Source organism: Rhinolophus sinicus, linkage group LG06 (assembly GCF_036562045.2).
Source record: "Rhinolophus sinicus isolate RSC01 linkage group LG06, ASM3656204v1, whole genome shotgun sequence".
Taxonomy (NCBI): Eukaryota; Metazoa; Chordata; class Mammalia; order Chiroptera; family Rhinolophidae; genus Rhinolophus; species Rhinolophus sinicus.
Genome location: NC_133756.1, coordinates 89,454,132 through 89,598,310, shown reverse-complemented (window position 1 = coordinate 89,598,310; position 144,179 = coordinate 89,454,132). Strand labels below are relative to the sequence as shown.

The 144,179-nt window shown below is 37.2% G+C and overlaps 1 protein-coding gene and 1 pseudogene across 5 annotated transcripts; both read left to right on the top strand.

Moving 5' to 3' along the window:
* Window positions 1-2,329: 2,329 nt before the first annotated feature.
* Window positions 2,330-2,916, top strand: LOC109436580 (mitochondrial inner membrane protease subunit 1; annotated as a pseudogene).
* A 71,204-nt stretch (window positions 2,917-74,120) lies between these two features.
* ZC3H12C (zinc finger CCCH-type containing 12C) lies at window positions 74,121-143,375 on the top strand. 5 transcript variants are annotated; one of them, XM_074335520.1, is made up of 6 exons: window positions 74,121-74,138; window positions 108,131-108,885; window positions 128,136-128,275; window positions 132,938-133,172; window positions 135,430-135,536; window positions 136,157-143,375. In XM_074335520.1, the coding sequence occupies exons 2-6, from the start codon at window positions 108,206-108,208 to the stop codon at window positions 137,551-137,553; spliced, it is 2,559 nt and encodes an 852-aa protein (XP_074191621.1). In that variant the 5' UTR covers window positions 74,121-74,138; window positions 108,131-108,205; the 3' UTR covers window positions 137,554-143,375. The 5 variants fall into 5 exon arrangements, with proteins under 5 accessions (XP_074191621.1, XP_074191620.1, XP_074191619.1 ...); XM_074335519.1 differs by lacking the exon at window positions 74,121-74,138 and adding an exon at window positions 77,585-77,680; XM_074335518.1 differs by lacking the exon at window positions 74,121-74,138 and adding an exon at window positions 77,919-78,263.
* The last annotated feature ends 804 nt before the right edge of the window (window positions 143,376-144,179 follow it).

Here is a 144,179-nt window from a genome sequence, read left to right as displayed (position 1 = left end):
TTCGGTTTAAACAACAAACATTTTTTGAGCACACAATATGTACAAGACTCTGTTCTGGTCTTTTGGGGGGCATTTTTTTTTTTAAGATTTCCCTCAGGTCTGGTGAGTGAACCAAAATTCTAGGACTCAAATTTGGCTCCTAAATGCTTCACATTTAGGGATTGTCTGACAATAGTCTACAGACAGTGCTGACCCATGGTTTAGTTTCCATCAAGCTGAGGCAAAATTTGAGATAAGTGCAATAGAGTGAGTTTTCTGAGAGGCTAAATCTGTTTCACCTCTCAGGTTGTTCTTCATTTACATTATGCTTCTATCCTTCAACATTTCAAAATGATTTCTGATGTTATCTTTATCATTTAGTGATTAAAATTTTAGGCAGTTTACTTTAAACCCAAGTTGATTTTGGAATTTTGGCTCATTTGACATGGTACATCATAGCTGCGTTACTTTCAGCAAGATTTTAACCTCTCTAAACCTCATTTTCACGTGTAAAGTGAGTGTTATAAGACCAACAGCATATAGTTGTAATACATCTGATATTATGTATTCAAGAAATGCTAGTCCTATTTTTTAAAAATCCAATTAATCTTCAGATTTTCATTTCTAACGAACTTATACAAGATACCTTTTTTCTGTTTGTATTATTTAAAAAAGAACAATTGGGAGGAAGAGTTTAAATTTGCCTCTCAAGTTTGTGAAGAACTACAGAAATGAACCTGGAGTGAAAGGGGTCTTGTGCTAAATATTTTGCCTACTCGTAATGCCAAATATCCACAGATAAGAACCACAAGTGGTCTCAGCTTTCATTTCACACAACTGTCACTTTAACCAAATGGGGTCCTTAGCACTGTGCTTCAGTGCTGAATCATTACTGACTCAGAGGTTTATAAATATCACTACTTGAATCACTTGGAGTTTTTCTTCATGGTCCTTATTTCGCTCTCTAAGTTTCGATTAGACCTGACCCTGCAAAGGGAGTAATATGTGACAAGTTCACTTCCCACACTAGTGGGTCTGCTAAGTCTCTATGACGTACATAATACATTTATAAGAGGAACATTCTAAAATTAAGCTTAATGTATTCTCATTCAATTCACTAAAGAACTGATGTAACTTGAAGACAGTAAGCTACACTCATCTGTTTTTTTCTAACAGCTTACTAAATGTCAGAAGGAACCAAAATGTTCTAAACTAGGACACCACTCTTAATTCCTTAAAGACAAGTTAGAATGCACACAGTTTTATAGAAAAAAGATGCAGGTAGGGGAAGGAAGAAGAGGGTAAAGGGAGTCAAGTATATGGTGACAGAAGAAGACTAGACTTTGGGTAGTGAGCACACGATATAATATACAGGTGATGTATTATAAATTGTACACCTGAAACTTATATAATGTTATTAACCAATGTTACCCCAATAAATTTAATTAAAATTTTTGAAATGCTTTAAAAATATCATGTAAATATATAATATTCAAAATCTAAATTTTGTTTGGTAGAAATGGTTAAAAGATAACACTCAAAAAACAGCTGAGGTGCCAAGTTGAAAACAGTGGAAACTGACTGCTAGTACATGAAATTTCAGTAAGGGATTTAGTTAAGGAATAGGGGGGAGGAATGATTGATCTAATGCACAAGTCAACATTGTTAGAGTCAACTCACCATCTATGCTAACAATAATGTACAGCAGCAAAGATAATCCAAAAATTTTTTATATTTGCTTTTGTATTATAACCTATTATTATTTGCAATAGATTTATCTTCCCAACTATATTTAAGATATGTTTGCTTTTTTTGGTATTCATTACCTGATGGATGGGAGAAGATACCCAGTAACACCCTCAAGGGCACAGGGAAGCCAAGGAGATAAATTTTTTCTGGAGAAATTCTACAAAATAAATTGTGTCTGTAAATGAGTAGGAGGTGAGGCCTGGAACACTGAGAGCATGGAGTGAGGCCAGTCACAGTACTTGGTCACTCTGCAGTCCACCAACCACCATAATGGTGGCCAGGGTAAGCAGGGCTGCAAACACATATACTCAATGCAATCACTCTCCTTTCCCTCAGGCATGTACCTCACCCTTTTAGAGTTATTGTGGTTAGAGCATTGTGGATAACAGACCTCTTTCACGGCAGCACACAGCAGTCCACGGAAGCTCATGCCGACCTCCGGCTGCTCACAGCAGCCAGCTCCAGGGAGAGCCGTTGTTCACAATCTTAGCTGTAGAGAGCGGCTTACTGGCCCATGTGGAAATGAAACCAGTGTCCTCGGCATTAGAAGCACGGCGCTCCAACCACCTGAGCCACTGGGCCGTCCCCAGACATGTTTTAGATGCTTTTTACTGGAAGCCCTACAACTACCCTAAATATTGAATATACTGTAGAACACATCTGTGGCCAATGGTGGCAGAGTCTACGCAGAATTCTGCTTCATGGTGTTCTGGGAAAAAACCTTTCAATGTATTGGCTATACTAGTTAGTATGGCTGTATTGCTCATTGTGCTTTTGGATATGTTGGTGATGCTGTCATGTGTTCTGGACCATCAAGATCCTACAACTCAAAATTTAGATATTGTCTTTCCAGAAAATCTTAGTTGACATTTTTATGGCATCCAAAGAGGTGACATTGTCATTGCAAAAAGCAAGCCCAAGTGATCCAAAATCAATTATTTTTAAAAGAATAATTGGTTTAGAAGGAGACAAAATCCTTACCAATAGTCCATCAGATTTCTTTAAAAGCCAGACTTACGTACCAACAGGTCATGTTCAGTTAGAAGGTAATAATCTACAGAATTCTACAGATTGGGATCTATTGCATATGGACTAATAAGAGGATGTATCTTCTTTGAGATTTGGCCTCTGAGTGATTTTGGATTTCTACATGACAGCCCTAATGGCCGCAGATTTTCAGATGATTAGCAAGCATTTATTCTTTTGACTTGATTACTGTCTCCTGTTCAAGTGAATTTAGTATTGCAACTGATCACATACTACCAATAAAATAATTACTGTTCAATAAAAAAGGAGCACCCCCATATTTGAGGGACAAGTCCAGAGAAAGTGAATATGAATTAATTGAAAAACAAATAAGCTAAGCCACATGCTGAGAGTGACCCAAAGAAAAACTTTCCAGAGTAATTTTTCTGATTCTTACAAGGGAGATGAGCTGCAATTTATGAAAAATTCTCTGTAATCCTTTAAATTCTAGGGAAGGTGACAATTGAACAACTAGTTTCAAATTCTCCTCCCAGAAACAGACAAAATCATAAAAGTGAAATACTGGAAACATTTCCTAGGTGCTGAAAGTAAAGCATGGTGTCAACAAACGGAAGATTACCTGATCTATAAAGTAAAGGGGAAACAGGATCAAAAGATCTCACCAAGAACCAACTCAGGTTTCCCACCTTGGAAGTGGTGCTTTCAGTGTTGCAGGAAGTAAGTGAAGCAGCCTTCCTGATTAACATGTGACCCCAGTTCCCTTACCTATTCAAGATGCTGAACAGTCAAACTGCTAATATTATCCATCAACATCCAACACTTCAGGTTCCCTATGAGAAAATAAAGTTTTTAAAACAGACTGCAGTTAGACTTCTTCTCTGCAACATTTAAATGCCAAAAGAAAAGGGAATCCCATTATTTTTTAAGGGAAATAGCCATGACTCATGAGTTCTATAAATCAGTAAAGTGTCCTTTTTATACGGAGATATGAAAATATGCAAATCTTCAGTAAGTATACAAACCATATACTTTACTTAGAAAGATGACTTGACAGCCTCTTCAATAAATGGTGCTGGGGGAAGGCAAAGTCACGTACAAAAGAATGAAACTGGACTGCTATCTGTCACCATGTACCAAAATTAAATCAAAACGGATCAAAGATCTAAACATAACACCTGAAACAATAAACTGCATAGAAGAAAACATAGGCACTAAATTTATGGACCTTGGGTTCAAAGAGCACTTTACGAATTTGACCTCAAAGGCAAGGGAAGTAAAAGCTAAAATAAATGAATGGGAATATATCACACTAAAAAGCTTCTGCCCAGCAAAAGAAACCATCGACAAAATAAAGGGCAACCAACCAAATGGGAGAAGATATTTCCAAACAATGCCTCTGATAAGGGGCTAATATCCAAATATCCAAATATATATAAGGAACTCATACAACTCAACAACAGAAACACAAACAATCCAATTAAAAAATGGGCAGAGGACCTGAATAGACATTTCTCCAAACAGGACATACAGATAGCCAATAGACATATGAAAAAATGCTCAACATCACATTAACCATCACAGAAATGCATATAAAAACCACAATGAGATATCACCTCACCCCAGTCAGAATGGCTATCATCAACAAGACAAATGTAACAAGTGTTGGAGAGGCTGTGGAGAAAAATTAACCCTCATACACTGTTGGTGGGAATGCAGATTGGTGCAGCCCCTATGGAAGGCAATATGGAGGTTCCTCAAAAAATTAAGAATAGAATTACCATAATACTCAGCAAGCCCTCTCCTGAGTGTCTACCCAAAAAATCTAAAAACATTTATCCGTAAAGATATATGTGCTCCAATGTTCATTGCAGCTTTATTTACAGTGGCCAAGACATGGAAACAACCAAAGTGTCCTTCAATAGATGATTGGATAAAAAAGATGTGGTATATATACACGATGGAATACTATCCTGCCATAAGAAAAAAATGAAAGTGCCATTTGTGACAACATGGATGGATATTGAGATTATTATACTAAGCAAAATAAGTCAGACAGAAAACGCTGAGAACCATATGATTTCACTGATATGTGGGATATAAAACTGAAAGGAACAAAGAAACAAGACAAACAAATGAAGAAACAAAAATTCAAAGACACAGGTAAGGGGGTGAGGGGTGGTAGATGAGGGTAAACAGGATCAAATATATAGTGATGGAAGAAGAACTGACTCTGGGTGGAGAACACACAGTGTGATATATAGATGATATATTACAGAATTGTACACTTGAAACCTATGTAACTTTACTAATCATTGTCACCCCAATAAACTTTAATTAAAAAAAAAAGATGACTTGAGGATATGTACCAGTGGCAAAAAGGAGGTGCAAACAAAGAAGTCACAGATGGAGATGCAGTTAGTGGTATGAAAGGCCCAGATACATAAATTAAAACATATAACCAAATCTAAATAACTTGGCAAATATGGTTATAGAACAAGATGCCAATGTAATTCTTGGAAGAAAAGATAATTAATAATCCAGTAATTAGCTAGGAAAAACTCCCAGAGTATACCAACAAAAACATAGGCAATGGAAAGAAATATCCCTGACAAATTAATCATCTTAACAGGTGGCAGTCATTTAATACCATTTCATATTATAACGAGAAAGTTTGCACCTAAAGATTTAAAGGAAATCATTAGTGAAACTAAATATGTCTTTAATACACAAGATTACTGAAAGAAATTTAAACAAGAAAAAACATAGGTTTTGATACTATGTAAGTATCAAGATAGAGAATAAATGAGAGAAGGCAGAAAACATGAAAGGAGATTTTCAGAAGTAATAAACATGTTATAAGAATAAATGTAAAGGGAATAATTTCATCTATTGAAAGGAAATATTCTTAATTGGATCAAAAAAGAAAATCCAACTCTACATTGTTTATAAGTGATATACTCAAACTAAAGCGACACAGAAAAGTTAAGATAAAAGATGGAATAAAGATATGTTCTGCTAACATTCACTGTAAAAAAAAAAAAAAAAAAAAAAAACATGGGTTACAAACATCAAAATAGAAACCAAAGAAAAAAATCATTAAAAATAATAGAATAATAGCCACCAACATAAGAAATATATAAATAATGTCGTTTTGTTAAGTGAAAATATTATCATAAATGTTATGTCAAATAACATGCCATTAAATAATTTAAAAGTTTAAAAATAAATTATTAATAATATCGATGTGAATAAATTCACATAATTATTGCATTCCCAAAAATTAGGTAGATAAAAATAAACAATAATAAATAGCAAAGTCATTTTAATATATTTATAAATACCAAAATTACAGACAGTACACCTCCTTTGCAAGTTTCCGTGGAATATTTGTAAAATCTAACCATGTATTAAGTAGCAACATAAGTCTCAATAATTTCAAACTGTTGTCGTGGTACAGACCATGTCTGACCACAATGCAAAAAACAAAACTAGAAATAATCATTTAAAAAACACAAAGACTTCCCAATTAGTTGAAATTTTTAAAAAGAAAAACAGAAAGGAAGGAAGGAGGGATAGAGAGAGGGGAAGAATGAACACTTGTTTAAGGAATTCTTGTGTCAAAGACAAAATAAAAACTGCAATTGTAAACTATTTGGATATTAATTATAGTGGAACATTATATATGAAAACTTAGGAGGTATAAGTCTAAGTCCATTCTCAGAAAAAAAAATGTATATAATCTTACTTGCTATCTTTAGTTATCAGGTCCCTTCTCATCATTTTTCTTTCTTTAATCATCTTGAATGTCTTGCTGTCTTTTTTCTTTTTGAAGGACTATGCCAAGAAAAGATAAGGAAAAAAATGTAGCTAAAGTGAGATTCAAATTACAGGTGGAACTTTTTTAGTTATGGAATGAATTGATGGTGTCGGTCATTGCAGAAGGCTTCTTCATGGGCCTCCAGGTTAGTGACGACCTAAGATGAAGTTTCATGGTCCAGATAGTTATAGCTCAGATAACAGATTACCCAGAACAAGTTCTCAGTGTATATACAAGCTCCCCATTTCATAATAAATGACTGACTTTGGAGACAGCCAGGCATTATTTCAATCAATGTAATAACATGTAATAACCTTTATAGAGCTTTCCCTACATACCAGGCATTGTTCTAAGTACTTTTCATGTATTAATTCATTTAATCCTCATAACAATGAATAATACAATACACTGCCCCTCTGTTAGCTTCCTTTCAAGTGTTGAATTAATTTATTATTTAAAGATTTTATTCTCTGCCTTCCTCACTTCCAGTTTATCAGCATGAGCAGTCGTTTTCTAATCCAGTCACCCAGATAAACATATCAGGTAATTAGATGGCCCTTTATCATTCCAGAACTTGTGTGCCCTCTATTTTTCTAATATATCTATCATGTGTCCCTAAAAGAACCATCCCAGATCTGCTATTAACTCCTGTCATCTAAATCTATTAGAAAGAACCAAGCTTATTAAAACTGCCTTCTTTAAACTTGGAAAATTTGGTGGCTCCATTCCCGTTGATGTTCAATGCTATTTCTTCCATTTGTGATAAAAGAATCAATTAGAGTCTTCACACATGTCCAAATAGGAGAACTTTTCCTTTTTAACTTTACATTTATGGGGCACCAAACTAAAGAGAGCCAATGAATGTTAAAGGTAGCTTCTAGCTCTGATACACAATTGGGGCTGACTAACTAAGGAGCAGCTCCAATGATGTTTTGAAATGAACCTTGTTTTAATATTTTACAGAAAATTATTAAAATAAAAAATTTGATGAGTGTATCTTAGCAATGAAAAATATTCCTAAGAAGCCTCTACAAACTCATCCTGAGAGGTCACTGCAAATTCTCCAAGCACTCTAAAGATAATTAGTTTCTTTTGAATAATGCTTAAAGGAAATAGTCTTTCAGCTTTATGAGTGATTTAATCTTCTGGGATTTTTTTTTTCCTCTGAAACTATATAGTGTAAAACTACAAAAAGAAAGGGGGGAAAATCCTAAGCTAATGAAGAAATAACAAATCAAAATTGACAGGTTTTTTCAATTGCATTATCCCTTATTATGTTTGGGAAAAGCTACCATGCTTTAATTTTTTACCAGCTAGAAATGAGGGAGGAATGATCCTAAAACAAGTTGGAAATGTACACATTGAGGTGCTCAACAAGCCAACCACTAACACATCTTGTTAAACAGTAGAGTGGATGCAACAAGAAGGTACCCTCCTAGGCTCGTAAAGGAACATTTAGAGACAGAAAAGAGGCACATCTTATAGCAACGGTCATTTTATCATCCTTTATACTCCATTGAATATCAATAATAAGATTTATTGGTTAGTACGTACATTCATTCAGTGGACATCTTTGATTATAATTTATATTTATTATTCTTGTTCCTACTAAGTTATAGCTTATGTTACATTCCTGGTTATCGTTAATTACTATTCCTATTATTGTTAGGAAAACAGTCCTTTTCCACTCTCAGAAGAGAAGGATTGCATCGAAACTAGAAACTATCTCCAGGTTACTGCCCAGGCTTTCTTTTCCTAGTGTAAAAACACTGATGAATACACAACATTGTCACTCTGCTGGGGCAAAAGCAAACTGAAACAGCATGTAAGTACAGTAAAACATAAAAAGTATGGCATCTTTTCCTTAAGATAGATGGTAACCCTGGAATCAATGTATGAGTAGAACGTGAGCGTGTACCCTAAAACCAAAAACTTTGTCACAAACTAGAGAGTCTGGCCTACCGGTCTTCTGAGATGAACTCTAGAAAGAAGACTCAAAGCCTACAAGGATGGTGGGCAGCCTGACCATAAAACAGGCAGTGCTCATCAGTTTTGGTTTTATCTGGTTGGTCTTATTCTACATCAGAAAAGTGATGTCTTTGAGGGGTCCATGATAAATAGGCTTTTCCAGAAAACTTTGCAAATGTAATAATTGAAATGATGAAATTTACGTGTTGGAATGGGAAGGTACAAATACTATGAAGAAAAAAATGATGTTGTGTTCTTAAGCTTTCCTTAATAAGAAGATTTTGGTTGGAACTTACACTTCTGGTCATGAGATAGTAACAGGCTCTATTCCCACCATAAACAACTAGAAAAGTGAACACAAAAATAACAATAGTTTCAGATATTGAACAAGAGGTAGCACAGCACTATGGTCTCTTAGAGAAGAGAAGAAAAATGAGATGAGCCCTACAGTTACCTCAGCTTTTAGCCTGGAGACAATTTCTAAAGGACAGCACAGGGAGGGGGAGTCCAAGCAGGGCCGAGAAGTATTGTTGAATTGAGGAGACATATTGGAGTTTGGGGATTTGAGATGGCTGGAATTTATAGGGCAGAGTACAAGAGAAGAGGGAGATACACAGAGAAAGAGCCTAGAAATCTGCTTAGGGGTCTGCCTGAATTGTGAACTGAGTACCAATCTACATGTGTATAGGATGAAACTCCACAAGGCCAGGAGAAAATTAACTTCTGGGGAAACAGTAATTACCAGGCAGCTATGAAACAGGACAAGTCCAGAGTTTACAGAGAAGTGAGGATCTTTCAAGTTCCCAACAACCAAAGTAAAGATATGGCTTATGAATACACAGGGCATTCAATCAAGATCCGAGAGATGTCACACTGCGTAGTGGGACAAAACTAACCACAGGAAAAAAGCTACTCTAGATGTTTACCATTAAAGAGTTTAAAAAGAAGTTTCGATCCAACCTACATACAACTTAATTGCATGCAAGAACAAAATACAACACTCTTTAAAGAAGTACAGTGACATCCAGCACTCAACAATATAAAATTCACTATGTTCATCATCCAAAAAATTACTAGAATAAGCATAAGGAGCAGAAAATGTGATTCTCAATGAGGAGAAAATAAGTTAATATTATAAACATACTCAGAAATAACAGAGATGATGGAATTAGCATGCAAGAATACTGAAATAGTATAAATATTTTCAATATGCTTAAGGATCTATAGGAAAAGATGAACATATGAGGAGAGAAATGAACGATATGAAAAGGAAAAATGAAATGAAACTTCCAGAGATTAAAAAATAAAATACCTAAAATGAAAATTCTATTGGATAGTATTAACATCAGATTAGACATTGCTGAAGGAAAAATTAGTAAACTTGATGATGTAGCAAAAATTTATCCAAAGTGAAATTAAACAAAGAAAAACAACTAGGGGGTGGGAGGACAGACCTTGAGTGACCTGAGGGAAAATATCAAATGGTCTAACATATATGTTTGAAGAAATAGTGGGCAAATATTTTACAAATTTTTTGAAAATTATAAATGTATGTCCAAGAATTTCAACAAGTGCCAAGAAGGATCAATATACACACACACACACACACACACACACACACACACACACACACACACAGAAAATACTGAGGCACAACATAATCAAATTACTAAAAACCAATTACAAAAAGAAAATCCTAAAGGCATCCAAAGAACAACAGGTACATTCAGTCATAAAAAAAAAAAAAAAATGAAATCTTAACCATCTGCAAAAACATGGATGGACTGTGGGGACAGAGGCAGGAGTGCAGTTTTCAGGCTCTCAGCCTCATGTGGAAAGGTGCAGGCTCAGGTAGTAAATGGCCATCAGCTGTGGCTAGTTGGCCGTCAGCTGTAACCAGTGAGCCATTGGCCACTAATATAACTGCTGTGGCTAAGCTAGCAGAAAATGGGGGCTAGCAAGAAGATGGTGGCTGAGCTAGCAAGAGCGGATTGCAGTTAGCATGGCGGATTGCAGCTAGTAAGTGAGGTGGGTTGGCAGAGAGAAGTGGACGGCAGGTAGTGGATAGTGTGGCTCCTGCTTCCTGTGTCTCCAACCCAGCCACCAGCGAGAATATGGTAGTATGACTCCCCTATCTATGGCTCCGTGGGTGTTCCTTTTTGGCCTCACCATGTCCTACGTTCTTATGTGGGGAGTGAGAACAGAACACACATGCCAGCCCCACGTGACATGGACCTAGAGAATATTATGATAAGTGAAATAAATCAGACGGAGAAAGACAAATACCATATGACCTCACTTATATGTGGAATCTAAAGAACAGAACAATACGAGCAAACAAAACAGAAATAGACTCAGAGATATAGAGAAAAAACTGATGGTTGCTAGATAGGAGGGGGTTTAGGGAACGGGGGAGAAAGTAAAGGGATTAGAAAGTACAAATTGGTGATCACATTATAGTCACAAGGATCTGAAATACAGTATGGGGAATATAATCAACAATGTTGTAAAGATTATGTAGGGTGCCAGATGAGTCCTGGACTTATGAGGGGGATCACTTCACAGACTGTGTATATATAGTGACAGGATGTGGAGTACAGTATAGCGAATATAGTCAATGCAATTGTAACAGCTATATACAATGTCAGAGAGGTAGTAGATTGGAGGAGTTATCACTTTGTGAGGGGTGTAAATGTCTACCTAGTACATTGTTTTAGACACCTGAAACTAATAAAAAAGAAGAAGCAGAAGGAGAAAAAGAAGGAGGAGGAGGAGAAGAAGAGGCACATTACATAGAGTGGAACAAAGTTAAGAATGACTGCACCCTTTTCATCAAAAACTATGCAAGTCAAGAGAAAATTGCAGTTGCTATCTGCTGCAGTATAATAAATAACCCCAAAACTAGTGACTTTAAACTCCAATAATAACTTTATTTCTCACAATTTTGTGTGTCAGAAATTTGAGATTAGCTCATTTAGGCAGCTCCAATTAGGTGTCTCATGAAAATCAAGGTGTATCACTCTCATTTCTGACAAGTTCATGCTGACAAGTTTGTTTCTCTCCAAGTGGAACACTTTGTGAGACTGCTTGAGTATCCTCATGGCATGGTGAGTGTTCCACAGTGAGTGTTCCAAGAGACCAAGGGGCAAGATGCAGACTACATAACAGTCTTAGAAGTAACCTAATGTAACTTCAATCATATTCTATTGATCATATGGGTTAGCACTGATTCAGTGTGGGACAGGACTACACAGACACACGAATACCAGGAGGTGAGGATCATTGATGGCCATCTTGGAGGCTGGCTGCCATGAGAATAAAACATCATTTTTTAAGTGCTTGGGAAAAAAACTGTCAATGTGGTATTTTTTTTCATTAGTTTTATGTGTATAAAACAATGTAATAGTTAGACATTTATACCCCTAACAAAGTGGTAACCCCAATCTAATACCCCTCTGATATTGTATATGGCTGTTACAATTCCACTGACTATTCCCTATGCTGTACTCCACATCCTGTGACCATATATATATATATATATATATATATATATATATATATATATATATATAATTATAGTTGACATTCATTATCATTCAGCTTCAGCTCTAGGTGTACACTGCAGTGGTCAAGCATCTACACCATCCATGAAGTGGTCTCCCTACACCATCCATGGAGTGGTCTCCCTAATAAGACAAGTGTCCATCAGATACCCTACAAAATCTCTACAACATTATTGATTATATTCTCCAAACTGTCAACCTGGTATCTTTATGTGGCAAAAATATCTCTCACACATCAGTGAGATCATGTTTCTCAACTTTTTCTGTCTGACTTATTTTGCTTAGCATAATAATCTCAAGATCCATCCATGTTGTCACAAATTCACTGACATGTGGAATATAAAACTGAAAACAACAAAGGAATAAGACAAACAAAGAAACAAAAACTCATAGACATAGACAATAGTTTAGTGGTTACCAGAAGGGAAGAGGAGTGGGGATTGTAGATGAGGGTAAATGGGGTCAAATATATGGTGATGGAAGGAGAACTGACTCTGGGTGGTGAACACACAATGTGATACATAGATGATGTATTACAGAATTGTATACCTGAAACCTATGTAACTTTACTAACTATTGTCACCCCAATCAACTTCAATTTAAAAGGAAAAAAGAAAAAATATATATATATATATATACACATATATCTTTTAAAGATAAAGACAAAATAAAGAATTCATCAAACAAAAACTGAGAGAAGTGCTACCAGTGAAACTGAACTACAGGAAATATTAAAATAAGTGCTTCTGTCTTAAGGAAAATTATACCAAATGAGAACTTGAGTCTACCCAAAGCAATGAAGAGTGCTGGAAATGATAAATATATAGGTAAATGTAGAATATATTTTTTGTCAATTTTAAATTTATATAAAAGATAATTGACAAAACAGATGAAGTAGGGCCGGCCCAGTGTCTCAGGCGGTTGGAGCTCTGTGCTCCTAACTCCGAAGGCTGCCAGTTTGATTCGCACATGGGCCAGTGGGCTCTCAACCACAAGGTTGCTGGTTCAACTTCGCCCCCTGCAACTAAGATTTAACACGGTCTCTTGAGCTGACCTGCCGCTGAGCTCCCAGATGGCTCAGTTGGTTGGAGCACGTCCTCTCAACCACAAAGTTGCTGGTTCGACTCCCGCAAGGGATGGTGGGCTGTGCCCCCTGCAACTAGCAACGGCAACTGTACCTGGAGCTGACCTGCGCCCTCCACAACCAAGACTGAAAGGACAACAACTTGACTTGGAAAAAGTCCTGGAAGTACACACTGTTCCCCAATAAAAGTCCTGTTCCCCTTCCCCAATAAAAAAAAAAAAAAACAGATGAAGTAAAAATCTACAGAATTTAAAGGAGAACTAGACAAATCTCTAATGTCTTAAGTTAAAAAAGACTAACTATACAAAATGTTGGTAAGGATGTGAAGCAGCTGGAACTGTCATACACTGCTAGTGAGAATGTAATGAGGCACAGCTATTTTGGAAAAGAGCTTGACAGTTTCTTACCATTCCTTGGTAAACATACACTTATCCCTCCTAGATACCCTCAGAGAAATGAAAGCATATGTCCACACAAAGACCTATATCTGAATGTTCGTAGTGGCTTTATCTTTAATAGCCACAATGCAAATAATCCAAGTGTCCATTACCAGGTAAATAAATAAACAAATTGTGGCCTAACCATACAATGGAATTCTAGTCGGCACCAGAATGATGAATTTTGAAAACATTATGTAAAGCTAAATAGATCATACTCAGAAAAACACATACTATGTGATTACCTTTATATGATATTGGGAGATAATTCTGGCATTTCTGCACATTTTCTGAGCAGAGGTCATTGACAACTTTGTTTAAGGATGTTTGTAATGCTGTTCTATCGGAAAGATTAGAATTGCTTACATTCTAGGGTAATAAAGTTTTCTCTTCTCCCTAGAGATATTCTAGGGTTATAAAAATAAAGCTTCCTTTCAGTCAGTAGACAGATTTGTTTCCTGACCAGAAGAATAAGGATAATGTCTGTCTCCACAAGGGAGGATGAACAGGTTTGTTATCAGTCCCTTTATAATATTTGGTGGTTCCTGGGCTTGACGTTTCTTGCTGGTGATACAGATCCACCGCATAGAGAAGCGTTCACCTGGGCCTTCCACCACATCACACCATAGGTCTTGGGGACAAGGAGAATCAGGGCAAACACAAAGCTCATGCTACCAACTGTGCTGTGAGTCCAAATCCATTTGTGTTCATGTCTCCTTACTGACCAAGTCTATGGAGGACTAGTCATCTAGACTAGCCCTGCAGCAAATGCTGTTGCTTAAGAACTTCTTAACAAGAAACTCTAGAGAAGACAAGTCTAATCTATAGTAATCAAAAGGAGGTGAAAGAGAGTTTGGGGAATATAATTAATAATGTTGTCAAGATTTTGTAGGGTATCAAATGAGCACTTGTCATACTAGGGAGACCACTTCAGGGATGGTGTAGATGCCTGACCACTGCGCTGTAGAGCTGTACACCTGAAGCTGAATAATAATGAACGTCAACTATAATTTTATTTATATATATATATATATATATATATATATATATATATATATATATATATGGTCATAAAATGTGGCGTACAGCATAAGGAATAGTCAATGGAATTGTCACAGCTATATACAATGTCAGAGGGACAGTAGATTGGGGGAGAGCAGTTATCACTTTATGAGGGGTGTAAATGTCTAACTATTACATTGTTTTGTACATCTGAAACTAATTAAAAAATCAACTGTATCAGCTAGAATAAAAACTGAGATGAAAACAAACAAACAAACAAAAAGTAGGTCAATGGTTCCTTGAGAGTGGGGTGGGGAGCACTATGGGGTGGGGTGGGGTGGGATGGGGAAGAAGCATGAGGGAAACTTTTGAGATGGTGACTGCATTTGTCAAAGGTCATACTACTATAACTTAGAACATATGTCTCATATTGCATGCAAAGTATACTTTAATAAAATTTATTTTTAAAATACCTTGGCCTTATCAGTTGGCTAGTAGGTGTCTGAGAGAATGTGTGAGTCGTAAGTAAAAATAATTTACAAGTCAAAGGCAATATGCCATCATGAAAAGAGTGTTCAATTGAAATTAGTTTGTCACCTTAAATAAGTCAAATAACTTCCCTATGTCTAAATTATTTAGAAAGGTAAAATAAAAGCTATATACTTCTTAAGTTTTGACTAAACTAAAGCTGAGATTTAACACACCTACACTTTGAAACTCTTTGAAAAAGAGTTTCATTTAAAAAGTTATAGTTGTTGCATATACTTTTTAATTGAGAGTTTGCTTTCAAATAAAGGTGTTTCTGCCCTTACAGTACCTGAAAATTCTCTTATAAAGCCTTAAAGGAAAATTAAATTTGGGAAAAACAACTCAAAATCTATACAATGTTCTGATCTGAGCAACAAAATCATAATAATCCCAATGGAAAATACTAGTCCTATTAAAAAGGCATTACATTCCTAATCAATAAAGACATGCTATCATAAATATGGGAAACTCCCCAAAAGGTGAAGTTTTTATGATGAAACAAGTTGAAGAGGGATTGGGGTTTCCGATTTATAGAGAGAGAAGGGCAAATACTGAAAGATAAAACGACCCACACTATAAGTACTTCTAAGGTAAAGTTTAGATTCAAACTGGGGGAGGAATAACAAGGTGAATCAGTAACATGCACGGTCCTGTCTTCTCCCTCCCTTTGCTGTGTTCGGCCCTGTGAGTGGATTTTGCCTTCAACTGCAATACTTGGTTGCAGTTAATATGCTGGGGAAAACCTACACCATCAAGGAATATGACTTTCACTTTATACTGACACTGTTCTCCAATTTACAAACATGCGTGAGCCAATTTGACTTACAGAAATACTATGTGACATAGTGGCGGAATAGACTGTACTCTTGTTTAATCTTTGAGCTCAAAGTCAGTTCCTCAGAAAAATGTTCCCTGACCTCTTGACCAGATGACGGCACACATTCTCAGAACTGTCTGTGCTCTTCCTTTAAATATGTGCCACAGTTTAAATCCTTGTGAAATTATTTTCTTATTGTTTGACTCCCCCGTGTAAGATGTATTTTCACTCACCACTGTCTCCCTGGCCCCTGCCATAGTGTCGGCATACTCGTATAGAAGGTGGCCAAGAAATATCGGTTGCCTGCAAGAATTATTTAATTAATTAAATGTTATGCCATTAAAGTAAACCCTTAATTGCTCTCTGCTATGGTGTTTATAAAATTTACAATAATATTGTTTTTCATTTTGCCCTGCCTTTATTTATTTTTAAAATGAGAAACAGAAAACTTTGTTTATGGATAGATCTACTCTGTTGGTAAGTGAAAAAAAAAAAAAAAAAACAGTGGGAGAAGAGAAGACATGGGAAGAAAGATAAAAGTTTGATGAATAAAATAAGCCACTCTCACCATGGCTACCAGATCTCTGTTATAAAAGATTATCAAATAAAGATGCTTAGATCAACACTTTAACCCCGACTTCAGCTGTCTAAACAAGCTCCAGACTGAATTAAGAAGGTTATTGCAAATAATATTATTACAATCTTTTCTATAAAATTTAGCCAGTGATTTACCATCTACTTTATTTCTCACTGTAAGTGGTATGAGAGGATAATTTCTCTCACACTGATTAGACAATAGCACAAATACAGCTTTACAATGAGTAGGGGGAAAATGAATCAACAAAATACTGTGTGTTTTTTTCACTTCCAGAATACTGTTCCATTACCCTTTCCTCAAAATTCTACAGATTACTGAGGTGGAAATTATCATAGAAGTCACTGATGAATCAGCTAAGGCCCAGAGAAACTAAATAGTTTCTTGCCCAAGCTCCTACAATAAATTTATGGAAAAGCTAGGGTTAGAATTCAGATTATCTAACTCTCAGGTCTTCTCTCTTTGTAGGGATTTCTACACGTCTTCCTTCTTTCAAGAAGAGGGTCTTGCTTTCTAAAACTCTGCTATAAATCATGATAGCCTGACATGAAAATCTAATACTTTTCTGCTACATTGCCATGTGCCAGATTATTCCATTTGGTTATGAGAGGTGAAACACATACACAAAACACACACACACACACACAAATGCACACACCAAAAATTAGGAGTTATAGCTAGAAAAAAAAGTTGTTATAAACACACAATTGAAAGTAATAATAAAACCAAGGCAAAGTTATGTTTCTAAGTCCAAAACCTTCCATAGGTTTGGGAAGCTAGGTCAGCTTCGTCAGCTGGCATCATTTTCACTGCCCTCTAGGCTTGGGAAGTGGTCCAAAGTGTTTTGCCAGGAGACCGGTAAATGGGATCCAAGGAACCACTAACAGTTCAGGTGGGCTCCAATGTAAGGTTCCAAATTAGAAGTCCCAAAGTAACATAAACTCAAAACCAAACAATTTTGGAGCGCTCCTCAAAATCAAGATAGATAAATGATCAGCTTTAAAGTAAATTAGGACCTTCTTTTCAGAGATTTATGCTCCAAAGAGTCCTCACAATCAGGTGACAGAAGCAAATAGTACATTTTAAGATGAGCGCTTACTGGGGGGCAGGATGTCTGGTGGTTAAGAGCACAAACCCTGGAAACATAAACTCTGCCTGTATTCAAAGTTGAACTCTGCCTCTCATTAGCCTCTCTCCTTGGGCAAGTCACTTGACTTCACGGTACCTCAGTTGTCATAGCTATAAAATAGGAGTATTGATAGTACTTAAATCAAGTACTTACATCATAGTTTTAAGGATTAAATTAATTGATACTTTAAAGCACCTTGTGTCACTGGGCCCTCTAACTACTATATCATAGTTTGATTAAAAAATAAAATGATCTCCCTGACAGTACTTAGGGAACTTTTATTTAAGGAAGTTCTTTCTCTATAGTTACCAAAAGTGTAGCCTGTGGTCCTGTTTACTCAAACTGGTGTGACAGTTTGGAAAGTGTGTGCCTTGTTCCACCACAACACACAGAAATGGAAGCTTGACATTTAAAGCTGAAATACTGCTGCACTGCAGTTTGCCTTTTAAGGAAAAACAAATAAAATTGAAATAAAATAAAATAATCTTCAAAAAATAAAAATGAAAACCAGAAACAATGAAGTCTGTGTATAGGACGTATGCTAAGTCCTTGATCACAGCACTGCCACTGATTAGTAATCAGGGCATTAGGTAGTGTCTCCTGAGTCTCTCAGATGGACTTTCGATAAAAGGTAAGTTGTAAGCGTTGCTTCACAGACAACTGAGTTAATTCGGAAGAGGTAATTTGAATGCTTCTACAAGATAGGTCAATAGGGACTGGCATATTGTTGACATTCAATGAATAACTAAATCATAGCAAATATATACTGTGGAAGCATTTTACACTTACATAATTATATACAATATTTACTGTGCCAAGCATTTTTCTAAGTGCTTTACAATAATCCCATAAAGTTGTTACTGATTTTATCTCCAATTTAAAGATGAGGAGTATGAGGCAAAGAGAGCTTTAAAAGTTTTTTGTAAGGTCACATGGGAGCAAGTGTTGTCACTGGGATTCAAACCTAGACTGCCTGGCTCCAGACTCCATGCACCACTGAATGAACTTGGGACACAATTTAGAGGCACAGTGTGACAGTCACAGAAATATGCCTCTCAGATCTCCATTCAGTTGTAACTGCAGGTTACAACTATTTCTGGATCCACAGATTTTGACCCAAAGCCATCCTCTTCCTAGGCAGGGTTCTGCCAACAACCACATGATGAAGGTACTAGGGCCTGATGCTCCTGCCCAAAGCAGCAAAGCAGGAGGACTCCTCTCATAGGCAGTCTTTGCCCTCGAGCTCCCTGTTAGGTTGGAAGAAACTGTCACATCTGCACAGTGGCCTGAGGCTCTCCCTGCTTAATCCTGCTTCCTTTCCCTTTCTGCTTTCACAGATGTTATCCCCAATAAACTGCTTGCACTACTCACTCCCTCTCAGCATCTACTTCCCAGAGGAGATAACTGGTCTCCCCAGGCAAATTTCTGACTGAGATCCCACCAGTAAAGGAGTATGAAACTTCAGCAGTCAAAGTTGTCCGGCTAGATGTGTGCCAAGTACCATGGGATGCCGATCTGCCTCACCGCCTCACTGCAGCGCGAAGAACTGGCCTCATGTTGCCATGCTGCCTTGTTGACAAAACTGTCATCTTTCTTTCATCTTCATTCAAGAACTGATTTTAACCTTAGGCTAGGATGCCTACTTTTCTTTTGTTATTTCAACACCAGTAAGTGGATAAAATCTGAGCTAATTGCAGAGTACAGACATTTTGGCAGATGTTTCCTACTCCCCCAGTTTTACCTGGAAGAGAATACAATGCTTTGTGCCCCACACAACTGAGCTGACTTCTTCCCGTGGAAAGGGCGGACATTTTGCCTTTTCAAAAGACCACTAATCTTTTATGTTTGGTCAAAACTAGATGCTTTATTAATTAACTTTCTGGTAAAAATTATAGAATCATATTGTAGGAAGGAGAGGACAATGGGAACACATTCAGGTTTCTCTGCCACATATTCAGCCTCCTGGAAATGAAGATAAACAGCACATTATGGTAAAAATTAAGAGGCAGGAGATTATTTATACTTTTTAAATTGTTGAATAAGTATTAAAGAAACCTTTAGGGAAAGTATTTAGATACTAGATAGGCATACCACCATGGACAATAGTAGTATTAGTTAGGGTTCTTTCATTGTAAGCAGTAGATAGCAACTCTCGCTAACTTAAGCCAAAGGTATGTATTAGGAAGACGTGAGAGTCACAGAAAGAATGGAAGGGGAGAAAGCAGGAACTGCAACAGTGAGACTACACACTAAGAACAGTATGATCAAGGAGGCTTGCTAGGGTGGGATGGAAATCCTACTGCTTTCAGCATGATTGTCCTTCTGTTCAAGATTCAAATTTCAGGTAAAAAACCAGCAGATGGGTCTAGCTCGCATCATTACCCAGTCTTTGGGGAGGAATAAACAGAACCCCTGATTACAATCCCAACAGACAATATCCTCTTGGGAAGAGATCATTCCAAAAAAGAAAATCAGGTTTCTTTAAAAAGAAAGGATGAAGGGAGGGAAGGAGAGAGGGAGGGAGAAAGAGAAGGAGGAAATGAACACTGAACAGCAAAATGACTTTAACTGTTTGATAGCTCATGTCACACTTCTCAATTAGTACTAGTGACCAAATTCAGTAAGACAGAGATGACTTCTACAAGCCCTTTTTCACACTAATCAGCTTTCAGTGGAGGGCACACAAATGAACAAGGAGAAGTGCTATTCGATCAGTTCTTTGAGAGAAATATTGATAAATCAGAGTATCTTTTGAGGGGGGACCAAGATGGTGTGAGAACAATTCTGATAAAAACCATATGATAAAAATCATACAAAAAAAAGTTAAAGGAATTAGCAACATTTAGTCAGGAGTAAAAGGCCTCAGGAGCAATCAGTTAACTGCCATCACATATTTATCACATGTTGATTACTTCAGAGTCACTGTCTTCCCAAGAATTAGACTTGAAACCAATGGGGTTCAGAACCAAGAGATAAATTCAGAATAAATGACAGGTGCTTTGGTCTGCCTTCACTGGGGGTCAAATGTTGAAAGAATTCCTATTGTAGAGAAACAAAACAACAAGGAAAAAGTTAAAGCTGGGTTAGGAAATTATATCAAAAGAGAATTGAGCTTGATATAACAATAGTAACAATAATAGCGATATTTTTGAGCAAATACCGCATACGAGGCACTATGTTATACTCCTTAAATATGACTGCATCTCAGATTTTCACGTCCCAGTACCCTTAATGACAGAACAAAGAGAATGCTTACTCCAAATCCCATGGAGCAAGACAGAAGGATCCATAGCAATGGTAAGATTGTTGTGGGGTCCAAAGTTTTACATTAAAACTTTATGGGACTTTTTATTCTGCTGTACAAGACATCAGTGTTTACGATTTTATAAAAACAATATTTTTTATTTACTAACAACCTAATCTGAAACACTGGAAGCTATCCTGTGTTTATACTATGGCTTGTTTGTGGGCCTCTTGGCGCACCATTGCATAATTCTGTGGGTACGCTTACGCCAGTTTCTGAAGGGCAGTCAAATATTTAGGAAGGGTTTTTTAAAAAAAATATTTATAAATATCTAAAGATGGAATGGACTATCTAAGGAAACTTGTACATGAACAGGGTGACTTCTGGGCCACCAAAGGCGAGTTCAAAACCAAACCCATGAACAAAAGTAGAGTCCTTCCTTCAATTTATCCCTCAGAGGCACTCTCAACCACTGTCCTTCAGAATTATCCCAATACCAGAAGCTCCAATCACAATGACTAGCATAGGAGAAAAAGGACCCATAGAAACTTTTAAAGGGCTACCAAACAGACAACCCAACAGATAGGAGGAAATAACTATTTGCTACTAAATTAAATATGTTCTGTCCAATTTCTTCTATTCTTACACTGAACAATAACATGTTCAACTAACTTTTGTCAGCGAGCCAGAGAAATAATACATTTATTAAATTATCCAGAGTTTAGAGCTGGAAGGAATCTTCAGATTAATTTAGTCCAACTTCCCTTATTTTATAGTTGAGAAAGCTGAATTCCTATGAAGTGAAGTGATTTGCCCAAGATCACACAGCTTTAGGGGCAGAGCTGGGTCATTTTATTCCCTGTTGAATACTCCTTCAGTGACAATGTGTGCTGTGATGGAAAGAGAAGCTTTAAAATGAGACACTGAGGCACAGCCAATGTCCTGGCCCTGTGACCTTGGCCATGTTGCTTATAATTTCTGAACCCATTTCCTCATCTGTGAGGTGGAATACTACCCACTTCAGTGGATTCTTCCAAAGATTTAAAGAGGGCATGTTCACAATGCAGTGCCCAGAATATGGAGGTTGCCTACAAAAATACTTCTGTTCCCCAATTTCCTGCCTTTCTTATTTGGTCATTTCCCAAGGCTTCCTGCCGATACATGGTTTTAATAAGAAGAACGGACTTTCCTCTCCTCTTTCCAAATCACACAACTGAGAGAGAGACACAAAGCGACAAAAGAGATGGGGCCAGGGCAGTGAAATATTAACAGCTGAGGAATCTGGGTCAGGGGGATCTTAGAGTTCTTTGTACTTGACTTGCAAGTTTTCCGTTTAACTATGAAATCATTTCAAAACAAATAATTTTTTAATGGAAAGGTAGAATGCTTTTCTTCCATTCTAAAGCTCTATTGCATAGCAACTGAACTAAAGTCTTTAACACCACATGCATCTTAAACTACATGCTAGTGAGAGTACCCTCTCCATCCCTCCCTGTTCTAGAGGAAGGTAAGGTTTAAGATTTTCTTTCAGTTGTTGAACACATGACACAAAGAGGAACTGTGGGGAGGCCTAGGGCACAGGCTGGAGCTGGAAAATGCCTCGGTTTGAATGACAAATGTATGATCACACCACTTTAACCACCAATTAAGAAGAGGTCATGTGCTAAATTGGAAAAGTCCCAATGTAGGAGAAAGTAATTGAGAGTCTTTTGTACCTAAAATAGCACAAATAGATTCCAGCCGAGAAGAAACCCAAATTTCTTTTCCTTTCCCAGTGATCTTGGGGGTGGGGGGAAACCTTTGCTTTTTGGAGCTTAATTTTAGGCTTCTATCAGAAAAAACAGGCTCAACAAAAATGATCTTAAAGATCACTTCAGGTCAATAACTCTAGGAAACAAGCTGCAACTAAGGCTTTTCTTAGAGGTCCCAGAATATACATCTAGATAGAGTATAAGGTTAAAAGGAACCTGAGGATTCTTCTAATCTAACCCTGTTAGACTGTCTTACTTGTCTTTACTTTCTTTACTCCTAGCATTAAAAAAACAAAAAAACAAAAACAAAAATAACTCAAATGTTTGCCACAATGATCCACTCCTAATCCGATGCATGAATCCTCTGACACATGGCAATTGACTAATGCATAGACTATATACCTCAAAGACCAGGAAGCTCATTGCTTCTGGACGCAGCTCATTTATTTATAGGCACCTATAACTGCCACTGGCTGTCTTTATACTGTGCCAAAACCCACTCCCTGTAATTGTACTCACCAGAGAAAAACACTTGAGAGGTAGGTAGGCAAAGGACAAGGTTACACGGGATTTAACAAGCTATAGAGTGACAAGAGCCCTTAAAGGTCTTCTTTAAGCTTCCTTTTCATCAGATATGTAAAAATAATCTATGTGAGAAGAGAAAACAAAAATACTGACATTGCGAACAAAAGGAAATGGGGTGAAAGAGAACCAGGCCTCCCTATGAACAGGGAGAGTGTTCATGCTTTTTTATAAATAAAGGATGAGAGGGGCAAGGTCCAAACTATAAATGACCTAAGGGTTCTTCTAGTAATGAAAGAGAGAATGTGAAAAACTCAAATGAATCACTGTCTTGATTCAGGGTACAAGGCAGACATGACAGTGAAAAATGTGTCCCAAGAGTAAGGGTCACGCCTATTAAGACGAGTGTAGAGTCATTTCAAACACAGCTTCCCTGTGCTCTGATGAAAAGGTTTGCTGGTCATTCTCTACAGGGAGCATCTCATTCACTGCCTACTGCCCTGGGAGCAACAGCAGAGGCCAAGAGTGAAAAGATAAGTTGTAAGTAAAGTGCAATATAGAGTGGCCACCTGCCAAGGGTCAAAGGTTGAGTTTAGGGTCATCATCTTATTGGTTCATTTTGGTCCTGTGCGGACATGAAATATTTCTGGTTGTACATAAAGAATGCAGTTTTGTGATGACTTATCTCTAATTGGCAGCAACCTTGAGCAAATCCCTTAACCTTTTTGTAGTGTCATTGAGTCCATCTCTGACTAAAAGGTGGAGGGATGCAACACAGGCCTTCTATTGGGTCTATTTTGTTGGATCTTGCATTTACTCATATTATTTTCTCTATCACAGATGCTCTGCTTCCCATATTCTGAGAAGGGAATATGTAAGTTTTCCTACCAAAAATATTTCCCCTAGCAAATTGCCATGGTAATGGGAAACATTGTTGAGGAGTTTCTAGAAACCCCACATTTGCTGTGGTACCCCTCTAGGGTGTTTCATGGCTCTCAGCCAAAACCCAGCCCAGAACTACTGAGGGAGCCACTTGGTTCCAGGGATGATGAGTCATTCATGAGACCTTTTACCAACTTCCTCCCCAAGGACTCAGTGCTTCTTAAATAAGTCCAAAGTCATGACCAATTTTCTCCGTATTTTAGGGTGACCTTACCAGAGTCTACACTAGACCTGACACTAACACCTAAAAAGAGTTCCCAGGGGCCTAGAAACCAGTGAATAGATCACTGTACCATGGGGTCTAAAAGTGACCACTGAACAAGTCACTTAGCTTATTCATGTCAGAGGATGGGCAGATACTTTGTAGCTAACCATGTTAAACGTCAGATCTAATTTGTTTTTGCAGTTCTTAAATAAGCTTTCTCTTTATTTATAAAATATATTTGGACCTCTTGATTTTTTTAAAGTAGCATTAATTTTAAAGTTTGTAGCAATACACTAATCTTTGCTCTTTTTTTTTTTTTTTTTTGTATTTTATTGTGGTAAGAACACTTAACATAAGATACCCTCTAAACTAATTTTCAAGTGTACAGTACAATATTGTTGACTATAGGTTGTCGGGGTTTTGAGCTTTTATGGCTGGACTAATAATAAAATTGACACAAGACCAGGTTAACAGGAGAAAAAACAATTTAATACGTGCACACAGGAGATCATAAATGATGCTCAGAGAAATGACAAACCAGCCAGCTTTTTATACTTTTTATAAAAAGAAACAATAAATTTGCAAAGCTTTGACAGGACAAAGAAACTTAAGTTTGGTTGCTCGTTAGTGATGACTCTAAGCAGTGTTCGTACTTGGGTAGTAAATTAGTACAGAAGTTAACAAGACTTCTGGATTCCATAGCTCTAGCAATAAGGATGCCTCTATCAGACCATCAAATAGGAACTCCGCGTTTCCCTCTCTCTTCAACCCCTGGCAACCACCATGCCACGCTTTGATTCTGTGAATTTGACTGTTTTAGGGACCTCATATAATTGGGATCATGCAGCATTTGTCTTTCTGTGACTGGTTTATTTCACTTAACATAATGTCCTCAAAGTTGACCCATTTTGTTTTGTATTGCAAAATTTCCAGCTTTTTAAAGCTGAATAATAGTCCATTGTATGTGTATACCACATTTTCTTTATTCGTTTATCTGTTGATGGACATTTAGGTTTTTTTCCAGATCTTGGCTGTTGTGACTAGGCTGCAATGAACATGGGAGCGCTATTATCCCTTCAATATCCTGGTTTCAGTCCTTGTGGATAAATGCCCAGATGTGGATTGCTGGATCGTATGGTAGTTATATTTTAATTTTTTGAGAAAATTCCATACTCTTTTCCATAGCAGCTGCACCATTTTGCATTCCTGCCAATAGTATGCAAGAGTTCTAATTTCTTCACATCTTTGCCAATACTTGTTGTCTTTCATTTTTTGGTAATAGCCATCCAGACAGATGTGTGGTTTTACTTGCATCTCCCTGATGGACTTGAACTTTTTCATATACCTGTTGGCCATCTGTATGTCTTTTCTGGAGAAATGTCTATGCAAACCCTTAGCCCATTTTTTAATCAGATTATTTCAGATATAATATATTTTATGATGTCTTTCTTAATTTCACTGTGCTAGCCAGGACCTAAAGTAATACTTGAATGAAACAAAACAATGAATTGATTGTGACCAGTGACCTTATCTTCTCCCACCCTTCTTGATGTGATTCACCCAAGAAACATCAAAAGGATTAGCCACTCCCGCCATCCCAGGTGATTGATGGGTAGAGCAAGGGTGGATGGTCCATGAAACCCTACTACCTTCTGGATTGATGACTCTAGGCAGAATGGCTACATGGATGTTCATCTGCCACTAAAAATTGGCTGAGTTCTTAGTAATAGTAGTAAAGCATGTTAACTTTTATAAATCTATTTTGACCATGGTCAAATATTTCCAACGTTTTCAGGTCTTAGTATTTGCATTTAGAGGCAAAGGGAATGGACAAATTGTGCTCATAGGATGCGTTCCAGCTTTATATCCTAGAATTTTGTGAATATGACTGATAAGTTAAAGAAAAATAAGTCTTCCTACAGTGCAGAACACCTTAGAAATGAACCTCTTCTTTCCTTTCTGCATTTTGTTATTCACATTAGTTTTGGTACTACAGGGTCCGCAGTTCAGCCTCATTACTGGTAGAAATACCAGTGAAAACCAATTGCCCTAAGAGCATACATGTTAGTAAGTATATATTACTTATAGTTACTGAAAACAGTTCCATCCTGTGACTTTTGTGAATTATATGAATTATGCATTGTTTAATTTTTCTGATTTTCCAAATAAATTCAATCAAGTGCTATACCACTAAAGTTAATTAATAATGTCTTAACTCTAATTTCATTAAAGCTATTGTTATTCATCATTCTTGGCCAAGTATTTCAAAGGCTCTAAAGTATTCCAAAGTATACCCTAAAAAGAGTTATTATTTTTTCAGTTTTAATATATACTTTTCCCACAAATACACACTTCACCTGTTTTTTCTGCTTTTACAATTCATTCTCTCTTCTCTAATCTGTGTTGTACTTCTCTGTCCTTTTCCAATAATCTTATCTTTCTATTGTTTCTGACAGATTCAACTCCCTCTCATTCATCAGTATTTTTGTATTCTTTCTCACTAACATCTGCTGCTGAGGGTTTCTTTTGTGTTCCCTGGTTCAATGCACAGCTTCGCTTCCATTTTCCTCCCTCCCTCACTGTCCTCCTTTCCTTGGAGCGTCTTTGTCTTTTGTGCTGCTGATCAGACATTGCACAGACTCTGAGAAGGCCATGAGGAGTCAGCATTCTGGCCACAGCTAATGATCCAAAGGCTCTTTAAGCTGCAGGCAACTTGCAACTTTCAAGGAGGAAAGAGAAGCACAGAGAAAACTCTCTGCCACCACCTTTCCAGTAATGTCAGCGTCCTAGAAATGTAATAGGGACTAACTCTACTTAGCGTTCAAATTGGCCTGCCACATTCGATTAATGTATCTTCTTATAGTCAAGCTCCTGGAGTGGGTGCTGACAACCTTTTCTCTTCTAATTGAGTTGGGTTTAGTTCATGTTGTATTATGTTGTTTACCGAGAAAGCAGTTTTTCTTCTTTGTGCTTTGCTTCATCCACCTGCCTTACTGGGAGGTTTTCTGGTGCATATTTAACCTTCCATAAGGTGGAGACAATGGTTTCTCCCTGCCTGGTGGTAGCACACTGAAGGGAGTGTGCCAGGAGACGTGGGGGTCACAAATACAGCAGTGCCAACACAGCCTCGTGGGGCATTTCCCAAGCAGCCTTATCCTATCAATCAACATGGATTTCTGAACACTTAATAGTTCTCTGTCAGATTTTAAAGATGATACAGGGATTTATTAGTCGTGTTTGCTGCCCTCCGGGAGGCAGCAATTTAAGTGGGGCAACAAGACCAAAGAGATAAAGTAACAAAGCAAGAGCACATATGATTAAGTGAGGGAGACAGATTGTAAGAGCAGCTGGGGTTGCAATAAAGGCAAAATCAGGGATGTTTGAAAAAAACAGGAAGATTCTCTGGCTTTGCACTGAGCCAGGAAGGGGTAGTGTTAGATAAAGAGCCCAGAAGCTCAGGAGGATTCTAGGCCACAATTGTGACCCTTATCATGCTACATGCTGAGGTGCCCCAGGTATCTGTCTTTGGCCCTTTTTTCCTCTCCATCTGTATTCTTCCCCTGTGGCTTTAATACTATCTAATCTAGTAGCTTAACAAGTCTCATATTAATGACTCAAGCCAGGATCTCCCTATTCCAGACTTGTGCTTTTATTATTCACTTGATATTTCCTATTGGTTGTCTAATAAACATTTCCAACTTCATATGACCAAAACAGAATTCCCTTTTTCTTTTCCAAAATCCACTCTCCCCCAAAGTCTTTCCTATCTAATTAAATGGCACCTCCAGCCACCAGTGGCTAAGGCTGAGACCCTGGGGGTTCATTCTTGATTTTTCTTCCCTTATACCCACTTTCTGTTAGTAAGTTCTGACGTTCAACTCTAAAACACATCGCATATACTACCAGTCCCTACCATGTCTGTTGCTATAGCACCAATCCAAGCCACCATCATCTCTCCTAGGCTATTTGATAACTGTTTCATGGTCAGCCTGCTTCTACCATTGTCCACAGGTTCATTATTCACACAACAGTCAGAGCGATCTTTCTAAGGTGAGAATCAGGGCATTTGTTCTCTGGCTGAAAATCCTCCAATGGCTCTCCATTGCAGTAGAATAAAATCCAACTCCTTACGATGGCCCTGCATGATCTGACCCCGGCCTCCTTCTCTGACCTCATTTCTCACCATTTGGCTCCATTCACACTGGCCTTTCAATCCTTCAGATCTCTCAGACTGGGTCTAACCTTGGCCTTTTCACCAGCTGTTGCCTCCATCTGGAAGACTCTCTCCCCCAATCTTTGTGTGATTCCCTTCTCTGATTAGACTCTTCAGTTGAAATGTCACCTCAACCAAAAAAATTTCCCTGACTATTCTAGCTAAAAAAAAAAAAAAAGAACCCTTCCTGCTCTTCCCTTCTCTCTATCTAATTGCTATTTTACTTTCTTCATAGGACTTATCTGGAATTAGACATTATTTATTTGCTTTTGAGTTAATTATCTGTTGCCTCTAATGGATGCAAGCTCTGTGAGTACAAGCACTGTGTCCATTACACTTTCTCTAGTGCTAGTGAGTGTTCAGCAGATGACTGTTTGATGTGCAATGAGGCCATATAAGGGTGGGTAGAAATTCAATCTGAATGAGGGCTCACAAGCTTGGTTGGCATGGGGACAGAACTCAGGGAAGAGGTGGAGATCACAGGATGCATCCTGCACATAGACATTGATACTGTCTTCTTGTCCAAGCAATTTGGATTTGGGGCCTTGGAGAAGCCCTCACAGAGAAGGGTTCAAATAAAAGTGCATACCACTAGCATTTCTATACGTACTGAGGGCATAAGGCAGACTACCACATTGGCAGGTCATCTTTCCACCAGTTCAACAGAAAGATGGTTAGAACCTAAAGCAGGTCTTTTCCTAAACACTTTGCACTCGTTATCTTATTTGGTCTTCACAATTACACTGTAAAGTAGGTGTTATTGTTCCCATTTTACAGATGAGAAAAATCGAGGCTCAGAGAGCTTGTATGATACCTAAGGTCACAGAGCTGCTAAGTATGAGAGAAAGAACTCAAACACAGGACTGCTTGATGCTAAAGCCAGTGTTCCTCCCCACCTGCCACACTTCCCATAGGCGGAAACAGCCCCAGTGATGACTCAAGAGCTGGCTGGCAAGTTGCAGAGGGTCAGTAGAAGGCATGCTGGTCACAGTGCCCTCCAGGGGCAGGGGGCACTTTGACAGGATCAGGCAGCTCTCCTTTGGGGCTCTGTGATCTTGGCAGGAAACAGTGAAGGAGGAAGAGGCTGAGAGGCACTCATATGAGGTCTATAAAATGATTTTCGCCCTCCCCTGTGAACCCACATTGAACTAGACAGAAGATGTGGCAGAACTGAAATTTGAAAGATACAGTTAGCAGGAGTGAATCGAGGAATTATTGTATCGATTTCATTATTGCATGTGCCACCGAGGTCCTTACTCCTCATCCAGGTCTGGCCCCATTAGACCCTCTCCTGTCATCACATATCTTTCCTTTATAGCACTTCGCACAGTTATAATTTGAAGTTTTACGTGGAATTTTACACAGTTGACGATATTTTCTATTTTATAGTCATCATTGAGTATGTTAAATCACATCAAACAGTACATAATATGTCTGGTAGTTCTAAGCACAAGGATGCTAAATTTGATCACTGAGTTGAGATAGTGACAGCCAGATGTCTCCACTGTAAGGTACATTTCTCCTTGCGTGATTAGAAAATATAAAATTTTTAAATCTGACAGCAGTGGTTTGTGACCTGGGCTGCTCATTAGTAATCATTTGGGAGATTCTAAGTATCTTGATGCCCAGAACCCATTCCAGGCCAATTCCATCAGACTCTCTAATGGTTGGAGGCAATAGTTTTCAAAGCCCCTCAGTGATGCCAGGGAGTAGCTGACCTTGCGGACCACTGATGATTCTGCCTCAATTTTTTCACTACGGGTAGAAAATTGGTGGTTTTCTGATTCTATAATTCCTTCTCCCTGTATTAAAAAAGAGCTTTCCCTCATTAATGAGTTTACTTGGTTTTCCTGAAAATCAGTTCTATTGAAAAGGCTTAATTTGGGGTGGCTGGTTAGCTCAGTTGGTTAGAGCGTGGCACTCTTAACAACAAGGTTGCCAGTTCGATCTCCACAGGGGTCACTGTGAGCTGTGCCCTCCACAATTAGATTGAAACAACTAATGGAGCTGATGGGTCCTGGAAAAAAACACTTAAAAAAAAATAAATAGGGGTGACCAGATGGTTCAGTTGGTTAGAGCATGAGCTCTCAAGAACAATGTTGCTGGTTCAATTACAACATGGGATGGTAGACTGTGCCCCCTGCAACTAAAGACTGAAAACAGCAACTGGACTTGGAGCTGAGCTGTGCTCTCCACAACTAGATTGAAGGATAACAACTTGGAGCTGATGGATCCTGGAGACACACTGTTCCCCAATATGCCCCAATATTTTTTTTTAAATAATAATAAAATAAATAAATAAGTTTGTTGTTTTTTTTAAAGAAAAGGTTTAATTCTTTTTCTCATATACTTTCTTACTTTGGGAAACTCACATGGTTACATTATTCTGATGTCAAAGAGGCAAATGTGAGGGGAGGCTATTCGGTTCTGTACTCTTGAGCCGTCATTCAAAGGATCATGTTATTTGTAATTGTTGATATCCCTGTTGTATGATTCTCTACCACTGATTTTCTGTTTGGTCTCTGTATTGATTTCCTACTGTCACTGTAAAAAATTAATATAAACTGGGTGGTAGAAAACGACAAAAATTTGTTTTTTCACAGTTCTGGAGGCCAGAAGTCCAAAATCAGTTTCAACGAGTTGAAATCAAGGTGTCAGCAAAGCCAAGCTTCCTCCAGGCTCTAGGGGAGAATCCGTTCCTGGCCTCTTCCAGTTTCTCCTGACTGCTGGTGTTTCTTAGCTTGTGGCCACATTATTTTAATCTCTGCTTCTGAGGTCACATTGCATCATTCTCTTCTGTGTATCAAATCTCCCTCTGCCTCACTCTTAAAAGGATGTATGTGTTTTCATTTAGGACAAATCCAGGATAATTTAGGATAAGTTCCTCATCTCAAGATACTGAATCATATCCACAAAGACTTGGGGGATGGGCATGTAAGGTAACATTCACAGGTTCCAGGGATTGGGAGGTAGATATCTGTTAAGGGGCCACCATTTTTCAACCTACCAGTCTCAGAAGATGGATCACAGAAGGAGTCAGTCAAGGCGTGATTATTCTATTCTTTATTCTTCTCTCCCTCCTCCTAGATTTTATTAATATTATCTCTTCTCCTATATCTTACTAGAGATATCCATCTCTCTCTCCTTCTCTTCATATATACAGAGGGTGCCAAAAAAATGTATACTCATTTTAAGAAAGAAAAAAACTATTAAAATTACTCTGATGGTAACCACTTTGAGCACCTCTTGTAATTGCAGAAGTCAAATGTGACTTGTACGAGTATTCATCTTTTGTTATCAGTATATGAGTACATTGAGTATTACAATTTTAATACAGTTGTTTCCTTTCTTAAAATGTGCATACACTTTTTAGCTATATATATATGTATGTATGTGTGTATGGGGTTGGGGCTGGCCCAGTGGCTCAGGCCCGGTGGCTCAGGTGGTTAGAGCTCCATGCTCCTAACTCTGAAGGCTAACGGTTCAATTCCCACAAGGGCCAGTGGGCTCTCAACCACAAGGTTGCCAGTTTGATTCCTCAACTCCCGCAACAGATGGTGGGCTGCACCCCCTGCAACTAAGATTGAACACAGCACCTTGAGCTGAGCTGCCGCTGAGCTCCCAGATGGCTCAGTTGGTTGGAGCGCATCCTCCTAACCACAAGGTTGCTGGTTCGACTCCCGCAAGGGATGGTGGGCTGTGCCCCCTGCAACTAGCAATGGCAACTGGACATGGAGCTGAGCTGCACCCTCCACAACTAAGATTGAAAGGACAACAACTTGACTTGGAAAAAAGTCCTGGAAGTACACACTGGTCCCCAATAAAGTCCTGTTCCCCTTCCCCAATAAAATCTTTAAAAAAAAAAATGTGCATATGGGTCCTCAGTTCTGCTCTGTCCATCCAGCAATCACCTATTAGAATAACGTTCAGAATGCCCATCTCCCTGCAAGTATTAGGAACTCACTTTCATCAGCCTCTATCTCTCTGTCACTTTGCTTCTCTTTATGTTCCAAAACACCTAAAAATTATCTTTGTTCCCACTGATTCTTCCTATCCACAGATTTATGTCTCCCTTTGACTTTATATGTGTTATCTTCTATTTTCTATTTCTCATTTTCATGATGTTTAAGCCTTTTCCTTTTCCTTTCTGTCTGAGAAATATTTGCTCCAGAGTTAATCTCAGAATGTGTCACCCTCATAGCTTCCAGCACTCCTTCATAAAGATAGGCGATGCTAGATTTCAACAGACACAAGAATGTGATTCCCACATCATTCTAGACCTGTGCCATTTTCTGCAGGATGGTTTAACCCTGCTTTCTGAAACTTGGCAGGGCTTATCAGATCTCAGTTGGTTTCACACTCTTTTCCCCTACTTGAGTTCTCAAATGACTCTATTTAACATCAGTATTTCTTTCTGTGTTCATGGCAGGTGGTAATTCATCTGTAAATGTTCATTTGGCCTTGAACATCTTTCACAGTATTCTTCTACTATCAGAGGAAAGCAAAGTGCAGTACAGAGGCATTTACCAGCATGCCAAAAAACAATTATACCCTTATGCTGGGCATCCTTTCCAAGAAACTTCACACTAGGTTTTTTTAAAAAAACCCTTTGCTTTCCAATTTCCCAGGGAGGTAGATGTGTGTCTTCACATTTTACAGGGGAACAAGATGGGGCTTGATATTTAACTGTAGCAATCAAGGTACTAAATTACAGGAACTTTTTTTTTCTTTTAGTTCTTTTCACTTATCACAGATAAAACCCTCCCTGACAGGTCAAATAAAGCCAATTTTTCATTAACTCTTTATCAGGCCAATATCGCTACTGTGTGATTGTCTGCTACTGGACCTCAATTATTTATAAAACTTGAAAAATTGAATATGTAAATAATTTAATTTTCTGGTGATTCAAAAAAAATTTGATTGCCAATCTTTATTATTAAATATCTTTCTAAAATGTGAATCCATTTTCCAGTCTCAGTAAGCATGGAATAGTGGTCATGATTTACTCTATTTCTACATGATTAGGAAACTTACAAGATTGTGGGACAAATTTTCCGAAGACTACTTATAACTAGAGCAAAGGTTCTTAATCTCAGGTTCATGATTGAGTTTCATTGTTTATGAACCATCTGAAACTGTATATAATATAGTGCACATTTTTCCAAGAGAAAATTGGCCATAATTTTCATCAAATTTTCAAAGGAGATGTAATGAGCTATATGCAATGTTTGTAGAGAATGATATTATTTATATAAGGTTTTTAAAACTGCAAAAGAAAGAAAACTACATAGTTCTTGTTCATGGAGCTACATAAGTGTAGTAAAAGTATAAATCCTGCTTGGGATTGATAAACACCACATTTAGAATAGAACTTACCTCTGTGTCTTAGTCTACCTGGGCTGCTATAACAAAATACCATAAACTGGGTGGCTTAAACAACAGAAATTTTTCTTCTCAGAGTTGAGAAGTCCAAAATTAAGGTTCTGGCCGGTGAGGGACGTTTTCATGGCTTGCAGACTGCTACCTCCTCACTGTCCTCGCACTGCAGAGAGTTTTGGTGTTTTTTCCTCTTTTTAAAAGGCACCAGCCCTATCAAGTCAAAGCCCCATTCTTACGACTTCATTTAACCTCATTACCTCGTTAGAGGTCCCATCTCCAAATATAGTCATGTTGGGAATTTGGGCTTCAATATATGAACTTTGTGAGATACAATTTAGTCCATAGCATTCTGGGAAGCGGAAAGGAAAAGGGAATGGGTCTGGAGGCTACATGGAGAGTTTCAAGTCTATAGGCAATGCAATTTACTTTTAAAAAATGAAGGAAGTGTGGCAAAATATTGAGATCTGACTGACAGGGTAGCAGATATATTAATTTTTGTTATATAATTTTCTAAGTTTAAAATGCTTTTAAAGAGAAGAAACAAGCAAACAAAATTTAATTTTGATTTCTCTAGAATGTGAGCTCAGTGTGGGCAAGGATTTGGTTCATTTTGTTCCCTACTGTATCCCCATTACTTAGAACAGTACCCAGTCCAGAAATGGCATTCAATAAATGTCTGTTGAATAAAAGGAAATGGGTAGAAAATTAACTTGTGTCTTTACTGAGCCTAAAATATTCAACAACCAAAAGCTTTTAGTAATGTGTTCATTTGGGGGATTTCTTTACAGAGGCAAACATTATATGTCACATTAACATATAGGAAATAAGGTCATAAATGTCAAAAAATCATTATAGTGAACCTGGGTATGAGACACGGTGTCTTACTTATCATAGCACTGATATGAGTCAGAACAGGTTTTAGTGATTCCTGCTAATTACATTCACTTCTAAGGGAAATGACTTCCCTACAGTCCTGCTAAGGGACAGCAGCCATGTTTTCTAACCTTATCGCTCACTGACTATAACTGATTATACCAGAATGGGAGCTTATCTTAGGATAGCTCATCTATTGGCTGGTCAACAGTCTTGGACTAAGTGAACTATTTCAAAAAGATAAGCTGCGTCAGTCAAATTCCTTTCAGGAATTAAATGGAGACTGACAGCCTGAGTAATTGACAGCAGAGGCAGAAATTAAAAATTCAGAATTGTGAAAAAGTAGAGAGAGTTGGGTCATCATAATGAACCAGGTCCAAGTTCTAAGAAAACGGAAACTCAGAGGACTCAAAGGAAAGCAAATGGTAGAGAGGGGAGAATAGAACAGACCTACGGAAAGAGAGATCTTGAGAGAGAAGGAAATAGAGAAGAACCTGAGGGTATTTCTAAAAGGCAAAAGCAGCCCAATTAAAAATCATTTAGTCAACCTGCTTATTTCATAAGTGAGAAATCTGATGAGTTTGGTAATTTGCCCAAAGTCAACAACAGTGATGAGGAAGGATGTGTCGGTGTTTTTGCCACCTTTCAGTGCTTTTCAAACGCTTGTAATATAGTGATCCAGTAGCAAAGGGTAAGAAACAACTCCCAGGGTCCGAAGGCACAATCTAAAGTATGTTACTTTAAGTGCAAAATTCCTCTGCTTTAGATTTACTTAAAAATTAGAGCCAATGCTGCAGTCTATTCCATAGTGTCTCTGTTTTAATATATAATGATATTTAAATGCATGATATATGAAAGTGTATCATATTTGGTCTCGTGGTTCTGAAATCTGCCCAGCACACTACCTATCCTCCCAATTTGAGAAGAATTCCCCAACTCAGTCTAGGACGCTCTTCATTCCCAAACACATCTGGCAGTTTCAGATGGAGTTTTTTGAATGATAACCTCTGTTTCTCTTTCTCTTTCTCTTATGTAATAGGTATTCATTTGGACCAAATCGGGGATAGACTTTGGGAGGACTCTTGCATCCTTATGCATCACTTGTACCCAGGAGTCCCTAAAGTCTCCACACTTCTCTTTAAACAGCTTATTTCAGCAGCTTTGTCCATCTTTCCATATGCTGTGAGAAGGCCAGCATCCTCTCCAATGGTTCTCATTGACACTTTTTATCTCTGTGGGCTGTTCCTACTACATTCTCATTCTGTCTGAGTCAAACACAAAGTGCACTCCCAAGCAATGTAGCTGCATTGCTGCAATGTCCAAAACACATTTCACAGGTGAGTGTGAGACATCTTTGTTCTTAAATGTTCCTGTTGCTCCCAGAGCTCTCACCACTTTACTGGGGAGCTACCTACACAAACTTTAAATTCCTCTCACTGTCTCAGATCTCTTTGGTTCTGTGCTTTCTTTCAGGCCCATATCCTGTGAGCATCAGCTTCCATTGTCAAACAGGTCCATTTATGCATTTTTACTAAAGGAAAGAAACATCTACCTAAGCAAAGGGGAATTTGCAATATTAAACTAATTAGGTAAGTCTCATGAAAATGTGAGAATTCAGCAAAGACTTGAAGGCAGTGGGGCAGCTGGCCACAACGTCCTTTGGAGGAAGTGCATTCCTCAGAGGAAGAACAAAGCGCTCCAGCAGGAGAGAGCCTGGTATGTGCACAGAGCAGAGTGAGCAAGGAGGAAGTAATAGCAGAGGAGATGGGAACATACACGGGGTCTGATCCTGGGCAAAGGAACTATCTGTATGATACCATAATGGTGGACAGTATGTCATATATTTGTCCAAACTTATAGAATGTACAACATCAGGAATGAACTCTAATGTAAACTATAAACTTTGGGTGATAATGATGTGTCAGTGTCATTTCATCAGTTGTAAAAACTGTACCACTCTTGTGGGCAATGCTGCTAACGTAGAAGGCTGTAGGTGTGTCGGGTCAGGGGATATATGGGAAATCTCTGCACTTTCTGCTTAATTTTGCTGTGAACCTAAGCCTGCTCTAAAAAATAAAGTCTTAAAGAGAGAGGGGATATTATAAGATAAATATTCTGTCTTTTTATTTACCACATCAAAAATTTAGTTCTAATAAACTGAATAATATTCTACAAAGAATACTTGTCTCCTAAAGATACCCAGAAAAAAAGAAAGGGAGATGAGTTATGCTGAATATGGCATTTGCTTTAAAATTAAATTCTCCATCTTTTTAAAATGTCACTTGTTTATAAGATAACCGTTTCTTGTATTGACCTGAGCTGTCCTGAATTTCACCTTCTTGTCCCAGGTGGCTCTCTGCCTTGGATTCTAACCCACATCGTGTCTTATGGGCTCTGCCAAAAGTTACCCAGTTCTAGGACACAAATGTCAATTTCATCTCATGGTTGGGAATCTAAAGTCAGAAATAGGGAAAAAGGAAGGGAATATTTTTACAGATTTTCACATAGTAAACATAGTAGAAAATAGTTGATATCAATATTTGTTGAAAGAACATAAAAGACATAAAATTGACATTAATTCAATGATTGAAATAATGAATGTGTTTAGTAATCTGTGAAGTAATTGAAATGCTCAGCTTATACTCGGTGCTTCTTTTCTTACTAAAGGTTGGCCTTGGAGGTTTTGCCCCTCTAGTCTTATTTAATTTCCTGCCTAAGAGGACATTTTGCCTTGGATATTTATCCAATATTTAAATATAACGTTGTAAACTATCATTGAAAAATAAATTTAAAAAAATAATATATGTGTGTGTATATATATATATATATATATATATATATATATATATATATATATTACTATCATTAAAAAAAAAAAAAGACTCTTGAGCAATAGAAGACAAAAGGCATGGCTTTAGTCAACAAAGCCTTTGCTCTCAAAAGAGTTCAGACTATGGCCTAATTCACCAGGAAGTTTCAAGATATTAGTGACAATGCAGAATTTCAGAGTCTAAGAGGGAGTTGGTGTTTGCTTTCAAAAAGAAATCTTGATAATTCTTCCTGACTGCAGCCTATTCTCTCTCCCTTTGCTTTCCTAGCATCTTCACTCTGGCCAGAGTGTCCTGCCTGCCGGCTCCTTTTCAGCTGCCACAATTTCCATACCATACTTAGCCCACTCAGTCTTTCTGCACTAGTAAGGTAGCAGACAAAGCAAAATCCAAGACAAAGCACACTGAACAGAATATGATTACATTTCATACTGATAAATGATATAATCTAAACTATAAACTCTTAGAATAAAACAAACTCTTAGAAAACCTTCGTGATATTAAAGTTGGCAATGCTTTCTTGAATATGCCACCAAAAGGAAGGCAACAAAAGGAAAAATAGACAAAATGCTCTTTATCAAAATTTAAAACTTTTGTGCGTTAAAGGACACTATCAACAGAGTGAGAAGGCAACTCATGGAATGGGAGAAAATATTTGCATATCCTATCGACAAAGGGTTAATATCGAAATATAAAAAAAACTCCTACTGCTCAATAACAAGAAAGCATACAAGCTGATTTTAAAACAGGCGAAAGACCTGAACAGACATTCTTCCAGAAAAGTTATACAAATGACAATAAACACATGAAAAGATATTCCACATTACTAGTCATTAGGGAGATGTAAATCAAAGCCACAATTAATTACTGCTTCATACCTATTAGGCTAGTTAGTATAAAAAACAAAACAGAAAATAAATATTGGTAAGGATGTGGAGAAATTGGAACCCTATACACTGCCACTGGGAATATACAATGGTGTAGCTGCTGTGGAAAACAGTATGGAGGTTTCTCCAAAAATTAAATGTAGAACTACCATACAATCCAGCAGTTCCTCTTCTGAATATATACCTCCAAAAAAAAGGAAAACAGAGATTTTAAGAAATATTTTTACACCCATATTCATAGCAGTATTACTTACAATAGCTAAAAGGCAGAAACAATCCAAGTGTTCATTGACAAATAAATGAATAAGCAAAATTTGGCATATACAGTCAATGGTATATTAATCAGCCTTATAAAAAAATGAAATTCTGACACATGCTTCAACATGGATGAACTCTGAGGACATTACGCTAATTGCAATAAGCCTGTCACAAAAGGACGAATATTGTATGATTCCACTTACATGAGGTACCTGGAGTATTCAAATTCAGAGACAGAAAGTAGAATGGTGGTTGTCAAGAACTGGGTAGGGAGTAGAATGAATAGTTAGGGTTTAATGGGTACAGAGATTTCTCTTTGGCGTGATGAAAAAGCTCTGGAGATGGAGATTTTTATTAATCTCATGACATAAATTAAAATATATAAAACAAAGTTATTAAAAATACAAGGAGGGAAAGTCCTAGAAAATGTGATAAAGGAAGAAGAAAAGATAAAAGCATTAGTACTGCAAAGGAAAAACAAAGCTGTTGTTATTTACAGACAGCATAATTTTGTACATAGAAAACCCCATTGACTCAACAAAAATACTAGAATTAATAAGTGAAATTAGCAGGATTGGACCATATAAAAAGTCAAATTGTTATCCTATCTCCCACCAGCAAACAATTGGAAAATAAAATTTTTAAAAATAGCATCAAAAAACATCAATCCCTAGAAATACATCTAACAATCAATAAATAAGCTTGCTAACTGAAAACTACAAAACATGGCTAAAAAAAAATAATTAAGGGAATTCTACATAAATGTTTATGGATTCAAAGGCAATATTATTAAGGTATTCATTACTTCAAAACTAATTTATAGATTCAATACCATCTTTATAAAAATTTCAGCCAGCCCTTTTTTTTTTTTTTTTTGGAGAAATTGATAAGGTCATTCTAAAATTTATATAGAAATGTGAAGAAACTAAAATAGCCAAAATAATCTTGAGAAATTACTTTCTGATTTAAAAATTTATTGTAAAACTACAATAATCAAGACTAATTATTGATTAGCATGGACATAAGAATAGACAAATAAATCAGTGGAACAAAATAGAGAGCTCAGAAATAGAGCCTTACATGTATGCTCAACTGATTTTTGACCAAGACACCGAATCAATTCAATGTGTTAAAGAAACCTTAATAAATGTTTTCTGGAACAAAAGGATATTTTTTATTAGAAAAAGTGAATCTTGATCTCATCTTACTCTATACACAAAAATTAATTTAAAATGAATCATACACCTACCTATTAAAGCCAAACTTTAAAACTTCTGAAGAAAACAATGGAAAATGTCTTTGTGACCTTAGGAGTAAGCCAACATTTCTTGAAAGGCAAGAAAAGCATAAATCAAATATTAATAAATTTGATATCGTCAAAACTTAAATTTTCTACTCTTCAAAAGTCACCATTAAAAAAAAAAACACAAACAAACAAATAGCTAAGCCACAGATGAGGAAACAAATATATTCACAGTATCAATATATGACAAATTATATTTGTATCCAAAATATAAAAATATCCCCTAGAAATCAATAATAAAAAGACAATCAACTAAAAAATGAGCAAAAGATTTAAAGAGTCACTTAATGAAAGAAGGTACATGAGTGGCCAATGAGCTCATGAAAAAGTGCCCATTGTCACCTGGGAAATGCTAATTAAAACCACGAGACAGAATTTCACCCACACTAGAATGGCTTACTTGAAGACTGGCTACACAAAATATCAGTGAAGATGAGAAGCAACTAGAACACTCATACATCGCTGGTGGGTATGTAAAAAGGTATAACCACTTTGGAGAACTCTTTGGCAGTAACTTAAAGGCAAACATATATTTACCTACGAACCAGTAATTCAACTCCTAGGTATTTACCGAGGAGAAGTGGAACATATGTTCACTAAAAAAAAAAAAAAAAAAAAAAAAATTCCTTTTATAAGAATACTTAAGGAAACCTTATTTATAATAGCCAAATGCTGGGAACAATCCCACATGTCCATCAACAGGAGAATGGATAAACAAATTGTGGTATATTTATACAGTGAATATTACTCAAAAATATAAAGGAGCAACTATTGACACAAGCAACAACATGTATAAATCTCACAAACATTATGTTAAGGGAAAGAAACCAGACACAACAGAATATGTATATAACATGTGCTCCTATTTAAGTGAAGTCCAAGAACAGGCAAAACTAATCAATGGGGATAAAAGTCAGAAAGTAGTTGCCTCTGGGAAGGAGAGATATTTACTGGAAAGGGATATGAGGGAATTTTCCAAGGTCATGATAATATTCTATACCTTGTTTTGGGTGGTGGCTAAATGGGTAAACACAACTGTCAAAACTCATTGAACTGAACACTTAAGATTTGTGTATGTTAATTCATGTACATCATACAGCAACTTTTAAAATATGACTTTTTAAAACAGTGGAAAGCTAGGATAAAACTGGAAGGAAACTTCCTTGACTGATAAAGAGTATCATCTTGAAACACTTAACAAACATCATACTTAATAGGAAAACAGAAGCATTACCATTAAATTCAGACATAAAACAAAGATTCTTAATACTATTGCTATTCAACATCATCCTGGAAATGCTTGTCAAATAATACTACAAAAAAGAGAGAGAGAGAGATAAATATTGGAAAACACAAAGTTCCTATTTGCCAATAACTATCTATCTAAAAAAAAATTAAAGAGAGTGAACTGGAAATCTATTAGAACTAATAGGAATTTTAGACATAAAATCAATATACAAAACCAATTTCATTTACATTTCCTTAATAATTACAAAGCGTGAAGAAAAATTATTCTATTCACAATAGAATCGAAACTACAAAGAGCTATGAGTAAACCTGTCAAGAAAAGTAAAAGAAAACAATGAAGAAAGCAATTAGGGCAAATAAGGACGGTTTTTATAGACCAAACTAAATACAAATATTCTAAGTTTCTGGATGGAAAAACTCAAAATTATAAAAATATCAAATGTTTCCCAACTAATTCATAAATTCAATGTAATACTAGATAAAATTTCAACAAGAATTTTATGAATCTTAAGCTGATGCTAAATTTCATATGATAAAGAAAATACCAGGTAATAGCTAAGATTTTTTTTTTATGAAGTTCAATTTATTACTTATTTTCTTTTTTTTTAAAGTTTATTGGGGTGACAATTGTTAGTAAAATTACATAGATTTCAGGTGTACAATTCTGTATTACATCATCCATAAATCCCATTGTGTGTTCACTGCGCAGAGTCAGTTCTCCTTCTATCACCATATGTTTGATCCCCCTTACCCTCATCTATCTCCCGCCTCCCCCCTTACCCTCTGGTAACCACTAAACGATTGTCTGTGTCTATGAGTTTTTGTTTCTCATTTGTTTGTCTTGTTTTTTTGTTGTTTATGATTTATATACCACATATCAGTGAAATCATATGGTTCTCTGCTTTTTCTGACTTGTTTCGCTTAGCATTATTCTCTCAAGATCCATCTATGTTGTCACAAATGGTCCTATTTCATCTTTTCTTACCGCTGAATAGTATTCCATTAGGTATATATACCACAACTTCTTTACCCATTCATCTATCGAAGGACATTTTGGTTGTTTCCATGTCTCAGCCACTGTAAATAAAGCTGCAATGAACATTGGAGCACATGTGTCTTTATGTATAAATGTTTTCAGATTTTTTTGGTAGATACCCAGGAGAGGGATTGCTGGGTCATATGGTAATTCTATTAATAATTTTTTGAGGAACCTCCACACTACCTTCCATGGTGGCTGCACCAGTCTGCATTCCCACCAACAGTGTATGAGGCTTCATTTTTCTCCACAGCCTCTCTAGCACTTGTTACTATTTGTCTTGTTGATGGTAGCCATTCTGACTGGGGTAAGGTGCTATCCATTGTGGTTTTTACTTGCATTTCTCTGATGATTAGTGATGTTGAGCATTTTTTCATATGTCTATTTGCCATTTGTATGTCCTCTTTGGAGAAATGTCTCTTCAGGTCATCTGCCCATTTTTCAATTGGGTTGTTTTTTTGTTATTGAGTTTTGAGTTCCTTGTATACTTTAGATATTAGCCCTTTATCAGAGGCACTGTTTGCAAAAATCTTCTCCCATTCAGTTGGTTGCCTCTTTATTTTGTCAATGGTTTCTTTTGCTGTGCAGAAGCTATTTAGTTTGATATAGTCCCATTCATTTATTTTAGCTTTTACTTCCATTGCCTTTGGAGTCAAGTTCATAAAATGCTCTTTGAACCCAAGGTCCATAAGTTTAGTACCTATGTTTTCTTCTATGCAGTTTATTGTGTCAGGTCTTATGCTTAAGTCTTTGATCCATTTTGAATTAACTTTGGTACATGGTGACAAATAGCAGTCCAGTTTCTTTCTTTTGCACGTGGCTATCCAATTCTCCCAGCACCATTTATTGAAGAGGCTGTCTTTGCTCCATTGTATGTTTTTAGCTTCTTTGTCAAAAATTATCTGTCCATATTTATGTGGTTTTATTTGTGAGTTCTCAATTCTGTTCCATTGGTCTATGTGTCTGTTTTTCTGCCAATACCATGCTGTTTTGATTATTGTAGCCCTGTAGTACAAGTTAAAGTCAGAGAGTGTGATACCTCCAGCATTGTTCTTTTTTCTTAAGATTGCTTTGGCTAATCGGGGTCTTTTGTGGTTCCAAACAAATATGATGATTTTTTGTTCTACTTCTTTAAAAAATGCCATTGGGATTTTGATGGGGATTGCATTAAATCTGTATGTGGCTTTGGGTAATATGGCCATTTTAACTATGTTGATTCTCCAATCCACAAGCACGGAATGTCTTTCCATTTATTTGTGTCTTCTTCAGTTTCTTTTAAAAATGTCTTGTAGTTTTCAGCATATAGGTCTTTCACATCCTCGGTTAAGTTTATTCCTAGGTATTTTATTCTTTTTGCTGCAATTGCAAAAGGAATTGTTTTTTGTATTTCTTTTTCTGAGAAGATTTTTTTTTTAAAAAGCCTAGAAAATTTTTCTGTAAAAGAAGATGCTGATGATCAAATAACATATGTGAGCAGTTGCAGATTTTTGCAAAAGGGAGGCTGCATAAAATTCAAAGTACCACCAGTTTATTTTATTAATATATCCTGAATTAACATTCCACGTTCTCAGTCCAAAGTTTTAATAAAAGGTTTCACTTGGAAAAAAAGAAAGGAAGGAAGGAAGGAAGGAAGGAAGGAGGGAGGGAGGGAGGGAGGGAGGGAGGGAGGGAAGAGAAAAAAACAAAGAAAAAGAAAGAAAGAAAGAAAGAAAGAAAGAAAGAAAGAAAGAAAGAAAGAAAGAAAGAAAGAAAGCAAGAAAGCAAGAAAGCAAGAAAGCAAGAAAGCAAGAAAGCAAGAAAGCAAGAAAGAAAGGGAGAATTGTAAGAGGAATAGCTCTTCCAGATATTTTTAAAAATACTTTGAAACTGTAGTAATTACATTAATGTGATATGAATGTGAAAATGTATAGGTAAATAAAATAATACAAAGTCCAGAAACAGACCCATATCAAAATGGGACTTTGGTGTATTCCATAAAGATGGCATTTATAATCAGTTAGGGAAGGATATACTCAGTCAACAGAGTATTAAAATAAATATCTATTTGGAAAAAAATAATAAAACCAGATGTTTACTTCAAATTATACACAAAAATGACAAATGTAATAGCAAACTGAAGGTGAAAAAAATAGATTTTAAAATTAGAATAAAGTACACACAAAAAACAGTTTTAGAATCTTAACATTGATAAGGCCTTCCTAAATTATAAAACTCCAGAATTCAAAATGGGAAAGAGTGATTGATTTAATTAAATGAAACTAAAAATTTTGAATGATGAAATTTACCATTAATAAGGTTAAAAGACAATATTGGTAGAAAATAATAGAACACAAAACAAATAGAGAATTAATATTCAATAGACATACAAATTAGATGTTATAAAAAGGCAATTGGCAGAAGCAAGCGGCCAATAAAAACCTATCAAAAGTTGTCTGATCTCACTAGCAATCAAGGAAATACATATTAACATAATATTATATTTCTCCCATCAGTTTAATAGTATTTAAAAGGTTTGTAATACCTAGTGTAAGCAAGGAGGCAGGAAAATAGAAACTGTTAGTGAATAAATTGGTACACTCTTTTTGAAAGGGAATTTGGCAGTACTTAATAAAATTGTAAATGCATATTCTTCTGGCCAAGCTATTCCATTTTTAGGAATTTAGTTTACAAACACTTTTTCCATATGTACAAAAAATATGCATTATGATCTTCATTTAGTACTGTCTAAAACATTTTTAAAATTGAGCTACATATTAATAAGGGGATTAACAAGCAAATGGTTAAATAAACCATGAGAATATAATATAGTAGGGTCGGCCTGACCAGGCAGTTGGAGCTCCGAAGGCTGCCGGTTCGATTCCCACATAGGCCAGTGGGCTCTCAATCACAAAGTTGCTGGTTCAACTCCTCAACTTCCACAAGGGATGGTGGGCTCTGCGCCCTGCAACTAAGATTGAACATGGCACCTTGAGCTTAGTTGTCTCCTAGATGGCTCAGTTGGTTGGAACGCGTCCTCTCAACCACAAGGTTGCCGGTTCAAATCCTGCAAGGGATGGTGGGCTGCACCCCCTGCAACTAGCAATGGCAACTGGACCTGGAGCTGAGCTGCACCCTCCACAACTAAGGTTGAAAAGACAACAACTTGAAGCTGAACGGCTCCCTCCACAACTAAGATTGAAAGCACATCAACTTGACTTGGAAAAAAGTCCTGGAAGTACACATTGTTCCCCAATAAAGTCCTGTTCCCCTTCCCCCCTCAAAAAAAAAATCTTTAAAAAAGAAAATAATAATAATAATAATAATATGGTATACTTAGGCAACTGTTACCAGAATGAGGAAGACCAAATTTTCTGACATGCAAAACTCTCACATGAATAGTACAGTTTGTACAGCATACATATAGAATGAAGCTACTTACACATTTTAAATATATAGCTTTCCATTCTTTTTGTAAACATTTACACAATGTATTGTGTTTAGAAAAATGTTTAGAAAAAGAATGGAAGGATAGACTTAAAAATTTAATAGAGGTTACTTCCTGGGAAGGGTAATGGGAGTGAGAAAGGAGTGACACCTTTTCACATTTGTTCTGTATATTATCTATTGTTTGAATCTTTTATTAGGTTACACCTCTTTTATCAGATTGGGCTATTTGATATTGCTGTTATTCGACCATTTGACCTATAAAAATTGAAACATCATAAGAGTCAGTTTAATAGAGTAAGAAATTGCCTTTGTAATTTAAATAAATAGATTTAAAAAAGAGAAAAACAGAATATATATATATTATTCTACATATATATATTCATACACACACACACACACACACACTCCATTGACACTGAGCAGTATTAAATGGGCAGGGTTAGCCAGGACTCTCTAAGGACTTATGAGAAGCTGTCTGAAAAGAGGGCAGCACTCAGGCATTTCTCATTTAAAATAGCTGCCCATTCATCACGTTGTCCTTTCTGTTGTTTGTCCAGGAGTTTTATAACCTTCTTAGCTTCAGAGAGACAGGCCCTTTGCCTTCTCCCTGACCCTGAGACCCTGGCTATTAAATGTGACAGTGGTCTTAGAGCAATGTATTCCTCTTTGGACACATCTTGACATTTCTGCATGAAAGAAATAAGAATTCCACATTTTACAAGAAGCATTGAGAAATATGATAGTCACTATTTCTACATCTCCATTAGTAATTTTCTCAAACAATTCTGACTTCCATAGCAAATTACTGTGAAAACAATGACCCAGACTTCTTTTTTTTTCTTTTGCCATTACCAAAAACCCCATTAGCAATCTTATTTGAATAGACTGAGCCTTTTCCTGTAACCACTGCAAACAGTTTTAAATCAATCCACTTTTTAAAAATCAAATATATAGTTGTTAAAAGTTTCATTTAAAACAAAAACATGCTTTTTTATGATCTTTGCACTGATTTAATGAGAATATATTATCTTAGTTTAAAAAAGAATCTGTAGTCTATTCAAAGATGACAGGTACAATAATTCACTTTTAAAAATTTTACCAAGGTGAATTTGAATAAGACCTGAGGGTTATATAACAGTCTTGGATTGATGTTAATGTCCTGATTTTAATCATTACTCTGTAGTTATGTAAGAGCATGATTTTTTTTTTCAAGGAAATACTGAAGTATTTAGAAGTAAAGGGTCATTATACCTCAACTTACTCTAAAACATATCAGAAAAACAATTATATGCACATACATAGAAAGAGAGAGCTATAAAATGAATGATGAAGCAAGTATAGTATAATGTTGACAACTGGTAACAATGGTTGAAAGGTAAACAGGAATTTTTGCACTATTTTGCAACTTTTAGTCTGAAACTATTTTAGAATGAAAATAATTTTGTTAAATGTATATTTTCTCCTGTACATGAAAAAGAGGTTCTGTAGAAAGTACTGGGCAGGTCATGATATGTAGTCACCCCCCAGGCATATAACTTCTTTACTAAAACAAGTGACTAAAAGAATTATCTTTGCTTTAAGCAAGCCCTGACCATAGATTCTGTGCATCTGGGTTAACACACCTCTTTTCAGACCCCTCCTAAAGCTTGATCACCCTCAAGACAGCACATAATCTTAACTATTTTGTAATCCAATCCCCACCTTCATATAATCTTCCTTATGTTCCCTTCTTAATTTCAAATGTATAAAAGAAGCTGCAAACTGTCATTACTTTGAGGCATTTATCTCAGTCTGTCGAGAACTTGCTTCCACGTATATTCTCTGTTTGACTCAAATAAATTTTTATGCAAATTCTCTACAGGTTTGGACATTCTTACATCAACATTCCCAAAGTGACCCATGGATTCAATAATAATAATTCCTACTGCCCCTAAGAGCCTCTTTGTGCCAGACATTAAGGCAGGCTTTTTTACAAGGACTGTTTCTAATTGAAAGCTGTGTGAAATGAAATTATTCATGCTCTCGAGCATGGAAAGGCCTCGGCCTGGAGTTCAGCAGTGCTCCCCTGTGCCTCTGCTCAGCCCTGATCTACTGGCTTTAGGGGCTGTTCTAAGCCATCAGTACTCTCTTCAAGCCCACTTCCCCTTCAGCACATTAATTCATTCCCCTGTTCATTGCTAATTATTTCCTTTCTCTTCTATATATTCTGAATCTCTTCCTCTCAACTGACTCCCCTCAGGCCATATGTACATGGCAATTATTCCCATCTATTTTAGGAGTCCACCCTTACTTAACTCAGTATCCTTGGGCTTCCACCCTCTTGTCTTCCTTTCACTATGAGCCTTTTGCAAAGAATAACCCACATCGCAACACACATTTCCACTCACACCAGTGTAGAGAGACAATCTCCATCCTACGATATGATTGATTTTTGCCAATTTTTTTGTGTAAGCATCTTAGTAAACAGGAAAATTGAATTAAGAAAAAGATAAGGATGTTGCCTGCAGGAAAGAAAAAACAGACTTTCTCCCAGTATGCAAAACACACAATGAATGAAATAAATAGCTACTGGATACCTATATACAAAGCACTCTGTTAGGTTTAGCTACCCTATGTTTAAGATTCTTGGATGTTTAAGATTCTCGGGGCAGACGGTTAGCTCAGTTGATTAGAACACGGTGCTCTTAACAACAAGGTTGCCTGTTCGATCCCCACATGGGCCACTGGGAGCTGCACCATCCACAACTAGATTGAAACAACTACTTGACTTGGAGCTGATGGGTCCTGGAAAAACACACTTAAAATAAATATAAGTTAAAAAAAAAAAGATTCTTGTTCATAATCTATTTCTGGTTGTAAATACAAATCTCACCACCAGAAACAAAATAAATGCTAAAGATTCTTAAAGTAGTGGGACAGAACAATGTCAATCTTCCAGTTTTTAAGGTCAGGTAAGATACTGGCAACCAAGGATAAGGAAAAGACTTTTGCCAGGTGAATCTAAGCTCTAATTCTTTTATCATCAAAAGAGTCAAGTAGCATCCCCATTTAAAGAAAGCCTAAAACCCAGGACAGTTTGGGGCATTGCTTGTTTCTTTGGGCTCAATGTATCCTATGGATCAGGTAGGACGCCCAGTGGACCCTAATCTCAAGCTGAATGAGCCCCTCCCAGTTGCCTCCTCCCTCCAGCAGAAGGTTGTAGTTAGTTTGCTCGCCATTCCCTGAGGACAAGTCTTCACTCTCTGCATCTGGACACTTATTATCACTATGAAAAGACATCTTCGAGCTGCAGGAACAAGGGCAACATTGAGCATTGTAGAATGAAAGGATGAATGAATGAATTGTATGTCCAGTATCCAGCACATAGATGAAATTTTATGAATATTTCTTGAATGAGTAAATAAATTCAACCCAGTAGATAAAAAGTAGGGCAAAATTAGTGGCCTTGCAGTTATAATCCCAACCTTTCCCTACTGCCCCCTCCAGTCCACAACCTCTGCCCTCCCCAGGCTCACCCCATCCTTTGGAATGTATTTGAGGAATCAGCTAAGGTTGAAGCTCATAAATTAATCATCTGGGATGATTTCACCTGGGATCATTCAGAGCCAAATGAAGGTAAAAGCAAAGAACTTGGATAGCCAACTCAGAGGTGTTGAGGGGTAGATGGGTGTGGCTCAGTGTCATGAGATGGTACTGCACAGTTTTTCTTAATTTCTATTTTGATTCATTTATCTATTCATTTAACAACTAGTTACTGAAAAATTATTGTGAGCCAAACAGTGTCCTAGTCCCTGGGGGGAGAGGTCCTTGCTCTTATGGAATTTACCTCTTTATCCATTCAAATGACAAATACAAACTGAGGGGCTACTGTGTACCAGGCCCTTTACCGAGCAGTGGATACACATTCCTGCCTCCATGATGCTTACATACTAGTGGAGGAAAAAGAGAAATAAATAGATAGATAGATAGATAGATAGATAGATAGATAGATAGACAGATAGATAAGTTTCTATTGTGTATTGGAAGATGATAAATCCTGGGTGGGAGGTTGGTGAGAAGTGGGAAGTGTACTGAAACAATAAGGGGATATGGAGTATGAATAGTGCATGCAATTTTAAATAAGGTAGAATTTACTGAGAAAGTGATATTGGAACAAAGTCCAGTAGGAGGTGAGGGAGCAGGATGTCTAGGGAATAGCGGTCCAGGAAGAAGAAAGTAAATGTAAAGACCCTGAGTTGGGAATACTTTTGGTGTGTTCAAGAAACAGCAAGGAGCCCAATATGGCTGAAGCAGAGCAAATACGAAGGAGAAAAGAGATGAGGTGGGGGAAGAAGGAATTAGATTGGGCCTTGTTGGCCATTTTAAAGATTTTGCCCTTTTCTCTGACTGAGATAGGAAGCCATAAGATGATTTCTAGCAGAGGAATAACACGATGTGACAGGTTTTAACAGGATCACTCCGGTTGCTGAACTAAGAACAGGCTGTAGGATGGCAGGGAAATGGTGTGGTAGCTGTGGGATTTTGTCTGTTGATGGGTATGCTCTAGTGAAAAGACCAAAAAATTATGCTCCAAGGAAAAGAAGGGATAATTGCTGGAGAAGTGTCCTTGAGTAGACAAGAGGGGAATGGCTCTAGTAGCCAAGTGGAAGAGCTAGGAACACAGAGGTCTAGTCATGAGAGGAAGGCAGAGTTTATGGGCACAGATGAATGTAATTGGTTAAATGTGATTGTGGGAGCTTGTGCTATTTCTGTCACATTTGCTTCAATTTTTCAGTAAAGTGTGTAGCAAGACCATTAACTGAGAATGAAGATAGAGCAGCAAGTAATACATATTTGAGGAGAAAAAAATATCTCTACATAAATGCATCTTTAAATAATCCCTTGAAACACTCATAAAACAATACACAGTGTACTAAAATTTTGGCGATAGATGTGGTTCCAGAAAAAAAAAAAGACTAGAAATATTTTTACACATAGAGCATATGTAAAGCCATCTGAGTACAACAATATGTACAAATGAAGTGACATGATTTGGCACATTTCCATGAAGCAATGAAAACTGTAAGTCAATTCTCTAAATTCAATTGCGTTTTGAATCAGACTAACATCTCTTTATTACTGGAAGTCATTTAAATTTAGGTCATTGCATTAGGAGTTAAATAGTGTAGTGTAAAATACGTGTCCAGAGTTGAGCAAGTGAGAAACACTGGTTAGGGAGCATGATTGTAAGATCCTCCCCATGTGCCACCCCCGCATTTTGCAATCTTTGGCTTAATGGCATTATTTTAACATATTATGTTATTATATTTATTTTTTTATATTTTTTACTTTGGGTTAGGTTTCTTTTTTAATTTAATTTTTTATCATTTTTATTCTTCAATTACAGTTGACATTCAATATTATTTTATTAATATATTAGTTTCAGGTAAACAGCATAGTGGCTATACATTTACAAAGTGATCCCCCTGTATTTATTTTTTAAATATCTTCTTTGCATATAATGGTTTTCTTTATATAATCTTAATTATATTTAATCTATTTTGTCTTCCTTAACTACTTAATTTTTACATTTTAATATTTTTAACAATATTCAAAAGCCTATATTTTATCTAGTTTTCTAGTCACTTTTAATTCTCTTATTACTTTTTATAGTAGCTATATATTTCTTTCTGTTTTGTCTTTTTTTCTTTCTTTCTTTCTTTAACTAGTTGCAGCATTGCTTCTGATTACTTAGCATTGCCTAGTGGCTCCCCTATTTCTTCCAGTTTTAACAGTCACTCACCACCCCCTCTCCGTACTCCCAAATTCCCAGCTAAAAGCTTTAACCCAGACAATTCAGGAGATCCAAGAGCCACAATTCCTTCCTTGGACAATAAATTTCCTATTCTAGCTGGACATACTTGCACGTTTGAAATGGTATCTGTTTCTCACACCCTACTCTGTAATGTCCTTCTAGAATCCATGGTCTCTACTGTACAAATCAAAGGATGGGAACCAGACTTGTGGAGAATCACTACTCAACAGGAGGGGGAGGAAGGTACCACGTTTCTTTCAGAAAGGGACTACAACATACTGTACCCAAGCTTATTTTAACAAGGGGTGGCCTTGAAACATAACTTTCCTAAGAAAGAGCCACATTAAAGACCAACAAAACCTTCAAAATATAAACTTCTTTAACTTGCTATAACAAATATAATGAACCTGTTTTCAAAACTCAACATAAAAAATTATGTTCTTGATTACGTCTCCTACCTCCCTTCTTTGACATTTCAAGGAGAAATGACCCCTAGTAGGAATAATCCCAAAAAGGACATAAGTTTTGTTTTATTTTAGTTTATTTCATAGGTATATGAAAAAAATATACATATATTAGGTACAGCTGCTTTTTTGCCTTGAATCTGGATCACTTGAAGGCCAGAATTTGGTTAAACAGCCTGGGGGTTACTGTGACCCCCAAAGCCTCATAAGAATGTGTAAACTGTTGTGCTCCTTGACTAAAAATGGGTCATTCTTCCACAAAGGAGGTGCTGAGGCAGGATGCCTACACACCTCTGCTCAGTTTCCTAAAAGAAAGCAGGATGCCATTTTGTTAGACTTGCATTTCTAAAAACAGCCTGGTAAATTATCAAGGCCTAACCCATGTCTACAATTCCCCTAAACTAAAGGAAATTTTACCAGCTAATTTATTCTGCTTGCATTGCCTGAAGAATGTGTTTAAACAAGAATCTAAAAAAAAAAAAAGAACAAGACAAACAAAAAAACTCATAGACAAAGACAATAGTTTAGTGGTTACCAGAGGGTAAGTGGGGAGGAGGGTGGGAGATGAGGGTAAAGGGGATCAAATATATGTTAATGGAAGGAGAACTGACTCTGGGTGGTGAACACACAATGGGATTTATAGATGATGTAATACAGAATTGTACACCTGAAATCTATGTATTTTTACTAACAATTGTCACCCAATAAATTAAAAAAAAAAAAAAAAAAAAAGAATCTATACTTCTCTCCCCTCTCTCTCTCTCTCTCTTTCTCTGAATTATCCATACATCCATTAGTATTTCCTTTTCTTGCAGAACTTCTGTTTGGGCTTTAGCCTCAGCCTTTCCTTACCAACATGTAACTCCCATCTTCTCTACTGGGATGGTTGCACAGATTCTTCTCAGCTGACCAGCTCAGGCCATAAGGGACCCCTGTGTGCCTGCTGAGCTTCCACCGGTCCCTGCACTGTTCACCTCAATGAAGTGTTCAGTCATGCTCTGCCTTATGTATAATACCTCAGCAGAGATGCATGACTCTAGCCACTTCTGATTCCTGTTCTCAGCCGGCAATGAAGGATCCATTCAGCCGTGAGCATCATGAGGCTCACGGTCATCTCTTCACAAGCTCAGGAGGTCCCCAGGAGTATTTCTACAAATGACAAAGATTTTTCTCCTAGAATATGACAGGATGCCTTTGTGTGTTTTGATATATTATGCCACCAACCAATCCAAATTCTGGGAAACAAATTCTCTCATTTCCAAGACCTGGAGCCTTTTTAATTTTCTTAGAGAAGAAAATGACAGAGAAAAGAGAGTTAGTCTACCTCATTTAAAGTCATGTTAAAGGACTGTCACTCACCTCCCAGGATCATGTATTAACAACAGATGTATCCCTATCTGATCCTGCTTTTCAATGAGAGAAACATGATATGCCTTAGTTTGTTCTCTTGCCAGAACACATACTGATTGTTCAGGTGTCTGGCTTCTAGTAGATGTGATAATCATCTCTGAAGACTGTAGTGTCAAGATTGGCACCAGATTTGCCCAAATATTTCCTGAAAATGGTTTGGACCAAGAAGATTGTTTCCATGTGGCATGGGCCACTTCTTTACAGAGAGCTATTTTAACCTAAATGAAAATCCCCTATCAAATCTATAAATTTCACCATATTACTGAACGGTAGTCTAGTATAAATTCATTTATTTTTCAATTCTCTTCATTGGGGAGGTGGAAGGGAAAAATACCAAAATATATGGCAGGTGAAATTTGAAGTGTTACAGCTTTTTGCAAAGCAATAAGGTGATAGCCATAAAAATTAAAATTACGTATACTCTTCAACCCATCAATCCTATTCCTAAGAATTACCCTTTGGAAATAAAAGTGCCAATATAGAAGGATGCGTGCAAGAGCCAAGAATTGAAAACATAGTTTAAGTCCATCAATGAAGGCAGAAGGTAGAATAAATTGTAGTTTGCCCATGGGATACCACACAGCCATTAAAAACAATAAACTAGAGCAATACAAGATGATCTGGAGGGACCCGATAAGCTACAGTTAAAGAAAAAAAGCCAGAAATTGGGGGGGGGGGGGGGAGTATATAATTTGCTTCTACTTTTTTTAATTACCAAAAAAGTCTGTATTTGATAAATACATAGACAGATAGATATAACAGACCGATATAGTATTATACAAATGGTAATAAAAATACAAAAAAAGACATTCACTAGGTATTCACATGGGTCACTTGGAATGGTCAAGGATCAGAAATAGGACAGCAAAGCCTAGACAGGATGGGATGATAAGTGTCCATGATAAAAACAGAATATATGATATGATTTATTCATGTAAAATCATATCTATTATATATATATAAAATATTCCAAAAAGGTACATGAAAACAATGATCACCAAAGGTTAATGGTGGTTATCTCAAGGTAATGGGATTTTAGATGAACTTGACTTTCTTTTTTTGTTTTTAATTCTTTAAGGAGAACATGTGTTGCTTTATTTTATATAAATTTATTTATGTAGTATTTATGTAGTATATCTGCAGAAATAAACAAAGACCAACTAAATGAGAAAAGCAAAGACCATTTATTCGAAGCTTGCTATAGCAAAGGAGTGAGCAACTCACACTTGTATTTTGGCAGAGACTCAAAGGCAGGCAGAGGAGTGGAAAACGTTATAGTGGAGAAAAAAAGGAGAAGGCTTCAGATGTGCCCTGATTAGAGGCTGTTGGCATGGGGAAACTGTGGGCAGGCTAACCAGAGTGGGTATCCTATGTGATTGGTTAGGATGCACATTTAGCTTTCTCTGGTTGGTCCTAAGTTGGAAGCAGGGACAAAAATCAGGGAAGCTGTTAGTTATTAATCAAGTTCTGGCCATTTTGGAGCAATTGTTACAGAAGTTTAGCTTCCTGCATTGTTACTAGAGATAGCAATCAGGCCTCCTCCTGACTTACAGCAGGCTGCCTTCCTGGGCTGATTATTATAGATAAGGAAGTTGGTTTCCTTGGCAGATTGCTGTAGGTTGTGAGTCAAACTTCTATTTTTAATATATGGTTTGGCCATTGTCTATTTGTATAGTCAGTCTCTCATATTTTACTATATTTATAGATAAACATATTTATACATTTTGACAAATGTATTTTATATTATATAATTTATCTTTTATATAAGTAGCCAATTTACATTTTATATAAAAATGAAACTATTGAACTGTGAAAAGGACAACAAAAAAATAAAACAGGCCAATAAATGGTGTAAAGCAAAAAAAGTCCCCTCTTCTTAGCACTTACTATAATATGGTAGTGGTTCCCACACCTATTTGTACATATTGTTGCACTATTAAAAATAGGAGTCTATGGGGACTGACCCGGTGGCTCAGGCAGTTGGAGCTCCGTGCTCCTAATGCTGAAGGCTTCCAGTTCGATTCCCACATGGGCCGGTGGGCTCTCAACCACAAGGTTGCTGGTTCAATTCCTTGACTCCCACAAGGGATGGTGGGCAGCACCCCATGCAACTAAGATTGAACACGGCACCTTGAGCTGAGCTGCCTCCCGGATGGCTCAGTTGGTTGGAGCGCATCCTCTCAACCACAAGGTTGCCAGTTTGATTCCTTGACTCCCGCAAGGGATGGTGGGCTGCTTCCCCTGCAACTAACAACAGCAACTGGACCTGGAGCTAAGCTGTGCCCTCCACAACTAAGACTGAAAGGACAACAACTTGAACCTGAACAGTGCCCTCAACAACAAAGAAAAAGTCTAGAAGTACACACTGTTCCTCAATAAAGTCCTGTTCCCCTTCCTTAATAAAATCTTAAAAAAAAAAAAAAAAAAAAAAATTAGGAGTCTATTAAACTGAAATGGGAAGGATGTTTGCATTTTTATAGGAATCTTTTTTTAACTAGAAGAGATTTGAAATCCCTGTTTTAATTGCCCTGCCCTCCTATTGATAGATTGCTGTACAGCATCACCCTTGCTACAGGTGTTTGGTGAGGACTGTTAGGTAGTGAGAATGAGCCTGTCTTGGTTAGCAAAGAGAAGGGAACACACACCAATGTGCTGAGCTGCCCTGGAAGCACCACGATTAACCATCCCCATCATTTGCCCAAAGTCCTCTCACTGGGGAAGTTAAAGGTGAGAAACACCCAAGATGGGAGGAGGTTGGGGTTAACAAACAAGTGAGTCAAGCACCAAGGCAGAGCTGCTGCTGGCTCCTTAAACTTAAGGTCGCTGGGCAACCTGAAAGAATCTAATGGACACATGTGCTTACTCAAGAAATAAATATTTAAATTTCTGGAAAATATTTCAGAAAATAAATGTAATAAACCAAGATAGGAGGTCCTATGCTTGGTTTTTATAAAAATGTATCTATTGACAGTTTTCTACTGTACAGTTTTCAGGAAAAGGTATTGGAAGCACCGATTAACATTAATGTCTGAAAGGCCTATTTCTTCCAACTATACAATTTAAAAATGATTTTGTATGTCTCAAGTTCCTCATGTTTCACACTGTAAGACTCTCTCAGACTGGACCTGGTCACTGGCCTTGTAATTCATCTGAATACTTGCATACCTGTTATACTGAAGTTTGGCGTGACTATCCTTTGTCACAGAGTCATTTAGTTCCTACTCACCACTGACTTTGTTACAGTCATCTCATAAAGCAATCAGAAAAGAAAAATTTAACACTCTGGACTGAATATTTGCTTGAGATAAATTTGTATTGCTTCCCTCTTCTTCTCCCTGAAGACATCCCTTAGAAAGAGGTGAATATAGATTTTAGTGCAGCTACCCTTAAACCAGGGGAGAATGCAAGGATTAAAGTCAAGCAGTCTTGAAAGGAGAATGTAAGGATTTAGGGTAGCTACCCTTCCAAGGGGAACATAGGTAGTTAGAGTGGCTACCTTTAGAAGGGAGAGCAGAGTCTCATTTCTAAAAAGAGGGTGAGAGGAACAAGAGGTGAGGTCAATGGGGACTAGGAGAAGGACCGTTGTGTCCAGGATTGGATTCCTGAGCCTTATTGCCAAGAGGGTTCTAATTCAATCTGAGCTAGCACAAGGAGAAGAACTACTGTGTGGGGCACCATGCTTTGTGCTCTGAAGCTACAGCAGGCTGTTCCCTGTAAAAGAGGAATACTATACCCCAGCCAGCCATTGCCAGGACATTGCAGGAAAGGGCTCACTGCCCCTCTAGTGCTTTGAGTCCACACACACCAAGACATTTGGTCACATTCAGGCAAACAACCCCATGCCTCAGTCCATGACAGTGGATACCTATCTGGGGAAGGGAAGGGGAAGGGAAGAGTAGGGAAGGCAACGAGAAGCTCTGACACCTGGATTTTAGAACCAGACAATGGTTCACTGGAGCAACACCAACAGGAGAAAGTAGAGCAGGCACCTCCATCACTACATCTTACAATTTTTCAATGCCCTGTCATTACCCCCTCTTTCTGTGGGCAGGAAGAGGCTCTGGGTCAAGATGCATAGGCTCTGGTTATTTATGTTCACACAAAAGGGTAGGAACAAGTGGTCCTCTGAGAAGTCAGATGATAACCATCAGTGGTATGTGCTCTGGCCCCACTGTTTTTTAATCTACACACTAATAATTTGAAATTACTTTAGATGACCTACAGGATGTCCCCTCCCACATATAATAATAAGACATATTATCTTCCTACATGTTATTAATAAGGTTTTCTTATGAACCAGGGGATGGATTCGTCAACAACCAGTCATTGAATATATTGCCAGAAAGAAAGAAGAAAGAAAGAATATTGCCATTAATTATGTGAAGGCTAAAAGCACTGTTTTTGATAGTCTCTAAAATTAGACTCTAAAGTTTAGCATAAAACAACCACCTATCACAAATTAATTTGATTTGTTATCTAGAGGTACATTTTGCTATTAATTTATACAGGAAAATATCCAGGAAAGCGACTGAAAAGCTCTAAAATCCATCTCTCCCTCATTATCAACTCTGCAACTGTCTTGGTCTTGAATGTTTACTGACTGGACAACTACAACAGAGTTCTAACAAGTTTCCATGCTTCCGGTCTGTCTCATCCTGGCTATGAACAATTCAACAAACCGATTCTGCCCACATGAATGTGTGAAAATACAGAAGTCCCACCACATAACAGTCTCACTGAAGGTGCTGGCTGCCATCCTTGGAATTTACTCAGGCCACCTGTTCCACGTATTTCAATCTGGTACTCTGCTTTTTTCTCTTGTGGGTCTCTGACAGCAGCTTTGATGGTTCCCTTTGGACATTCTACTCCAACTCAACTTTAGCACCTCTCTCAGACATAATCTTGATAATCACTTCTAGCATTCTCTACCTGGCATGTAGGCAAGAGATACTTCTAACCCTCCCCACAGCAGTTCTTTAGCACCTCTGCCAAGGGAAATTGGAAAGTTTCCAGTCTTATCTCATTATAATCTATCCTCTAAACTAAAGCCAGATTTATTTCTCTAAAATTAGTTCTTACAATATCTCTATCCTGCTTAAAATTTTTCAATGGTTCCCTGTGGCCTTCAAGATAAGATCCAAACTCTCTATAGGAAACACTTCAGACAAAGTCCTGCATGATGTTGTTCTACCGTGTTTCCCCAAAAATAAGACTGGGTCTTACATTAAGGTTTGCTCCAAAAGACGCATTAGGGCTTATGTTCAGGGATGTCATCCTGAAAAATCATGCTAGGGCTTCTTTTCCAGTTAGGTCTTATTTTCAGGGAAAAACAGTAACTACCCTTTCCAACCTCCTCATTCACAATTCCTTTCATCTTAACCATTAGGATATATTTGCATTTCCCCCAATATGCCATGATTTCCTACCTCTGGTATCCCCCCCTTCTAGAATGTTCTTTCCTGCCTTGTTTAACACGTAACTTTAACTCTTTAAATATAAATGCTTTCTTCTCCAGAAAACTTTCTTTGACTTCTCCAAGCAGAACTTACCATGTCATCTTGATGGTCCTACAATGGATTTCACTGACCTTATATGGTTGATCCTTAAATAAGGCAGGGAGTAGGGGCACCGACCCCACAGAGTTGAAAATCTGCACATAACTTAAGTTGGCCTTCCACATACACGGATTCCCAAAGGCAGATTCCCAACCACAGATTCCCAACTATGGATCCAGAATATAATCCGCAGTTGGTTGAATCTGCAGATATGAAACCTGGGGATACGGAGGGCAGACCGTGCAGTTATTGAAAAAAATCCCAATATAAGTGGACCCTGTAATTCAAACCCATGTTGTTCAAAGGTCAACTGTATATCACTGTAATCATTTGTTTGTAATGTTTGTCTTCCCACTAAACCACTAAGGCAAAGGGCTATCTTTCATTAATCTTTGAATCCCTAGTATCTGGCTCAGTAATTATTGAATGAAGGAACTGAATGAAGGAAGCAAGTGAATTAGTGAATGTTTGAGTGGATCCAAAATACATTCAGGGGAAATTTTTAATGTACTCTTAGATGTATAACTCTACCAGAGTTGGGTAATGTCACTTGATTTTTTAATGGTGAAAGAGGAGAAGTATGCATTCTATAGTTTGAACCCAATGTTGAGTTTCTCTGAGACCCTGTTGATTCCTGCCCATTCTCCAGGAATTCTGAAATAGAAGAGGTTGTGATGGGAAAGAAAAGGAGGAAAAGAAAGAAATTCAGAAAGGTAGTAGCTGATGTCTTTGCCAGGTAAAAAATAAATAAATAAAACTTTTGCTTTAACAACATTTTCAAATATATGAGCTACTATGAAAGAAACCATAACCAACAAATATTGTATAAGTTAGGAGAGAAGGAAAATTTAAACCCAGTGATATATGACTGTGTGAGTGATGCCATAAGAAAACATCATGCTGGTACGCAAGCAGGACATCAGCTAGGAAGAGATGACACCACAGTATTGCCATTATTAGTAGAGTTATACCAAGGTGTTCATAATTTTATTGTTATTGTTTTCTTTCTTAATGAAGGGAAAATAAGATTTCTTGTGACATCAGAGAATAAATAGAATGCTGAGATTTATTTACAACTTACATAGTTGATTATATGTGCTTTTGTGGGTTCTATCAAATCTTTAATTTTTTTTAATTCTGAAAAGAACAAGTTTCTCCCCCACCCTCCATGTCTCATAGATGCTACACTTACGATTCTCTGATCCATTTTCATGTAGAGGTAGAAATGATCATCCAAGAGTGTACTGAGTGTACTTATATATTAATAATAGGATGACAATCTGATTGTTATGGTGTGTTTTTTTTTCAGCTCACAACTATGTAGTTTTATTATTCTTTTTTTTTTTTATTAAATTTATTGGGGTGACAATTGTTAGTAAAATTACATAGATTTCAGGTGTACAATTCTGTATTACATCATCTATAAATTCCATTGTGTGTTCATCACCCAGAGTCAGTTCTCCTTCCATCACCATATATTCGATCCCCCTTACCCTCATCTCCCACTCCCCACCCCCCACCCCCTTACCCTCTGGCACATGTCAATCTCAACCAGCCACAGAGACCACTGACACATCAGGCTCTGGACAGAGAAGGTAACCTTGGCATTATCTACCTACTACCCAGCTTCTATCAAGAGCCTCATTCACAGTAGTATTATTTAGAAATTATCTTTTATGATATGCATCCTCTCTGTTCTTCTAGGAATTATGTATATCCTTGAATCAAATCAAACTGTCAATGAGATGTTAATCAACAAAGCCTGCAAGATACAGTCATTAAATTCTCTGATTTCCTATTTGAAAAAAATCACTGGGATCGTTAATGACCATCCCTAACAGAAAGTTTCATGTGTAACATTTCTTTTTAAAAAATAAAATTAAAATAAAACAGAGCTCAGAAAGTCTTGGCTACTCTGAGAGAAATTGTGTATGCTTCCTCCTTTCTAATAAGATAAGTCAAAATTGTAGTCCAGCTGCTGACTTCTTTGGGTTCTCTGAGCCTGGTTCATAGTAAAATTTCTGTCCAGTCATTATTAGGTAAGATGGTCACTCCAGCCCTCAACTGCTATCTCTTGAGTTTGTAAGCCATCTATTCCATCTCTTCTTGCTTTTCCTCTATTTTCTTTAGGCTTAAGCCTTTTCTAGTGATAAATTCTCTGTCTTATTCTTTTATTCATACATTCAACAAAATGTATTGAGATGTATTGAAAGCCTACTGTGTGCCAAGTTATTGTGTTATGTATTGGAGATTGTGAATACGACAGAAACAATCGTGGAGTTTACAATTTAAGCTAGGATTCAACTCGTGCTAGATTATCTTTAGCTTGTTTACATATCTTTAGCTTGTTTACAAACCCACAATTGCTTTCTCAAAAATTCCAGGCTCTGCCAGCCTCCTATATTGGTTGTTTCCCCTCCGGTAACCAACAAAAAATAAAGGTGTTGAATCTCTGAGTTAATTGATAAAGGTTAAGAGTTCTAGATATTAGGCAGAATTGGGTTTGATTTCTGGCTCCAAGTGATTAACTAGCTGTATAGTTTTGGGTAAGTTACTTAATAGAGTTGTAAAGATGAAAATAGAGTTGTAAAGATTCAGTGAGATAGCATAATTTAAAAGTTTAACTAAACATTAAGTACTTAATATGTATTAACTCATTTATCCCTTATAAGGTGCCCATCCCATAAAGGATTTAGGGATAAGTATCATGTCACCATTTTCCAAAGAGTTCTACCAGCCCACGCCTTCCCACATGCCACACTCTCTACCTCTCAGTCACAAAATAAAGGTAGCTTTCTTGCCTTGGCTGGTCTTGAAGTGTTAGCCCCAAGCATTCAGCCCTCAAACCCCTCTGATGGGGGCCTTCAAGCTCAGTGTGGCTGCTCGGCTCAGATAGGCAACCTGCAGCACTTTGCACTAGCTGCAAATACATCTCTGCATTTTAATCTGACAGAGCTGGGTTTGATGACATTAAGGACATGGTGCAAAGCATAGCTCTTCAGTTTCCAAATGAATGGAAATGACACATTGAAAGCGAGGCTGGCCACAGCATCTGCCTGGAAAACAATAATGACTCACAGGAAAGGCAGAGACTGAGTAAGCACCAACGAAAGGCCACTCATCCCTTTATTCGCATCACTTGGGAAAATATGGGCTCACTAAAGAGCAACCACAAGCATATGGACAAAAATCTTCCAGCCTTTAGAGGATCATCTAATTCCCATCTGGTTTATAATTTCCGAACTTCTAAATTAGCTATACTAAGAGTTAAGGTAGGACATACAAGGGCCATGGGTATTAGAAATTTTTACATGTGGCATGCATCTGTGTCACAACTGGCATTGATAATCAATTGTGAAATGACTATTAGATAGCTTTAATAAGACAGCTTGTTATTTACAGCCTAAATATTGGACCACAAAAATATTCCACTGGTGACAAAAAGAGATTGAAGCTTCTTTCTGTGTATATATATATATATATATATATATATATATATATATATTATCAGAGGTATATATATATATATATATATATATATATATATATATATACTATCAGAGGTCTAGGCAGAAATCTAAAAAAAAAACGAAAAATCAAAGAATAAGTGAAATATTTAGTGTTACTCCTTCCTTGTTTTTATTAGTAGTAGTATTAATATTATATGTAATGCTACCTAATCTTGGCAAATATTAAGCACAAAAGTATCTTATAATACGTAAGCTTTTCTTTTAACTTATTTTTTTATGGATGATCATTTATTCAATATATCAAAAATTATCTTTGCGCAACAAAAGACATATCTTGATTTTTAATGCTAGTAAATGTTCAAAATTCTGAACTAAAAAACTATTTGCTCATACATATTTCACAGGGGAAAAAAATTACTTAAGTTAAAGAGTCTAATGCATCAGTAATGTCTTCATTTTCTTGAGGACTTCTCAGGAATTGCCAAGAACTGAGAGCTAAAAGGAAATGTGTAGAAGATTGAGAGTTGTATGCTAAAACGTCTTGTATTAACTAAATCAAGGGTTTATTGACCAAAATGAAGCCTTCTTAGAAGACAGAACTTATATAAATTTTTAATGTTTTTGGCTTCCCTGCATCTAAACATCTTTGCTCTGTGTGAGAAACCTTATGAAGCAGAGCCCACCTCCCACTACGGAACCTGAGCTTAGCAGGTACTTACTGGCTTGCCTAGCAGGCACATGGCCTAGACCTCTGATTCACCTGTATTCACCTCAGATTTTGATCCAGGAGCCAGTGATGAAAAAGGAAGAACCTCAGGAGAGTCCATTTTGGCAATAATAATAGCAGGGACAGAAGATACATTCATTTTCCAGAGGCACCAAGCACAGTGGTTCTGGTGACAAACTCTAGTGCCAGCATCGGCTGTAAGTTGGACAAGTTGTGGTGTCTATACCTACATATCTTCCTGGGTTACTTCTGTGGTGTGACATTGGACATGGTGCCTGAATCTGTAGCCTCCAATCCTGGTTTTCAAGCCCTTCTAGAGCTTATGCTAGATACTCAATATTCTTTAATAAATTCTATTGTATGAGACCAGAATCCTGACTATTTCATTGTATTTACTTTTTAAAACATTAGACACATTACTCCAGCTATATACTGTAGCTTGAGAAGGGGGGTAGTTTCCTCTAGGTTAAGAGAGAAGAAAACATAGAAACGTAAGCACCACAAGGCAGTTTGCAGTCATTTCAAAAACATTTGCTGTCAGATTTGGACATTCTCACTTTGAATTCAAGAATGTATTATATTTCCAAGGGGCAATAACTACGTATTGACATGTGGTGTGCATCAGCATTTAACTGTTCCCTCTTACCTGTCCTAGAGTCGTCACACACTACTATGGCTTCCAGTCTGTTCTTTCTCCACCATGACTGGCCACTTGGGGTGCTTAATGCAGTAATTCCCATCTCCTGATAAGAGCTTTGAAATCCTAGGTCAACCTTCTTGTTCCATGGGACTTTCCCTCATTGTATTCCTTTTCTTTCCACTTTCTTGTCGGAGGTCCTTAGTACAATGTTCTGTTTCTTTGACGAGGAGCCTTGACTAGCTCTTCTATCCCATTTCACCCTACTTCTTAGGGGATAAATTCATAACATTAAGTTGTGCATGAGTAGACGTTCTTGATGAAGTTGGCCATATTATCTCTCATTAGCATTAAGGAATTTCTTCTTGTTGTACCTATAAAGAAAGAGAAAATCTTTTGCTGGAATTATATCTTTGTCCTATTCACTGAGAGTAGTGCCTCTTAAAGCAGTATCTTAACAAAAATTGCAGCAACTAACTTAACAATTCAGTTAAAACAATCTCTCCCACTAAGCATAAAGGTTATTTAGGACCTGGATGATTCAAGGTGCTTAGTTTACACAGAGCTTTCCAAAGCAAGCACTTTGGAAATTATGAACATATTCACTTAATAAAGGAGAACCTAGGCATTAGAGAAATTTACTAACTTGCTCAAAGCACAGAGCTGGTTCAAAGTGGAACTGGATTACTGGGACTCAAAACCAGGCATTAGACTTCAAACCTCATTCCTTTCTTCAACATAACTGTATCTCTCAACTGTAAGAGTTGGCTGTGGCATTTGCCACACCCAGAGCACACAGACACTTTCAATTAGAGGGAAACTGCTCCATCTTGAGCCCGTGCTGACAGGGCAGCTCTGGCCAGCCATGGTGGCTTGTTCACTCCCCTCTCCGGTCTCCACTGATTGAAAAGGGGTGGGTAGCTGACTCCAAAAGAAATCAATCCACAGACTGGTCAGCAATCTATGAGGTAGCCTGACACAAAAAGTTTTGACTCAGCAGAGGTGACCTGAGTCAACTAGATTCTAGCTCAGTCTCATTTCTTCTAACCAAGAGACCCTAATTGACTCAACCTTTCTGTAGACAGTTGTTGTATATGCTACTCAGATTAAGTGATTGTGTGAAACAACCTTGTTCAACTTTCTATTTCACCACTCTTATGTAAACATGTCCTAACAGAAAAAGATATCACACGTTTGGAAATTCCCAATCTTCTTAATCTCGGATAACTACTTTTCTTCTAGAAACATTCATCCTGTGAATTCCATGGCCCCATACTACCTTGGTCTTCTCTCTACTTTTTGGTTCCTCCTACCTCTACATACTAGGTGGCATTCTGCTTTACATGAATTATCTTATTTAAGATTCACAACAGCCCAATAAGGTAAATACTTCAGTGTCTCCATTTACAGACGAAGATGAGGCACACAGAAATGGTGGTGGTTTGGGTCAGGGTGGTGGCAGAGAAAAGAGGGCAGATTACAGATATGTTTTGAAAGTAGAACCAACAAGGCCTTGTTGCCAGGTTAGATGTAGAAGTAAGGGAAAGGAAGAATCAAGGATGATACTTAAGTACCTTGTTTCCCCGAAAATAAGACCTAGCCAGACAATCAGCTGTAATGAGTCTTTTGGAGCAAAAATTAACATAAGACCCAGTCTTATTGTACTATAAGACCAGGTATAATATAATATAGTATAATATAATATAACATAACACCAGGCATAGTATAATATAATATAATATAATATAATATAATATAATATAATATAATACCTGGTCTTATATAATACAATATAAGACCAGGTCTTATATCAATTTTTGCTCCAAAAGACGCATTAGAGATGATTGTCTGGCTAGGTCTTATTTTAGAGGAAACACGGTAGCAGTGAATTTTATCTAGCCTATTAGTCGTCTCTAATTGGATGTTCCAGAAGCACCTCCAAAAGACGGGTTCAACATGTAAAACAGATGTATCATTTTCCCCATAAGACTGCTCCTCCTGTTACCCTGAAAAAGGTCCACTGCTTGCTGTACGAAGTGAGACTGGTGGAAAGAAAAGCAGGTTTTATTCCATTCCAAAATGCCCGCATTAAGGGAAGACAGTGGACTCCCTGTCACAAAGACTGCCTTCCTCTCTCAATATTGCCAAAAGGTTTTAGAGACGTGGAAGGAGGGGGCAGAGCAAAGGAAGGAGAAGTTGGCTAGGCAACTTCTGAAAAAGGCACTTCCTAGAGGTTATTCTGCCCCAGGTCAGAAGTGAACTCCATACAGATGCAAAAAACCCCTCCCAAGTTACTGGGCCAGGTGTGCACACTGATCCGAAGTAAATAGAACCATTGGAACTGGTGTGCATAGTAAATGAACAGTAAACAGAGTCATCAGTGTTTAGGGGAAGGAGAGGGAAGCAAAGAAAGGAAAGAAAAAACTTTCAAAAAGTGCTAAGCCAAATTACTGTCAAATTTAATTATATCAGAGGTTTAAATTTCAAAAATAGAAGATATATGGTCACCGTTAGACTCCTTTTGGCAATATTGAGAGAGGAAGGCAGTCTTTGTGACAGGGAGTCCACTGTCTTCCCTTAATGCTGGCATTTTGGAATTAAACCTGCTTTTCTTTCCACCAATCTCACCTCGTGGGGCAAGCAGCGGACCTTTTTCAAAGAACATTATCATCACTGTTATTAACTGGCAGGTACTTTACAGAGAGGGACGCAAATGAGTGAAGCAGTTAAAACTATGTTAAAGATCCTTAGATTGTTATGCTAAGCAAAATAAGTCAGAAAACATCGAGAACCGTATGATTTCACTGATATGTGGGATGTTAAACTGAAAGCAACAAAGGAACAAGACAAACAGATGAAGAAACAAAAACTCATAGACACAGACAATAGTTTAGTGGTTACCGGAGGGGTTGGGGGAGGGGGAGATAGATGAGGATAAAAGGGATCAAATATATGGTGATGGAAGGAGAACTGACTGGGTGGTGAACACACAATGTGATGTATAGATGATGTAATACAGAATCGTACACCTGAAATCTATGTAACTTTACTAACCATTGTCACCCCAATAAACTTTAATTTTAAAAAAAAAAACCTTTCTAGGTATTCAAATTGTTTTCTCTACCTTATACATATATCTATTGGACTTTTAACTCCCTCACTTGACCATAAGCTTCTCAGGGACAGAGATTTTGCCTGTGATGAGAGCTAACATTTACTGAATATTTGTTAAGCGCTTTGCGTGCAGTTCAACCAACAGCCTTATGAGACAGGGACTAGAGCACAGTGGTTAAGAGTGTGGGCTGAAGTGCCTGGGTTCAAATCCTGACTCCATCACATGATTTGGGGGAAATTATTCAGCTTTTCTGAGCCTTGGTTTTCACATACTAGGCCTCTGGAGCAGAGGAGGGACATCTAACCCAAATAGATGAGAGCAAAGAAGTCTTTCTAGAATGGAGTGATTGGTGAGCTGAATCTTTGTTCACAAAGTATTAAAGGAAAGGAGTTACAGGCAGAGGGAGCAGCCTGTGTGGAAGCCCGGAAGTAAACAAAAGCATCGAACCTTTTTATAACTGCCAGTGCAGTTTACGGAGAAAAAAGAGGAGTCACCAACTCAAATACTTACAAAAAATCAGGCCAGTAAAGTAAATAAGAGAGACTGGCCAGCAGTAAGATGAAGGGAAGACCCGAAGTCTGGGTCAAGCAGAACACAGGACCCATCTGAAGTCTCCAGCCTCCACTCCCCACCAAGTTCCTCCCCTCTCACCAACCTCCACTACACTGCTCTTCATTCTGTTCCTTGAACCTCTGCTTATACGGCCTCGAGGCACGTTTACTTGCTATTTCCTCTATCTGGAATGTGTTTTGTATGGCTGGCCCCTTTGCATCATTTCAGCTCAAATGCCATTTAAAAGAGGACTTCTATGTGTGATCACTACCCACAAGCCAGCCCCAAAGCTGCTAGCACTCCATTCTAATTTAGTTCTTCAGAGCACTTGGTATTGTGTAAAATTATTTTATTTGTTCATGAATTTCATATGTTTGTTTAATTGCATACTAGGTATATATAATATAAGCTCTTTTGGAGCAGAAAACTTTTCTAGCACCTACTATGGCTGACACATAGTAGAAGCCTCCCCCCCCCCAAAAAAAAGCCATTTATTCATTTTGAATAAATAAAAGGTGCTTTTATTGTGTACCGACTAACTGCCAGCTGCTAGGTGCTGTGGACATCAATTTGGCAAACATCAGAATAGGTAGTAGTTAATGCCACAGGAATGGGTGAGAAAACCCAGGACATGTGTGCAAAGCCCAAAGCTAATGGATCAGAGGGGAATTCTTTGTAGGAATAAGTCCAGAAGAGACTGATTAGAATAGGTAAGGAGGGAACCAGGAGAGACGTGGTAACATGGAAGGCAGAGGGAAACAGAGTCCATGATGGAAATCACCACTTCACTAGATAACCTGCTCAGGCTAATTGTGATGCGCAGCAAATACCTGGACAGTTAAGATTTCTGTCACTACTTTATCTCATTGTTATGCCATTGGGGAACTTCTGAACAAAGCCTCCCCTACAGATCTACTGTCTGTCTGGGTTTCTTATGACATCTCCCAATATTGATGTCATATCTGTACTTCTTTTACCTAACTGAAATAAACTTTCCTGCATTTTCATCTTCAGATAAATAAATTCCCACTTATAGATACATCCTATCTGGATATACAAAGTCAGACAATTAAGTTCGCGAACTCATCCTAGAAAAAGTGCTACATACCTCATTGCTGAATATTACTATGGTCACTTTCAAAGTACTCTCCTTGGGAAGTTATGCACCAATGCCAGCATGTAGTCCACCCTTCAAAGCAATTTTGGAACCCTTTTTCTGGAATGGCCATCAGAGCTGTCATTGTATTACCCTTGATGTCCTGAATGTCATCAAAATGTCTTCTTTTCAATACTTCCTTTATCTTTGGGTAAAGAAAGAAGTCACTCAGGGCCAGATCAGGTGAGTAGGGAGGGTGTTCCAATACAGTTATTTGTTGACTGACTAAAAACTCCCTCCCAGGCAATGCCAAGTGAGCTGGTACATTGTCGTGAGGCAAGAGCCATGAATTGTTGGTGAAAAGTTCAGGTCGCCTAACTTTTCCACAGAACCTTTTCAGCACTTCCAAATAGTAAACCCTCTGATATCAGAAAAGGTTAGCAACATTGTTGCAACAAGTTTGCCAACTTAATTTTCCAACCTTGTGTGTAATATTCTTGTCAATGCTGAAAAAAATCAAGTTAGGAGATAGATAGTGACCAGAATGTATATGAAGGGAGGATATGTGTGATATGCTAGATAAGGTATTGAGGGATGGCTTCTCTAAGAAGATGACATGTGAGCAGAGATTTGAAGGACATTAGGAAGCAAGCCTTGTGGGTATTTGGGGAAAAGTGTTCCAGAGAGAGGGAATAGCAAGAACAAGAAAACCAAGGTGGCTCATGGAGAATGAATGGTAGAAGATAAGGAGATTGCAGTGTATAAGATAAACTGACGGAGCAGTAACTTCCTTCAGCTTAGGAATTCTCCAAGTCTGCCTTAGGAAGTAGTGGTACACCCTAACAATGTCAGGCACACAGTAAGTGCTCAATAAACATTTGTTGAATGAATTAATTCCTAAACTAGACAGAGAATTATTTTGAGATCTGCATTTTAAGGATCTCAGCTGACTGTTTGAGCCCCTAACTCAGGCAAGTTTGACACTTGACTATAGTTAATTTGGGGTTTTCTCAGATTTTTTTTTTTTTTTCAAATATATGTCTTAGCATTCTGATAAAATGTTTGGTTTATTTAAGATGTGGACCATGTCTTTTATTTTATGATTCCAAGTCCAGTGGTGGAACTCAACATACACATGGTTGATTTAATTAAAACAAGAAAGCTAGTACAATATAGATGCAGAATGGAAAAAAATGAAAAAAAAATTGTAAGGGTGGTTGGCTATCTCTGATTGATGAGATGGAGAGATAACTTGTATTTTTGAAACCTTACATGTTATTGTGCCTTAAAATTTTTCTGCAATGAGCATGTATTCTTTTATAATTTAGAATAACATATTAGAATACTAAAAGGTACTAGATACTAAAGCGAGTGCAATCCACCTCCATTAACCCTTCTTCAAGATCCATACAGCTGAAGTATTTGAGCTTCAATTTCACTATTGATTGGCTACATACATAACAGAGTCTTAGAAAGTGCCGGATTCTATTTTTGTACATAAATAATTGACGCTCAAGACGTTACAAGTAATTGTCTAGACCCAGTCCTATGACACTCTAAAATGTTCTTGCAAACATATATTTTAGCAAAGTGAATTACAGAAAGTGGTGATAATACATTTCATCAGGATGGTATCGTCTAGTAAATAAGTTGTCCTTGCCAAAGCTTACTGGACATTTAATTGTCTCTTACAGTTATTCAAAATAAAATGACAAATTTCTGAATTTCTCCTGCAACATCTCCATTAAAAATGAAGGGACGACCAAAGACAGATAATGCTCATTTTTCACAGTAGACATTTGTAAAAATGACCCAGATGGCTTAGACCTTCTCAATAAGCCAGGGTTCTGTGTATAAAACTAAAAAACTAGAGCAAGTCACAGATGACTAAAGAACATTTCAGGGGACTACTGACATTGTTTCAAATAAGGTAAATGCTTTGACAACATTAAAGGACCATGAGACATTGGAATAGATGGATGGCTCTACCGCATCCCAAGGAGTAGCCTAATTGTACCTCTGCTTATAAGGTAAAATCTGTGTGCTCTGGACTGGCAAGAGAGTAGATAAGACATTAGACAAATAGTTTCTCTAAAATCAGACCTACCAAACCATTAAAAGCCATCACATACCTCTAGTTTATTTATCTCTTCAGTGTCAATCTTGTCCTACCCAGGCCTATAGCACTCACTTACTTACGGGATCTATAGAGATGTGCTTAACATTTCCTCCATGGCTGGATTCTTTTTTTTTTTTTAGAAAGGCAGACTGCCACGTGCAGCGCCTCATTTGGATGTGTCTGGAGTCTTGGAAGCTTGACTACCCTACGTTCTCCTACAAACGGACCTTGAGATCTTGTTTGGAGGTTCTAGCAGGGGAGCGCAGCTACTCATATACCCTTACCTGAGAAGACAGCCCTCTATCGGGGAATGTCGTCCTCTTCCACCTAGCGCGCAGCTTCGGGAGGGACACAGATGGATGGGTGAGGGAGGAAGAGGACACCCGCCTAGCCAGCCAGATCAGCCAAATCAACCCTGGCGATCAATGGGGTGACAGATGTTGTGGGGACAGAGCCCCAGAAAGCAGTTTCCAGGCTCTCGGCCTCACATAGAAAGCTGTTGGCTCAGGTAGTAAATGGCTATCAACTGTGATTGGATGGCCATCAGCTGTGGATAGTTGGCCGTCAGCTGTAACCAGTGAGCCATTGACCACTAATATAACTGCTATGGCTACACTGGCAGAAAATGGGGGCTAGCAAGAAGATGGTGGCTGAGCTGGCAAGCGCAGATTGCAGTTAGGATGGCGGGTTGTGGACAGTGAGAGTATAGTGCCGCCAGCGAGAATATACTAGTATGACTCCCCTATCTATGGCTCCATGGGTGTTCCTTTTTGGCCTCACCATATCCTACGTTCTTATGTGGGGAGCGGGATCTGAGACCCCGCAGGCCGCCCCTCACGACAGATGTCACAGCCAGATCGCCCTCACATCCCATGACTGGATTCTTTATTTCTGATTCCTGGATGCTCTTTGGCTGAATATTGCCTGGAATGTCCACCTTCCAACAAAAATAGCTGACAGTGTGAATTTCCCATTGACTTCCCTCTAAAGTTGTGAGTGCTTGAAACCGTCTAGGTCAACTGTTTCCCCTAATTCCCTCTGACCTTAGCAATTAGGCTCACTTACCTGTGTCCTATCCTAGACTCAAAAGCCAACCTAGACCCTAAGTTAGTGACTTGCCCATCCCAACCACCCACCTTTCCAGGGTACAGTGACTCAGCAGCAGACCTACTCTTCTGATAATCCTGCTCTTCCTGTAAACTGCAGCCATAATTATGGGGCTACGTGTTTATTTTATTGTAATGTTTGTTATTTGTTTGGAAGAATTGTTTTAATTTGTTTGCTGGTTGGTGTTTTTTTTTTTTTTTAAACCAAGACCCTATCCTGTTCTGCTAGTTCAGTAGTTGGTTCCTTGCCTTGTTCCCCCTTAATGCTTAAGTATTTTTCTAACTCCCTAGTTTCTTTGAGATTTGAATTCCTCTTTGCCCACTATTTTAGGGACTGGAGCCCTGAATCCTGCTTCCCACGGCCATGTCTCTCCTACCTTCTGACACTGAATGCCTAAATAAGCAGCCACAAGCTGGGTTTTATGGCACCCAGTTCCAGCAGTGGAACCAACCAAGTGCCTTTCATGAGCCAGGCACAGGAGAACTGGGGATGCTGCAGAGAGGAAGACAGACAGAGCTCCTGCCTTCATGGAGCTTATATCCTGATGTGGGGAAACACAATAAAACGAATAAGCAAATAAAATTCTAAGTCATGAGTATTATGGAAAAAAAAAAAAAATGATGCTTCTGCCCTGTGCCGACTGCTGACATTCTGTCTTGCCTGCAGTTCATATGAACTTCTCTCCTATTTGCTGATGAGAACTTCCCTAAATATTCCCCTTAGTTAAAGCAAAAATCTTCTAGAATCTGCATTTGTAGCTTTTGACAGTTAAGTTGTAAATTCAGTGACTAATCCCACTAACATCGGCTGGGAATCCTTTAGCAACTATGGGATCCCCCCTTCCACATGATCATCGGACTCTTTCCTTTGGGAAGCCCCAGACTCTACACGTGCAACTCACAGGACTCCCTCAACTTCCTCTTCCTTGTAGCTGTGGTACTATTTGAAAAAAAAGCATCTGTTTATTTATAGGATCAAATAGAAAGGCATGGATAATAGCACACATCACCAATAAAAGTAAACTTCAAAAAATATTTTTTTTTGGATAGCTAATTCAAGTAACCAATTTAAACTTCAAAAGCTATAAAAGGGTATAGAGTAAAAAGTGAATCTCTCTTCCACTTTTTCTTTCTAGTCATCCAGTTCCTCAGCCCAGGACAAACACCGTTATTAGTTTCTTGTGTGTCCTTCCAGAGACATTATATGAAGTTATAAGCAAATGCATAGATACTCTTTTTCTTTCACACAAATGATAGCTTACTATATACACTGGTCTTCACCTTACTTTTTCAATAAACAATGGATCTGGAAGTGTATTCCAGACGCATAAAGCCACTTTATTCCTTTTCATAAGTAAATGGTATTCTAATGTATGAAGACACTACAATCCATTTAAATAGTTTTAATGGACTTATAGGTTGGTTGTAATTTTTTGCTTTTGCAAATAATGCTGCATTTAATATTCTTGTGACATGGCTTTTTAACATAAGATGTACTCTAACCTGAAAATTCTATAACGCTGTTTCCAACTATCTCAATTTTGTACATTTGTAATTCTATATACCAATTTCTTTTTAAAACAACAGGTGCTTGCAGAGGTGAAGAGGATATTTTTGGTACACTTGAAATTCCATGTTGAAACAAAAATTTTTAAATTTCTGGGCAGGATGAACTGCAATGACAGGTGTGGTCCTTGTCAAGATGGGAAAGTGCCACCTTAGGAGTATTTAAAATAATTCAATGTTAAGTATTTATTGTTTCCAAAAGTCCTGTGTTGGCTAAATGTGATGAAAGTAAGACAGCCATGCTGTCTGATTCAGGGAGAAAACCAAGCACATGACTGTACAACATAAGCCTATTGAAAACCTTGCTGTTCTTGGGGGCCTCCCACAAATACTGAAAAAAGTCATGCTGCTGGTATGGAATCTTGTGGTAACTCATCAAAAGAAAGAAGTCCTGGGATTGGTCAACAGCACATAACTCGTGTTCTGTAGTTTCCTTTCCCTAGGAACTCAGTATTAAAAAGCAACTCTCACCAGTCACTAAGCACATGGGTGAGAATGAGTTTTATCCATATGTGTCTATCTTACACAAATCATGTGTTTAGGAAATGGTTGCTTGGGGTAATGATATTAAAGAAGCATTACATTTCATAGGTTTTTTGAATTAACCAGAACTTCTCTGAAAGACAAAAGAAATTGTGAATGAAAAATCACAGTAGTCTTTGTGGGTGAAGCTCTTCAACTGGAGGAAATCAAGTGCTGGCCAAAGAGCTGGAGATGAAAGTGCTTCGAAGGGACTATTGACATTGTTTCAACTAAGGTAAGTGTTTTGGCAGAAATGGTAGAGGCAGGAGACATGAGAGCAACAGAAATAATTCTCTTGCATCCCCACGTGTTGCCACTGGGTTCACACATTTTCAATCAGAAAACTTCTAAGCACACCACTAGGAGAGCTCTGCATAGAACTAGAAGTAGTTGCCAGGGGTGTGTGCCAGTTTTGAACCTGAGGGTGAGCTACAGCCCCTGGAGGTCTTAGACAAGGTGGGCGGGCAATTGGAAGTTCCAGGTTGAGGCAACCAGGTGGGATATGGTGGGATCTGAAGTTCTGTCTTTTAAGATTCATTGTGTGACTCTAGGTTTGTGGTAGTCTACCTGGGAGCTAGCTATATTTTAGAAAGAAGTGCTGCCCTTACAACCATTCTCCTCCTACCCCTTTTCCCAGCTTGTTCTTTCCAAAGCATTTGCTTTTAATTGGTGAGGCTGCTCAAGGCTTTGCCTATTACGGCACCACAGCCCCTCAAATTCTTTATGTGCGATTCAAAGTCACCATTTAAAGTCTAGGCTTGATTTTATAACTCAAATATGAATTGGCTATCCAGAATTGGTAATAGCGTGACGTAAATGTGGCATTGCCTGAAGTTTTACTATCAGACAATGAAAATTTGATCCTCAATTTTATTATTTGCAAAATAAAAAGTAGGGTCAGATTAAATGATTTCTAACTTTTCTTTCACCCGTTTTACATTCTCTGAGACCATGAGATTTCTTTCTTATATATTCTCTTTTCCTTCTAAGTAAATATAACTCAGAATAAAGAAAAGAGGAATTCCCTAATACACATTTATCTCAGGCATAGAGAGGCATTTTATTTTTATTAGAAATTTTCTTTCAACTCTAATAGTGACCACTTAAAATTTTCATACTTACTCTCTCAATAGCAGATAAAAGCCTCATTTATCCAATGATTTGCCTTTTCTAGATACTATAAGATACTTCCGCATGCATATCCCACTATTACCACAAATAAATGCCTACAACCAAATTATTCTAACATTTGCTTAAAAAAGGAGTTCCTCTACCCCTAAAGTTGCCCTTTTTTCCAGTTAGTGATACTACTATAGGCTTCACATTCACACCCACTAAATCATTTTAGACGTCTCTGTTTTCTTAATTCCATTTCCATCAAGTGTATCCAATCATTCACAAAGCATTGGAGATTTTTAAGTCACAGTATCTCACTAACCTGTCCTTTCCTTACTTCTCTCACCATTTACTTCAGTATTTCATGTCAATGCTCCCATATAGGACATCCAACTTGTTTTCCTGATTCAATCCCTCCCATTTCGAAACCTTCCAATAACCATCACAATATTGGTTTTTCTAAAATAGGATGTTCTCCATATTACTTTCTGTTGAAAACCCTTCACAGATTCCTCACTGTATATAGGTGACACTGAGCTCAAACTATCTATCTCCTTACCTACCTCCCTCCCTTTTCCCTCTTTCTCTGTATAATTTGGTCCTCTCCAGCTTTTTTTAAATCCTTCTTTTCAAAATTTCCCTGGCACTCTATCTTTATGTTGTTGCACTTATATGCCCTTCCTTTTGCTCTCTGCTTATCAAAATACCATTCATCATCATTATCCAGCTTAAATCTCCCCTTTTTGAAACCCAAAATCATCTTCTATCTGGTCTTCCCAACCATGCCAACCTAAAGAGTTTCCTCTGTCCTGTGAGCCTTCATTGCATTATTACCCATGACACACATTTAACACTTATAAATTCTCTCGTCTTCTTATTTTTCTTCTAACTTTCATGTTTTTATCTCCTCAACTATATAGTAAGGTAATTAAGGGTAGTATCTTATTCACATAATGGGTTCTAATTCTAGAGTCAGACTGCTTGCATTTTAATCCTTGCACTGTTATTTTCTGACTGGTTTTAGTTTTCCCATCTGTAAAATGGAAATAGTGATAGTTACTTTTGAACAGGGGTTTTTGAGGGTGTTATATGACAGAACACATGCAAATGCTTAAAATAGTGCCTGGAACATGGTTGGCATTCACTAAATATTAGCAATTACAATAATTACTCATGTTTCTTACCTCCAGAGGACCTTAATACGGTGCATTGGTCTATAATCACGCTTACTCAATATTGAATGGAATTCAGTTGAATCAATTGAGGGAAATAAGGTAGATTGTGTGAAGTAGGGGAAATTCCTGGCATCACTAAAGTTATGCCATGGATGCTGTCATTACTGTCGTCAGCCAGCCAGCCTCTTTCTATATCGTCTCCTCCCTAATACTGCTCAATAGACTTCTGAGGGTTTGGCTCAGTGAACAGGGAATGTTTTCCCAGGGCATGCTTCCCTTCCTGCCAATCAAAACTGACCTGGCTGCAGATAGCAGGTTGCCAGACTTCCTAAGGGTCTTAAAGGTAGTACTAAAAATGTGGACCAGAGAGCTTTCATATTCCCAAAAGAAGCCTACCAGCCAGCTATTTTATTTAATATACCCCAAGACTGGCCTACCAAAGTGGAAAGCAGGCTCAGTAAGACACTCCCCTTTCATCTTCCAGGCAGTGTTAGGATGCCAGTAGGCACCCGCCAGTTGAATGCTCTCAGCTGGGACCCCATCATCAATAGATAAAGAGCAAAGAGATAGATGCTGGCCAAAGAGGTGGGGATATCTGTATTGCTCAACTAAGCCATAAAGGCAGATTATGTATTTTTTTAACAAAGAGAACATTAAACTGGAAAATATAAAGTTTGAGCCACTGTAAGCATCATGGCTATCACTATTAACTAGACAGGGCAAATTCAACAGATTCAGACTTAAACCATACTGAAAACAACTCAGAGAGGGAAGAAATAATTTTATTAAAAGTGAAAAAGTGTTATCAAAGGCATGAACCCCAGTCCAGTGAAACAAATATGTGCTTTGAATGAAAACATCTGAATCCTTCATATTCAAGCTGTAATTTGGGGAGATTTTTCTAACTTCAATTTTATGACTGATAAAGGGGATCATAACATCTAGCTCACTTGGCTGTAGTGAATCTTAAATGAGATGCTTTTAAAGCATTATCTGCAACACAAGTTCCCTTCCCTCTCCCTCCAAAAGCAGATGCATCCTGCCCAAGGCTAAGAGTGAGGCACCTGGCGACAATTCCACAGGCCGGTGAAATACGATTATTTGAACATTTCTGAAATTTTGACCTAGATGTGCAGGGAGCTTCCAGTGCTTTTTACACTCGCGACTCAGGAGCCCACCTCAGTGTAGAGGGCTGTCTCCTTCCAACCTCCCGAAAGAGATCTGGATTTATCCTGTTTAACCATGATTTTGACATACTGCCATTTCCAACAAGGCCAGTTTCTTTGCTGAAAGATCCCCTGGGTGAAATCCCAACAGATTCATTTGTTTAAGTTTCCTTATTGGTTTTGCTAATACCGGCTGTGGTTTTTCCTCATTACGGTATATTGATAATGAAACAACCACGGGAAACTTGCTCGATTTCCTTGACTGCCCAGGGAATGATCCGTGTTGTTGCTGGGTGGAAAAGGTGTCACCGAGCGGAGAGGTGCCCTCCGGGATAGGGCTGGGGGAGCGGCGAGGGGAGGTCGGGACCCCCAGGCTGGGCGGGGGAAGGGGATTGGGTGCAAGGGAAGGAGGCGCGGGAACCCCCGGCAGCCCCAGCGGCTGGGTCGAGACCGACAGGTTCCAGCAGCTCCCCTCACCCTTCTCCACGCCTCCCGGGTTTTCCCCTTGGCTCGGGGTTTCCTGTTTCAGTTCTCGGCGACCTCCAGAAGCAGGTGCTGGTTTGCTAACCTCGTCTCCAGAGGAGGCGAAGGAGGAGACGGAAAAGAGGGAAGGGGAGGAGGAAGCGGCGCAGCGGCGGCGGCTGCGGGCGGGCGGTCGAGGAGCGAGCAGGCAGGCGGGACAACCGGGTTCGCCCTCGCCGGCAGAGCAGCGGCGCGCCTGAGCCGGGGCCCCGGCGTGTGGCCGGGCCGGCGGGCGAGCGGGCGGCATGGGGGAGCCTCCCGCTCGCCCCGCGCCCTAGCGGCGGCCCAGGGCTGAGGCGACAGGCGGCCGGGCGCCGGAGGGCCCCGGGGCTGCCCCGGTTTCCAGGTCATGTTGTGATGGCTGCTGAGAAGAGACTGCAAGTAGGTTGAGCAACACGGTTGAGCCCGTGTGCGCGCGCGTGTTGGGTGTGAGTTGTGCAACCCCGGGGAGGGGGCGCCGGGGCCGCGGCCCGGGGGGAGGGCGCGCGGGTGGGCGCGGCACCGCGCGGGGAGGGCCAAGGTGGCCGCTGTTGCTGCGGGCCCCGCGGTCCGCTGGACGTTTCCTCGCGGGGTCGGCCATGCCGAGTAGCGGTCCTCAGGTTTGTCCCTCCGGAAGGGGGTGAAAGGGGGCTACTGCGGCGAGCGTGGCCCTGAGGGAATCTAGCGAGGGGAGAGCCGCGGGCCGAGAGGCCGCGCCCCAGCGCCGGGCGGAGGGGCCGGAGCCGGAGCGGCGGCTCCGGGTGATCTCCAGGCCCTGGCGGGTCGGACTCCTGTAGGTCGAGTCACTGGGCTCCCGGGGCTCTCGGGTGGGGCCTAGGGAAAAGCCGAGAGCATCCTCCCCGCGGGCAGAGCCGCCCCGCCGGGATCACGGGCGAGGTGAGGCCGGCGTCCCCGGCCCCGCGGCCTAGGGCACCAGTTCACTCCCGCCCGCCCCGGGCCACAGCCGCCGAACATGGAGGCGAGCTCGGGCGCTCCCGATGGAAACGGACCCAGAGCCGTGCTCCTGCGGCTCAGACCCTCGCGCGCTCGTGGGGTGAGGCATCATCCGACATCTCGGATCCAACGCCAGCCATTAGCTTTTATTATCCATCGCTCCATCCAAACCACCACCCGCACGCCGCCCCTAACGAAAAGCCCCGCACCCTCCTGCACCCCTCACCCTTCCGTCTCCAGCCGAATTCCCATTTTCACCCTGCGTTCGTTTTAGCTGAGCTGGTTCACATTTTTAACTCCCTACAAAGACGTGTTACAAATACAACTTGGAGAAATGAATCTCGGTTTTCTTCCCTGAACTGTCTGATCCTTCCCCCCCCTTTTAAGCCCTTGGGTTCCAAGTACAGATTCTCTAACTGGATTTCTTGCCTTTTGGGTAACCGTTAACAATTCTGGTTTGTGCTCCGTTTTGTGATAAAAGAGATGAAATGCTAATCCAGATTTAGGGAAAGTTTTCCTATTGGTTGCAAGACTGTTTTGGAGTATCCCATACAGGCCCTTGAGGCTCTTGTTGATTCGGGTTTTTGTTTTTTTTTATCCATCTTAGATGCAAAAATACTTAGGGCAAAAATACTGCTGGTTTAAGTACTGTATATTTACAAATTTGAGAAAGTTCTTCATTTCTTCACTTATTTCATATTTTTTAATGCGCGTTATAAACAAAATTGTGGATATGGCTCAAACATTTTTTGGACTTTCCAAGAAGCACAAGAAGTCAGGAATGTTATATTTTTAAACTCTTAATATATTTAGAGTTTAATGGGTATGATTTCCTTTATTTGATCCCTTACATATACAGTTAATTTTAGTAGCAATTTCTTAATATTTGGTGTTACCTGATGTTTGAATATAAAGATAGTGTCACCAAATAATTGTGAAATTATCTTGTTTTGATAACCCCAGGAAGATGCCTATTTCAGACTTGGCTTTTCTTCACCTGTTTTCTTCCAATTTGGCGTTCTTATTTTAAATTACCTAAATCTGCCTTCTTGTAGGTACTCTGAAAACATCAGAATGGTCTAGTAACTGACTCTATCTGTAATTCAAGATGTTTAATTGAGTATTTTTACTTAATTAAGAATGGGTTTTACTTTTTCAGAGTAAATTATAATTCTGCCTCTAGCATCTGGTCATCGCAAAAGTACTTAAACATTATAAGCAAAGTAAAATGAGCTTTTAAACAAAACGACAACAAAAAAAAGCCAGTATTTTTTAACCTTCATTTAATAATGAAAGTCTGATAAAACTATTTTATTGTAATGGAAATATTAAAGGATGGGAAACAGAAACTTGGAATGTTTGTATGATGATGGGAGTTTTTATTCACTACTTCCTTTTACTACATTTTTGTTTTAATTATCAGACTAATAAAAATATCCTGTTTTATATTAATGGCCTCTCTGGAGCTATGCTTTCATGGATTACATCTGCCAAAATGGACCCTAAGTGATTATAGGAAATTGTATTTCTAAAGTATTTTCCTCATTCTACAGCTGGGTTACCTTGTCTTCATTCTAGCAGACCACAATGATTCTACAGTAATTTTAATTACTATAACAGGTGTAAAAGTGTTCCTATCATTTCATAGCTTTTCATATAATTTTATACCCTTTTATGTAATTTAATACCCTTTATGTTTTTCGTTCATTGTTCTTGTACATAAATTCAGAAGAATTCTACTTTCATTCTGATTTGACTGCAGTTTTAAAGAAACGTAAATTATGAAGTAGCAGGCTTTTTATTCTTTGGGTGTTAGAATTTAGGATTGTAAACTAATCTGCAGTTATTGCTCACTTGAGACTGGTAAACTATTCCCTCAACAACTAAGTATTTAGTATCAATCTATGTGCTATGTAAGAACCCTGACCTATAAAATGAGAGAGATTGTGAATAAAAAGAACATAATGCTAGAGCTAATGTACTAAATGACAGGAGTGAAGAAGTAAATTCAGGTACTGGGGAAGGACTACCTGCCAGGCTGTAAAGGTAGGATTCAAGTGCAGGTGTACCTCAGAGATACTGCAGGTTTGGTTCCAGACCACTGTAATAGAGTGGTAATCTTGCTGGTGGAAGGTCTTGCCTTCAGTTTGTAAAAAAATAAAAATAGCACCTGTGAAGCACAGTTAAATAAGGTATACCTATAAATAGATCTGGGTGGGAGTCATTTCCAAATGAATACTGTGAGTGGCGGGAACCCTAGCAAGAAAGCAGGGAGTGGGGTGGTCTAGTGTGTCTAGAGCATTCAAGTTGATGATGGGAGTAGTGGGTGATAAAGGCGGAAAAGATAGTTTTGGGGATATAGTTCTTCTTGGGAAGAGAAATATTAAGATCAGTAAATAACAAAAATGTATTAAATGAGGATTCCGAATTTAAACCGAAAATACTGAGATTCTAGGATTGGATCTCAAATATACCAAATGTTCTAAAAAATTTTTTGTTTTAAGTGTTAATATGCCTCATGGACCTACAGCATATAAAATCTTATGCCTTTATAAAGCTATAATGTTAAGATTCACCAAAAACGTTATAATCATTGTAGTTGTTTCACTATTAACAGTTAAAGGCAATGAACAATTTGAGAGTGTGATTTTTTTTTTCCAAATCTTTCATCCCAAAATATATCTCTAGTACCTTGGTCACTAAGTATGATTTTTACTCTTTAATTTTTCTATCTGACAGAGGATTGTTTTACTTGGTAAAATGAAAATAGAGGTAGTGACGGGTTAGCTCAGTTGGTTAGAACACGGTGCTCTTAACAAGGTTGCTGGTTTGATCCCCACATGGGCCGCCGTGCCCTCCACAACTAGATTGAAACAATTACTTCACTTGGAGTTGACGGGTCCTTGAAAAACACACTTAAGAAAAAGAGAAAAGAAAATAGAGAATAGTCACCCATAAAGCATAGTATATAATAAGGTTTTACGACACAACACTGATTCTTATGCCCAGTGAACTAGCCTAAAGCCAAACCCATAAGCACATTCTGAACATTCAAAGCACTCTGCCTTTAACATAATTATCAAATCTCTAAGGGTGAATAGGGAATAAGCAGAAAATCCCGAAATCTCCCTGCTTGCTTTGAACATTTTTCCCTAGGCCCCCTCACCTTTTGCCTGGCTCACTGGTTATTTAGGCCTCAGCTTTACTCCATTATAGTTTAACTTTTTTTTTTTTTAAGATTGTTTTATTATTATTATTACTGGGGAAGGGGAACAGGACTTTACTGGGGAACAGTGTGTACTTCCGGGACTTTTCCAAGTCAAGTTGTTGTCCTTTCAATCTTAGTTGTGGAGGGCGCAGCCCAGCTCCAGGTCCAGTTGCCTGTTGCTAGTTGCAGGGGGCGCAGCCCACCATCCCTTGTGGGAGTCCAACCAGCAACCTTGTGGTTGAGAGCCCACACTCCAACCAACTGAGCCATCTGGTCCCCCGGTGAACTGAGCACTGCTCATTGACTTCATTCTAGTTGCAGAGGGCGCAGCTCGCTGGCCCCTGTGGGAATCAAACCGGCAGCCCTGTTGCCCAGAGTTAGTGCTCTAACCAACTGAGCCATCCATCCGCCCCACATAGTTTAAGATTGATAGCTTCTTGTGCCAAGCATTGTTCTAAGTGTTCCACACGTATTAATACATTTAATACTACACTCTTATGAAGAAGTATTTCATTACTCTTTTTTTTTCTTTTTTTTTTTTTAATTTTATTGGGGAAGGGGAACAGGACTTTATTGGGGAACAGTGTGTACTTCCAGGCCTTTTTTCCAAGTCAAGTTGTTGTCTTTTCAGTCTTAGTTGTGGAGGGCGCAGCTCAGCTCCAGGTCCAGTGGCTGTTGTTAGTTGCAGGGGGCACAGCCCACCATCCCTTGCGGGAGTCGAACTGGCAACCTTGTGGTTGAGAGGACAAGCTCCAACCAACTGAGCCATCCGGGAGCTTAGCGGCAGCCCCGCTCAAGGTGCCGTGTTCAATTTTAGTTGCAGGGGGTGCTGCCCACCATTCCTTGCGGGAGTCGAGGAATCGAACTGGCAACCTTGTGGTTGAGAGCCCACTGGCCCATGTGGGAATCGAACCTGTAGCCTTCGGAGTTAGGAGCATGGAGTTGTAACCACCTGAGCCACCAGGCCTGCCCTCATTACTCTTTTTTTTTTCTGATGAGGAAACCGAACCACAATGTGGTTAAATAACTTGATGGGTCTCACAGTTAATGATAGCAGAGTGAGAGCTCCAAATTAGACTAAGTCCCTGTTTTAACCAAATATGAAGGTCTCTGGAACCTAATTCATGTTAATAAATTTGTTACTGTGCGGTTTAAATTATATAATGGAATCATCTTTCTTGGGAGTCTGGTTCTTAAGATACATCTTTTTCTTGTATACTGGGAATTACACTATTTATAGAGCTTTGTATCCTACCTTCCTGTCCCCATTTAACATAAACTAAGGATTTTCTCATGACATTGAAAATATTTCAAACATTTTCTTCCTAAGAACATGTCATTTTACTTAACCATTTTCCTATTTCAGTTGAACATTTTTTCTTCAAAACTTTAATATTATAATGCTTAAGTTGAGTATCCGTAAAAAAATTTTTTTCTGCATCTGCATTCTTAGGATGGATTCCTAGAAGTACTTATCAAAGAGAATAAGCTTTAAAGTTTTTAATGGCCAAAAAGTTTTCCAGAAAAGTTATATATGGTATACCCGTTAGAAAAGAGTGAGAGCCGATTTTGTCCTGTGTTTGAATGCACTATTTTAAAACTTTGACAAATTGTTAGATGAGCATTAATATCTCATTTTAATGTTTTCCTACTTATATTTTAAATTATATTTAAAATTATTTATTTTAAATAATTATTATTTTAAATAATTTATTCAAATAATTCAAATTATTTATTTTAAATAATTTAAATATACTTATATTTAAAATTATTAAATTGATTAAGAAAAAGCAAAGAGAAAATTAAAGCCACCTGGAATCTCCTTACCCAGAAATAACTTCCATAAATATTTTGGTAAATATCTCGTGACAAGTTTTTGTTCCTGTAGTTATATTTTATAGAATTTTTACTTGGGTTTTTTTTTTTTTTTAATTTTGTATTTATTTATTTATTTTATTATTTTTTTAATTTATTGGGGTGACAATTGTTAGTAAAATTACATAGATTTCAGGTTTTACTTGGGTTTTAAGGTGAAAACATAAGCATTTCCTAATCCCCCAATTTTAGGCAAAATTATTTGCTTACTCCCGTGTTTTTAAAATACTATATATATTCCTCCATAACATCTGCATATTTAGTGATAGTTTATTTAGTGATAGTGAACTGTTTATTTCTTTTCTTCTTGTGTCTGCCCTTCATCTAGAAAACAGAAAAATACCTAGATCACAGATTTGTCGTAAGTATTAACTGGTAATATAAAATGTTGGTAACGGTACCTAATACTGTGCTTAGGATTTTTTTTTTTTTATCATGTTCATTGTTTTTAGGCTCCGTGACAATAAGGACTCTGGTCCCAGAGTCTTCGACAGCATTTGGCATATAGTAGATAACTTCAGGAATGTGTTTTTATTGTTAAAGTCCATATAGTACTTTAAATAATAATCTGTTGATATGGGTGGGATGAATAAAAGCCTGTACATGGTTTAGAGATGGACCAGTAATCAGCACAGAGCAAAAAACACAATTGTTGCTACCTAAACATTTAAAAATTAACTTAGAATGTATGATGTGATTTCTTGAGGGGCTATACACATTTGCCTTGTGAAAATATAATTAGCCTTATCTACCCCACTTAGCTGGGGAAGCATATTATAAAAGTGAGTTTTCTAAAAACTTAGTCTTTAAAATCTTTTCAAGAGCAAAACATTTAAACTATTTGAAATGGAAGAATTTGTACACATGCATTATATTTTTGTACCTTCAAATAATATGTAGCCTGTAATTTTCACTTAACTGTGAAAAATAATAATAGCTAACATTTATTGGGCACTAACTCTATGCCAGGCACAGTATTAAGCAGTTTACTTAGGCTAGTTATCTAAGTTAGTTTTATAGCAATTTACAGGGTTTACACTGTTGTTTTGCCTTTCTTCCAGGTGATGGAGCTGATGCCTAAAGATGTTAACTTGGCCAAGGTTATTGCGATTTCTACTTTATCCTAAAATAAAGGCAATACTTGTTAGGCTTTTTTAGATGGCTTCGGGCAGCAGGACTCCATGATTTGTATCAATGACTTTCGGTGTTTTTTTCCTTGGTGTTAGCTGTTCCTTACTGACATTGTCCCTCCCTCTAATTTGTAGCGGATATCTGAGGGGTAGACTATGAAACTGAATAACAACAGCTAATCTTGTATCCAAAATAAAAATATTTAGGCAGCAATTAAAGGCTTTTGGGATGCTCAGACAGTCTAGGTTGCAGAACTGAAAGATTGTACTGTATGGAGAGGGCAGGTGGAGCCTCTGAAAATCAGCTAGGTAGTTGTGGATTTGAATCCCAGCTCTGCCCTTTACTGGCTGTGACCCGGGCAAGACTGAGTTTCTCTTTGATTTTTCATCCATCAAACACTGAATTTTGCAGAGTTGTTTTTACTGATTCAAGATAATGAGTATAAAAGTACCTGGAACATAGAAAGCAATTAATATTATAAAGTGATTTAACAATATCCATTGATTTAATTGGACAAACATTTTGTTTGTTTTTCTGTCTACTTTAGTCACTGGCTCTTAACTGTTCAGAGTAATTGGGATTACCAGATATAAAATTTCTATAAAATAAAGTTTACTGTTACTGCTTTTAATGTCAGTTTATATTTTAGAGTTTTCAAAGGGCTTTCAAATTTATTCATATCTTTTAGGGTGAGGCTAAAATTAGTTTATGTTCTTTGTTCTTAGTCATCTGTACTCATTTCCTATTCAAAATTATGTGGGCTTAATCTTATCCTTATTCTGTGACTTATTCTGTTTCAAATCTTGGCTTTTACTTTTAATTTACTTTTATTATTTTGAACACTCAACAGGGACAATGTTTCCAAAATTACTGAGGCTTCCTCTTTATTGTTGATTTAGATGTTTTTTGTTTTATCTTAAGTCATCATTTTCTTTGATTGCTCCATTGAGTTGGTGATGTGTATTAGATACTTTTTGGAATTTTACTGTAATTTTAAATGATTGCTACAGCTCTAAAAGGCTTTAAGTGTGCAATAAATTATCTATTTTAATTAAGTAGGTATTTTATTTTTGCTAAGACAGAAAAGTCCCTTAAGTAGCATTAAAATTGTGAGTGTGAGGTATGTTATAATTAGCAATGTCATAGATAAGAAAAGACAGTTTTAAATAGGGGAAATGTTTTCTAAACGGCATATCTATTGTTTTGATTACTTCATTTTATCTTAAATTGAGTTTAATATTTTAACATTCATTTTATCACATTTAAAATACAGAGTAATTGTAAAATGATAGTGAAAATCGTCTACAGTTCTCTTCTAGAGATAACTTAGTTTTGGCATCAGTGTTTTCATTTTTTAAAATCTCAGTCACTATAAACATCCTGTAAAAAATTTACATGCATTTGTAGTTTTGTTTCTTGCTGTTTGTTCACTATATCATGTTTTCCTGTGTTGTTAAATATCCTTTTAAAATATTTTTTATTGGCTGAATGGCTTTCAACATACCCAAGTACTGCAGTTTAATCAAGTTCATATTGCTGAGTTTTTTTGTTGTAAACAGTGTGATACATGCATGTAGATATTTGTACACGTTGATGAATATATTTTTAACAGATGCCTAAATGTGATCATGCAAATTGCTCTCTAGAAAAGTTGCACCAATTTATATTCTTATCAACAATGCGTGAGTGTCCATTCTCTGCCCTCATCCCCACCCACACCAGCCTGTCTTTGGTAGTTTGATAGACAAGAATGGGCATGATAGTGCTAAGAAGCCCATTCTATAGAGTCAGAGACTGAGTTTGAGTTCTGTTCTAACACTTACTGGCCCTGTGATGTTGGGCAAATTTCTTATTTATTTTCCTAAGCCTTCGTTACTTTGTAAAATTGTGGTGATACTACCTATTATCATGGTAATATCATAATATCATGGTTGTGAAGTTTAACTGATGTTTATTGAAGCACTTACATCCTTGAGGTGTTAGCTATCATTATTTATTATTATGAGTGAGATTTCCCCTCATATTTTATGCTTAGTATACCTATATTTTACACTTGGTAGTGGCTAGTATAAAGGAAAGTTACTCATTTTTTAATACTCATCTAGCTACCTTACTGAAAACTCTTTTATATACTGGTAGTTGAATTGAAGGAGTTGGTCCAACAGTTTTTCAGTTGAGTCTCTTTTTTTTTTTTTTTTTTAACAGGACTTTATTGGGGAACAGTGTGTACTTCCAGGACTTTTTTCCAAGTCAAGTTGTTGTCCTTTCGATCTTAGTTGTGGAGGGTGCCGTTCAGCTTCAAGTTGTTGTCCTTTCAGTCTTAGTTGTGGAGGGCACAGCTCAGCTCCAGGTCCAGTGGCCGTTGTTAGTTGCAGGGGGCACAGCCCACCATCCCTTGCGGGAGTCAAACTGGCAACCTTGTGGTTGAGAAGACGCGCCCCAACCAACTGAGCCACCCGGGAGCTCAGTGGCAGCTCAGCTCAAGGTGGTGTGTTCATTCTTAGTTGCAGGGGGCACTGCCCACCATCCCTTGCGGGAGTTGAGGAATCAGCTGCCCATACTGAAAATCTAGCAGTGCTTGATTCCTCATGTCCCTCTTTCATCTTACATACCCAGTCCAACATGAGCCTCTTAATCAGTACATGTAATGAATTGCATTAACAAGGTTGTTCAATATTAGAAAAATCTATTGTAGAATAAAATCTACTTGGTTAATGTGTATTGTTATAATTTAAATAATACCACATAATTTACCTCTTATATTTAGAACTTTTATATATAATATAAATAAGCTTATACATATATTTGGTTAGTTTGGAGTCCATCTTTATGGGGTTTTGTCAACAGAATTATGCTAGCCTCATAAACCAGTTTGGATGCTTTTCATTTCTTTGGTGCCTTAGAATAACCTAAGCAGCATAGGAATTGCTGGATGCTTTGAGATTCTGCTAGAACACACTCACAGAACCTATAGGTATAGCATTCTTTGTCAGAAATGGAGTAGAGGGTATAAACCTTTAAGAAAGTTTTTATTCCATGATTACTCACACTTACAACCTTTTCTTAAGTCAGCTTTGATTATGGATTCTTAATTTATTGGCATAAAGATTTATGCAAAGAATCCTATTTCATGGAATGTTACATTTGTAATGTTATATATTTGTAAAGTTCCCCAACCTCTTGATCACAGTTTTAGGAGGTCATTCATTCATTCATCAGTTAGAACCAGCTCTCCATTTTATTAACCAGTTTTGTTTTTGCTTTTTTTGCTTCCAATTTATTTGTGCTTTTAGTTTTATTCCTTTTGCCACCTTTATTTTTGGTTGGCTCATTTCAACCTTTCCAATTTAATGTTAAATTCCTTTATTTTTTGTTTTTGATTAAGTATATTTACACCATTTTTCATTTTTCTTTAACTACAGAGTTATTTGAAAGTTTTAATTTACAGATGGGTTCTTCAGGGTTTTTGAATTTTGTTTTTGGCCATCTGCTGCTAACTTCTCTATTTTTTTTTTTTTTTTTTGTATCATGGTCAGAGGATATTTCCATTCTCTAGGATTGACTTTTTCCTAAGCCTTGCAAAAATTGGTCTAGCACAAATGTCTGTCTGTATCTCAACTTTGAAGTCAAGCAACCCATAGTGAATTATTTGAGTACTTGAGATAAGGGTTATTTATATTGTTTAAATACTTGTATACCCTGAAGTTTAGTGCCATCATCATCACTTAAGGTCTGTGGATGAGAGGAGTAAATCTAATGCTTTGGATTGTCAGGAATTTTTGTCGTATTGTGGAAGGATAAGGATAGGATGGTGTGACTTTCAAAATAAGCTGATTTCCCTGTTTGTTTTTAAAGTATTTGAGTTATTAAAGAGGATTTCCCCACTTACAGATCTCCACACTTCGTAGCCCTAGTGTGCTGCCTTCTGTGTGTTTCCTGGGATGCCTCGGGTTGAAACCGGCAACTGTGGTTTCTCCATGGCCCTCATTATGCTCTTTACCAACTGAATCATATTTCAGGGGGCATCTTTTGAATACACCACCAAGACTGTAAAGCTTTGGGGGGAAAAAGTAACTCTTCTTTCCTGACCTGAGAAACTGGCCAATAGCAGAATTATGGGAATTACTCCACATTCTTGAAAATGAAGAGTGGTGGCAATTCTAGTAATTCCTGTAAGAAAATTAGCAAATTACTTTTTTTCTGAAATAAAAAAGTGCTTCAAATTATTGCCCTTTTATTTTCCATTAAGTCCCCTACTTTCAGTGTTCTTTCATGTCTTCTGATTAAAGAGAGGGCCTCTGAATGGTCCTATGTCTTTAAAACCTCCCTTTTGATTAAGAACGTCAGCAGCGAATAAGAGGTAGCTAATGTTTAAAGTCAAATTCTGATCCACAAATTGGAAAGATTTTTCTGTACTAAGAGAGACACTAGATTTGGAGTGTAAGTAGTATATGTTTAAAGTATGATTTAAAAAAAAAAAAACATCAGGAATTGGCGTGTAAGAAAAAGAATTACACAAAATTAATTTTGTGAATTTGGTTGAGGTAGGACATTTTATTGCTGTCCTCGGGTGGCTGGGAAACATGTGCCAGGTTGGCAGCTCCACCTTAGCTTTGAGACCATCCCGTGCTGTGATAGCACCTGAGTGAAGACGAGGCAGGTGGAGAAAGCACTTTGAGCTCCTGAGTGACAGCCAGAGGCCAAATGCCAGTTTGGCAAGTGTGCTGTTGGGTGCTGAGTCTTGGGCCTGAGCATTCGTCAAAATAACAGGTAGATCATAAGTGTTTATTGCCTACTTTGAAGCAAAGGAGTACTTAACGTTTTATAGGTTGGGTACTTATTTGGTGATAAACACCTAATATAGGCTGGACAGTTCAACATGGACTTACATTTGATCAAAATCCTGAAATGATTTTCTTCTCAAGTGTGTGTGAGCCTCTTACTCCACTTTTTGTATTAATCTCTTTAAAAGATAATCAGAATTATAAGATAAAATAAAAGCTTTTACTTATTTTAGACATACTGGTTCTGAAGACTAATTAATTGCCAAATCTTTGCTTCCCGATTAAGTAGCTTTTTGTTGACCAAACAAAAAATCTCTTCCAAGAATGAGAAATGGGGTACACCGATTCTGTCTCCCCTGAACCGGCTCTGTGCATGCACATGCCCGGGCACATGTTAACACACAGAGGAGGAGTCAGAAAGGTGCAGGGACAAGGAAGGAGAGCCAGAGGCCATAATGTATGCTAAGGTTCTTTTTTTGTTTTTAACTTTTTTGGGGGGATGGGGGGACGCAGCTCACAGTGGCCCATGCGGGGATCAAAACTGCAATCTCGGTGTTACTAGCACCATACTCTAACCAACTGAGCTAACTGGCCACCCCAGTATGCTAAGATTCTTATGTTTAACAATCCTTCATCAATCCTTTAAATAGTCATTTGGTTTAACAAGCTCTCCTTATAATACTCATTGCACCTTCCTCAATAATGCTTCACACTTAGATGTTTAATTATTACTCTAACCTTGTAAGTATCTCCAGGCCCTCACCAATCTTTCTTTTGGAGTTTTGATTTTTGGTGGGAAGAAACAACTAGGATGGGAATATGTAGGCTGCCAAACAGCAGCATTAAGCCTGTAGGTATCTTGAGAGCTGGGGAAGAAGATTGAAAATGGATTAGAAAAGGAGGCAGAAGAACAGAAGCGAACCTCCTGCTCCTTGAGGATTGGCGATTCCCTGCCAGAGGGTCTTTCCGTTGTCTCTCACTCTTCACTCCCAGTCAGTCCTGGCCGGCTGGATCTCATAGAGGCTGGGAAGGACAGGAATGTTGAAGGTGGTTTTAACAGAATTATAGACAGAGGAGCACCAATATTTGCCTACTGAACCAAGTCTCTTTTCCTCACTTCACTGCTTTCCTTTTTTATTTGCTGTAAGTTATTGTCCCTTTAATTATTCTCATTCATTCATACATACACAGATGTGCATACCTTTTTTCTCTCCTGTCCCACTGAATCCATTTTCCTGGTTTAAAGTTCTTAAAAGGGAAAAAAAAAAAAGAGGGGAAAAAGAAAAATTTATCCTTCCCTACCACCCCCCCAAACCATCTTTCTCTATCTCATTACTTTCCTGCCAAACTGATTAAAAGAATACATCTGCTGTCATCTCTTCCTCAGCACACACTTATCAGGAGTTTTCTGTTTTTTTCCTTAACCAGGAGTTTTTAACCTGGGTTCTGTAGTTCCCCAAACAGTCCATGGATAGAATTTGGGCATTCTGTGATGTTGGGTGGGGAAAAGTTTACATCTTTATATTCATATCCTCTAAAGGAAATTTAGCATTTCCCTTAGTTATGACTGTAAGCAACAAACCCAATATAAATAACAGTATATATGACTTTGTCACCCATAGAAATCATAAAATGTTTATCATTTATATAGTTGAAGTAAATATTCTGAATTATCGTTTTCACTTTTAACTACTTCATAATCATTGTAGTGATTAGATATGCTATATTTGTTATTTTAATGTGTTAAAAGGCATATATTTCACTATATCACTGTTCTACATATTTTGGTGACTTTTAATATAATTGGCTTTGTAATACAATTCTGTTTTTGTTTTATGTATTTTATGTATTACTTTGAAAAGAGGTCTGTAGACTTCATTAGATTGAGAAAGTCATCTATGGCACAAAAACATGGTTATGAGTAGCTGTCTGTTCAATCTGCCGCTCTTTATTTCCGAGAAATAGTTCCCTCAGGGGCCGCTAATAGTCTATCCAATGTCCTCTTTTCAGTCATCCTGCAGTATATTTGTATGATTTAATGCCATTGGTTATTTTTTTTATTACTTCTTCCTGTTTGTCTAGTATTAAATCCTTACTGGACCCATTGACACTATATGAGAAAATAATCTCATTCTTGTTTTTGTTTTTTTCCTGCATAACTTTAGATACCAGTCATGTTTTGCCTGGACTATGATAGTACCTTTGTAACGTGTCTGAGTTTTGTGCCTCCTCAAAAATAATACCGTTGGAATTGTCCTAAAATGCAGGTAGAAACATGCCATTCATATTCTCAGAAACCTTCAGTGGTTCCCCATTACCTTTTTAAACGTGGGTAGAAATGCTCCATTCCCTTTTTTAAAAACTTCCCGTAGTTTCCCAGTACCAAAGTTGAAACTCTCTCTAGTATGGCATTCAAGACTTCCCATGAACTAGCCTCTTTCTAGCCTCATTCACAGCCATATTAATCATGTAGAATTCTGTATATTTTATCATCTTTCACATCTCTGGGCCTTTGATCCTGTTCTCTGGGCAAAAATCTTTTCTTTCCCTACCTTAGCCTACTCCCCATTTTCCCTATACCAAAGACACATACACCATGAGTGCCTGACATAGGTCTATGTCATCACCACCATTCTGTACTTAGCTTATATGTCAGCTCAGAACCACCTCAAACCTGAGCCATTGTCTTTGTCTCTTATACTCTATGTCTCTTTAACAGAATTAATTTTGACATACCCTATATTGTATACATGTTCATTTATCTGGTTTCCCTAGTAAAAATTTTATATTCCTTAAGGTAGCAACTGTATTAATATTTGGACTCTCATCTTTTTCACTTAGCATCATCACTTTCTCACAGTAGGTATTCAAATAAATGTTTTTTGAGTGAATTCATGAATTCATTGAATATAGCTTAACCTCTCATTTAATTTGGGTAATCAACCACAATGCTGCTATTTTCCTGCCTTTCATCAGAGTATTTCTTTTTAAATGCATTAGTTGTACACAATTTTAAACTAAAATTTGATCTAGCTAACATCTATAAAAATGTCCTAAGAACTAAGGTAGTAATACTACTATCAATACAATAAATTCCTTAGTCATAGGAATCTTCTTTTTTAACATAAAAGATTTATTTAACAAGATGTAAGGGAGAAAATTATTATGGTGTTAATTTTTCAATAGTTAATAACTTACAGATTTTAGGAGAAAGCTAACTCTGAAAAATGTACCAATTTGTTACTTCAGGAAAATTCTATGGCTAGAAATTGTTATTGAAATTATATTATGAGCAAGGTGGCAAAGCTACTCTTTGTCTACAGCTATTTATCTTTAAATATTTTTCACGGTCCACCATCTATATTGTTAAACTGAAAAATGTTTTCCCATTTTCTACAAGAAAATCTTTGTGTCCTCTGAGGTGCCTGTTATATTTTCTATTTATACTTCTGTTTTCTCCCTCATCCCTTCACTCCTGCCCACCATCAGTGTATTTCTTCTAAATCACTGGTTCCCAACCATTTTTATACTTCTGTTCCTTACTAAGCTTTCTAACATTATCTTCTAATTATCCTCACTAGCCAAAGTATTCCATGACACATAAATCGAATGTAGCAAGAGATACAAAAATCGATAAGGAAGAGGCAAGCTGATGATTTTGTTATATACCTGGAAAACCCAAGAAACTTGGTGAAACCCCAATAGAAACATTAAGAGTTCACCGAAATACCTAGTTCACTAAAGTTTTATGTACAAGAATAAGAATAGGAATAAGTTTTTTAGATACCAATAGATAGAAAATACAATGTGGGGAGACAACCTCCATTCACAGCAGCAAGAACAAGTTTAACAAGAAATTTTAAGTCCCCATTAAGAAATCTATGGAACTGTATTAAAAGAAAAAGTTCAATAAATTGTTCTTGATTAAACAATTTAATTTAATCAGCAGTGATTTTTAAGCAACCATTACTGCAGCACAATCTCCATCAATCTCCCAACAGCTTTTAGGTTAAAATTTGTCAAAACAATTCTAAAGTATCTGGAAGCATCTACATGCAAAATAGCCAGGATAAAAATATGAAAACAAGGAAGAAAAAGAATGTAATAATAGAAGACCTACACATGCAAGGTACCCAATATGTTATAAATTTATAGTTCTTAATAAATGGTACAGGCACAGGAATAAAGATCAATGGAACACAACTGGAAGTGTGGGGGTAAGCCCAAGTTTAGAAGACATTATTATAAAATAGGATCATATCACTCCGTCTGCTCAAAACTCTCTGAAAGTTTCCCATCTCAGAACAAAAGCTAACTTCTTACTGTAACCTATGATCTACCTTGCTACTCAGAGTACTGTCTGTGGGCCAGTAGCTGTGAGCTTGTTAGAATGTGGAGTCTCAGACCTAACCCCAGACTTCTTGAATCAGAATCAAGATCCTCAAATGATTCAGATACTCTGTACAATTTGAGAAGAACTGCCCTTCAAAGCTCTACAATACCCTGGCTTCTCTCTTTTTTTTTTTTAAAGATTTTATTGGGGAAGGGGAACAGGACTTTAGTGGGGAACAGTGTGTACTTCCAGGCCTTTTTTCCAAGTCAAGTTGTTGTCCTTTGAATCTTGGTTGTGGAGGGCGCAGCTCAGCTCCAGGTCCAGTTGCGGTTTTCAGTTGCAGGGGGCACAGCCCACCATCCCTTGCGGGAGTCGAACCGGCAACCTTGTGGTTGAGAGGACGCGCTCCAACCAACTGAGCATCCGGGAGGCAGCTCAGCTCAAGGTGCCGTGTTCAATCTTAGTTGCAGGGGGCGCTGCCCACCATCCCTTGTGGGAGTTGAGGAATTGAACTGGCAACCTTGTGGTTGAGAGCCCACTGGCCCATGTGGGAATTGAACCTGCAGCCTTCGGCGTTAGGAGCACGGAGCTCCAACTGCAGGAGCCACTGGGTCGGCCCTACCGTGGCTTCTCTTGACCTGACCTTTCTGACCTCAGCTTCTGTCTCCTCCCCTTGCTCACTTGCCACCCATCATACTGACCACCTTGCTGATCCGTGAACACACACTCATATCAGAGTTTTGTACTTCATCCTCCCTCTTGCTGTTACATATTTCCTTTCACTTAATTTAGGTATCTGCACAAATATTACCTTATCAGAGAAGCTTTCCCTGATTCAAAGTTTCTTTGTAGCATTTACCATCACCTGATGTGTATTTATTTATATTCTCTCTCTCCCCCGCTCCACACTACATCTTAAATTTGGTTGAGGGAAGGGGACTTCCGCTTTGTCCTTCCTTTGTCCCCACTGCCTGGACCCTAGGAGGTCTCATTTGTTGAATGAAACTAATAATAAAAATTGCAGGTAAGATCCCTCAAGAGTCCTAAAGAGGGATAAATTACAGTGGATTCTTGTTTTTAATTGTAGTTATGTTCTATAAAGTTACTGCAAATCCTGAGCCGTTGCTCCTAGAGGAAATACAGGATTAAGTTCCTGTGAGCCTCTGGTCAAAACATTTTCATTGACCAAGCAGTACCTAACCTTGTATGTGTGTTGCTGTTTAAAGACCCTTATTTGATATATATTGTTGGTTCGTTAACATTGACCTCACAACCAACAGCACTATGACTCATGTCTTAAAAAGCTTACCTAACATATTTTCTCCATAAAGCACTCCACAGCCTTCTTGCACTTAGGGACAATAGATAGCACTTCAGCACTTGGCTCGGAGGCCATTTAAACAGCAAACTCACCAACAAGAAGCACAGAAAATGCAGAAAAAGAGCACTAAACAGTCCTTTTTAGGACACTTGTTTACAGCAGAACTGAAATGGGAAAGCCTCACTTTGTCCAACCTTAGCTGGAAGGTGCACCATGGGCAACTCCCATTTTTGCCTCTGCACAGACACATATCTATGGAATGACTCTAAAGAACTGCAAGTATTTATTTGGGGGTTGCAAATAAATTTTACCAAGTCGGCAAATTTGCAAATACATAATCTGCGAAAGAGAACCAACTGTACATTATTCTTTCCATAAATATTAATTGTGTTTCTACTATGTGTCATGCTACCAGAATTAATCAAATACCAGGAGTGCCAAAAAAATGCATACATGTGACTTTCATTCGTCTTTTGTTATCTGTATATATTGAGTATTACAATTTTAATACAGGTTTTTCCTTTCTTAATATGTGTATACATTTTTTTGGCACCCTCTGTATTTATCAAGTTCTAACCTGTTTATCATGTCAGGCCCCTTGCAAAACTAAAATAATCCAAAAATATAGTTTAACAATGTTTCACGGAAGTTTTCATATAAAGTTGGTTTTTTGGCTAAATCTTTAATAGTGGGTAGGGTTTTAACATGTGAAGCTTTGGAGAAAGGTATTTTAGAAGAAAGAACTGTTAAAAATCAGTCTTCTTAAAGTTGGCTACACATTAGAATCACCTGGCGAATGGCCAGGCATCAACCAGACCGAAACAATAAACATCTCTAGGGATGGGATGTTGGCATCTGTATACCGTGTTTTAAATCTCCCCAGGCAATTCCAATGTGTTACCAAATTGAGAGAACCACTGCTTTAAAACTTCCATTTGGCTGGAGCGTAGATTATAGGAAGGGAACTAAAGAATAAATCTGGAAAAGGGATTTTGGCTCAGATATTGAAATGCTATCATTTATTTAGCACATTTATTAAGCACCTGTTGTGTGCCATTCACTCTGCTAGGTGCTGGAGATATATCAGAAAACACAAGCATCCCAGCCCTGTTAGAGTGTACAATCAAATTACATTGGTAGCTGTTTAGGATGATTCATATTCTAGATTTAACTAATTATAGTATATGATGGTTTGTATTTAGAAGGAATCTTGTCCTAACTGCTCAGAACTCTAAATTTGTTGTCTAAATTATTACCTCACCCTCTGGTATGAATAGAACTCTATAAAGAAAAATTTTGTTATAAACTTTTGTACTAATTTCACTGAGCATACTTTCTAACAAAACCATTCATTTTGTTTGCCTCTCAGTGTTTTTCAGTTTCTTGCGCATCAGGACAATTGTCTAAAATCAGTAGTGTGCAGTAATTTAAAATCAGTAGTATGAGTGTCGTTGGAAATATTAACTCAATCATTTCGTTTTTCCATCTTTTAAGAATTGGAATGTAAGGAACTATTTTCTATCTAATTATTAATAAGAATTTTGATCAAACATGATAGAGAACTTTTATTAGGTCATAGTTGGTTTGCAGTTGTATTTGCAGTGTGCCATGTTTTATTTTTTCCTAATTTCCTTTACATTTAATGTACTACTATTACACTGTCTTCTAGACCACTAGTAAGAACAGACAGATCTAATGATAGAGCCCTGTTTTAATTCTATCTGATACAATTATTCTTTAGTCTAAGCCTGTCACTTTCACTTTTTAACAATGCTTTTGGTCAAGCAGTTTTTGAATTAGTTTGCTAAGTAGAATTATTTAACACCTAAAAAGCAAGACACACCAATTTGCAGCTGGTATGTGCAGCCTGAAGAATCTATGATGTGAAGAAATGAGCTCCTACTAGTGAGGAATGTCACAGAGTGGGAGAGGAAGTGCTGTGACATCAGGAGAGAGGAGTTCAATTCTGACTAGGCTTTGATAATGATGTTGTAAATATTATCATTATTACATGGTATCAAGTGTCGTGTAACTACCATCCAGTTGTCTTATAATTCTGAGAGTGTCTTGTATATACAGAGGTTGCCAAAAAAATGTATACGCATTTTAAGAAAGGAAAAAACTATTAAAATTGTAATACTCGATATATACTGATAACAAAAAATGAATGCAAGTCATGTGTATACATTTTTTTTGACATCCCCGGTATTTTACAAAAAATTACACATTTTTGGTCAGGTTTTCCTCATAGTTTCAATTATACTTAATATAACTGTTTTGTTAACATGAATGATATGTGCTTCCTACTTCTTTGAAAATCATCATGTCCTTTTTTTCCATGTGAATTTCCTCTCCGATACTTACATTAGTTGCTTTAATAACCTATTTCATCAGCATTTTGGATGTCATTGTATCCCCTGATCGTTTCTAAAATTCCTTGTTCCTTGAGTATTTGCAAGTTTTATAGGAATTTAAGATCATCTTTTTAAACATTTGCTTGTTTAATGAGTTATTTAAAATACTAAATGGGAAATAATCACTGGTAAATATTTGAAGTCTAAGTATGTGGGTTATATTGTCACTTAAAATGACTGTAGAAAAATTTTTATTTTTACACTTTGGAAAAGAAATACTGTTTTTGTGGATTTATTTAGTATTTGTCTCTGAACCCTAAAGAAGATTGAAGATTGTCTGCTCTTAGTGATATTGCACTGAAAGACTTTCGTAAACTCTTAAGAATTTTCACTTTGAGCATTATCTTTCTTTGTTACAGAATTTTTTCTTTCTCTTTTTGTTAAACTTAATCTCTTCATACGTATTTTAAAAGTAGATTGATGAGAGTTAATGTAAGTCTTTATATCACCTTTTTTCCTTAATAGTTCTTTATAACAAAACTTTTTTTATTACTGAATATTGTTTGAGGGAGTCTTTTTCCTGCCTTAGTTCTGAACCAATTGAGAAACAGACAAAGGAACCAGGCAGATGGACATCAAAAGAGCAGCTTTTTTTTTTTTTTTTTTTTGATAGCACTATTGCAGAACATGACTTAAGATCACAGCATAAAGGGCTTAGTAACATTGAACCCCCAAATTAGAAAAATTTAACTACCCAATCTTGGGCAGTGCTGGAGAGCAAAGCAATCATGTACTCTTGGCAGCTGAGCAGATCTTGAGGCGAAATGAGCGAGGAAGGGCTGGGCTTTGCTTACTCAGTTCCTCTTCCCAGACTTCCCGTGGAGTAAGTCATCCTCAGGTGGGGAGACAAGCTGGAGTGTTACTCCAACAGATGCTTCTCTAGGTAGGAAGTTGAAGCCAGAGAAGGCGACTGCGGAAAAGACCTCTCGTCACTGAGAAGTTTGAGCTCCTTCAATCCCACAGCTGCCTGGAAGGTGAAAGCAGCCCCAATGGCAGAACCAGGGCTACAAAAATACGCTATGGCAAATAGCTGAGGGCTCTTTGATAAGCTCATCTTGTCACAACAGGCAAGTAAAAACGGGCAGGGGAGGGTTCTGTTTTTTTCATATGAGTGCCCTCATTCATATTTGGAGGAGGCTGTTTTTTTACCAGTCATGTTTTTCACTCAAATGTCTTCTAGATATCAGCACACTGATATGTGCCGTATAGGTTTTTTCTATGGATTATGGAAGATTAAATGACTCTGCCCTCAATAAGCTTACAGCCTGGTTCATAAATAAGTGCTATATTGTATAGTGCAGATTATTCATGTTAATAGACATTCAAAAGAGTATGAAGAAAAACTGGACTAATCCAAGAAGCTTTATGGGGAAAATAAACTTTGAGCTGGGCTTAGGACAGCCAGTGTGACCTGGGTGGGTAAGGCAGTGTAAGAGGACACTTAAAGTGACTTCACTGGTGTTATTCCTTCACCTTAAGTGAAGTGGGAAATAAGATTACAGGGCCAGGAGGGGCCCACGTTGTAGCAAGAGCCTTGAAAACAAAGCAGAGAACCTGAGACTTGTGATTTGCTGCTGAGACGTGTTTTGAAGCATAAGAGTGGTGTCAGTGAAAATTTCTTTGGCAGGGATGTACTTAGAGGGTATTCAAGGAAGGAGATAACTTAAGGAACAAAAGTAATCTAAGCCCAAGGAATATATTTCATTTCAAATATATTAAAGTTATCATGGCCCATCTGACTTCCTAATATAATAACCCAGAGTTTAGAGTTTGTGCCTGATTAATTTTGCCCCGTTCTCTTACACCATGCATCTAACTTAGGTTTTTTGGTTGGTTTGTTAGACCTTTTTTTAACTCACAAAAATAGTAAGAGTTTTTGGTTAAAAGTTTATCTTTTTAACTTTTGGGTAACAGTTGGTAAAATCTGGTCTTCTATGGTGTTTTCGTTAAGGTTGAAAGATTATATATTAAAGGGCAATAAACTTCATATTAGGAGAAAGGTACCAGGAATTCAGTCTGGATCACCACTGACATAGAGAATTGATTCCAAACACCATCATCAAAGCCCACGTGTTTCACGTTCAATCTCAGCAAACATGCAAGGTCCTGTCAGATAGCTGAAGTTTCAAATGTTAGACACATCCTTGGCATCGACAGGTTTTAGTATACCCCTAAAACTACACTGTCTTGTTTTCTTCTGTCATAGCTGTACAGCCATTGATTGCAGTGGCCCAAGCAGAGCCAGTGCAGCTGTTTGTATTGGCGCTGCCTTTGGAAGTGGACTAGGGCCTTGTGACTGAGAAAGCCAGACTAGGGCATCTTTTCACCTACAGATGTTTTAATGTGCTTAACATTATCCAATACTGGCAGCCCAGATAGTCTAAATACCACAGCAGGATCTGATTAGTTTTTTCAGATCTCCGCCTTTATTTGCTGTTTGCAAAAAAACTTAATCCAGTGCTAGAGATTAGGCTTCCTGCTGAGCTCTTGGGTAGTTTTCTTTCATTCTTTGTGTTCACAGTGGCAGGAATTAGGGAGAAGATTCCTCCTTCTGAATTAAAGCTATAAAGTAGTAACTATAGTAGCAAGGGATAAAGAAGCAAGAAGCCAAAGGAAAGGAGAAGGCAGTCTATTCATACTAAAGAGTTTCCTTTTTATGTAGAAAAGAAAAAGGTTTTAATATGAATTCATAAATATTGACCATAAATATTGACCTCTGTACTCAGTGCATAGCTTCAGTTTTATTGGATTTTAGTTGCAACTACTTTGTATGAACATACATTTTTTATTTTTATCTTATTTAATCAAACTGTTTTACCAGAAATACATTTACTAAACCATACGAGAAAAAATATAGACAAATGGTGAGCTACAATACCATACTTTATATTTTAATTTTTTTCTGGAAACAATCATTTTTAGGCTTTTAGTAGGCATAAAGAATGTTTTCAGAGAGATAACTGAAAAATTTTAACCATATAGAGTATATCCTCTCCTTGTTTTAGAAATAGAGAACTCATTTACATCTGAGTGGGGCCAGTAAGGACAAGACCTAGAGTCCCAGCCAATATGATGTTTCCCCCAGGTATTCACGAATGATCTTAACTGGGAGTAGCCTCTATTTGTGTGTGAAGAGATTTTGATAGTTTGGGGTGCTCAAACCAAATTTTATATCTTTAGAGTTCGTGATTATATAATGGAAAAGTCTAGTTTCTGCAAATCAGCTTGTATTTTAAGAGCAGCGTTTTGCCTTGACTCTTAGTTTACACTGGAATAAAAAACGGATGCTTGTGCGTGTGTGAGTGTGTGTGTGTTTTCTACATCAGATAAGTAGTAGGACAGCCTAGATTTCCTTTTTCTTTAGTAGGGAAATATGCTCACAACATCTGATGATGTTTAAATTTTAATTGAATTTTTTTCTTAATCAGAGGCTGCGCAAGATATAAATTATGCGAAAGCAAGTAGTCCATAGCATTATACATACTGCATCTGGAACTCTGAAATAAATCAGGACTAACAAGCTTCCTCACTGAGAGGGTTGATTTTTGTATACTTTATATCCTTGAAAAAAATCACAATATTTCTTCTTTATAAAGTTAACTATTTCCTGAACTGGAATTTAAGCATTGCATCCTACAAATTTTATGAAGTACAAATACTTTTAACAGGTATAATAAAGATTTTGCTTTTATTGAATTACATGATTAATTTTACACTGCTATTTGACATACATAAGATGGGCTATTCTGGTGAATTTAGGTTGAAGTTAGTTTTGTCTAAAATGTACAATTTAGATGAGACATTTGGCACAAAGTTGGAGCAAACTTGTTTTACTTTACTATACTATACTTATAGTGAGCTTTTTAAATCAGTTCTGTTTGTAAAGTCGTAAACGTTTTTCTTCTGCAATCTTATATCCATGCAACAAATTAACCAATAGTGACAAATATTTTAGATTTCTGGGTATTTCCAGGGAACTAGTTTTACTATAACCTTCTGTCTCATTTCACCAGTAACTCATTTATTGAAGAAAAGGGATTGCTGCATTCGTTAATTGCTACTTTGACACACTTCATTTTCTTTATTTCTCAGAAACAGTAGGCTAATAATAGACTAGAATATATCCTAAACTTTTTTAGGGAACTTGCAACTTTTACTACTTTAAAATGTAATTGGTTTTTTTGTGTTGTGCATTGAAAACAAGGAGGAAAAGCTGAAGTCTGCCCAAGCCAGGTGCGTCTTGTTGGCGGCCTGCTTCCTAATGACTGCTCTCAAAGAGCAGCTGCCTACTAGTCAGCTTTGTATGGCCTATTGTTGCCGCACACCCCTCGTTAATACACATGCTGCCCGGGGCAGACCCCAAGAATGACATCAACTTGCTTATCTTAAAAACCTGGACGCAGGGTGCTGAGGTTGGCTTGCATCTGCCTGGCCAACTAATTGTGAGCTTTCTTGCCTACGATTGGCTGCTCCACTCCGTAATAGGTTAAGCAAAGACATTGCCGGTCCATCTGTTCAACCATTCATTGTTCTTCTTGCCTGCCTGGAAGTCTGCAGCTAAAATTGTGTTAAGGAGTTACTGCTGAAGCTGCTACAGAAACCAGTGTCTTTGTATTTTCCTGCTAACGTGAGTATCTGTGCTACTTAATGCCTTGGAAGTTAAACTTTCCTAAATATTCAGAGTATTAATTTGGACTCTCTCTATATATAAAGCACAGAATGCACCTCAAATGAAATCCTACAAATTATTACATGGTGCCAAAATACCAGAAAATTAAATTATTTCTCTAAAATATGTCTGTGAAACAGATTTTTTATGTTTTTATATTCTGGAGTTTTATAATTACAGCTTCATGAGCATTTGCAAGTGTTGGGCATAGCATATAATCATTTGGTAGTTAAAGATAAATTATAACCTGTTGTGGTATTTTGATAAACAATGAATTTAGATTTCATCCTGTCACATTCTTGTTTCTTAAGCTGTCACTGTCAGACCTAGGTGCTGTAAAATGATAGTAAGGTTTGATAGGTTTTTTTCATTGTCTTAAAAACCTAGCTTGGGGAGATGGATTGATACAGTAGATGTTTCAAACAGCTTGTTTTAAATATGATGACTAAGCATTCAGTTGCTTTGGCAGTAGTTTCAGTATTCACATATGGTTGCTAATTTCTTCTCTCTCATCTTTTTTTTCCCCTTGCACTAGTGTCACATTAGGTTGAATGTGTCATTTCAAGAACTGTTGCTTTCTGGAGTTCTGTAATGGGGAAGGGAGGAGGAGACAAAGACTTTCATCTATCAGTTGGGAGGGAAAGAAAGAGCATAAAGGGTTAAAGAGAGGTTTTCATTTCTACCACATGCCCTATTGTGTGAACATATGCATAAGTCTATTGAAAGTTTTCAGAAGATGGGCAGGCCACCAGTTGCTGGTCTCCTGCAGTTCCAGTAGACATCTGTTGCCCTGGAGCATTAACCAATCTGTTCAAAGGGACATCTCCCTTTGTTAGCTAGAGGGATGCAGACAACAGCACTCACTGAAATACAATGGTAATTAAATACACAGAGACTACAGCAGTAGGTATTTATTACATATTCATTATTTTATTTTCACTGTTCTCATAGTATTACCATTTGGATGACAACCAGAACCCACTTTATGGCATTGTAACTTTACAGACAAATAAATTGATTTAACAAGTTTATGGTCTGATATTCCTGATTAATATGAGGCCCTTTACACTACAAAAAATATTTTTACTAAATTTGGGAAGGATTATCCGAGTCATCTAATGAGAACTTCTAGAAAATCTCACTCAATAGGGAATTTGTATATGCAACAAATTTCTAGTAAATAGCCATTACATCATTAACCTGCTAATGTAAAGTTTCTTTTTGGCAATTAAAACAATTAGTTACTCTTCTTCATCATCTAAAAAATAAGCATGAAAATTCAGTTTTTAAATAAATAGTATTACTTGATTTTTAACTTATTTAGGCCTTTAGCAGGAAAAATTGTTTTACTTTCTAATACAATATCTAGAGAGAATCTGTAGCTTTATAAGTGTAGAAATCTGTTTTCATACCATTATATTTTTGCTCAGTATCTTTTGTGTTCATGAATATAGTATATAAAGACCAGTTATAATGGATTCCTGATAAAGCTTAAAAATTAAGCCACATTTCTTGGAGTTTTTTGATAACTATCAGAGTATAAACTCTGACTTACTTTCTGTGTGAAATTTTGTCTATGCTGCTGCTTCCGGAAATGAGGAAAATTATCCTTATTTGTTAATAGTTGATTAATTTATGATGATTTATATACATTTGCTTTTGAGTACATGCAAAACTTAAAAGTCTAATAAATGGTTTAGAAATTAAGGCGAAAATATTTTCTACCTGATAATGTAATAATAAATTTTGTGATGTCATTAAGAGTGTTTACTGTCTTCTTTTTTCAAAATTATATTGATCATTTTTAAGGCATTGAACAAAAGATCATATACCATTCTTTGTCCTAAGATTTCTTATAGTTCCTTATAAATTTTATATATTACATTAACAAATACTGCAGCATATGAAAACATTTTTATCAGTTTTTAAATCATTTAGGTTTTTATTGAGTGATTTCAAGATTTGACAATTTCTTTTTTTTTAACTTTTATTTATTTTAAGTGTGTTTTTGCAGGACCCATCAGCTCCAAGTCAAGTAGTTGTTTCAATCTAGCTGTGGAGGGCGCAGCTCACAGTGGCGCATGTGGGGATCGAACCGGCAACCGTGTTGTTGAGAGCATCACGCTCTAACCAACTGACCTAATCGGCTGCCCCAAATTCTTTTTTTATTTTTTTTAAGTGCCATATTAAGTTAGGGCAATCATTTACTACCATGTTTCCCCAAAAATAAGACCTAGCCAGACAATCAGCTCTAATGCGTCTTTTGGAGCAAAAATTAATATAATACATGGTCTAATATTATGTTATATAAGACCCGGTCTTATTATTGTAGTAAAATAAGACTGGGTCTAGTATTAATTTTTACTCCAAAAGATGCATTAGAGCTGATTGTCCGGCTAGGTCTTATTTTCGGGGAAACACGGTAATTACAAATGGATAACGAAGCATTTTAGGGATTAAAGTTTTAAAAAAAACAAACCTTTATCATTTGGGTCAATACAAATCAGGTTATCTCAATTTTGTATTATGTAGTGGAGAAAATATATGCCTGGTAATTTCATTTCCCTTGTTTGTACTATTTCAGTTAGTCTGTTGATTTATAGGAACTAAAATTATTTAACTGCTTATTTAGTACACGATGACATTGAATAACTTTCTCTGAGGTAACCAATGAAATCTGGAAAATTAAGAGAGGCCTGTCAGTTGAAAAAAGTTAAACCAGAATCTTTTAAAAGAAAATTTATTTTGCAACAAAATTAGATGTTAATATTTTAAAAAGTAGATTAGATCAAGCTTACATTTATCTTCAGAATTAAAAATCATCTTAGACCAATTATTCCAAACTTCTTATTTAAATAGTATATATGAATTATCACATACCACAAATTAAAGGTTTGTAGTCACTGAATACATTTGTGTACAAATGAGTTTTACCTGGTTTAATCCCATAAAAAGCAAACAACTGATAATCCCATTTTTTCTCTATATTGTATCATTATAGCCATATAATAAATTATATCAGAGTCACATAGTGTTATCAACACTTTTTTTATATTAGACTGAAGGTGATAAAAAAAGATTTAAATACATCTTTAGGGTTGATAATTTTCAGTTTAAAAACGTTACAGTATCTAGTTTTCTTTCTTTGAAAAACGTGAAAATTAAGAATAATTTCCTTATGCTTTAAACATAACATTTCATTCTAATTTTCCCCACTGGCTGTATTTTTCATACAGTTTTCATCTTGTTTGAAACAGTCCAAAAGAAAAAACAGTGCAGCTCAATATTAAAATATTCCCTAGTTCAATTCATGGATTTGGTCAGTGAATTATTATCTTGAAGAATTATCTCACAACAGCACTTATGCAAAACCCAAACTTTTCAGGAGAGATCAAAAATGTTGCCCATTAAATACACTTCCTGCAGTCAGAGCAGATTGTGGGGTTTATAGAACAATGATGTTGGAGCTTCCAGATTGGTTTGGCAGCTGCATTGTTCTCGGAGGGTAAACCAGAGGCACTTAAGTCCCAGTCTCTTTTATAGGCTTTTGTTCATACCAAATTATTCTTTCACTGTGCTAGCCTTCATGATGGCATGTTAAAAGAGTGCAGCTTAGCAACCATCTTCTGGTTGCCAGGCAGCCCAGCTTCCAATAGGTTTTCCTTGTTTAAGATACTTTTGGTGGGAGCTGTAGGAAGGCCACAGTGCAGGTTTTTCTTTTAACTGTATCCCTTTATTCAGATGCTGTTGTGATTTGTTACTTGCATTATGGTGTCAGTATATTACAGTAGTTAATAAATCACTGAATATAAAGATTTGCTTTTAAAATCCCTTCCTTTAATGCTAAATAATTGGGCTCATGCATATCCATATTAATAGAAAAAAATTGAAATGGATACAGCTTCATAGTGGGGCAGATGTATATACAGCCCTCTGAAGGAATATTTCTTTTTATCAGTTGTGCAGTCAGGAGCCAGGAGAGTTTGATGTGTGTGTGTGTTTTTTAAAAACTAATGAATGTTACATTAGTAGAACAGTGCAATTTAAGTTATCTGTCTTCTCAAGGAATAAAACCTAAAGAAACTGCTGGAAAAGTGTGTAGGAGTTCTACACTGAAGGAATTTTAAGTGTATTGTATCAAGCTAAAGATGTCCATGTTCTCTTCTCTAGTATTTACCATAATTAATATAATTTATTTCATTATGCAAAAATACTTCACTCTAATAAGTTCACCAAGTATGCATTCAAATGTGCAACTTAGCATTTTCTTGTAACAGTTACATAATAGCTCCTTTCTAGTGTAAATAAGATGTTGAAGAGCTTTAGAATGAAATGTTTTTCCAATTTTGGGGGGTTATTTAAATAGGTGTTTTATGACAGTCTCAAATTCACCTACCACTGGCTTACTAATGTTATCCATGGATAGAACACTGGAATTACCTTAAGTAAACTACTGATGTGGATATAGTCCTTACAGTGAAGGACAAGAGAAAATAATTTTATTTGGCTAACCTAGTGTTCCTAGTGGAGAGATAACAATTATTCCCAATAGACTTTAAGGAAAATAGTAAAACAGTGAAAGCATTTTTAATAGTAAAAGCATTCCTTAGGGGGAAAGTAGGAGAAAAGATGACTTTTTAACCAAATGCATGTAATGGTTAATTATCTGATATAATATAGAAATATTTTCTGCCATAAAATTCAAGAAATTAAGATAACACTTATTCAGTGTATCTAATTATTTGCTGCTAATTTTATGTGAAGTATTTCATTTCTCTGCTTTCTATAAATGTGCATAAAAGAACTTTTCCCAACCCCTTGGAATGACAGACTGCAGTGTCCCTGGCACTTAATAAGGATGGCATGACTTTAAAGATTGTATTCTGTTACCGTGTTCAGTATTCACAAAATAAAGATTATTAGGGCAAAACTATTCATTTCTTAAGTAGAGTATAAGTCACTTTGTAATTATTTAATTCCTTGTTGGCTATTAGTTGAATACGTGCTCTTTCAACTCAGTACCAAATTTATTTTTGATATGTCTTTCGACTGTTGTTAAGCTTGATCCATATCAATGATATTATTACAATTATAGGAAGTTAATGTTTTCCTTTCCACATGGCTTTCTCTTTAAAATAATTTTTACAGTTTTTGTATGAATTCTTTTAGAGAAAATGTACATAACCTGTCATAGCGTATCTAAAGCACGCGTTTTAATAATACTCTATGTGTCACTCCAGGAACATAGGCCTTTCTATCAGCAGGAAAATCTCTTCCATCAAGACTGAGAAGCAGTGACATAGTGGGAAGAGTATGGTAATAGGGTCAGACATAACCGGGTAAAAAGTCCACTTCCACTACCTACTTACTTTGTTGCCCTGGAGGGATTGCATAGCCTTCCTAACTACTAACTTCATCTGAAAAAAAGGCATGATACTACCTTGCAAGGGTGCTGAGGGATGAGGATGTAGTCAAACACAAAGTAGCTCTTCATTGGTTTGGTAATTCTTTTCCAACTTGTTGATTGAAACAAATGAAACCGTAAATATGAAATTCTAAATATTTTACATTTTTCTCTAGGAATACGGGGTGCTTTGCATTCAGGAGTACAGAAAAAACAACAGAAAAGTGGAGTCAAGTACACGTAACAGCTTCATGGGCTTGAAGGATCATCTGGGGCATGACCTCGGCCACCTTTATGTGGAGAGCAGTGACCCACATTTAAGTACATCTGCACCTTGGTCAATGGTAGAAAAACCTACAATGGAAAAAGTTAATTCCGGAAAGGAAGAAAAAGAGGTGTCTGAAGAGAATGCGAGCTCTGGTGACTCTGAAGAAAGCACAAACTCTGATAATGAGTCAGAACACTTGAGTAACATTTCAGTAGAGCCATGCTTATTAACCAAGACTCATAGACAACTATGTAGGTCTCCCTGTTTAGAGCCTCACATACTCAAACGCAGTGAAATTTTGCAAGACTTTAAACCCGAAGAGTCCCAGACTATACCCAAGGAAGTGAAGAAACCCCCTGATGTGGTGCGAGAATACCAAACAAAACTGGAGTTTGCACTTAAGTTAGGTTATTCTGAGGAACAGGTTCAGCTTGTGCTCAACAAACTTGGTACAGATGCTTTAATCAATGATATTTTGGGAGAACTTGTAAAACTTGGAAATAAGAGTGAGGCTGAACAGACAGTTAGTACAATTAACAGTATAATGCGGGAAACATCTTCCCTGGAATCGCAGCGGTCTGAATCTCCAATGCAAGAGGTTGTAACAGATGATGGAGAAAATCTGAGACCAATAGTTATCGATGGCAGCAATGTGGCAATGAGGTAAGTGGGAAAATCTTCAGTGATTATTACCAGTCTTTAAAAGGTATCTCTAGTTTTGGGACTTACTCTTCTAATAGTCATTAAAGTCAAGATTATTCTGCATCCTAACATTAGCTTACACATTGCTAATTGTGTCTCTTTTAGTTTTTCATTTCTCTATTTCGAGGCCAGTCAGCCATTCTCACCCTACTGATTCCTAAGTAGAGACCCCCTTTCCCCAGATATGTCTCTTTTTCCCCCATCTGGCTATATTACTATGGTATAAAAATTAGCACATGTTCCCGGGTTAGTTTTATTGAAAAACTCGTGTACAATAATATTCAACAATTTTGGAATCTAGTCAGGTAAATAGCCTATTTCTATATGAGTTCAAATAACCATAGGGAAAAACCCCAATTTTTTTAGAAAATAAACTATTTTTGCTATTTGGGAATAAAGCTGTAGTTTGAAATTTTTGTTTCATTTAAGAAATATAATTCAAAAATAATTCTTTAGGAACTGGAAAGAAAAAAACAAAAGTAAAACTTCTAATGAAATATTTTATGAATTTTGATGACTTAACATTTAAAATGTATCAGTTTGCTTCCCACAATGTTCAGCACACTGTTGGAGCTATAAAGATATATAAAGGCATCAATTCTTCTTTCAGAGAGCTTAGAATGTCATATAATTTGTTTCTCAAAGGTGATCTGAGGATACCTACCAGAGAATCATCTGAGGAACTTGTTAAAAATGTACATTCTAGAACAGTGTTGTTCAATGAACATACAATGTGTGGCACATATGTCATTTAAAATTTTCTGGTACCTACATTAAAAAGTTAAACAGGTAAAATTAATGTGAATAATATATTTTGTTTAGCCTAATATAGCCAAAATGTCATTTCAACATGTAATCAACTGAAAAATTGTTAGTGAGATGTTTTGCATTATTCCTTTGATATTAAATCTTAAAATTAGGCTTCCTGCCCTACCATACATCTCAGTTCAGACTAGCCATACTAGCCATCTCAACATGCAGCTAGTGGCTGGACAGCATAGTTCTAGAGACCTACAAAGTCCATACACAGACCTACCAAGTCAAGATCAAGGTATGGCCCAGGGATCTCCTTTTGTAACAAGTACCCCTTCCAATAATGATGCATACTGAAATTTGAGAACCACTTTTTTAGTAGGTGATAACAAGTACTTCTGCATAGGGTATAGGAAGAACCAACTTGTAATCCTCAAAATAATCTTTTCAGGTGGAAGCAGTATTATCTTTCTTGCATTTATAAGCAAATGAGACTTGCAGGTTTTAAATTACTTGCCCAAGGTAAAACATAATTCAAACCCAAATATGTCTCATTTCAAAGTCTATACACTTTTCATCATCTAAAAAAGATAAAAGCAAATAAAGCAAATTGTAAGGGTTCAAGCCAGATCTTCCAATGCCTTGAATGCCAGGCTAGGGAATGTAAGCTTGGCTCTAATCCAAAGATAATTGCAGATTTTTGAAAAGGGGAATGTCAAGACTAGAGTTATGCCTTATCCTGCTAATCTGGCAGTGATGTTTAAAGTGGATTATAGGAGATAGGAGATCAATTTGGATGCAGACAACCCTTTCTAATGGAGTGAAAATGGCCTTAAAACTCAGAGATATGAAGTGTACATATGGCCTTGAGAAATCCTTCAGTAAAATAACCTCTGTTATTTCATGTTTCCCAAACTCGGCCACATAATGATTTTTTTCCTTATAATAACCCAGAACTAGTGAACCGTTTACCTTAGCAGGGTGATAATGTGTAGGGCGGAAATGCTGTGAATTCACAAAGGGGAAGACTAACGAGGGAAGGGGCAATAGGTCTTGGAGGAGCACCTACGACCATAGTAGCCACACACCAGAATCGTGAGAGGCGTTCTTAAAGATACACTTTCCGGGGGCCTGCTCTTAGAGAATCTGATCCGGTGGGGTTAGAACCCAAATATTTTTTTGAAGTGCCAAGGTATTTCTGTGTTGAGAACCATTCGAGATGAAAAGTTTGGATAGCAACAGGTCAGGAGGCGGAAGAAAGTGATGACCCAGGGAAAGAGTAGCGTGAAAAACGCTAGTGGTAGAAAAAAGATAGTGCTAGAAAAACCAAGAGATAACAAATGTCATCAAACTCAAAGGAGAGGCTTCGAGGAGAAAAATATCCTGTGGATTGTCCTGCAAAGAGATCTGAGGACATAGGAAGTCTTTGTCTTCAAAAATGCCATATGGTATTAAAGATAGACGCCCAAATTGTACAATGTCAGAAAATGAAGGAATAGAGCAAGACTGATGTCTCTTCCTTCTACTAGAATGTGTAGAGGGAAGTTACGGGGGCATAGGAAACGATGTGTGGGAACAGCATGGAGATATAAAAATAGATGAGAAGTGAAAATGAGGTTGATAAGAAGACACAGGAACAGATCTTAGAGGGCATTTATGCCAAATTTAGAAAATGAACGTTATGCATTAGGAACACCAGGTCATAATATAAGGCTAACATTTTAAGAGATACACATAAACCATCTCATTACCAATTGATTAAGTGGCCTCATAGTAGTCCCCTATTCAGTTATATTTGGCAAGTAATTTCTTTAGCTTTTCCTCTTCCAAGCACTTCGTTGTGATTCCATCAACTCTTATGCCTCTATGGTTTTTACTTCTTTTCATCTGAGTGTGTCAGCCCTTTGATTCCTAAAAATCCTTGATTTTTTCCACTGTGCTTTCATGACTTACTCACCTGACTATATTAAAATTATCTCTATATTCTACTTTAGCTTCTACCAAATATTATATGAAACGAGTGGTGAACAAGAAAAAACCCAGAGGCTCATCACTACTTCTACGTTATATTGTAGCACAAATTCTTCTGTTGAATGGAATGGGAGGAATGGAAGATAGACGCAGCAGTCTTCTCTTTTTGATATGAACAAACTATTGAAACTTCACCGCCACTACTCACCCCCTCCTCACCACCATCTCCTAATATAAGCCTTCTATCTTTGTCAGTGAACCCAGGTTTCTGGTTTAGATCAAATCTCCTTACTGATGGGTAGGCCTTATTGGTGCATGTTTGTACAGAGTATTAGGACAAATATTTTCTTTGCTGATAATCTCAGGTGGACCACTTTTAGGCAATAGGATTCGCTCTCATATTGCCTCTCTCTTAATGATAGGGAACCACCAAAAGAATTTAAGCAAGGAAAAAGTGGCCTTTAAGAAAGATCATTCTGCAGAGAAATTTAGAGAAGGAATTGAGCAGCAAGACTGGAGACAAGGAGACCTACGTATATTTGAAAATGCGTGTAAAGCTTAAATTATAGACAACTCCTGGGGAAAAAAGATGAACTTTTTTCTATTGTATACCAATCAAATGATATAAAATAGAGAAAGAAAGCAACCATTTGCTTGACAATTTACATACCACCCCCAAAAAAGGATCATATTAGAAACCACTTGCTGATAGTACAAATCTGAGTGTTAACTGGGATGTAGGAATTCACTCCAGGTCAGTCCTTAAAGTCATTTTCTTAAAGTTGGAACAGAAATCAGATACAGATTTTAGAATCAGAACCTGAACAGAGAAAATGCTTACGTTGTGATTACTGTCTATCAAAAACGGTGGGTTAAGCACATATATTTATAAAATACAAGCAGAATTCAGCAGTTTGTATAAATGGGATTTAAGATTCTGATTAATCTTTTAAAAAGCACAAAGCCTTTCATGTTTCTAATCTGGCTTGTGAAGTTATATGAAATTGAGAACTCTTTTCAATGTAAATTTTAATATTGATGGCCACTTTGCCTAGACTCTGAAATTTGCCTACAGTTGTTTGGTGGATTTGCTGTCCTGTTCCAGTTTAAGTACAGTACTGACTTATAGATAATAAAATCCTTCTAGACACCCAGTCTAAGGATTTGGTTTAGACCATGAAAGAGACTACTAATTGCCAGAGTTCATTGAAATTTGTTTTTGGTCCCTCAACAGGTTTATCAAAATACCGTGCTTCCCCGAAAATAAGACCTAGCTGGACAATCAGCTCTAATGTGTCTTTTGGAGCAAAAATTAATATAAGACCCGGTCTTATTTTACTATAAGACCGGGTCTTATATAATATAATATATAAGACCAGCTATAATATAATACAATACCGGGTCTTATATAAGCCTGGTATTATAGTATAGTATAGTATAGTATAGTATAGTATAGTATAGTATAGTATATTTATTATATTATATATAAGACCCGGTCTTATATTAATTTTTGCTCCAAAAGATGCAGTAGAGCTGATTGTCCGGCTAAGTCTTATTTTCGGGGAAACATGGTATGTGTTGTGGACTCATGTGACCCAATATGGTAACCACTTGCCACATGTAGCAGTTAAGCTTTTAAAATGTGTCTAGTCCAAATTGAGCTATTCTATAAATGTAAAAAACATACCAGACTTTGAAAACTTAGTACACAAACACGTGAAATATATCAATAACTTTTATTTTGATTATGTGTTAAAATGATAATTTTTGATACATTGGGTTAAATGAAGTGTATTACTAAAATTTCAACTGCTTTTTACTTTTTTAAATGTGCTAGAGTATTTAAAGTTATGCATGTGGTTCACATTATATTTCTATTGAATGTCCTCTCAGTAGGATGTGTTTTAAGCCCCAACTTAGTAGGGGCTTAATATTAATTAATGGACAGCTTAATTTCCCTTTAGGTGAATGTCATAGGTGTTACTTACAGGTTCGTTGGTGGTGTCCCATTTCTCTTACTGTTTTAAAGAAAATCCTTAGACATTACGAAAAGAATCAATCAATCAGAACTACTTTTTTTTCCCCTGTTGTTTAATTATATCACATGGAGTCTGACAAGAACAAATGTTAATTATATTCCACTGCATCTCTTTATAACCCTAAGTGCATAATTCTGGTTGTCATCAGTCATGAATTTCAGTGACCAATGGTCAGTAAACTTTCCTGTTATCTCAAATGTGTTTGTTTAAACCTGAACCTAGGAAACATCAGTAATCCTATTACATATGAATAAAGTTAATTACAGTTCACCTAACTACTATCAGCAATTATAATGGGAAAAGCTACCCAATTATAAGAAATAGGAAAAAGTGATTCGAGTCTAAATTTGCTAATATTGAAGACATTTTTACATCTACTTAACAGATGTGTTCTCTGTAGCATCTTTAATCGCCCCCTTTGATCTGGATTGGCTAGACGTGCTTCCTAATATTAAATTTGGCTTCAAATTGTGGACCTAGTATGATCAGGGAAGTCTTTCTCTTTTCCTTTTTCCTTACCCTTTCCCATTCTGAAAACTCTCTTGGCCACACTGCTATGTCCATAACCAACTGGAGGGTAATAGTATACTAGTTCATATTAATACTTCATTGTAATTTTGGTGTTGAATATTTTCACTGTCCTAAATCAGTGGTATTGTAGACTTCTATTTTCCTTTAAAGCAGTACAATGCTGACAATCTTGCATGGAGCCCCAGTATTTAAAACAAACACTGTTTGAATTGGGGGGCATAGGTGGGGCAGTGTTTCCCGATTAAAATTCCTTTCCATGCTTCCTAGAGGGGCCTCTGAGTCACACTGTGGAATTTCTGATTAGAAAACAACTTGATCAACACTGATTAAATGATCTGTAACAAGGAGCATGGATTTAGTTTTCTGGTGGTATCTTCAGGTTTAGCATCCTGACAACTAGATTTAGCTACAAAGTGATCTTGGTGTGTTGGAAAAGAAATCAGATATAATAAAGTTGAATAGCTAGAGGAGTGACAAAATAAGCATCAATCGTTAAGAGCCTTCAGTAATGTAAAAGAAAAAATTCTAGATACCTGTGATCAGCACATGAAATTAATAGGTTCTCAAATAAAATATGAAATTTAATAAGACAACAATGATAGGAAGTGAAATACTCTCGGTTCCATGTTGAAGATGATGTCCAGCTGCACGTCTGTCTTTCTGCTTAAGGAATGTAGGATAGATGTAAGAGAACTTCTTTTTAGCAATCATTAAACATCGAAAATATATTAGTGCAGAAGATCTTAAAGCCATTTTTAGGACTTCTTTAAAATTAAAATCTATTTTCATATGTTCAACATGGTTTATGTTAATCAGGCCTAAAAAATGAAAAAAAAAATAAAATCAAGTCATCAAATATTTGAAAAGCACAGGGATATACTAGAAGTTTAGTGTTCAATAAATATTTTTAATACTGTTATATTACTAATATTCTGTAATTAATGTCCAGCGCACCATGACTTTCTATCATATAATTAAGCTAACTGTATCTAAACTGGAAGGACTTTAGTATTAAAGATTCAAATACGGTTTTCTAATTTAAAAGGATGCTTTTTACCCATATATTTTTCATTGTAGGCACTTCACTGACAAACCCTGATAACTTATGTTCTTATCATCACAGGGTGGCTTGATACAATGATGCATTAAAGTCATAGAAGTTATGTAATCGTACCTGAATCTTCCAATAGAGACTGCGCACTTATCGGTCAAGATTTGTATTTAAATAAAAGATGATATATAGAAGGTTATAAAGACACAATTGATTTTCTTGTTGAGTCCCCTGATTATTTTGATCTCTTTTTGTTTTCTTTTAAAAACAAGCTGTTTAGTGATCTTCACACATTAAGCATATTGCTTTAAAAATCACAATTTACTATCAGTGGTGAGATTAAAGATTTATTTTACTGGTTTTACTTTCATTCCAAAAAAGCAAGCTTGTTTTTGTTTTCTAAAATTTAGGACTAAAGGAACTAATATTTGTTGAAGCCTTGTGTATGGCAGGCACTGTGTTAGGTGCTTATGGGTGTTACCTTGTTCAGTTCTTACAGCCCTATAAGGTACATGGGATTATTTCCATTTTAAATATGAGAAAATTGAGGTTCAGAATAAGTAACGTGGCCAACATCACATAGAAAAATGGTAAAGAAAATACTTAAACTTATGTCTGATTGCAAAGACTGCTATTTTCACTGTATTGGCCTACTCATCAAAAGCCATTTCTATTTAGTAGTAGTACTAGTGTTAGTAATAGTAGCACTAGTACTATTATAATAATTGGTAGTAATACTGAACATGCCATTGTAGACATAATTTTTATAATTAAATTTTTGAGTTATGGAATGACTGGTTTTTTTAAAAGGAAATTGATATGTTTTTTGTTTGTGTCCTTTTTCTTTTTAATTTTTATTGGGGAATATTGGGGAACAGTGTGTTTCTCCAGGGCCCATCAGCTCCATGTCATTCTCCTTCAATCTAGTTGTGGAGGGTGCAGTTCACTGGCCCATGTGGGAATCGAACCGGCAACCCCATTGTTCAGAGCTCGCACTCTAACCAACTGAACCATCCAGCTGCCTCTAGAATGACTTAAGAATAGCTTCCCTTTGACCATGTAAATAATATACTTATTGCATAAATTTTAGAATATAAGAAAATAAAAATTACCTAAGATTTTCAAGGTTCTGTATAACATTATAAGTAATATGTTAATTCAAAGCAAATACTCAGACTACAGCAAATAAACTTTGAAGAAATAGAGAATTAAAAAGAGACACCTTTGTTCTCCCTTTTTTTTTCAATGCCATGAAAAACAGGTAGTCCCCTTTCATAGATGACTTGATTCCCTCTTTAAGTTTCTCCATGTTTTTTGGTTACTCCTCATGTCCCTCACTGGAAGATAACAGTTATAATTCTAAAATAACCCTCTCTATCCTGTGGTTAACCTAGTTAATGATATGTGTGTGTATAATACATGAAATTACATTTCCTAGGTATGGCAAATGGACTACTTGATCCAATGGCTCCCTCTTCTCGGTTCTATATTGAAGCAAATTACATTAAAATATGTGGTTCTCTGCATTTTTCTCCACATTACAAAATATACTTTTATAATCTATTAACCATCGTAGGTGACTAATTTAATGGTACACTAATAAGCAAGTGTACTTCAGTTCTCCAGTGGGAGGTATATATGGTGGTGTTATAAGATGTAGAAAATATCATAATTTTAACTTTCTGGAATTGCCCTTCTGTTGAAAACAGAAAGTAGAATTTATGTGCTTTTCACATTAGTTACAGTAGTATATGTGAGTAAATTAAAGATAAACCTATTAGATATGAGACAAAGTAAATTTAAGGAATAATGAAAAGTTATGATGATATCAAAAGTCTTATGAAGAATATGTTTGTCAAAATAATCTATTCATTTTAGTTTCCCTTAGTTTCTATTTTCTAGTTCGTAGGGAGTTGCATATGTCTGAAACTGAGTGAGAGTCCTTGGATAGAAGTAGTGGAGCTTCAAAAAAAAGAAAGAAAAGAAAAGAAACAAACCAAAAAAGAAAAAGTAATAGAAGTAATAGGGCTTTAGTCACCCCCAGCTCTTTTTGCAGCTTCATTTACAAATTAATTTCATCTTATTGTCCGGTAAAAGCTCTATAATGAATTACAGAAAACTGTTGGAGAAGTTGCTATGACTCTAATAAATCAGTAAGTTTCCCATGTGGCATATTAGTTGCCATTGATATTAGAAAGCCTCTCTTCTTCAAAATATGGCCCATAACATGGCAGACCCCTAGCACAGATTTACTATCAGTATGGATAAACATATTTACTAACTCAGGTGCATTGTTTCCCAGGAGCTTCAAAAATACTCTACCTGGAAAACAGAATATGGTAGCCCTTAGTTTGTACAACGGGTCTCTTCCCAACAGATTAACAGCATTAAGAAAAGTGGTATATTCCTCTAACAGAAGACCTATTTACTCAGAAACCTTAGAGGTGAAAGAACAGGTAGAAGGTTGTCCAGAGATACCCACAACTTGGTGTTTTCCTGGGTTCAGGTAAAACGAGAAAGGTCAGCAGACATGGCTCCAGGATCCACAAGAAACGACAAGAAAAGATAAGGCAGGAAAAAGAGACACAGGTATAAGGTTTTCCCATTCCCAGCTTTGAGGCTCTCCAGTTATGTCAGTTTTGTTCATTAGTTTGCTCCATTTGCTGTTATTTCCTGTCTGATTTCCTGCGTAGAAGTCTGATGGAGGTGTAGTAAAGTGTCAGAGTTAGGTTGCAACCCGTGCATCTTCCTCAGTCTCTCAGCATTCTTTACAATGTCTTGGCTTCTTATAATATTGACTTTTCATTAGGGAGTCCTATCTTATTTGTTGGTGTTCCCAGAAAGGGATTAGCTCCCTTTGTGAATAATTCTAACTGGACAGGTAACACTGCAGTCTTGAGTTTCTTTTTGTCTTGACCTTTTTCCATTTTTTCCCCAAAAAATGGGATTGCTGTGGCCAGTACCTGGGAAACTATCTATCCTTGTCATCCAGATACCTTTCTCACTTATGCTCGAATTCCAGCAACAAGTCTACCACAAAACTGGAGAGGATTAAGGGTCTGGTCTGTTCTAATCTGCCCCTGAATCCATCCCTGTTAATTTAGAAAATGCCTCTGAACCGTTGATGCAAATCAATGGGGGACTCATCCAGCAGTGGCAACTTTTCCCAGGTCACCTTCTGCAGAAAGGTTTCAAAGACTGCCAGCAGCAGTGCCTCCCAGTGGGTGGCCAAGGCCTGAGAGCAGCCTGAGGTGCAGGGGGTGCCTGAGGCCATGGCGCTGCCTTGGGGTTTATCCTGTGCCCCCATTATGCCTGTTTCATTAGTGAAGCAGAGTCATCAACAGGCAACATTCCATCCTCATGCACAGGGCTGTACACTGACAACATACAGCAGAGCTCCTTGCTGCATTTATGCAGATCTTTCCAAAGCACTAGAAAATAACTCAAGACAGGTAATGTGAACTAGGAAAAAGGGCATATGCACTTTCACCACATCTGATCTACCCAGCATCCTGGGTAGCTTCTAAAAGGCATTTGAGTCCCTGATGCTCCAAAGAAATAGGGCTGATTTTCTTCACGTTGAGGTGAAAATAAGTTGGTGTGAATGCACTGTGGTTTCAGTCTCATGTTGCTGTTTAATAGCCTGACTCCTTTGTTTCCCTTTCTTCTAAGTTATCAGGGCAACCATTTGCCAACCGGATGCTTTAATTCTATGGCAGTCTTTTATCCAAATTCTCAGACTGCTTGTTCCTTCCTGTTAATCATTTCTGCTTCCCTAGCTATGTTTTGCATGTTGAGTGCCACACGAGTCTTGGGGGTGGAATCCATATTAGAACATTCAGATAAGGCTGGCAATTCTCTCTCTCCCAAAGGGAAGTTACCTCCAGATCCAAATCACCATCCATCCCAGAAGTCGCCATCTCCTTCTAGATCCCAGATTGAGGCAAAGAAAGGTGAAGGCAGGAGGAGAAGGAGCAAAAGCAGCGAAGGGTTGAGAACCTGGAGAAAGATAAAGGCGCTTTCCATTTCTTGCTTTGTGGCTGTCCAGTTCATTCTTTCATTTATTTGCTGAGATCCAGATAAAGTATAATCAATCGTTTTACTTAAAGTATGGTTTTTTGTAAAAGTCTCTGTAAATATACTAGTTTGTCTACTTCAAATAAGCCTTCGTCTATCCATTGCAAAGCAGGATTTTTGTAAGTATGCCTATTCCAAACATGACAGAGTAAAATAAGCCTTTTAAGAAAGAGACCTGCTGGCAGGCTTCTTGTATTTTTCTATCATTAAAGCCACCTGCAACCTTTGAGCCTATATTACCCATTTTGCTTAATAGTAACTCAAAATTTGCAGTGAGGATTTATAACTTTCCCTAGGAACCAAATCCCACTGAGCCAAAGTAGTTGAAGGACACTTTTTAGCAAGCATTCAGGGTTTCTTACCTAATCAAAAGTGGCCCAATCTTTCAACATATTCACCCAGCAAAGGACTCACTTGAGGTATACCATCCTGTTGCCAAATTGTTGAAATGAAAAATTGAGGCACAAAGGAACATGCCAATTCATAAGTATATAATTAGCTATTTTTATTACTAGGGGGAAAAACCCTGAATGCATGCAGATACAGCCCATAAGTGGCTATAGAACTATAATGAATTTCTTCCCTGTTTATATGAAATTAAAGCTGCAGTTCTTAAACATCATCCTACATTTTTAGTTAACACTCAGCACATAGTTCAGTTGCACCAGTGGGTACATCGTGCTTACTCTGACATCTTGGTTTTCCTAATTTTTTATCAGGCTTACTCTGTTTTTACAATTCTTTATCAGAACCTCCTACAGTTGCCCCTTATATTCTATCCAGCACATATGATTAGTCACATCCTTCAGCATGCCTCACTCAGTAAGGTTAGATTAAGTTCATTCTCCCACAACCTCTCAGTCTATGGAAGTCCCATCTGCCATTTGGAGCCACTTGGTAGTTGTCTGCTCAGGCTTTAATATTACTAGGGATGGTTCTGGGCGGTGGCTGGCAGCGACTTCCAAGGTAACAGCAGCCATTCCAGGGATTTCCTACTCAGCATTCATTTCTTTGGCCTGATGAGGGGAAGATTGGCTGGGAAAGTACTGGAGATGCAGGGACCCACCCTACATATCCCCACTTGTCTGCCTTTAGAAGATAAGACATTAGTCTGCCACCCATGTGAGAGCTGAAGCTGGCCTGAGGATGAAAGCCACTGCTAATTGCATTAAATCTGACTTCAAGTTACTGTAGGGTTTTACTCTACTGAAGTGTAGAATACTATGTTTTAGAGAAAACACGCCTGCGACTTTATATAAAGTATTGCCAAATTGCTCTCCCGAACATTTATACCAATTCACACTCCCACCTGTAATATATGAGTTCCGGCTTTCAGACATCCTTGCCAACATCTGGTGTTTGCAGACTTTATTTTTTTCCAGTCTGATGAGTGTGAAGTGGTGTCTCATTTTGGCTTTAATTTGCATTTCTTCACTATTGAGCATCTTTTCATGTTTGTTGGTCATTTGGGTTTCCTCTTCTGTGAATTAACTGTTCATATCTTTTGCCTTTAAAAAAAAACAAAAAACCTGATTACCCTTCTCAATGTATAGTAGTACTTTATATATTCTGAGTACTAGCCTTTTGGATGGTACTCTATGTTGCAAATACCTTCTCCCCCTCTATGGGATTTTTATTTTGTTTTGGAATCTTTTTCATAAAGAAGTTCTATGTGCCCCAGTGTATCAGTCTTTTCCTTGATATAATATGTGGTTGCATGTCTTCATTAAGAAATATTTCCCTATCCTGATGTGAATGTCTCCTATAATTTCTTCTAAAAGTTTTACAGTATTTTCATATTTAAATTTTTGATGTATTAACAAAAGTGTATGAGATAAAAAATACAATTTTTTCCATGTAAATAACCAGTTGCCCTAATACTACTTGTTGAATGGTTCATCTTCATTGATTTGTGATGTCACTCTGATCATTTCTACACACGTGTGTGTATCACCTTACACTCACTTTTTTGTTACATGTTTTCTGGTTTTGTTTTGTTTTTTATCTTTCTATCCTTTATCTTTGATTGGATTTCTGTAGTTTTATACTAAGTATTGATAGCTAGTAGAGAAGTTCTCTTTTGTTCTTCAGAATTGCTTAACTATTCTTGACTTTTTGTTTTTCTGTATTAATTTTAGGATCAACTTCTAAAGTTTCATAAAAAGCCCTCTTATTGGATTTTTATTGGAATTGTGTATTACAGATTAATTTGAGAATTGCTATATTCGTAAATTGAGCCTTACCATCCATGAAAATAGGATATTGTTCCTTTCACTTAGGTCTTCTCTTATGTTTAATACAGGTTTTCAATTTTCATTTTCTCTATAAATCTCTTGTATATCTTTTCTTCTTTAGACTTTTTAGTTTTTGTTACTGTTACAAATGGGAGCATTTTTAAAATTGAAATTTTTAATTGGTTTGCTGGTAGATAGCAACACTAATTTTTGAACTAGAACCTTATATCTTCAATGTAATAATTTGTCATAAAATACTATTAAGTATGATACTGATTTTTAAAGTAACTTTTACTTTTCAATTACAGTTGACATACAGTATTATATTAGTTTCAGATATATAACACACTGATTAGATATTTCTATAACTTATGAAGAGGTCAACTCAAGAAATCCAGTACCCATCTGAGTTATTACAATATTATCAACTATATTCCCTATGCTGTACTTTACATCCCTATGACTATTTTGTACCTACCAATTTGTACTTCTTAATCCTTTGCCCTTTTTCACCCATCCCTCCAACCCCCCATCCCATCTGGCAACCATCAAAATGCTCTCTGTATCTATGAGTTTGTTTCTGTTTTGTTTATTTGTTCTTTAGATTCCACATATAAGTGAAATCAGATGGCACTTGTCTTTCTCTGTCTGACTTACTCCACTCAGCACAATACCCTTTAGGTCCATCCATGTTGTTGCAGATGGCAAGATTTCATTCTTTTTTATGGCTAAGTAATACTCCATTGTATGTATGTATCACTTCTTTTTTTATCTATTCATCTATCAATGGATACTTAGGTTGCCGCATACCTTGGCTGTTGTAAATAATGCTGCAGTGAACATATGGATGCTATATATGTCTTTTCGAATTCATGTTTTGGATTTCTTTGGATAAATACCCAGACGTGTAATTATTGGGTCCTTCTTTGTCTCTTCTTATAGCCTTTGTTTTAAAGTTGATTTTGTCTGGTATAAGTATTGCTACCCCAGCTTTATTTTTCTCCCGTTTTCATGATACATCTTTTTCCATCCCTTTACTTTCAGTCTGTGTGTCTTTCAATCTGAAGTGAGTCTCTTGTAGGCAGCATATGTAAGAGTCTTGTTTTCTTATCCATCCAAATACCCTGTGTCTTTTGATTGGAGCATTTAATCCATTTACATTTAAAGTGATTGTTGATAAATATGTAGTTATTGCCATTTTATTATTTATATTTTTGATCTTCTTTTCTCCTTATTCTTATCCTGTTTCCCCGAAAATAAGACCTAGCCGGACATTCAACTCTAAAGTGTCTTTTGGAGCAAAAATTAATATAAGACCTGGTCTTATATTACATAACCCGGGTCTTATATTATAGCAGAATAAGACCAGGTCTTATATTAATTTTTGCTCCAAAAGACTCATTAGAGCTGATTGTCCGGCTAGGTCTTATTTTTGGGGAAACACGGTATTAAAGAAGGTCCTTTAACATTTCTTGTAATACTAGTTTAGTGCTGATGAAATCTTTTAGTTTTTTCTTGTCTGGGAAGTTCTTTATCTTGCCTTCAATTCTAAATGGTAGCTTGGCTGGTTAGAGAGTAATCTTGGTTGTAGGTCTTTGCTCTTTTCATCATTTTGAATATTTTGTGCTAATCCCTTCTGGCCTTCAAAGTTTCTATTGAGAAATCAGCTGACAGTCTTATGGGAGTTCCCTTGTAGGTAATTGACTACTTTTCTCTTGCTACTTTTAAGATGTTCTTTTTTTTAACCTTTGACATTTTAATTATGATGTGTCTTGGTGTGGGCGCCTTTGGGTTCATCTTGTTTGGAACTCGCTGTGCTTCTTGGGCTTGTATGTCCATTTCCTTCTCCAGGTTAGGGTAGCTTTCTGTCTCTGTTTCTTCAAATACGTTTTCAATTCTTTGCTCTCTCTTCTTCTGGAACCTCTATGATGCAAATGTTGGTACGCTTGGTATCCTAGTGGCTCCTTTAACTATCCTCATTTTTTTATTTAATTTGTTTTCTTTTTGCTGTTCTGATTTGGTGTTTTCTGCTGTCTTACCTCCCAAATTGTTGATTCAGTCCTCTACTTCATCTAATCTACTGTTGATTCTTTCTAATATAGTTCTCATTTCAGTTATTGCATTCTTCATTTCCAACTGATTCTTTTTTATATTTCCTATCTCCATTTTTATGTTTTCTAGCTCTTTGTTGAAGTTCTCACTGAGATCATTGAGCATCCTTATAACCAGTGCTTTGACCTCTTCATCTGGTAGATTGTTTGTCTCCATTTTGTTTAGCTCTTTTTCTGGAGCTTTGTTCTGTTCTTTCATTTGGGACATGTTTCTTTGTCTCCTCACTTTGGCTGCCTTCCTGTGTTTGTTTTATGTATTAGGTAGAGCTGCTATGTCTCCTAATCTTGGTAGAGTTGCCTTGTGTAGTAGGTGTCCTGTGGAGCCCAGTGGCAGAGTCTCCCTAGTCACCTGAACCAGGTGCTCCAGATGTGTTCCTTGTGTGGGTTATGCATGCCCTCCTGTTGTTGTTGAGCCTTTGCTTTTGGCACGTCTGTAGGAGGGATTGTGAAAATTGGCCATGACTACAGTGGAGGGAGCTGTTATGCAGCAGCTGACCCTAAGGAGAAAGATTCACTTTAGTGGGGCTCTGGTGCCTGCTGAGTCTGCCTTTGGCTGTGTTGTTTATGGAGGTGGTTGGGTGGTACTCTGGAGTAGTCTGAAGCTGGCCACTCGGTGTGTTGTTTTGGGGGCCTCTTAGGAGGACTTCTGTTGCAGGCCAAGGTCAGCTGGTGCCTTTGCCCTGCCTGGGGCCACTTGGTATGAGCTACAAAATGTTCTGTAGATGGTCACCACTTGTGTTGGGCTTGGACATGCCTGGGAGAGGCTAAGCTGCAAATAGCCTGCTTAGCAAGAGGTACAGGGCACTCTGAGTCCAGATGCTGCTCGTTTGGCATTTGTGAACCTTTGGGAGATTTTAGGAAAGTCTGCAGCATGAGCCACGACAGGCTGTGTGTATGGAAAAGCCACTGGCAGTGGCTTGGGTGGGCCTGCAAGTTGGGTGAGGCAGGCTATCGGGGTATCACCAGGGTTGGATGGTGTTCACCAGGTTGATGGAGACTCGGATATGGTGCCTGCCTGCACATGCAGGCTAGGTAGAGGGAAGGTTCAACAAAGGGACAGTGGCTTCTGCCAGCACTTCTATATGGGAGAAAGCTGCCCCTCCAGCCTCACCCTGAAGCCAGACAACTCAGTTCCTCCCTGTATGTCCCTTGAGTCTTTCAAGCTGCTGCCCCAACCCTGCAGCTCAGAGCAAATGAGTTCGTCAGTGAGTCAGCCCGTGCACAGGCCCTTTAAGAGGAATGAGACTTCAGCAGCCCTGCATCTCACTCAGCCACAATTTCCTCTGATTTTCACAGCCAGAAGATATGTGGACTTCTCTTCCCGGCACTGGGACCCTGGGCTGAGGAACCTGGAGAGGGGACTCAGACCCCTCACTGCTCAGGGGAATCTCCGTAGCCGAGATATCCTTCCCGATTTTTAACCACCCCACTCAGGTGTGGGACCAGCCCCGTTCCATGTCTCCACCCCTCCTACCAGTTTTGGTGTGGTTTCTTCTGTACATCCTTAGTTATAGGACTTCTGTTCAGCTAGACTTTAGGCAATTCTCAGTGGTAATTATTCTGTAATTTAGTCGTAATTTTGATGTGGTATGATACAGATTTATGATGTCTGTTGACATCTGTTCTGTGGACTAGTACACAGCTAATTTTATCAGTTTTTTTATGTTCTTTAAAAGAGTTTTCTCTGCTAATTTTGTGCAGGGTTTTGTATATGTCCTTTAGCTAAAGCTTATAATTGAGCCAGTCATCTACAGTCTTGCTAAATGTTTTCTGCTTCATCTGTCAATTATGTGATTGTGGATTTGTTCATTTCTTCTAGTACTCCTGTGATCTTTTGCATTACAGTGGTACCTCGGTTTTCGAACGTAATCTATTCCGGAAGACGGTTTGAGTTCTGAAACGTTCAAAAACCGAGGCACGGTTTCCCCATAGAAAGTAATGCAAAATGGATTAACCTGTTCCAGACTTTTAAAATCAACCCCTAAAACTGCAATTTTGCATGAATTTTACTACCTAAGGATACCATAGATCCATAAAATTTATGGCGTTCGTAAACCGAAATGTTCGTCAATGGAGATGTTCGAAAACCGAGGTACCACTGTACTTATATGGAGAGTGAGTTCACAATTATAGGTTCCTTGTGAATTGTTCTGTTTTCACTTTTGTGTAATTTTTTATCCCTAATAATTTTTTGCTTTAAAGTACTTTTTCTGATATTAATAGAGCTTTGTCAGGTTTCTGGGGTTTTTTTTATATTTTTTGTTTATGACTAATGTGGCAATTAAGGATGTGTTCAGCTGTAAATAAAAACTTGACTACAGTTTCTTAAACAAATGTGAGGTATTATTTATCAGATAACAAGATCAGAGATAGATATGGGTCCATCTGCTTAGAAACCCAGGCTATTTTTATGTTTCTACCATATTTCCCTGAAAATAAGACCAGGTCTTATATTAATTTTTGCTCCGAAAGACACGTTAAGGTGTATTTTCAGGGGATGTCTTATTTTTTTATGTGCAACAATCTACATTTATTCATATACAGTCATGTGATCTTCTTCTGGAACATTATCATAATGTACTAAATGCATCTGTCTGGCTGACGATCTTAACTGGGGCTTATTTTCTGGGTAGGTCTTATTTTTGGAGAAATGCGGTATTTACCGTTCACAGTGTGGCACTTTTCATCCTCTTGTTTTCTGCCTGTGAGGTTTTGTGGGATGGGATTGCGGGGTTGTGGGGCAGAGGGGAAGAAGAGGATAATGAGAACAACCTTTATAGTATTGCGTGGTACAATATCCTGTTTTATCACGTATAGAATCTTTGTCTCGTGTTTGCTGTTTACCCACATTTTATGAAAGTTCTTTAATTAGAAGATGGAATCTTTTGTTCCTACAGTAAAATGTGACAGTTGTCCTTACCAAATGAAGTCACTGGGAAGAAGATGCTTATGCAGTTGTCTCTTAGAGCCAGAAGAGGTTAAATGCTCAAGTCTCAGTAAACCAAATGTCGTTAATGACTAGCAGCAAATAGTAATACACTTAGATTTCAAAGCATTCATGCAAAATAAAATAGTTAGGTTTTAGCAAGTGGAGTTTTTGTATTTAGGAATAGTTAGTATATGTATTCTCTAAAGAGATACTACCATCATTTTCTATAGTTTTTCAGAAGACTGGTTAAATATCAGTATTTTCCATGAAACCTAACATCACCATGCATCGTTTGCTGGGGCATTGGTGAGGCTATCAGGTGGCGCTTTTACCTAGAAAATGTGACCTCAAACTCCCCTATCCCTTATCTCTGTCTCTGACTTGCAATACATCTGATTTCACCTCTAATGTTGCTCTGGGCCATTAGGATAGGTGTATGGAACCAATAAACAGTCTCTGTGGTTTGCATTTACAGTCTTCAGTAGCTATACAAGAAGGTGTCTATTTCTGTTTTGTCCCTAAATGATTAGTCATATTTAGATGGTTCTAGTGTTTCTCTGGGGGCTACTAGAACAATATATTAATATACCTAAAGTTTGATTTGTGCTAAAAGTTAACAAAGCATTTACCTACCTGTTTTATTCAGTCCTCTGTAGCTGTAAAAAGTAAAGAATGTCTGTCTTCATTATACATAAGAAATGGAGCCTCCAGAGCTCAAACTGTAAAAGAATGTAATTTATTGCATTCAGAGCAGGAGACTGTTTCTTTAAAAACATTAGAATAAGTGTTATTTTGAATTGTTAGGTTAAAGTACACCAGCAGAGCCTGGTGCTAGATAAATATTTGTTGAATGACTACATTCTTAGTTGGACATTTTCTTTTGGGCACTAAAACGGTTAATCCAGAGTTGAATGCCCTTTTGTCATCATTAATCTTTGTCCAACACAATAATGTTAAACAGAAACCAGGTGTCTTTTCATTGAAGGACAGGGGAACATATTTTTCCTTTCAGTGCATGTATGTACATTGTTTTACATTGGTCACCTGTATATTTTGTGCTGTAATCATAACATTGAAAATATGCATAACTCTTGAGAAGGATGTTTTTAGAAACTAAGTATTCCATTCCACTGTTTTTACAGATTTTTTTCTATGTGACTTCATTTTTACATTGACTGAAATTATTCTTGCTGTGCTTGAGGCCCCCTGTTTTTCCATCTTGGTCAAAAAGAGCGTGTATCTTTCTGACTAGTTAACCTTTACAGCTTTACATTTGAAAAATCACTTTTCTTTATTCTCCATGCAAACATCATCCCAGTTTTCTTACGTTTTTTTCCTCACAGATTTTCAACTCCTAGATTATTTTAATGTTTCTCTGAGCTACTCAACTCCATCTTAAATTTGAAATCTCCTAGCACTATTGTAGTTATGTGATCATTTCTGTTTACGAATTTGAATTGATTAAGTTAAATTTAGGTTTTGTTGTGTTTTAACTGTTATAAAATAATCTTTCAGCCATGGAAACAAAGAAGTATTTTCCTGCCGAGGAATAAAATTGGCAGTGGATTGGTTTTTGGAAAGAGGCCACAAAGATGTTACAGTTTTTGTTCCTGCTTGGAGAAAAGAACAGTCCCGACCTGATGCTCTCATTACAGGTAAGCCCTGTTAGCTGTTTGTTCTTAGCTTCCGTGTATACCTGTGCAGGCATCTGGCACTGTCAGGTATTTCGTTGAACAGTATGTTAATCTGTTTCTGTGTACTCAGTCTGTGTGATGGCCACTTTGTTTTGGGTAGGACATTAAAGTTATTTTCAAGTTTAAAAACTACCTGACTGTGTTAATTAAACAGTAATCCTTGCTACATAAGCCAGTTTTTATTTTTAATCTTTTTTTTTTTTTTTAAAGGAGGGTGCAGCTCACAGTGGCCCATGCGGGGATCGAACCAGCAACCTTGGTGTTATTAGCACCACGCTCTAACCAACTGAGCTAACTGGCCGCCCCTTTCAGTTTTTATTTTTAATTTGGGAACTTTTTACTTAAAATTTTGTAGATTTCTGACCTTTGGAGACATGCTGGGAGTCGGGAGACCTAGATTCAAAATTAGACTTTACCATTTACTAGCCATAGGACTTTGAGCAGCACATCGAACCTCTTTGGACCCCAATTTTCTCATCTGCTGTAAGAAATTAGACTAGGTGACAAGGAAATTATAGTGACTGCAGATCAGAAAGGATTTGTGAGACTCAGGATATGCTGTCTGGTGTCAAGTAGAAGGAAATCACTTGATCCCAATGAAGTGTCTGTATTTTGCACCACTTTGTAATTTCTGAATGCATTAGTTTCAGGCAAAGATGTCCTTTGTAAGTGTTAATTATTGTTGCTTAACATTTTGCTTAAGAGACTGTCTATCAACATCCAACCGTTCTCACCCCTCCCTCTACTTCCAACATTAACAAAAATTGAGGAACGTTTTTGAAGAAAACTAGAACAATTCAAATCAAAAACAAATGGAGAGACCACCTACAATGTACCTGATAGGAAGATTATTTTAAGACTATTTGTATCTATAATCATGAAATCATTATTAAACTAGCATAAGAATAGATAGGCAAGTTATGGTGGGGTCCAGAGCCATGGAGTCAGACCCTAGCCTACCTATGTAAACTGTGAGGTGGAAGAGGTAGGCATAACTCAGCCGTAGTTCAAGACATTGAGTAACTCTTTGGAATCCTTATCTTACACCAGGTAACAGTAAATTCCAGATGGTTGAAGAATTGTCAAATATTAAACTGTTAGAGACTATAGTCTTTGAATGTCTGGGAAAGACCTATCTAAATTTAATTTTTTTTAGAAGAAATTATGAAGGAAGATAAGTTTAATTGCATCAAAATTTAAACTTCTGTATTTGGAGAAACTTAAAAAATAAGAAATATTTTTATTTACCTAAGGAAAAAAATACAACAAATAAAGAATGCATGTCCTTAACATAATAAGAGGTTATGTACATTGATAAAAGAAACATCTCCAGTACAGAAATGGTAACATGATAGCAACAGACCACTCACTATCAACATCTATTCAACCTCATTAGTAATTAAAGAAATGTAAATTTAAACAAGTGTTATTTTCACCCATCAAATTAGCAGAGATTAAAAAACTGATAATACTCTATGTCCCGAGGGAGTTACTCCTACAGTGCTATGGAAATGTAAACATTACAACCTCTTTGGAAAAGTTTGGTCTTAAAATGTTAATACTCTTCCGGATCTCCTCCTTCCCCTTCTAGGAGTAATTCCCTAGAAAATAAGCAGAGGTACAGGCAAAGATTTATGACCACAAAGACATTTAGTCCAATATTACTTATAATAGGGAAAAAAACGGAAGCAAACTATACATTCTTAACTATACATTATTTAAAAGAATGGTTCAGTAAATTATTATATATTGATAGGATAGAATATGTATTAGAATATTTAGACAGAACTTTTAATGATCTGAGGAAGCGCTTTTATACATAAAAGGCAGGTTTTATATGTATATACATACATACATCAACAATGGAAAGAAAAAAATACACAGAAAATGACTAGAAGGAAATATGCCAAAATATTAACAGTAATTGCCTCTGGGTCATGGCTTTATGAGGTGTTATCTCTCTTATCTTACACCATATAACAGTAAATTCCATCTGGAATTTATTACCTCTTAGCACTTTTCCTTTTTAAATTTGATAATAGGGAACTTATAATGCTTTAATAATCAGGGAGAAAAATAAACTGAAAAAGAAAAAACAATATTTAAACATGTAAATGACTGAAAATATTATTGAGCACAAAAGGAATATGAGATGAAGAGGAAGGGAAAATGATAATACATAGTGTGGGATGTGGCTAAGTTTAATTTTTAAAATACCAGCATGCCAAGTATCTGGGGACAACCACTGTCAGACATTGTTAGGTGTTTTCTCCCCAGGATAATAATACTCTTGATTAAAACCGTCAACCAGATAATACCTGGTAAATTGAATAGTCGAATCTTTTTTCACTGTACCAAAAAAGAAACTTGATAAGAAGTATTTTAAAGTTCTCAGATACAGGTTCAAACTAGTGCTTTTGCCAGTCTTCCATTGATTTAACAAATATTTAACAAGCACATACTAAGCTATATATCAGGTACTGTGTAGGAACTAGAGATTCAATTAGCTTACTATAATAGCTATACTGAACCCATATTTATTTAAGTTAGGATTATTTATCCTAACTAGTTATCATCTAATTAGTCATCACTAATTATCCCAATTAGTGTCCTTTTTTCCTCATTAGTTATTAAAGAATGCAAATTAAGCAAGGTGATGCTGGCTGGTAGGCCACCACATTTTTTCTTCCAATCACTTGCGTAAAGATCCAAGCATATTATATATGAGTAAACACTCCCACAAAAAAGTACCATGGATTATTTATGAGCATATACAGTAAATAAACTGGAAGACCTCAGAATATACATTAAGTAGCTTGTGTATTCATTCCACAGACATTTATTGAGTATATACTGACGTGCAGAGTGTGATAGATACAAAGATAAAAGAATGATGGTTCCTGCCCTCAAAATGTTTATCAGGGGAACACGCAAAATAATGGCATGATCACAAATCCTATAGTTGAGATTGGGCTTTTGATTTTGTATTAGTTTTCTGTGACTTTTAAAAGAGATCAACAATTACATAGATTTAGTAAACACAATTAAATTGAAGAACACAGTGTTTCTTGAGAGCTGTCCAGGCACTGTGCTAGGTGCTGTTATACGTAATAAGTCATTGGCTGCTCACAGCCTATCACCTGCATCTGAGGACTGAAGAAACAGCTCAATAAGACTGTGACTGCTGTGTCTAAAAAGTAGCAGAACCTGAGAACCTGGTTTTAAGACCCACATTTCTTCCACTTCTTCTCTGCTGCTTTTCTAAACCCAAGTTCTGGTTTTAATGAAGTCATTTATCAGGAATATCATGAAATCTGTGTGCCAGTATTGGAGCTATTATAGTTGACCCGTATCACTGTTCATTCCCTCTTCCCTCATACCCTGCTCATACTTCTCTGTTGTGGCAGTTACAACCCTTGCTTACCTAGTTCACGTTTATCAGTCCAGTACCTGAGACTTCCTTGAGGACAGGTCTTTCTTAATCTCGGTGGCCATCGACACGTAGCATAGTACACACTGTAGGGTAGGCATGTAGTAATTGTCCGCTGAACAGATAGAGTTTTAAAAAATTAGTAACTCTAGTTAATAAGCATTGAGAAGTATTATGCCCTTTTTTTTTTTCCTTTGTTTTTTCTTTTTTTTTAATGATGGCATCTGTCAGCTTATACCTGGCACTCTGTGCCAGAATTTACAATGCTGGGAAGATAGGGCGTGGAAGAGCAAAGGTAGGAAGAAGAGATGGTTGAGAGAGAATTGTTATTATTAATCAAAATACGAAGTCTAGCACCTTTTTTCTAAACCATTAAACAAGTCAGTAGAGTTACAGAGCGTAGTATGAGTGTGCCGACCAACACACAGTGAACATTCCTCTACCTATCCTTTTCCTATCTATGGCTGCTTTCCCCACACAATCCCTTCTAATCTTTTATCCACTCAGTCTAACCCCCCCCAGGAATGCTGGCAGTGGTCACCACAGGTTTCCTAGGAAAGGACGCAGCCCACAACAGCCATGTGCACAGCGGCAGCTCTGACTTCACTGCCTCCTTTCTCTTTGAAACGCTGCATTTTAAAACTCTTCCCTTTGCTGTTTCAACCTTCTACTATTTTCTTCTCAAACTCTCCTACCATCACATCCACTAATCAGAAAAGCAGAACTATAAAATAAACCTGGGGCAGGGAGACTCTGTCGCCCACACCGGCATCCACACACCTGTCGGGTTAGATGGGCATCGGTGCTGGGATTGGGTAAGAAGCTGTGTTCACAGTGGCAGTGCTGATGGCTCCAGCTCAAGCAAAACCTTTATGGAATGCAAGTCAGAAGTTGCTCAGTCATGTTTAAGTTTTATGCTTTTAAAATTTTAAACTTTAAAGTTTTTGAAGTTTTAAACTTTTTATGTTTTTTAAGTTCCCTTTTTGGGGACTATTTTAAAGCCTTTATTTTTGAGCATCCTGCAGGAAAAATATTATTGGGAGTTACAAATTTGCTGTATCTACAAACTGTAAGTCATAATCCCTAATGAAATGATTACATGTATCCAGTTTATCTTATAAAAGCTCACATCATTGTATGAAAGTTGCCGTATGTGTTATGTATGTATTTGTTCCTGAAATTCTACCCTGCAGATCAAGAAATTCTTCGTAAATTAGAGAAGGAGAAAATCCTGGTGTTCACACCGTCCCGGCGAGTCCAGGGGAGGCGAGTGGTGTGCTATGATGACCGGTTCATCGTGAAGCTGGCTTTTGAGTCAGATGGTATAATTGTGTCCAATGATAACTACAGGGACTTGGCTAATGAAAAACCAGAATGGAAGAAGTTCATAGATGAGCGATTATTAATGTATTCATTTGTCAATGACAAGTAAGTAAAACCAACAACTGATTTCCCCACTGATCTTCAGTGGGAGTCAGAAAAACTGCAGTTGTGCTCAGAAGGCCCCATGTGAGTGACAGGCCCCTGCCCTCCCTACTGGTCACTCATAGAGCAAGTCTCTAAGACTGTCTGGGTAACCTGTAATGACTGACAGAGGGAGACTGTCTGCTTCAGAGAATGCAGATTTTTAACATAATCGACCCCCAGCACTCTGCCTTTAAAAATCTACTTAGAGCCTTGGTAGTTTACTTAAATATATTTTAAATATATGATATTTTAAAATGTTATACCAATGTAAGACTAGTTACGATTAAGTTGATAAATGGACAAATGACATGAACAAGCACGTTTCCTAAGAAATAAGTGTATTTACAAATATGTGGAAAAAATTCACCTGCTGATTATCAAAATGCAGACTAACTACAAAGTGTATATAATGTATATATCTTTTCAACCATTTAATTCATAAAAATATTTTTACACATGCCTTATGCTGTTAAAGATGTAATAAAACTAATATACAGTTTGGCAAGGTTTAGCAGAAGCCTTGAAAATACATATACCCTCTCAAACCAATAATCTCATTTCTTGGAATATATAATAAGGGAAAAAGAAAGACCAGATATGTTTATTTCTGTGTTACTTATAATTGCAAGACTCTAAAGACAAGTAAAGATACAATAGAGAAATCGATTCAATTGCAGTACATCTCTTAGTGGAATATTATTCAGCTGTTCAGAATTAGGATTATGAAAAGCTATTAAGAAACATGGAAAATGTGTTTAAAAGATAAAGCATAAAATTTGTGTTTGTAAAATGGTGTATGCATACAGAAAAAATGACTAAAATGCAACACATAAGTAGAAAATAGTTGTATTAATATTGTAGGATTGAGTGACTGTCTGCTATTTTTAAACTTTTAATGTTGTGTATTGTTGTTTTTTAAAGATTTTATTGGGGAAGGGGAAAAGGGGAATAGGACTTTATTGGGGAACAGTGTGTACTTCCAGGACTTTTTCCAAGTCAAGTTGTTGCCCTTTAAATCTTAGTTGTGGAGGGCGCAGCTCAGCTCCAGGTCCAGTTGCCATTGTTAGTTGCAGGGGGCACAGCCCACCATCCCTTACGGGAGTCGAACCGGCAACCTTGTGGTTGAGAGGACGCGCTCCAACCGAGCCATCCGGGAGCTCAGCAGCAGCTCACCACAGGTGCCGTGTTCAATCTTAGTTGCAGGGGGTACAGCCCATCATCCCTTGTGAGAGTCGAGGAATCGAACTGGCTACCTTGTGGTTGAGAGTCCACTGGCCCCTGTGGGAATTGAACCAGCAGCCTTTGGAGTTAGGAGCATGGAGCTCTAACTGCCTGAGCCACAGGGCGAGCCCTTGCATATTGTTTTTATATTAATATTAACCACTGTATTTATGTTGATGTTCCCTTAAGAGTACATACATTCACATTTTATGGGTAACTACTTGGTTTATTTCAAGTTAAGTGATGTAACTAACAGCAGAACTCTTCAATCATAACTGCTTTTCATTATGCATGCCATGAATTCTTGCTTCCATTGGACAGTCCACCCAAAATAATAAGTTCATTGCCTTAAGACACTTTCTGTCTCAGCTGAGAAGAACCTTAGTAGAGTGGGAAGAGAATGGAGTGTGGAGTTAGACCTAATTGAATCTTGACTACACCATGTGAACTTAGATAAAAATAACTGAATTTATCTAAGCCTAAATTAGAAGACTGTATTAATCTGTAAAGCGTAGCCGATACTTCAGGGATCATGCTAGGATGAAATGAGAATATGTGTACACTGTCTGACATACCAGGTGGTAGTAGTTTCAGCCTTCCCTTCACTTTCTACCACCTTCCCTTCTCCCTCAGCTTCCCCTTCTCACTCCCCACACACTTCATACCACTTCACAAGATTGATGTTTCTAAAACTCTCCTAAAATGTCACTGTGATTGTTTTCTGAAGTCCTTACAAAATCCCAAGACTGAGAGGAAGGAAGAAATAATCGGAACATGCTAGGCTCAAAATTTAATTTGAGTTAAAACAAATATAAGTTCAGCTGGAAACATTTTTTTTTCATTAAGAAAAGAGAACTTCGTGTACTGATATTTTTATTCCATAAATGTTGAAATTGTATTTTAAAAAATACCTTAGAGTAATAAATCTTTACACTGTCTTTAGAATTAAATTATCAGCCTCCTATTTAGGTACAATTTTGTGTTTTATCCGTGACAGGTTCATGCCCCCTGATGACCCTCTTGGCAGACATGGCCCAAGCCTGGATAATTTTCTGAGGAAGAAACCTATTGTTCCCGAACACAAAAAGCAGCCTTGTCCATATGGTAACTTTCTTTATGAGTATTTAATATATGGCTGTAGAACACAGTACATTGTCGAATTTTTGTTAATAAAAATAAACATTTTTAATTTTGGATGGCATAGCATGTAGTTCTTTTGATTGTAATTAAATTTAAGAAAACATCTTAGCCATGAAAAAAATAATTATTTTACCTAGTTGAGTTCAATGCAAATGTATTTCCCTGAATTAAAACATGGTTCGAAAAACTCAGCTAGTTACTTCTACATGAAGTTAGTTTTCAGGTAGATAAAAATTTGGAGTTCTCCCATCTATACATACATCAGATTAACATGGTTTTAATCACATTACAGCAATACATTTTTTTTTTCAAAACAGTCTTCTACCAGATTATAAAGTCCTACTGAATAGCGAAAAACTCTGGAGGTGATTATGAATCATTGGGCCATCTTTCTTACTGTTGTTAATAGTACTGAAGTGGGAAGACTGTAAGGTGGTATTTCTTAAAAGTAAGGAATACTCAGAATAACACTCAGTATAGCTCCCATTTCTGCCTTTTTTCTTTCACAAAATCGTAGTGCCAGACTGAGTTTTCAGGATCTGGTGGTGTGTGCTCCTTTGCCTAATTAATTTCACTCTTCACAGGAAAGAAGTGTACCTATGGACACAAGTGCAAATATTATCATCCCGAAAGGGGCAGTCAGCCTCAGCGATCAGTAGCTGATGAACTTCGTGCCATGTCTAGAAATACAGCCACCAAAACTGCAAACGAAGGAGGACTGGTGAAAAGCAACAGTGTTCCCTGCAGCACAAAGGCTGACAGCACTTCTGATGTCAAACGAGGTGCTCCAAAGAGGCAGTCAGATCCAAGCATCAGGACTCAAGTCTACCAAGACCTAGAGGAGAAGCTTCCCACCAAAAACAAGTTGGAAACCAGGTCTGTACCTTCCTTAGTTAGTATACCGGCCACTCCTACTGCAAAACCCCAAAGCACTACATCTTTAAGCAATGGCCTTCCATCTGGAGTTCATTTCCCACCTCAGGATCAAAGACCACAGGGACAGTATCCTCCAATGATGATGGCAACCAAAAATCATGGCACGCCAATGCCTTATGAACAGTATCCAAAATGTGACTCACCTGTTGATATTGGATATTATTCCATGTTGAATGCATATTCAAATCTGAGTATCTCAGGCCCACGAAGTCCTGAAAGGCGTTTCTCCTTAGACACAGATTACAGGATAAGCTCTGTAGCCTCCGACTGCAGTAGTGAAGGGAGTATGAGCTGTGGGAGCAGTGACTCATACGTGGGGTACAATGACCGGTCCTATGTCAGTTCTCCTGATCCGCAGCTAGAAGAGAATTTGAAGTGTCAACACATGCACCCTCACAGCCGCCTTAATTCCCAACCCTTTCTGCAGAATTTCCACGACCCCTTAACCAGAGTGCAAAGTTACAGTCACGAAGAACCAAAGTACCATCACAAGCCTCCTCTTCCACATCTGGCTATGCACCTGCAGCACGCAGCTGTGGGAGCCCGGGCCAGTTGCCCCAGCGATTACCCCTCTCCCCCAAGTTCAGCACACTCTAAGGCACCACACCTAGGACGGTCCTTAGTGGCCACGAGAATAGACAGCATTTCTGACTCTCGGCTGTATGACAGTTCACCTTCAAGACAAAGAAAGCCTTACTCCCGCCAGGAAGGGCTGGGAAGCTGGGACAGGCAGAGTTACGGGATTGATGTGTATGGCTATCGGCAGACGTACTCCCTGCCCGATAACTCCACACAGCCGTGTTATGAGCAGTTCACCTTCCAGAGCCTGCCTGAGCAGCAGGAGCCGCCGTGGCGAATACCATACTGTGGACTGCCCCAAGACCCGCCAAGGTATCAAGACAGCCGAGAAAAGATTTATATCAACTTGTGCAACATCTTCCCACCTGACCTTGTGAGAATTGTCATGAAAAGGAACCCTCACATGACAGATGCCCAGCAGCTAGCTGCAGCCATTTTAGTGGAGAAATCACAGCTGGGTTATTGAAAGATGATGCATCTTTGTGGTGTTTAGTAGTTTTTTGTTCAGCTCAAATGCTGAGGGAGGTTTGCTACAATAGCACATGTGATCTCCTTCTCGGCAAGGAGGTTATATAGTATCCATTTATGTGAAATACTGTATCATGGAATCTGTATATATAGCCCCACATAGTGGAAGTATCACGGGATTGCTTTACATTCAAACTTTTTTTTAACATTTCCTTTTTAAAGCTATATCCTTGGCTGGAAATTTTTCCAGTTTGATTTATTAGATGTATCTGTGATCTTTGATATTAATCTTTGGTGCATCAGGGGTTTATATGCAGCACTTTTTATCCTTATTTCATGTTTTATTAACTTGGTGTTTCTCTATCAATTGCAAGCAATTACAATACCTTCAGAATGTTGAACATTTGACTAGACCTAGCAAACTATTTTTTCAAGCCAAGCTTAATTGGAATCTTTTACAGCTTTTTAAGTTATTTTTATTTGGGGAAAGTGGGCTTCTTTGTGCTATAATCATTATTTATAGAAACAAAGATATACTACAGCACTGACTTTATATTTTAAACAAAATGTAAGTTACCAGTTTATGTTGAAATAGGTAACAGTATAAGAGTGATTTACAGTATGGCACTTTTCATTGTTTTATTTTTGTTTGGATTTTTTTGTCTGTTGAGTAGTTAATTTAATATGGTTGATTGAAAGGAAAGCAGATGCAATCAATGGAAAAAATTGTTTCCATTTTTTTTTTTTTGTTAATGAATAAGGCAAAAGCCGTAACTGTTAACAGTTTAGAGCTTGTTATCCAGCTATGATGTGCTTCTAGATAGTAGAAATGGAATTGAATTCCTAGATTTCCATTGACCTGCATTTTTAATGTGTCTTTTTGTTTGGGGGCACAACAATACTGGATAAAATAACCCTTTCACAGTACTTGCCTGTTTTTAATGAATCTAATTATTCTCAATGCAACTTTTATATTTAATATACTCTTAAGCTTTCCTGCTATTTATCAAGGCTGGCCTGAGGTGGTTTTGTGTGTTGAGGATATGCAACCTTTATTGATACTGCACTATGGAAATGGTGATAGAGGAGTTGTGAATGGTAACTTAAAATTTTTGTAAGATACTGTATATTTTGCATTTTCCTGAAGGTAGAGTTTTGGGGGGCCTGTTATATTATTAAGGCCAGATTCTTGCCACAAATAGTGTAGTTTTAGATACAGACTAAAGTCTGTTTTAGTATTAGTAAGGGATATTTCTGGTTTCTAAATCATGGGTTTTGCTAGATGCGAATTCATTTTTGTTGGTTAGAAGATAGATACTGCAGTCAGTGGCAGACAGTTGTGTGATCGACATGGCTTCCCTGTTGCCTCCAGTTTTTGAATTTTACGTAGTGTAACAGACTCATTCTGATCTGCTTCTGTAGGCTGCCTAGATGCCCTGGTTATTCTGATTATTCCATATGCTACAGTTTGAAGTAAAGCCCTGAAAAACCAGAAAGTACCTTTTACTGTTGATACAAATTGTATCTTTTTAACTATAAGAACTATTTTGATTTGTAGATCTAGTTAAAACACAAATGTGTAACTATGATTAGACTTTTGGGCAACATTTTATCCCTTATTTAAATACAAATTTTTGAAGTGAAATTGAGGCCTAGAATAGAGTAGAAAATTAACGTAATAATTTAGGTAAATAAAAGTGTCTGTCCTAGTTTTATATATTAAAATATATTAAATAAAGTTATCAACATTTTCTTTCTCCTAAAACTTATGTAGTGTGAACTTAAAATAAAGGTAAAATGCTGCCTGAAAATAATGTCCAAGCACCTTTGACTAGGATAACATTTTCACTACTTGTGTGACACTGTGTGTTGCATGAAGTAGGATTTGGGTATACAGTAAATGCTTCTAAAAGGCATTGTGCATATTGACATATCCAATAATCTGAACCGTGTTCAGCAAACTTAATTCAGGAAAGTGGTGTTCTACACAATTATTGCTGTTGTTTTTGAGGTGAGTGTGGCACTCATGTGTACCCAGAAATAATACAGATGATGCCACACAAATCATTCTGAGTGGTGTCTGGCTGGGAGTGACCCCACTCACTTGTGAAATTGTTCTCCTTGATTTTGTTGGTCACTATCCGTAGAACAGGCTTAAATGTAGAGGCTAAACCAGTGCCAAAAATAGGGTTACAAATATGGAGTACCTTTTATTTCAGTCGTAGTCTAAGCGTTGGTTTTAGTATGAAATCGTTTTTAAATTATACATGTAGGTTTTGCTTCTGTTTTCTTAATTTTAACATGTTAATTATTTGAAGATTCTGCCAAACTTTACTTAATTTATTTTAGACGAGATCTTTGGTGAAATAGATATCACACCTTTAATTTGACCTTCGAATGTTTTTAGCTAACTATTTGTCATTCATTGCTTCATGGATTTTAGACTATAGGAAATAGTGTAGTTTGTCACCACCTGTCCTGAAGTGAATAACTCTTGAACTATCCATACTGAAATCCTTCAGTATAATTAATCATGAGTTAAGATATAGCTATTTTCAAATCTCAAGAGAACAGTTTGTCCCTTTTTCTTTTCTTTTCTTTTTTTTTTTTTTTTTGAAACAAACACCAATGTTACTTTCAGAGCTTAAGAATCAGATATTTGGCAGACTTTAGATACAGCAAATTCTTAATTATCTAAAGCAATAAGTAAAAGGATCCATCATTAAATTAAATCTGTAGCTGATTCCAAACCTTCATTTTAGCCAAAACGTCCACCTTAATCATATCCTTGACCAGACTCGCTAATAAATAACCAGAGAGGTGTGTGAACCTGCCAGGAGAAAGGATTCAGATTGGACTATTCCGACCCTGAATAATTGAGAGCTGACTCTACTTTACACAGTAATTAGCCAGTCCGTAGTCTCTGTGTCTTAGTACAGAGGGAATAGTACCCACCTGGCCAAATACTGGCCCTTAGTATTTCCTCCTTTTTTGCATGTGACACATAGATTTTCAGTCTCCTTTTTATGATGTCTATATCCGATAGAATTTGTCATTGACCTAAACATTTGAAAGAAATGCACACCAGTATAAAATACTTGATACTGGTAGAAACTCAAACTTTGTGTTTTTATGAAAATTCATTTATGAGAATATGTAATATAACTAAAAAGAGCATTTTTATATATACCTACTTGCAGACATATTTGTTATGAAGTATTAACAATGGGAAGGTGTTAGCCTTTTGATGGCTAACTTTTCCTTAATTGAACTATGTTTCCTTGAGTTGTAGATGACCAAGTCTGGAGTCTGGATGACCAATGGTAAGATTTAGAACCACTTGAATGGAAAGCAACTCTTCACTGGTTTTATTCCTGGTATTTTTAAATAATTATTTTGATAATTTTAATAGAATGTATAATTTTAAAACACACACAAAAAAAACCTTAAAGTAGTATTGATTATACAGATAATTATTTAACATGTCTTTTATGGATGTATCTATATGTATATAGACAGTAATATATTTATAAAACAAATATACTTTGATTATGTTGTAGCTCTTAGTTTGTGAAAGGTGGGAAGGTGGCTCTGGGTATGGAAATGTGCGTGTATGTTTTGAAAACTCTTGAGCTGTTTTTCCCGATTGAATGGCATTTACCCTAAGGTATACTTGGTGTTCGTTATTCTTTTTTGCCAGCCAGCTTCCTTATTCAAGATGAAATGTGTTTTGTGGCCATTCTGTTAGTGTGTGGTTCATCCAACTCCTGGAGAAATCCCGAGTTAGGAAATCAAACAGGTTATGGCCAGAGAGAATGCTTGTGTTCCAAATATATTAAACATGGGAACTCAGCTAGGGTGTTGAGTTTCCTAGTTATACTCCAGCAGATAAAATGAAGTATAAAATACAGGAACTATTCACATACATTAGAATAAGAGAAATCAGAGTGTTAATAATTAAGTAGAGAAACATATGCACTATTTTAGATTGGCCTGGGAAAAACCCCTAGGGCAAGGGTTGACAAATTTTCTGTAAAGTACTGGATAGTAAACAGTTCAGGTTATGAGAATCATATGGTCTCTATAAATGATTGACCTCTGCCCTTACAGCATGAAAGCAGCCACAGGCGATATGTAAATGAATGGGTGTGGCTGTATGCCAATAAAACTTTATTTAAAGAAACAGGCAACCAGCCAAATTTGGCCTGTGGGCCACTGTTTGCTAATCCCTGCCCTAGAGGAAGAAAAACAGGCATATTAAGCATTAAATCCTGATATATGTTAACAATATAAGAAATAATTGTATTTCAGTTGATGTTGAAAGAAAATCTTTTATTGATGGCCTTCAAAAGAAAATTGTGAGATAGCCATATTAAAGCATCTTAATTCACTTATTTTTCAACCTGTTCATGCTCATTATTTATTAGAGAGATTTCTGATGTTTAACCTCAAAAACATTCTGTAAAAAAATGTTTTAATAAGTATTGATATTTTTTTCATAAACTTTGTATTTCTATTGATAAATGGGAATCCCTTACCTACCTTTTATTTCTTAAGGGCCTCATGGACCAAAAATTCTGTTGTACTTTGAAAATTAGTATACAATTAGCCAGACAATATTTTAAAGACTGCACTTATCAGTTACATTTTTCTGGTTTTCGACTTCTAAAAAATGACAGATATGCCCTTTTAAAATGGTTTTAAATAAGATAAATATATTGTAACTTCACATACTATAGCTTTATTCTGTAAGGTTAAAACTGTGACTAGTGTAATTATAGCTATAATGTGAGTGTGTTTGCTGTATGGTGACTCTATACGAAACAAAGCGTATCTTCTGCTTTCTCTGTCCAAACCTTTAGTGTAGACTTTTTTTTAGCTATCTTAGGGCTGTCCTTGGTGAAAGATACTTGTAACGTGATCATGTGTCAGCATATTCACTCACAGCGCTTTATAAGATGTTAGTTTTGAACATTACCATCCACTTAAGTCGTTACACTTTTAAAATTGGAATACAACTCTAGCTTTTAACAGTAACTGGTTACTTAATTATTTTCATTAATACGATCTGTTAACTTGCTTTTTTACTTCTGTTACAATAATACTGTTATGTGTCAGGAGTGGCTTTTTCCCGAAGGTCTTTAGTCTTTCAGATTTAAAAACAATTTAAAGTTTTGACCATTTGGCAATAAAAAGAAATGTCTGCATATTTTAATTTAGTTTGATAAATGTATAACGTTTCACTTTTTAAACCATGTACCAAATTTGCCAATTTTCTGACCAGACATTTCAGATGAATAACAAATGGTTGTCCATTAAAGCTATTGACCCCTTTCTTAAAGCAGCTTATGTCCAAAGGGAAAAAGACATTGAAGAACAATGGTTTGTTTTTATAAAGAATATGTTTTAGATTTCCTTAAATTTTTTTTTGAAATTATAAATTTTCTAGCTAGTACAGCATACCCACAAACACACAAACTTCTGCAGAGACATAGATAGACACAGCATAGCAAGTGAACCAGGTTACTGATTTTGTCTTTCCTTTTAGGTTTTTTCTTCCCAAACCATAGTTTTATGATAGTAGAATTTCCAATTTGATCCTTCAAACTTTTCTTATTGGAAAATAGGCAAAGAATATGTTTGGAATAACCATCTGGTAAACCGATGCGATTCTATTTATCCTGTGTTTGTTCTGTGTGTTTCTGTAATGGAATTTTTAAAACTCCATAAAGCAGTATTTTAGACCTATTGGAAATCATATCAAAACAGCTATGTGATTCTGCCACTGAGAAAAAATAATTAAAAAATTCATTTTTCTTATGGTGGTTTGTTTTTGTTTCGTGAAGAAATGGACCTTGTGCAGCAGCACAGATGAATAAATAAGAGCATCCTTGTCTAGTCCCATGACACACCTGCAGTCAGTGAGAGCATGTGAGTCTTCTAGAGGATAAGCGCCAAGCATCAGTGTGTTAGAGCCATAATAAGTCATAGGAAACTGGGAATTAAATGCCAAAGACAACTAGTCATGCCTTGTTGTTCTCATAACTGTCTATAAATGATTCATCTAAGCTGTTTCTGGCTTTGCCTTGAGGCTTTTATGTCACCTCCTGTGACCTGATGAGGTCTTTATTATATAGATCTCTCTAGTTTTCTTTATCTGTCCTTGCATGAATCAAGCTTAGTATTTTACTAATGCCTGCCATAAGTAGGTTCGCTTCCCTTCTTTTATGACCTCCTAGGAATTGAAAGTACTCCATTTCAGATGTGGTCACAGTTACGTAATGGTCCTCATGATTTAACATAGTCATGCTCTATGTCAGTATATAAGAAACAATTTTTATTTCAGGTAGCAGATTTTTTTTCCCTTTCATTGCTTTTCAGACTGCTGCATTTTTTTTTTCTTTTCCTAAAATTGCTACTTGCCATTTTCAGGTATTCTTTTTTCCACTTATCTTAAACTACCGGGGGTGCCAAAAAACTGTATACAAGTAGACACTTTGGTCACCATTGCTCAAGCAGTAGTAGTTCGCCGTGATCAGCCGTAGGTCGCCTGGACGCTGATGGTAACCACTTTGAGCAACTCTTGAAACTGTAGGAGTCAAACGTGACTTGTATTCATCTTTT

What these genes read in the sequence shown, in the direction of transcription:
- ZC3H12C (XM_074335517.1), top strand. Translation starts at nt 78,835, where the DNA reads ATGGAGGCGAGCTCGGGCGCTCCCGATGGAAACGGACCCAGAGCCGTG. An exon ending in GGCAGCAATGTGGCAATGAG is followed by an intron (nt 108,886 to 128,135) that starts GTAAGTGGGAAA and finishes ATAATCTTTCAG; the next exon opens with CCATGGAAACAAAGAAGTAT. An exon ending in TATTCATTTGTCAATGACAA is followed by an intron (nt 133,173 to 135,429) that starts GTAAGTAAAACC and finishes TATCCGTGACAG; the next exon opens with GTTCATGCCCCCTGATGACC.